Source organism: Phascolarctos cinereus, unplaced genomic scaffold, assembly GCF_003287225.1.
Source record: "Phascolarctos cinereus isolate Bilbo 61053 unplaced genomic scaffold, phaCin_HiC Scaffold_5;HRSCAF=322, whole genome shotgun sequence".
NCBI classification, from domain to species: Eukaryota; Metazoa; Chordata; class Mammalia; order Diprotodontia; family Phascolarctidae; genus Phascolarctos; species Phascolarctos cinereus.
The window spans coordinates 383,470,934-383,589,969 of NW_027555958.1; the positions used below are offsets into that span (position 1 = coordinate 383,470,934).

At 39.7% G+C, this 119,036-nt stretch overlaps 1 long non-coding RNA gene and 1 pseudogene across 1 annotated transcript; one reads left to right on the forward strand and one right to left on the reverse strand.

Moving 5' to 3' along the window:
• Positions 1 to 2,934: 2,934 nt before the first annotated feature.
• LOC144457816 (uncharacterized) lies at positions 2,935 to 61,510 on the forward strand. The gene is made up of 2 exons (XR_013487339.1): positions 2,935 to 3,101; positions 61,203 to 61,510. It is a non-coding gene; the product is annotated as an uncharacterized LOC144457816 (long non-coding RNA).
• Positions 13,431 to 13,855, reverse strand: LOC110219678 (large ribosomal subunit protein eL38 pseudogene; annotated as a pseudogene).
• Positions 61,511 to 119,036: the final 57,526 nt, after the last annotated feature.

Below are 119,036 nucleotides of genomic sequence, written 5' to 3' on the forward strand. Positions count from 1 at the left end.
GTGTAATCTTTGCTTTACTGAGGAGGGATGATGGGCATGACATCAGGCTTTCTGCTTTCACTTCTGGGAGGGTGGGTATGATGTCGGGCTTTCTATTTTCATTTCCAGAATGAGTATTTTTAGTCACGGGAGGCTTCACAAAGATGGTGGCCTTTGAGTTGTACCATCAAATCCAGTCTAATGGCATTTATCAAATACTTACCATACATAAGGTGCTGGCAAATAGTCCTTGTCCTTGTCCTCGGGGAGTCAACATACCAGGTGGCAGCCTTGAATTAGTAAAGTAGTAAAAGTAAATTAGTAAAAAGCAGACATGAAGCATCCAGAGATGACTGGTCACCGCCAGTGGTGGGTGAAAATACTTTGGGTGGGGGGACCTGCCTTTCTGTCTCTAATCCATTCTGGATCCCCTATTGCTAGGTCAATCATATTATAACATAAGGATGATAGATGTAAGATTGATAGCAGGGACTGCTTAAATTTTCATCTTTACAGTTCTAGCACTAGTAGGTACTCAATAAATGCTTGTTGATTAATGGATTGATCATGTAATTCTCCTTGCTTAAAACCCTCCACTATAAGATTTTTACATAGTTCTCCATTCACTGCCTATTCAGTAAAGTTCAGATTCCTTATTATGGCATTCAAAGTCCCCACTTAACTTTCTAAAACTTTTCTCATATTATTTTCCTATAGATGTTCTAGCAAACTCCCCTTCTCTCCTAGGCAGATTTCCTATATAAATGTTGAGGCCAGGGGGTCCTATCTATCCTTTTTCTAAAGGCTTTGAAATCTACTTTCTCAATATCTAGGGTGTACTTCTCTTTTGATAACATTTTCAAACTCCCCTGTTATTGCTGAGAGTGCCACCATCTCCCTAGTCTCCCAATGCCAGGCATTTTACAAATATTTTTGCAAGTAATCCTCATAATAATTATTATTTCCATTTTACAGTTGAGGAAACTGAGGCAAATAGGTTAAGTAACTTGCCTAAAGTTTTACAGCTAGTAAGCGCCTGAGGTCAAATTTGAACTCAGGTCTTCCAGACTCCAGGCCAAGCGAGCCACCTAGCTGCATCACTAGGCATTCAGAACAATAAAGGAGAGGGAAGTCAAGCAAAGTCTGAAGTTGGTCAGGCAATCAGGCAGTCAAAAAGTATTTATTAAGCACCTACAGTATGCTAGGTACTGAATTAAAGCCCAGTCCCTGCCATCAAGAAGCTCATAATCTAATGGAGGAGATAACATGCAAACAGCTATGTACGAAAAAGCATCTAGTCAAGATAAATGGGAAATAATAAAGTGAGAGAAGAACTAGAATTAAGGGAGGTTAGGATAAGCTTCCTGGGACTTAAAGGAAAGCAGGGAAACCAAGGGGCAGAAATGAGGAGGAGAGCATTCATTGCATGGAGGATAGCCAGAGAAAATACCTGGTAGCGTCTTGTTTGAGAAACAGGAAGACGGTCATTGTCACTGGATGAAAGAGTGAATGGTGGGGTACACAGTGTAAGGTGTAGTGAGGGGGAGAGCTAATGGAGGGCTTTGAATACTAGAAGATACAGAGGATTTTGTATTTAACTCTGGAGAGGATAGAGAACCATTGGGGTTTTTATCTAGTGGAGTTGCTTGTTGGGGGAGGAGGGAACATAGACCTGCACTTTAAGAAAATAATTTTGGTGGCTCGGGGGAAGATAGACTGGATTGGGGAGAGACCTGAAGCAGGCAGGCTCTTGCAGAAGTCCAGGTGTGAGAGGATGAGGACCTGCACCAGTATGGTGGCAGTGTCCAAGGAAAGAAGGGAGCTATTCTAGAGATGTTGCAAAGGTAAACTGGACAGGTCTTGTGAGCAGATTGGATATAGGGAGTCCAGGATGACAATTACGTTATGAGTCTGGGAGATGGGGAGGATGGTGGTGTCCTCAGCAGTAAGATGGGAGTTTGGACATGTTAGCAAAATAGGAATTACGCCCTAGATATTGAATGAGTAGATTTCAAAACATTCAGAAAAAAAAATAGGAAACCATCGTCCTGAAGTTTATATAGGAATTCTGCCTAGAAAGGATGGGGACTTTGCTAGGGCATACACACATACACACACACACACACACACACACACACACACACACACACATATCATATGAAAAAAAGGTTAGAAAGTTAAGTGGAGGTAAGATTGGGGAGGCTTTGAACGTCATAATAAGGAGCCTGATCTTTATTGAGTAGGCAATGAATAGAGAACCATTAAAGATTTTATATCATGGGGTTTTGAGTAAGGAGAATTACATGCTTAATTAATCAATAAGCATTTATTTAGGACCTACTGTGTGTCAGGTATTGTGCTAAGCACAATAATAATATTATTTCATTTGATTGATTGAGGGGCAGATGCTGTTACTGTCTCCGTTTTTACAGCTGAGGAAACCGATGAAAACAGGATCACCCAACTAGCAAAGATCTGAGAAGCGGATTTCAGCCTAGATCTTTCTGACTTCCAATCCTAGGGCTCCATTCACTGTGCCAGTAAGTTGCCTCTAGGCTGAAGGCAGTGTAACTTATATGACTCAGTTTCTGCCTCTATAAAATAGGGATGATAATATTTCTTACCTTACAGAGTTATAATGAGGATCAGTGGAGACAATCTATGTAAAGTCATTTGCAAACCCTGGGGCCAATGTAAATATTAGTTAATACTCTTCCATAATCTATGATTTTTGAATTAGCTGCACAGTGCATACTGGGGCAACAGGGTGCAGTCCCGCAGGGAACAAGGCTCTGCCTTTGGTATTCGCCCCATAGTCCCTTGGTTTCTGTCATTTTGGAAAGACGATCCCAGGATCGTGTCCACCCCGGTCTCTGTCGCAAGAGGCCGATCCAGTTAAACAGTTCAACTGAGTAAACATTTATTAAGCATTTACAGATATCTGCAAGGCACTGTGCTAGGCACACGGAAGGATACAAAGGTTGAAGCCGACAGCCCTTACCCTCGTGGAGCCTGTAGGGCGTTGCTCGGGGTTTGTTCTCCCCTGCAGAGCTCCAGGAGGCAAAATAGCTTTTCGCTGAGCTAGTTTGCCGGAAGGGTTCACAGAGGCGCACAGATACTGGGTAAGTGCTGTGCCCTCTCATACTGTCAGCCAGTTAATGTTTCCTTTGAATTGCTTAGTCTGTTCTTAGGCAATGACTGAAGCTTTAGGGAAAATACAGACTTTATTGCAGCTTGCCTCCGTGGAAGGTAAGATAGGGGCCTACTCTGCATACTCTTGTTTCTGCCGGCCCTCGGTTTTCTCACTGCTGTTCATTCTTTCCGGCATAATCAAGAGATGGGATCCAGGAGCTGGATGGAAGATAGCTGGCTGTTGGTGTTAGCTGTATTGTCTCATTTCTGAACCTGTTGGGAAAGTCCTTTGTCTCCTTATCTGGTTGACTTGCTGTAGGACAATGTTGTTGTTTAGTTGTTTTTTTTTTTTTCAGTTGTATCTGACTCTCTATGAGCCCGTTCGGGGCTTTCTTAGCAACGATTTGCCATTTCCTTCTCCGGCTCATTTTACAGATGAGGAAACTGAGGCGAACCAGGGTTAAGTGATTTGTCCGGGGTCATACAGCTAGTAAGTGTCTGAGGTGGGATTTGAACTTGGTGAGATGAGTTTTCCTCACTCCAGGCTCAATACTCTAGCCACTGCGCCACCTAGTTGCCGTAGATGAATGCATGGGTGAGAGGGGCTAAGAAATGTTGACAGTAGAGAAAGTGATTATTGCATGATAGGGGAGAAAGATCCAGGCAATCCTCGACATCCTTTGTGTATCTGCTGCTTGTATACCGTCTGCTGGTTTGTGCTGGGGAGGGCTTATACTACGTGACCTTCAGGCCACAGGAGGTGTTTACAGGGTCAGCCAATCAAATCAACATTTATTAAGTGCCTACTGTGTTCCACACACTGTGCCAAACATTGGATCATAGATCTGGAGCTTAAAGGTTTGAGAGATTATCTAGTCCGACCCACACCTTTTACTGGGGAGGAAAACGAGGCCCAGAAAGCTTAGGTGACTCAGCCAAAGTAGCAGGATTAGTGACAGCTGGGATTTGAACCGAGGTCTTCTAACTCCAAATACAGCAAGCTTTCCAAACCATGCAGGGAATAAAAAAACAAAAACAAAAACAAACCCAGCTGTGTGACTCTACGTTTAAGATAGGTTCCCACACCTGTGATTTCTTTGACATAAGGAATGTCTGGACAAAGAAACTCCCTGTAACAATGTAGGTTGACTCCTTCTCTGCAACTTATTCTTATAGAAAGTTTCACTCAGTTGACTAGGGTCTACTAAGGTCACACAGTCATTGTGTCAGGAAAGACTGGACTTGAACTCAGGTCTCCCTGTAGCAACAATGTTATAAGCAGTGATTAAGGCCCCACACTAGTCCACAAAAACATATTTAATCCATAGAGCAGCTGACCTAGGACTACTTGCAGTATGAATACTATCTCTTATGCCATACAGCTGTGCGAAGATGGGTTCTGGGGTCTCAAGCAATTGATGTGCAAGCAAACTTTTGGAACACAAGGGGTTTAGAAGATAAGGACTTGTTACTATTTAACATCTTGACTACCAGCTCCTTTCCCTCCTTTTCATTCTTGGATATCCAGCACAGCTCTGTCTCACTTAAATCCAATTCATGTACAAGTCAACAGATCATCTTGTGATGTGATTGGTCTTCTTTGAGAAATGAAGGATGAACAACAATTTAGGGAACGGCACTTGCTGTCTATATTACATCCTGCTTAACATCTCTAGTAACAGTCACTGACAGGTGTATGGTCCTTTAAGGTTTGCAAAGCTCATTCCATGTGTCATTTCGTCTGATGCTGAGAACAACTCCATGAAAGCTCTTAGTATCTTCATTTTACGACTGGGGAAAATAGAGAGTAGGTGAGTTTCCCTGGGTTACATGGCTAGTAATTTCTGAGGCAGGAGGATTCCAAGTCCGGGCTCTGTCTCCTAGCTGCCTCCAAGAACAGCAATGATAACCTAAAAATTAAACTTTGCATTTGAAGTGCCCTGAATTGTAGAGAGTGGCAGTCAGGTTATCCCTGCTTCTCCCAAATAAAACTAAAAATTCACTTTATAAAGGATTGATCCTTTCTTCTCCTGACAATTACTCAATACCTAGGTTTATTTTAAAATGTTTTCTTTTACTACAGAAAAGAAAAAACAAGCAATTACTGTAAAGAACACACTGTAAGTCTGTGGACTTTTTTCTGTTTGTTTGTTTGTTTAATAGTGTTATGGCTTCCCTTGGATGTGTCTGGGAGATAACACCTATAAAAAGGAAGCAAAGAACAATGGGATTGAACAAAACATTTGAATACTTTCCTAATAAGGAGATGTTCAGGTAGCAAAAATGAATGTGTTTTTAAAATAGGTTGAGCTACAAATAATCCAAATCACTTTTAAACAATTGAGTTATTCTGATAACTGTGTTTATCAGCTGCCAAGGGCTGACCCTGTGACATTCGTTTAATGACTCACAGATTCAGAAAAAGGCTAGCTTAACTGAGTCTCCCTCAGTCAGAACAGGAAAAGATGCCCTGACTTTCAGGGGGCAGCTTTTGGGACTGAAAGAAAGAGAGTTCTGGTCTGCTACAGAGGAGTCAGGCTGACAGTCAGTGGTTGGAGCGATGGTTATAGCTTCTTTCTCTTTCCTCTTTCCCTCCAGTCCCCTCCCTCACCCTCACCCTCCCTTTCAGGGGGCTCTAGAGCAGGATGTCCTCACCACTGTGCTCCAAAGCCACAGGTGGGAGGTACCCTAAAGGAGGGGGCAGTGTTTGGATATCCTCTTGTGTTCTCTCTTAGGAACCCACTCATGTGTTAATGCTATGAACAGAAAAGTGTGCCACTGGAAATAATAAGGCCCTGTTCAATCATATTTCTCCCCTGCCAACTGAAGCCTTCATGTTGTTGTCTGTTGCCATTAAGTTATCCCAATGGTTCTTTCCCTAATCTCTATCATCAACGTAACAAGTTCTTTTCTCTATGTGGGAAGGATGGAAGAGCTATGGAGTTAGAGGACCCTCAGTTCAAATCCCACTACCTTTGCAAGTCCCTTAATCTTTCCAGTCCTCAGTTTCCTAAATTATAAAATGAGGAGGATCGGGCTAGGTGGCCTCTGTGGTCCCTCCTAGCTCCACATCTCTGATCTCCTGTTTGTGTGCTTGTGAATCTGTAGTCTTTGAAAATGTCTACAGAAAATTTTAGCTAGCAAAAAGAAAAGAAAAATAGTTTGTTATTAGAAAGATGCCATTTTAGATTCTGAAAGCCACAGTAAAAATGCCTGCCTCTTATTAATATTGCATTTGTGGAGGATAGTTTTTCATCGTATAATTGAGGAGGAATTACTTAAGCAATTGCATTTTGTTTATCAGGCTGTGCCAACTTTTGATCATTAACCTCTTTAACTGGCTCCAGGCTTAATAGCTGTCCTGTCCTGGGACTGTAGAGCCTTGGCAAAGATGGCTTAGGAAAGGACAATCTTGAACCTCGTTAGTATGGGTGGAAAGAGAGTAGAACTCCATAAACTCCAGTTTATTGCCAAACTCTTTCTTCTGAATATTGCCACCATTGTCAAAAAAAAAATGTGGGGACAGGATGAAGCCTACATCGTCATCCCTGTCTCCCTGTCTGCTCTTGGAGTTTTCTTGAAGATATTTTTCAGTGAGTGTACAGAAGATGAGCTTGCATCCTCACCCTCATATTCAGTGACCCCAAAATAGTCTCTTTATTTACTTGGGCAATAATCCATTAAACATAAAAGTGTTATAACAGGATAGAAACCTATCTCAGGACCATTTCTGTTTGAACTGTAATGAGCTAATTTGAGAAAAATAAGATAATAACAATAATAATGATAACCATAATATAAACCAGCTCATGTTTCTATAGTTTTAAGGTTTACAAAGTGTGTTACTTTTATGGCTATAATGCACCTTTAAAACGTTGATTTATCATTTTCTGAGTAGGGACTGATGTATTTGTATGTGCTTTTCTTGTCCCCCCCCCCCCCCCCCCGTTGGAAGGTAAGCTTCCAGCCAGTAGGGATTGCTCTATTCTTTGTACTTGTATCGCCTGTACTTAGCACTTGCTGCCTAATAAATACTTGATAGATTGATAGGGTCACAGATTTAGCGCTGGAAGGGATGTTGGAAGTCATTTAGGCTAACCTCTCCCGTTCATTTTGCAGCTGAGGAAATTGAGGCCTAGAGAGTTAAATAACTTATTCAGGGTCACTGAGGTGTCAGAAGTAGGATTTGAACTTGGAGCATAAGCTCCTTGGATTATAAATTTGGATCTGGAAGGGACCTTAGACCTAGACCTCATCTAGAGGTGTCAAATATATTGCCAAGTACTTTTCCGAACAAGATTAAAATGTAACTGGTAAATATTTAACAAAAGAAATTAAAATATAATAGAATATAAGTAACATTCATATGCTTTTCTTTTTTTTTTAATTTAAAAGTTTTATTTTCAGTTCTGAATTCTTTCCCTCCCTCCAGTCTTCTACTACCCAATGAGAAGGCAAAAAATATAATACCCGTTATACATATGAATTCATGCAAAATTAACTATAAAGGACATAGGAAGAAAGATGCTATCTACATCCAGAGAAAGAACTGACAAATAGAGTTTGTGTCCAGTAGTTGCCATCTCTAGGGCAGGAGTGGGGGGTGGGGAAGGGAAGGAAAAAAAAATTTATGTGGTAATTTTGTTGTATATTTGAAAGGAATAGCAGGTTGTGTATGGTAGATTTGCAGTTTCATGTACAATCACCTTTTTTATTGTATTGTGTTATTTCATAAATTAAAAGTAAAATAAAAAACCCCCATAATATGTGGTTTCTAAGTCAATCTGTGACCCATAGCAATTCTTATGTATGTTTTAGTGGACCCCATTTCTATTTGGCCTTGGCACCACTGATCTAGTCTAAGTCAATCTGTGGCCCATAGCTATCCATATGTGCATTTTAGTGGACCCCATTTCTATTTGGCCCTGGCCCCACTGATCCAGGCCAACTCCAAATTTTATAGAGGAGATTGAGGCTCAGCAAGGTCAATGATTTTCTCAAAATCACACAGGTTTTCAATGACAGAAACAGAATCATTTAGCTCCAGATCCAGTATCCCTCTCCGCTAAATCACAGTTCTTCCCATTAAAAACAAAAAAACAAAAACCAAATTATTTATTGATGTTCTTTTAAAATCACATCATCTACTTCCCAATGTCTCTCCTTGCCTCCCCTTGCCCCTTTTCCAGACTTAGGGAACCCTCCCTTTTAGCAATGGAACAAAGCCAATCAACATATCAGGCCTCCAAGACAACTTAGGCCTCACTCTAAATCTATAGTCCAGGATCTCTCTCAGCCAAGAGCATGATTCACTGTTGGGCCTTTGGAATCATGAATGGTCATGACATTCGTTGGCCATCATTCTGAAATCTTCCAGTCAGGTTTTCCTTTGTATCATTGTGGTTATCGTGTAAATTGTCCTTTTGGTTCTGCTTACTTTGTTCCAATTCATGGAAGTCTTCCCAAATTTCTCAGAATTCTTCATATTTGTCATTTCTTATGGCGCAATAATATTCCATTTCAATCTGTTCAGCCATTCCCCCGTTGATGAGAGTCCACTTTGTTTTCAGTTAGTTTTTGTTTTCAGGAATATAACAATATTTCTGCCAAACATATATGTTTGGGATTTCCTTGGGGTATATGCCTAGTATTGATATCACTGGGCCAAAGGGTATGGACAGTTTAGTGACTTTTCTAGTTTCGTTCTTATTTTCCAGAATGGTTGGACCAATTTACAGCTACAACAACTGGGCATTTACACACCTGTCTTCCCTTACCCTCTTCCCTAACATTTACCATTTTCGTCTTACAAAATACTTTCCTCACAATGATCCTATGAGCAAGATACTATAAGGATTATTTTATGCATGTTATAGATACGGACATTTTTTTCAGTTGCCCGGGTAAGAGACTGATCACCTAAGCCTTGAGCACATTTACCAGTTTTGTTCCAGGAATTTTCCTTCGTTTTATGCTTCGAAATGCCTGAAAATCAGCATGAGTTCTTGCTTGTGCGTCCATAGATGATCCAAAAAAGATCTGGAGCAACATTGACAAACATTGAAACATCATCAGCCAGGCATCTGCCATGTTTACTTAAATGCCAGATGTAGAGGGCTCTTCCCTGTGTTAGAAGACATCACCTGTAATTTACTTTCCACACGGAGGAGAGAATGCAGTGTTTATATTTCAGTGAATCTGTAATCTTTTCAGTGTAACCGTTCTCTTCACTTGTAAAGATTCCAACCCTCTAACATGCCCAAGTCTCTTAAAAAAAAATCTTTCCTAGACCTTGACATCCATCTCCTTGAGCTATCATTTTATTTTTCTCCTCCCTTTAACAGCTAAAACCAACTCAAGTTAGCCAAGCATTTATTAAGCGCGTCCTATGTACTCAGCACTATTTTATTGTTGTTCAGTTGTTTTCAGTTGTGTCCAACTCTTCATGACCCCATTTTGTGTTTTTCTTGGCAGAGATACTGTAGTGGTTTGCTATTTCCTTCTCCCGCTCATTTGACAGATGAGGAAACTGAGGCAAAGAGGGTTAAGTGACTTGCCCAGGGTCACACAGCTAGTTAGTGTCTGAGACCAAATTAGAAGTCAGAATGAGAAATTTTCATGACTCCAGGCCTGGTGCTCTATCCACTGCGCCGTCTAGCTATCCCAGCATAGAGACATGATGATATAATCGGCATTAAATTGTATTGTCCATTTCAGTGTGAATAAGCTTCAAATTGAAATTGTCCATGACAAATATGGAGAGAAGACACTGGTTCTTAAGCTTTTTTTGGTGTCATAGATCCCCTTTGGTAGTCTAGTGACTGCCTGTTTATGGACCCCAGCTTAGAATAATGTTTTTCAATGTGCAAAGTAAGATACATTAAGTTACAAAGGAAATCAATTATATTGAAATGTAGCTGTGCAACTATTAAAAAAAATTCACAGACCCTAAGCTAAGAAACATTGCCCTAAAGCAAAGACTAAAATTGCTATAGTTTGGGCAGGGTTGAGTTGCATGAGATTATAGATTAGAGAAGTAGTGATATTTTAGCCTAAAAATATAAATTTAGGCCTTTAAGCCAGGGCTTTGGAATGAAAGCTTCACCTTGTGGATTAAATCGTGTTCCATGATGTCTAGCCAATTTGAAACACATGCATGCGTTTTTATTAAATACCTGTTAAATCTTAGGCATGTCTAATCACTAAGCATCCTTGAAAGAATATCGTGGCAAAGGTGAAAAACGGACTGGGAAGCTAACCCCATGATCCTTCTTGACAATATTTATGACAAAGTCTAGAGATAAAAATGAAGAGAAGGGAAGGTAACAAAAAGAAGAGCTCAAAGGTGACAGGAGGTGAGCACTGCTGAGCCCAGCTGACAGACAAGCTTCTGTCCTCCTCGACCTTTCTGCCTTTGGCACTGTTGACCACTCTTCCTCCTTGGTAGTCTTCTCTAGGTTTTTGGAACCCCACTCTCTCCTGATTCTCCCTCCTATCTGATCACTCCTCTGTCTCTTGGGACCTCTTCTCTTCTCCCCTATACTGCTTCGCTTGGTGATCCCTTCCACTCCCATTAGTATAATTACTACCTCCTTGCTGATGATTCTTGAGTCTACCTATCATACTCCACCCCTTCCCCTACTTTAGAGGGTAACATCCTCCTCCCAGTCCTTTAATATCACAACTTAGGAGCAAGCCTGGACTCCTTACTCTCACTCACCCTCCCACATCCAAGATCCACTGATATCATCTTTGCAGCAACTCGTGAATATGCCCCCTTCTCTCCTCTGACACAGCCACTACCTGGTGCTGGTCCTCATCACCTTATACCTGGATTATTGCAATAGCCTGCTGGTGGGTCTACCTGCCTCAAGTCTCTCCCTACTCCAATCCATCCTCCATTCTGCCATCAAGTAATTTTCCTAAAGTGAAGATTGGATCATGTCACCATCCTCCTACTCAGTAAACTCCAGTGGCTCCCAGTTGCCTCCAGGATCAAATATCCAATCATCTATTTGGTGTTCAAAGCCCTTCATAACCTAGCTGCCACCTACCTTTCCAGTCTTCTTATACTTTACTCCCCAGCAAGTACTCTTTGGTCCTATGACTCTGGACTCCTTGCTGTTCCACAAACAAGACATTCCATTATTCAGTTCCTGACATTTTCTCTGGCTGTCCCTATTTCAGAATGTTTTCCTTCCTCATTTTAGCCTACTGCCTTCCCTGGCTTCCTTTAAGTCCCAACTAAAATTCCGTTTTTTATAGGAAGCCTTTCCCAACCTCTCTTAATCCAATACCTTCCTTTAGTTAATTATTTCCTGTTTATCCTGTATATAGCTTGCTTTGTATATATTTGCATGTAATCTCACCCATTGGATTAAGCTCCTTAAGGGAAGAAACTTTTTTTGCTTCTTTTTTTTTTTGTATCCCCAGTACTTAATATAGTACCTGGCATATAGTAGATGCTTAATAAATGCTTATTGTCTGACTGAGCTGATTGGAGGAAAGCTTTGTTGCTGGGAGCTGATTGGGGGAAAGCTGAGAGCTAGCTGGGGGAAAGTTGCCTTGCTTTCTAGCGCCACCTGTAGTTTGAGAGGGGTGAAACCCTGGTGTTCTTGCTTATTTTTCATGGCTTGAGGACAAAAATTTCTCAGATCCTGGAGAGTACAGACCAGAATAGCTTTGCAGATCCCAAGCTTTACAGTGCTTTTCACTAAAAGTGTGCCACACGGCCTTAGAACATAACTAAGGAAACAGACCTAGGAAACTCTGTAGATTCCCATGTTTAAGGATACTGTTAGATAAAAGAATTTAAAACTTCTTCAGGAACCCTAGAGTAGCAGAGACGCTACTTTGTCTAGCAGGAGAGCAGAGAGGGTCAGAAGAGCAGTCCTTGTCTAGGTGACGTGTGGTTCAGATTGTTCTCTAAAGAGACCACAGACATTAAGGCTCTAAGTCCAGAGTCATGAATTGCCCTGGACACATGAGATTTCCTATTTATGTGCCTCTTTGCTACGTTTTAGCAAGTTACTGTGCATCTCCTTTCTCTACCACACATGAATACGGTATCTTGATGAGAGATAATGACCTAGGTCTTAGGATAAATTGTTATTTTTCAATTATTTCTACTGAATTTTGCTTTTGCCTTCTAATTTAATTTGCGTTTCATATTTTAAGAGTTAACCATATCATAGTGATAAATTTGTGTAAATGAGAAGCATACTACTCGGGGTTTAAGAGAATTTTTGGAAGTCTGATTCCCCAAAGTAGTAGAATTCTCTTACCTGGGATTTTGTCTTCTGTACTAAACCATACTTCTTCCCATAAGGAAATTATAAACCTTTCTTGTGTCCTTGTGAAAAATAACTCATACATGATTATAAAACCCTTTCATATTTTATGTTAATTTTAATTAATAAGCAACATGGATCAACCACAATAAACTAGGAACTCAGAAGAAACAGCACAAAAGAAAACCTGTACTCAAGTAGCTTATGCTCTAAATTATGCACTAAAAGTAAAAGATGCTTGGGATTATTAATATTCATCATTAGAAAATCTTGATAATATGCTATAGCCCAGCGGCTCTCCACCTTTCTTCTGGCTGCTGAAAGCAGATGCCAGCAGCAGGAATTCCCAAAGTTTGGGCTCACTAGGCATTCTGTCTATCCTCACACAGTGAAGATGACTAGCTCAGTCACACTGTTTTTAAAAAACATACATAAAAGGAGAGAAAGGCTTTAATCAATGCCAGCACAAGTAGTAGCTGATTGACTTTCTTTCACTTCGTTGCATAAGATAAACATTTTCATCTAACCAAGAGAGCTACTTGCATTCTAAATACATTAGCAACTGACTTTGCCAAGTTTATAAACAAAGATATGGATTTCTGAAGCTGCTTGTGAAATTGGCAGGAATATAACACAGTGGGAAGCTGTATGCTTTATATGGAAGAGGCCCCTAGATTTGTTCCCCACTATTTACATGGCTTTTGGGCTAGATCGCTTTACGATTGGGTAGATCCAGAACTGGTTAGATGGCAGGAGACAATTAATGGTCATTAATGAGTCAATGTCAATTAAACAGGAAGTTTCCAGGATAATGTCCCAGGGATCAGTGAGTAGGAAAAAGAAAGAGTAAGATTGGAGAGATGCTATGGTTGTAGAAATGGCAAGATTCGGCAACTGTTCAGAAATGTGGAATGAGGGAGAGTAAGAAATAGATAATAAAGCAAAAGTTGTGAACCTAAGGGACTAGGAGAATGGTGGTCACATCAATAGCAAAATGGAAAGTTTGCAAAGGGAAGGGCTTATTTTTTTTTCTTTTTTTTCCCCCTACATTTTAATACAGGTGGAACATTGAATGATTCCTTCCTTTCAGCTCCTTCAAAGCCAAACCAGGAGGAAGGGACTGTTTAAGTTTCTTTGCCTTCTCTTTGTCTGTGATGACCAGTGTGTACAGGTACCTGCTGCAGCAAACCCTAAACTTCACATTGTCCTTGTTTTTCTTGATCTTGACAGATTTGGCATCTTTTTGCCTGGCTGTCAGCAGGAAGTATTTCATTTCCTCAATTTTTGGGGGCATGGTGGTGGCAGCAGCTGGACGAGGGGCAGTGTGGCCTGAGAGGTCGTGCAACTGCCACGGGGCCAAGGACAATGGAAAAGGACAAACTTCCACTGGGTTTATTTTTTAAAAATTCATTTTCTTAAAATTTTATTTTAATTTTAGTTTCACAGTCTCTCTCTCCGCCCCTCCCCTACCCACTGAGAAGGTGAGAAACATGATACCCATTATATATATATATAGTCATGCAAAACTTATTTCTACATCAGCTGTGTTTTGGAAAAAGAAAAATAAAGAAAGGGGAAAAATGCTTCAATCTGCACTCCAAGTTCATCAGTTCTTTACCTGGAGGTGGATAGCATTTTATATCATGAATCCTTTGGAGTTGTGTCGAATCATTGTATGGGCCCCTAGGTGGTGCAGCGGATAGAGTACCAGCCCTGGTGACAGTCAGGAAGACCTGAGTTCAAATCCAGCCTCAGACCAAACACTTGACACTTACTAGCTGTGTGACCCTGGGCAAGTCACTTAACCCCAATTGCCTAAACAAACAAACAAAAATCAACCCCCCCCAAAACAACAACAACAACAACAATGATAAAATATTACTGTTTCTGTATTGATTATTTTCGTGATTGAGTTCACTTTATTTTGAATCAGTTCATATATGTGTTCCTGGGTTTTTCTAAAACCACTCCCTTCATTATTTCTTATAGTACACTAGTATTCCATCACCTTCACCTATCATAATTTGTTGACCAATTGATGGTCATCCCCTCAGCCTCTAATTTTTACCACCACAAAATAAAAGCTGCTATAAATATTTTTGTACAAAGGAGTCCTTTTCCTCTTGGGGTATAGACCTAGTAGAAGTATTGTTGGGCCAAAGGGTATGCAGACTTTTATAGCCCTTTGGGCATAGCTCCTTATTGTTCTCCAGAATGAGGGGTTTAGTTCACAGCTCCACTCACAATGCATTTGTGCACGTATTTTCCCACATCAAGGTGGTGAGATTTAGGGGGAAATACAGTGAGTTCAGTTTTTGACACATAGAGTTTGAGATGTCTCTGGGACATCCAGTTGGAAACTTCAAACAAGCAACTGGTGCTGTTGAGGGTATGTGTGTATATGTATATATATACATGTGTATATGTATATATATGTGTATATATATATATATACACATGTATATATATATACACATGTATATATATGTATATGTATGTATGTGTATATATATGTATGTATATATATGTATGTATGTGTATATATGTATGTATATGTGTATATATGTATGTATATGTAGATATAAGATATCATATCTATCTCTATACACACACACATATGTATTCACAAGTTTAATATGGAGGAGATGTTACTATATAACAATTTGTCTTAAGATCAGTAGACTACAAATACTATAATATGGAAAGGTAATGCAAACTTGGCAGCTGGATGGCTCAGTGGATAGAACACTGAGCCTGGAGTTAGGAAAACCTGAGTTCAAATGCGGCCTCAGATACTTACTAGCTGTGTGACCCTGAGCAAGTTACTTAATCTCTGCTTTAATCCACTGGAGAAGGAAATGGCAAACCATTCCAGTATCTTTGCCAAGAAAACCCTGTGGAGAGTATGGTCCATGGAGTCACAGAGAGTCAGATGCGACTGAACAACACTAACAACAATGTAACCTTAGACTGAATTGAGAGCCGTGTTCAGGACTAGGAGAGCGAATAGTTCTCCTGTACTAGCTGGAGAGTGTGCTAAGGAGAGCAGTCAGCATGGTGAGGGTACATAAATTGATGTCATGTCAGGATGGGTTGAAGAAGGGTAGACTTAGAGGAAACATGGTAGTCAGTTTAAGTATTTGAAGGACTGTTATGTGGATTAGAGATTGGACTTTCTCTGCTTGGCCCCAGAGGGAAGACCAAGGCAAAGAGGCAGGTGATGTTAACAACAACAACAACAACCACCACCGTAGCAATGATAGCTAACATCTATATAGAGCATCAGTTCTAAAAGTGTTGGGGTGCCGACAGCATTTTAGAGAATCTTTGAAATCAAAACTATTTTAATAATCAAACTAAGACGTTTTTTGCCTATTAAAATCTCCCTCCCTCTTCCAACTACATGTCTGTGTGAAGCTGGATTTTTTCCATATACGTCAATGAAAACAGCATATTGCTACAGATTAATACAAAAGTAGATGTGAGAATCCAGCTGCTTTCTATTAAGCTAGACATTCACTTTGCAAAAATATTTAAAACAATGACACTCTATCACTAATTTCTTGAAAACATAGTTATTTTTTCCACAGAAATAGGTTATTTATGTTAACATGTAATTGTTATTTTTAAAGTGAATTAATATTAAAATGTTTTAATTTCTAATATAAATATAGATAGAACCCACATTAAAAAAATAAACCTCTTTGGAGTCCTCAATAGTTTTTAAGACTATAAAGGGGTCTTGAGACCAAAAAGTTTGAGAACCGCTGATATTGATCTTTAAATTTGCAGAATCCTTTACAATTCATTGGATCTTCACCACAATCCTGTGAGGTAGGTGCCATTCTTATCACAATTTTACTGGTGAGTCTCAGTGAGGTCAGGTGACTAGCCTGGGGTGATGCAGCTAAGAGGATCTGGGGTAGGACTTGAATGCAGCCTTCTTGACTCTAGGTTCAACGTACCATCCACTATGCCACCTCAAGATTTCTTGTTAGGAAAAACTCAGTAATTGTTTTTGTTCAGTTGTTTCAGTTGTGTCCGACTCTTTGTGACCCCAGTTGGGGTTTTCTGGGCTAACATACTGGAGTGATTTGCTGGTTCCTTCTCCGGCTCACTTGACAGATGAGGCAGACTTATCCAAAAGCTCGATGGGCTTCCCCAGAATGCAGTGGGTCCTCCCTCACTGGAAGTCTTTCAAACAAAGGCTTGGTGTCTATTTATTGGGTCAGTTATAGAGGGGATTCTTGTTGAGGGTAGACTAGATGGCTGCTGAGGTCCCTTATGATTGTTAAATTTCAGTGATTCATTTGATGAGATGATAGGCAAATCAGATGCATTTTCTCCAAAAGGTGTTGGTGTTGGTGGGGTGATGCAAAATTGCTGTGACTTTTAAAAACCACTGCAATGAGGTAAACAGTCTTGCCTTTCACTGTTTCTCTTTATAAGATTCTAGGCTTCTTCATTCTAGTGACTGCAGAGATTCAACTGAAGGCTTGTATTAGTTGAATTCAGGCACTGTTGGTTGTAATTCCTGCAAAGTGAGCTAAAGGAGGCAGGTGCATTCAGCTGGAACTCTGTTCTCCAGGCTGACTGAGTTCCTTTGGTTCTGTTTCATCCATGGATCACTTTTCCCTAACATGACATTACGAAGAAACTGTGCAGGACCAATTCAAAAGTTCCATTTCCCAAACTTAAGTAACTATGTCAGAAAGCCTGTAATTTTCCCATATGAAATATGGGGCCATTTTCTTTTCATATTTTCAATTTTACAGTCATACTTGTCCAGTGGCCACATGATACTGTGGAGAGGACTTTGGAGTTGGAGTCAGAGATGTGGATTTGAATCTTAGCCCTGACTGGGGCAGTGTTTCTGTTGGATAGAAATCCTACCTCCAAGCCAGAAAGCCCTGGGTTCAGGTCTAGCCTCTGGTGAATACTGGCTGCATATCCCTGGGCAAATTACTTAATCACCTTGTGTTATAGGCTGGTGGAAGGTCTAATAGAAATGGATGTCTAGGGGCTATGTAATGACTAAGAAAACCACAGATTAACATTATCTGTGTTATATTGTATTATTTTTATTTTTATTTTGGTGAACATTTCCCAAATATTTTAATCTGGCTTAGAAGGCACTGGGTGGATTTAACTGATGTGAGTTTGACACCTCTCTGAATCTAGGCAACTCTGAGATAGGTTACAGAGGTACCAATCTATATTTTTAAAAAAAGAGAATTCCCTGTATTAGTGAAATCACAGGGATAGTCTTTATCCTGTTCTCTGTCAGATACTGTGTGTTTAACCTTGGGCAAGTCACTTAAATTCTCTGGGCCTCATTTTCCTCATCTGTAAAAGAGATTCAATGACCTCAAAGGTCCCTAAGTCTGTAGTCAAAGGTTTCTTATCATTTCCCAGCCATTTCCAGGCCATGCTTCCTTCACTCTGGCCATGACTTGCAAGTGAATTGGATTTAAGTGAGGGAGTATTGTGCAAAGTCACCAGCCTCACTCTCTTCTCCAAAGCCATCTGGGCCCAGTGGCAAGATCTAGATCAGGATAAATGGAGGTGTTCCCCTCTTGAACACTTGTGATTATAGTGTCTAGGATTGGAAAGAGAACTGAATATCATAGGTGTATAAGATCGTGCTTTTAGAGATAGAAGGGCTATTAGAGGTCACCTAGTACAATACTTTCCTTCTATGAGGTAGGTAACTGAAGGCCAGAGAGGTTAAATGACATTGAGGGTCAGACACCTAGTAAGAAGCAGAGATTCAAACTTTTAGGCTCTTTCCACCACGCCAAGCTGCTCTTGTTCCTGTACGTGGAGATTTGCATCTTAAATGTCAGTATTATCATGCAGCAAGGAAAATAATGAGAGAGACAGAGAGAGAGAAAGAGAAGGGAGGAGAAAAGAAGAGAAAAGGAGGGGAGATGAGGGGGAGATAAAGGGATTGAGAGGAGTGTGGGAGAGAAAGAGAGAGAAGAAAAGAAGAAAGGAGAGGAAATGAAAGGGAGAGAGCAAGAAAGTGCAAGAGAAGGAGTGAGAGGAGAGAGAAAAGAGAAGGAGGGAGGAAGGGGGGGAGAGAGAGAGACAGATAAAAGACCTTTAATCTCATATAGTCCAGTCCCTTGACTTAAAGAGAGCAAGAGCAATGTCAATAACATCACCCACACTCTTACTGCTGCTTGGCAGTCCCAGTTGACTCATTCCTAATTTCTTTCCCCTCTAAAGTCCTTCCTCAACATCTCATCAAGGCAGAGCTGACCCAGGTTTCTTATGGCTCAGGCCAACAGAGCTTGAGCTCTGGCAGGTCTTGCCAAGGTGACATGACTTTGGATGTGGGTCCCAAAACAAAGCCTAGATCTGCCACTCAGGTTGCTGCTTGGTTAAAGTCTCAGAGGCTCATCACCCAAAAGACTGACCTTCAGCTGATGAAGGCATAGAAGACTTGTGATCTGTACTAGTGAAGAGAGAACCTGTACTCATGAAAGGAATTTAAGTATTATTGCCTTTCCATAGTGGTTATTACAAACCTTTTCCTGTACGTATCCTCAAGCTTGTAACACTCTCACTGAACTCACTATTGACTTCTTCAATGAGCCTTACATGTTTTCTCCTTTGATTCGCACAATAACCCTGTGAAGTGGATGCTATTATTATTGTTCTCATTTTTATGGATGAGGAAACTGAGGTTATGTATCTTGCCCAGTGTAACACAGCTGTTAAGTGTCTGAAGCAGAATTTGAACTCTGGTCTTCCTGAATCTCAGGTCTGGCACCTTATCTATTCTACCACCTAGATGCCTCCATTCCTATGAAATTCTTTCTTTCATTTCTTCTCTCTCAGGAAGTGGTAGCCTGCTTTTCCTCATTGAAGGAACCTTCTCTCAATTCCGTCTTCTCCTGGGTCCTCTAAGTCCCTGCTTCAAGCAATTATTCCTTATTTCTCATGCATCTTCCCTCATTCCATCTCTACTTGCTCATTCCCATCTCATAGAAATAAGTTTAAGTTCTCCCCAACACCAAAAAAGCCTTCCCTTGACTAGTCTACTCTATCCAGTTACCATCCCATCTCTCTCTTCCCCTTCATGGCCAAATTCCTTGAAAAAAGTAGTTTATACCCAATGCCTCCACTTCCTTATCACTATTCTCTATTCAGCACTTTGCAATCTGGTGCTAGAGTCAAGTGAGATGGCCTACATTTAAATCAGATGGCCTATGTTTTAATTTTATTTCTCACAATACTAAAAAGTTAAGTGATCTTGGGCCAGAAATTTCACTCTCAAGGCCTTACCTTCCTCACCTGTGCATTGGAGATCTTACCTGCTTGGTTCAAAGGGCTGTTACAACAGTTAAAAAGATACTATATGTAAAGCGCTTATTCCCTGTAAAACACTGTTAAAATTGTTAGCTATTAATATTGTTATCACTGTCATCATCATGACCTCTATCACATCATCTTTTCAATGGGATTCTAAAGGGCCTTAGGACAAGTCACTAGCTTGCTATTATTTTTTTACATGTAATGGAGATTATTGCACAGGTGGGTGAAATAAAAGATTTCATAGTTGAATAAAAGCATGATAATGTACGTTCATCCTCTGTAGGCTCGCTGAAAGCAGTCTGAGTACAATTCCAGTGGCAGATAGGATGGCAGATGGGCACCTTGTCCAGCTCTTGTGTGATCTTGGCCCCTTCTTCTAGGTCTCTGTATTTCAAGAAGGTTTCGTTATGAGTATTTGGAATGGCCGCATCTATTAAAGACATTGTTCTTTGGTTTTTATGCATCAGTGTCTAGGAGATCAATCGATGATTATGGCCCACTTCCAGGACAGTTTATTTTGAGGTCTTTATTTGTAGTAGAGGTATTTGTCACTTGTGAGTCCTTGAGAGATATTGAATTTCTGATGTGTGATTCTAGGCACCAGGATTTGTTTTGCTAGATATTTGGGAGGTACGCAGTTTTTTCAACCTGTAATATATCGCATAGTTTCTCCTGTTACTTTGCATAATCTCCCTTGATTACTAAGTCTGGATCCCTTAGGAAAACCCTCCTGTACAATGACCTGGTCCAGAATTGCCATCATAAACCCTTCATTTACAATCCTCATGACTCAGCCATTTATTCCATGTGTCTCTGTTTGTTAACATATTGTTGCCTGAGTTCAGAGAGATATTGCCCATGGAAGGCTTTTGGATTCCATTCTTAGATCTTAGCCATTTCATAAACTTCATTTAGAGGTGGCGAGCCACTTTTGGTTATATTCAACAAATCCAATATATAGGTATATATATGTACACCCATTAATATATTACATATATACATATATACTAATACATATATATACATATACAAATGTATGTTAAATTCACATACACATATGATATTAATATGTATATATACATATAAGTATGTATTATATTAAATTCATATAAACATATAACATGAATGTGTTACATATATACACATATGTCTATATACACATATTAATGAATAGAGGATAGCATGGAATAGTGGATAAGAGTGGAAAAATCTCAGGGTCAGAACAACTTGGTTTGTGACTTGCTGTTGTAACACACTGGCTCTTTGACCCTGAGCACATGCTGAATTAGTGAGTGTGTGTGTGTGTTTGTGTGTGTGTGTGTGTGTGTACGTGTACGTGTGTAATCTTTTCGAAACATCTGTCCTCCTTCCTATTTTTGTTGAGGGCATCACCATTCCTTCAGTCAACAATATTCATAATTTTGGTGTCATCAGGCAGCTGACAAGCATTTATTAAGTGCCTACTATGTGCAAGGTAAGCAGCACCCTGGTCTATTGGGTAGACAGCTGACTTTAGTCAGGAAAACCTGAGTTTTACCCAGATGTGTGACTCTGGGCAAGTTACTTAATCTTTCAGTGCCCCAGGAAACTTTCTAAGACTCTGAGCTGTAGAACAGTTGTTATTGGATGTGTCCTTGCCCTCAGGGAGCTTACACTCATGGTCCTCCTCCCTCTTCCTCACCTTCTGCATCCAATCATTTGCCAATGCTTGTTGATTCTCCCACCATAACATCTTTCCATGCATCCCCCTTTTCTCCACTCCTGCACTGCCACCCAGGATCAGGTTCTCATCAGTTTCTCTCTTGATTATTGCTGTGACCTTCTAATTGATCTCCCTGCCTCAATTCTCTCCTCCCTCCAATCCTTCCTTCCCCTCTCCCCATCCCCAAAGGGATGCTCCTACGCACGGGGGTGACCTTGTCACTCTTAAATAAACTCATGTGGCTCTCTATTACCCCTCTGGTCAGATACAAACACCTTTCACCATCTGGTTCCAAGCCACTTTCCCAGCCTTATAATTCTAAGACCGCAGATCTAGAATTAGAATGGACATTACAGCCCATTAAGTCCAGCTTGCTCCTTTTAGAGGAGAGGCCTGGGCAAGTCAAGTGACCTGCCCAGTGCTGCCCAGGTATGAAGCATCAGAGACGGGGTGCTCTGATGTCAAGTCCAGGGCTTTTTCCCTTGTACCAATCCCCCCACTACACACACACACACACATGCACATTACTTCTCTCCCCTTCCTGTACTGCTTTCCCATCCAGCAGAACTGGCCTTCTGCTCCTCCTCACATACCAGATTTCACCTCATCTCCACACCTTTGCACAGCCTGCTCCTCGTTCCTGGAATGCACTCCACTCTCCCTTCTAGCCTCAGCGCAAATATCTCTTTTTAGCTGGTGCCTTTTCTGATCCCCTCAGCACTTAGGGACTCCCTTTGAAATACATAATTGTTTTTGTTGTTCAGTCATTTTCACTGGTGTCTGACTCTGTGACCCCATTTGAGGTTTTCTAGGTGCAGATAGTGGAGTGGTTTGCCATTTCCTTCTCCAGCTCATTTAACAGACGAGAAAATGGAGGCAAACAGGGTTAAGTGACTTGCACAGGGTCACATAGCTAGTAAGTGTCTGAGGCCAGATTTGAACTCAGGTCCTTCTGACTCCAGATAGGCACTCTATCCACTGTGCACCCCTAAAAATACACCTCTCTTCAAATAAATATATGTGTGTGTATATATAGAGATCTATAGATAAATATAGATCTAGATATCTATATAGGTAGATAATATTTTGTATATACATATATGTACATATTACTGTCCTCCTCCCTCTACCATGTAAGCGCTTATTTTTGTATCCCTAGCACCTAATGTACACCTAGTAGGTGCTTAATGCTTGTTGGTTGATTGATAGGCAAACAGGTACGTATACACACACACACACACACACACACAAACACACACATATATACACCTTCTTCCTCTGTCTATTCTTCATCTCAGTGTAATTTTTGTACATATATAAATTCTTATATTTATATACTAGAAGCTGGGAATTGCTACCTTAGCTAACAATCATCATCAACATTTACATATTGATTTAAGTTTTGCAAAGTGCCATATGTACGTACATATGTATATATATATATATATATATAAAGAGATAGATAGATATGACCTCACTTTATCCTTACAACAATGCTAGGAGGTAAGTAAATGCTCTTGTTATCTCTACTTTACAGGTAATAATAATAATAATAATAATATAATAATAATAATGATAATAGCTAGTATTTAGATAACACTTTAAGGTTCACAAAGCATTTTGCAGATATGATCTCATTTTATCCTCCTGAAAATCCTGAGAGGTAGATGCTGTCATTATCCTCATTTTACAGGTGAGGAAACTGAGGCAGACTGAAGTGACTTAAATTCCAACACTCAATCCACTATGTCACCTAGCTGCCTTAACAGTGGAATCTGGGGCAGGGTGGTGGTGATGGTGTCAAAAAGTAAGGACACCTTAGCTAAGGTGCATCTTTCGCGGATAGCATGGCAAGCATAGTAATTTAGGGAATGATAAATTAAATTTCCCAGAGAATAGGGAGGGATTCAGCAGTCACCGGCATTTATATAGAGAATGTTTCTTTTTAACAAAGCACAAATTAGTACATTTACTTTCAAACATAAATAAGCTACTTGACTCCAAATAGAAAAAGAACAAAAAGAAAGTTATGAGCAAAGGGTCTTCTGCGTCACTTCGTGGGCACTGCTGGGAGCCCGGCAGTCTTTTCCTTGTTTTGGTCCCTCTCGGCTCATGCTCAGTGGTGAGCAGTCTGAGTTTCTGTGTTTAAGTACTGCTCAGGACCTCAGTCTCTTTAATTCACCTGGTCTGAGTTCTATTTCTCAGAAATGCCGTTTGGAGCAGTCTTCCTTCCCTGGCTCTTCTGAAATAATCTCCAAATTCCCAGGCCTCCTAGGGACCTGTCATGGTTTCCCAGAATTTTTCAGTAATTCATTTAGGGTCACACAGCTGTTAGATGCTGAGTCCAGGTTCCTGACTTTGCCCTTTGATTGGTTCCTGGATTTGTCTTATACAGTTCTGACTTCTTGAAGCCTCACCCCAGCCCTGGATCCACACACTGGCACTCCCCCTTGGCTCTGCGTCCTCTTCTTCGGATGGGATGATTCCTCTGAAATCCTCCATTTAAGGAGGGTGCGCGGGCCAGTCACATCTCATCTCATTCCTCTCCAGGCTGCTCTTTGGACTTCCCTCTATCATGACTCTTTGTAAGATACTCCTTCCCCCTTTTATGTGTTGTCTCTCCTCATTAGATTATGTGCTTCTAGTGAACAAGGACTGTCTTTTTACTTGTGTTTGTATTTTCAGTGCTTAGCACAGTGTTTGGCACATAGTAAGCACTTAATAAATGCTTGTTGACTGACTGACTTGCTCAGGATCACACAACTATTAAATATCTGGGGCAGAATTTGAACTTAAGATGGTCCTGACTCCAGGTCAAGTTATTTATCCAGGGTCATAGAGTTAATGTCAATGGAAGAATTCCAATCCAGGTTGTCCTCATGCCCAGTGCAGTGCGTTCCTCACTACATCATGCATCCTTTTAAGCACATGTGTTAGCAGTAGGGGCATAGAGTGCAGCCATATGTAAAAGAAAGAACACTGAGCCAAGAATCAAGAGGCCAGAGTTCTGGCATCATCTCTTTTACTACCTTACTAGCTGAGCTCAGGCTAATCACTTAATTCAAATCAACAAGCATTTGTTTTCTGTCTACTCTGTGAAAGACTGCTCTAGGTTCAGTTTTCCCATCTGTAAAATGAAGGGGTTGGATTTGAAGAAATAGGAGGATGTGGTGCAAAGAGAGCTTGGAATCCGAAGATTCAAGTTCAAGTTCAGTCTCTGTCATACCCGGGCAGCTAGGCGACCTGGTCTGGAGTCAGGAAGAACCAAGTTCAAATCTGGCCTCAGACACTTGCTAGGCAAGTCATTTAAACCTTTTTGCCTCAGTTTCCTCATCTGTAAAATGAGCTGGAGAAGGAAATGGTAAACCACTCCAGTATCTTTGTCAAGAAAACCCCAAATGGGGTCATGAAGAGTCGGACACGACCGAAAACTACTGAACAGCAATGACCTTTATACCCTACATAATGGGAAGACAAGACTTATTTGCAGTACTGACCTCCCAGTATTGTTGGGAGGAAATTTTTGTTGTTGTTGTTGTTGGTAAACCATAAAGTGCTATATAAATGGGAGTGATTAATATTAATAGATGACTTCCAAGTTCCCTGCCATCTCTCAAAATTCTATGACTCTATAAAACATGTTTTATTTGCCAATTTATTTATTTGGATAATAAAACTGGAATATATTTGTTTTCCTCTGCTGGAGAAAGTAAACTTCAGTCCTTGTGCTTTGCCTTTAGGGGGAAAAAGTGTGCCTCTTTAGGGTTTAGGTGCTGGGGGCAGCATGAGGTGGTACTAAGGGCCAGTCTGAGCTCCAGTCCTGTTCTTCTTGCATTATCTAGTTGTGTGACCATGGGCAAGCTCATCTGTCTGCCTCAGTTTCCTTGCTTGTAAAATGAAGGCATTTCCTGAGCCCCTCCCCTCGTCCTCTCCAGAATCCCCCGATTCCTTGGTTATATAGGTAACTAGCCACATTTAATAATTCCTGGAGAAGCAGTGCGCTGTCATAGATAAGAGTGCTAACACGGAGCCAGTTTCTGCCCGAACACTCGTTAGGTGCCTGACCATGGGGCAAGTCAGTCACCTTACCCCCGACACGCCTCAGGCTGCTTCTAAGACTAAGCTGAGAGAGGTTGGGACGGGCCTCAGACCAGGGAGTGCCAAGAGGCCAGGAAGCACAGGTTCCTGGCCTCTCGATGCTGAGGTACTGACTCCTAGCTAGTGGCTTTCCTTTGAACTTTTCTCTTCTTTTCATAATTTTTTTTTCTTTTTTAAAAGAAATTCTGTCTTGAGGATTTGCTACCTTGTAGGTTTTTTCATTAGTGGCTAGAGACCCCGTGAAGTGGGGAGTAGTGAATACACACACATACACACATATACATGTTTTATTCATCAATTTATTTATTTATATTATAAAACTGGAATCTATTTGTTTTCCTCGGCTGTAGACAGTAAACTTCAGTCTTTGTGCTTTGCCTTTGAAAAAAAAAGTGCTGACTTAGGGTTTAGGTATACTGCTGATAAGGATAGAAGAGGGTCAGGCAGCATGATTGTACACACACACACACACACACACACACATGTTATGTGTGTATATGTATATATACACATGCACACATGTACACTCACATGCACAACACACATATACATGCATGTATATCCACAATACACAAATACACCCATGTGTATAAATTGAGGGAAAAAAAAGTCTAATCTCATGGGGCAGCCATTTAGTACCAATGCCATCGGCACCATTTCTAGTAAAAATAGGGCACCGAGTTCTCTCACAGCAACGCCCTCTCCTTGTTTTCCCCAGGGATAAAGGCAGGAGCAGCAAAGAGCCTGTGGAAGGAACCTGAGAGGCCATCCAGGCAAACTTGCTCATTTTATAGGTAAAGACACTGAGGCACAGAGTAGCTGACTCGCCCAGAGTCACACAGTGTCTGTTGGGATTTGAACTCAGGTCTTGCTGACTCCTAGTACAGCATTCTATCCACTATAGCATCTATTTGCCTCATATATGTGATAAATATACGGAAAAAGCATTCAGTTTGACATTCATGTTCATATTGATAAGATATGAAAGAAAGGGAAATGGGTTTCATGTGCTTCTTTTTGACGTTAAGGTAAACAGAAAAGCACCAAAAGCTCTTTACTAATGAAGGAATCTGTTTTGCTTGACTATATTTGTAAGTTTTGTTTTTCTGGTTTTCTCAATGGGTGGGGGGAGGAGGGTGGGAAAAATTAGCTTAAAATAAAATTGAATTAAAAAAAAAGCTTTCTAAGGGCAACAGATGCTAACTTTACTTTGAACCTGCCTAGGAAGCTTGCAGTTTGTAGAGGTGTTTTGTCAAAGCTGTTCTTTCAGCTTTCCGGTGCTCCTGCCAATTCAGTTACCAATGAGTTGCTCTTCATGGGTAGAGGGGCAGGATCAACACGAGTGTGTGAGGGAGTTGTAAGAACAAATGAGATAAAGTATGTGAAGTGCTTTGCAAAACCCCAAAGTGCTATATAAAACTCTCGACCAGCATTTATTAAGAGTTTACTGTATGCCAAATACCTATGCTATGCCTGTAAATACAAATAAAGGCAAAAAATATCCCTGCCCTCCAGGACCTTTTTTTTCCCCCTGGGTGGAGAGACATGTAAATAATTAGGTACATACAGAGTAGATGGAACATAACTTTAGAGGGGAAGGCTCTAGCAGCTGCCAGTCAATAAACACTTATTACTAAGTATTTACTGTGTGCCAGGCACTGTGCTAAGTGCTGGAGATACAAAGAAAGGCAAAAGACAATCCCTGCCCTCAGGGAGCTCACAGTCTAATGGGGGAGATAGCCTGCAAACAACTCTGCACCAAAAAAAGGTATGGGCAAGATAAATAAGAGAGAGTCAACCGAGGGAAGGCACTAGAATTAAGGGAGGTTGAGAAGGGGTTTCCTGTAGAAGGTAGGATTTAAAGTGGGACTTGAAGACAGCTGGGAAGTGGAGATGGGGAGGGAGAGTGTTCCATGCAGGGTGGACAGCCAGTGAAAATGCTTGGAGTCAGGAGAGAGGGTCTGTTGTGTGAGGACGGCACGGGAGACTGGTGTCACTGGATCCGGCATCATGGTGGGGTGTGAGGAGGTGTGAGAAGATAGAAAGGCAGGGGAAATGGGAAGGAGTGCTGAAGGAAGCTCAGAATTCTAAGAGATGGGGACGTGAAGAAGCAGAGTATTCCAGGCTTAGATGGCAGCGAGGACGAAGGCACAGGGATGTGAGAAGAGAGTGTGAGGAGCAGCCTGGAGGCCACTAGGGCTGCATCATGTTAAGAAGCCTGGAAAGGTAGGGAGGAACCAGGTGGTTGGTAAAGAGCTTTAAATGCCAAACAAAAGACTTTAATCCAAATGGAACAGGAGACATTGGAATTCATTGTGTGTGGGAGTGATCTGGACCTATAGAAAATCACTTTGGTAGCTGTATGAAGAAGGGTGGTTGGGAGGGGGGAGAGACTTGGAGATCCCTGTGCCAAATGGTTACTGCCATGGTCCTGGCATTATTTTATACATATAGTGTTAGAAAATTGCCAGGGTCAGTATGTGTCTGAGGCTGAATTTAAATCCATATCTTTTTGATCCCAAACCTGGCCTTTTAACCTCTCTTTCTCTCTCTCTTCTCTCTCTCTCTCTCTCTCTCTCTCTCTCTCTCTCTCTCTCTCTCTCTCTCTCTCTCTCTCTCTGTTGTAAATATAGTTGCTCATTCATTCATTCAACATCTATTTTAAAATAGGTCTGATTGCTTTGGAGGCAGCTAGATGGCTCAGTGGAGAAAGTTCTGGGCATGGAGTCAGGAAGACCTGAGTTCAAATGCAGCTTCAGATTATCACCAGGAGTGTGACCCCGGGCATGTCACTTAACCGCTATTTACTTTAATCCACCTTAGAAGGAACTGTCAAAACATACCAGTGTTTTTGCCAAGAAAACCCTGTACAAGGTCACGAGGACACAATTAAACAACTGAACAACAACATGGTTCAGAAACTATGTTAGGCACCGAGGATAGAAAGACAATAATTGAAACAATCCCTACTCATAAGGAATAATACTACTACTAACAATACTATTGATAATAACTAGCATTTATGTAGCACTTTAAGGTTTGCAAAGCTTTATAAATATGATCTCATTTTATCCTCACAACAATCCTGGGAGGTATGTGTTATTATTGTCTTATATTTTACAGTTAAGGAAACTGAGGCAGAGAACAATTAAGCGACTCACCCAGGGTGACACAGTTAGGAAGTATTTGAGGTCAGATTTGAACTCAGGTCTTCCTGAATCTAGGTCCAGCACTCTGCCACCTACCTGCTTCTAAAATGTGGGGAGCTACATGATTTCTAATGTCTTTTCCGGCTTGAAATCCGCGCTCCTCTGATATAATAAGATAATGGAGGTAGATGGTTCATACTGAACGTAGGCTGACATTTGGCTTCTGAGACTCCCCAGGAAAGAAGCAGAGATTCTGTATGTTGGAAACTGGTTTATTTTTTAGTTATCAGAAGACATGTTAAGATTGCTGGGCAACTCCTTTTCTACTCTTCTTTTCTTTTTCCAATGTTTCTGGGAGACTTCATGTTTCAAATTTATGTCTGAGTAAATCAGGGTTGAGTTAACGTATTTTGTATTTGTAAAAATATATATATATATATACACACACATATATATTTTATATATAATATATTATATATATATATATATATTATATATATAATGTATTTGTAAAATATTCAGCAGCCTACGGCATGGATGCAAGGGAAGCTTTGTTCTTTTCTTTTTCTATATCTCTGCTGTCGATGTATTTATTTCTGGAGTTCCTGGAATGTCTAGGCAATTTGGATACTGCTGGAGGTGGTAGCAGCTGCTTAAGCCTGGCTGCTGTGACCTTTGCTACCATCTTTGGCTTTTTCAGCTGTCTCTGCCCCCTAGCACTAAACTCCAAGTTTCTTTGGGAAAGAGCAGCTCAGGGATCAGAGGAACTCCTCCCTTTGGTTTCCTTCATTTCCCAAAACCCTCTCCTTATCTGGAGGCAGTTTGTGGCAAGAGCGAAGACCAGAGAGAGGAGAGGAGGAGAGCCGAGAAGCACCTCCCCCCATCTTCTCCCCATAGGCATAAACATGATCCTGGCATCTCCTGCGCTGCCTTGGGGCCCAGGGAGAAGACCGGGCCCTCTCCATTAGAGAGCTACTTAGTTGCATTTATCAAATATTTAGGAGACTTCTGAATTTTTTGCTCTGGGGATCTAAGACTTAGGAGTCTGCTTTGAATAAGATAATGTACAAACTTTGCAGCATAATATGTCATCAATAATAACTGTGATAGCAACAACAGTAATGAGGGGCTCCGCGGCTGATAGCCACATAAACTCAAACAGCAATATGTCAACGAAGTCTTGATCAATTAGCTGAGTCATGCAAATTTCCTCATAGAGACAGGAGTTTTTAATGGGGATTCAGGATCAGGTCATTGCCACCAGCAAGTAAAGAGAGGTTATCCTTAAGGAGCCTGGAATGATCGATTAATGCAGATTATACCTTGAAGTTGTGGAAACCTCAAGGTAACTTTAAGTTAGAAAAAATTTAGTGTCTTCCAGAGGCACAGAAAAACATGAAGTGGGCAGCTAGGAGGCACAATGGGTAGAGCTGAAATCAGGAAGATCTGAGTCAGAATCCTGCTTCAGCCATTTACTAACTATATGCCTCTGGGCCAATCACTTATCTCTTTTTGTCTCAGGATTTTCATCTGTGAGAAGAGAGGTTTGGACTTTGCCCTGTCTAAGCTCTAAATCTATGATTTAGATAACAGATAACAGCTCTTTGTACTATGAATATTAACCCCAAAATATCCATGAAAATTCAGCAAGTAAATTGCATTGAAATAGAACACTCATTGCAAACAGAACCATAGGTGGCACAATGGATAGCGTGCTGGGCCTGGAGTCAGAAGGACCTGAGTTCAAATCAGACACTTAGTAGCTGTGTGACCCTGGGCAAATCACTTGATTCTGTTTGTCTCAGTTTCCTCTCTGTAAAATGAGCTGGAGAAGGAAATGGCAAACCACTCCAGGATTGTTGCCAAGAAAACTCCAAATGGGGTCATGGAGAGTAGGACATGACTGAAATGACTGAACAACAACAGATAGACCTAGTACAGTTCTTTGTACCCAATAGATGTTGTTGATTGATATACACAGGATGACTCTTCGTGTCGAATCTCATGTGGCTGGCCATTCCAATTTACTGATGTAATATCATAGACTTACAAATGTGGATAATAGTTTACTTACGTGTGATGCTTACCAGTTATAAAGTGCTTTATGTGCAGCTTATTAGCACCTTACTACAATGTTGTAAAGTATGTAGGGCAAGTTCTATTGCTCCCGTTTTACAGAGAAGGAAAATAAGGGTCTCTACCTTTGATCATATTATTCTCCTCCATTTCTCTTGAACACTTCTATGCCTTTCATGTCTCAACCTTCATCTATTTAAGGGTCATAGAATCTTAGGAAGGAAGTTGCCCAGAAGCACATAGTAAAGGGATGGAACTAGCTCTAGAGCAGAAGGAAGGGGAGGAAGATGGAAGGAAGGAAAGGAAGGAAGGGAAAATGGAAGGAAGAAAGAAGGAAGGGAGGGAAGATGAAAGGAAGGAAAGAAGGAAGGGAGGGAAGATGGGAGGAAGGAAAGAAGGAAGGGAGGGAAGATGGAAGGAAGGAAAGGGAGGGAGAGAAGATGGGAGGGAGAGAAGATGGAAGGAAGGAAAGGAAGGGAGGGAAGATGGGAGGAAGGAAAGGAAGGGAGGGAAGATGGAAGGAAGGAAAGAAGGAAGGGAGGGGAGATGGAAGGAAGGAAAGGAAGGGTGGGAAGATGGAAGGAAAGAAGGAAGGGAGGGAAGATGGAAGGAAAGAAAAGAAGGGAGGGGAGATGGAAGGAAGGAAAGAAGGAAGGGAGGGGAGATGGAAGGAAGGAAAGGAAGGGTGGGAAGATGGAAGGAAAGAAAGGAAGGGAGGGGAGATGGAAGGAAGAAAGAAGGAAGGGAGGGAAGATGGGAGGAAGGAAAGGAAGGAGGGAAGATGGAAGGAAGGGAGGGAAGATGGAAGGAAGGAAAGGAAGGGAGGGGAGATGGAAGGAAGGAAAGAAAGGGAGGGGAGATGGAAGGAAGGAAAGGAAGGGAGGGGAGATGGAAGGGAGGAAAGAAGGAAGGGAGGGGAGATGGAAGGAAGGAAAGGAAGGGAGGGAAGATGGAGGAAGGAAAGGAAGGGAGGGAAGATGGAAGGAAGGGAGGGAAGATGGAAGGAAGGAAAGGAAGGGAGGGAAGATGGAAAGAAGGAAAGGAAGGGAGGGAAGATGAAAAGAAGGAAAGGAAGGGAGGGAGATGGAAGGAAGGAAAGGAAGGGAGGGAAGATGGAAGGAAAGAAAAGAAGGGAGGGGAGATGGGAGGAAGGAAGGAAGGAAGGGAGGGAAGATGGAAGGAAGGAAAGGAAGGGAGGGAAGATGGAAGAAAGGAAAGGAAGGGAGGGAAGATGGAAAGAAGGAAAGGAAGGGAGGGAAGATGAAAAGAAGGAAAGGAAGGGAGGGGAGATGGAAGGAAGGAAAGGAAGGAAGGGAAGATGGAAGGAAGAAAGAAGGAAGGGAGGGAAGATGGAAGGAAGGAAAGGAAGGGAGGGAAGATGGAAGGAAGGAAAGGAAGGGAGGGAAGATGGAAGAAAGGAAAGGAGGAAGGGAGGGAAGATGGAAGGAGGGATACAGAAATTGTTAAGCATTTGCTATGTGCTAAGCACTGTCCCTAGCACTGGGAATAGAAATACAAGCAAAAAGAAAACCAATCCCTGCCCTCAGGTGCTTATATTCTAATGGAGGAGTGGGAAGAGAGACACATGAAATGAAAAAGGGGCTGGGGGAGAATGAAGGCACCCAGAATGGGAGTACGGTTTTGAAGTATGGAAGTCAGAAACAGGCTGGGAAGAGAATGAAGATTGTCTTGGGCACCTCCACAAAATGGAGGCCCCAGAGGAAGTCCCGAGTGGGACAAGGGTACACGTCTCACAGAAAGATATTCTGAATTGAGAAGGCTGCAGGGATGGTTGGATGTCAGTCAATAAATATTTATTAAGCACCTGCAATATGTCAGGTACTGTATTAAGTGCTAGGGATACAAAGAAAGGTAAAAGACAGTCCCTGCTGTCAAGGAGCTCACCGTCAAGTGGGGAAGATAACATGCAAACAACTGTATTAATAAGCTACATACAGGATGAAATGGAAATAATCAATTTCCAATTGGTTGGAGGGAAGGTACTAGAATTAAAGGGATCAAGAAAGTTTTCTTCTAGAAGGTGGGCTTTTTAGCTGGGACTTGCAGGAAGCCAGGGGAGTCTGGAGATAGGAGGGAGAGCATTCCAGGCATGGGGGACTAGGTGAAAACGTTTCAGGGAATGGAGGCCCTGGCTACTGAAGGAGTTCCAGATGAGAAAGCAGAAGAAATGAGGTCTTGAAGTCTGGAAGTCCAGAACAGGGCCAGGAAGGGGATGAAGGCTGTCTTAGGCCACTCCCCAAAATGGATACCCTAGGAAGAACTCACCAGTGGGAATGGGCCTTGCAGAGGGATATTCCAGGTTGAAAAGGCTGCATGGATGATTGGAAGTTCAGATCAAGGAGGCCGCAGGCACTGAAAGAATTTCCAGGATGAGACAGCAGAAGAAACATGGTTTTGAAGTCCATTGGTTAGGAACGGGGACAGGAGCAGAATGCCTCCTCATCCCAAGTATGGTTAAGTCAAGCCAGCCAAATCAATAAGCATTTACTAAGTGCTTGCCGTGTGCCTAGCACAGTGCTAAGCACACCTTCTAATCACAGGTGTCCCTCAGGGTTTTGTCCTCAGCCCTCTTCTCTTCTCCCTCTATACTGTTTCCCTTGGTGATTTCATCTTCTCCCATAGATTTAATGATCATCTTCATGCTGATGATTCTCATATCCATGTTATTGTTGTTCAGTCATGTCTGACTCTTTGTGACCCTATTTGGGATTTTCTTGGCAAAGATAATGGAGTAGTTTGCCATTTCCTTCTCCAGCTCATTTTACAGATGAAGAACTGAGGTGACTTGCCCAGGGTCACACAGCTAGTCACTGTCTGCGGCCAGATTTTGGGCTCAGGAAGACTCATGTTCCTGACTTCAGGATTGACACACTATCCGCTGCACCACCTAGCTGTTCTTTTCGTATCCTGTCCTACCCCAAACTTTCTGCTGACCTCCAGTCTTGCTTTTCCAACATCTCAAACTGTATGTCCAGTAGGCAGCTAAAACTCAACTTTTCCAAAACAGAACTCATCTTCCCCCTCAACCACCTCCTCCCCACCTTCCCTGTTACTGCTGGGGGCAACACCATGCTCCCAATCCTTCAGGCTCATAAACTTGTTTTCTTGTTTTCTCTTCCACTAGGAACTGTCTTTTGATTCTTCTAGTATCCCCAGTGCTTAGTAGGCACTTGATAAATGTTTATTATCAACAGACTAACAAAAGAAAGATAGTTCCTGCCCTCAGGAAGCCTACTCACTAATGGGGGGAGACAAAGCTGAGATGGGAAATAGGGGACCTGGGCCATTCTTCAAAATAGAGCTTTCTGGAGGAATGCTCCAAAAGGTGAAGGAGGCTGCTGGGTTCAAGGAGTGGAGGGATTTCCAAGGTGAGAAGACCACAGCGGATGAGGAAACTTCCAGGATGAGAAGGTAGGTAAAACATGGCGCCAAAATCTAAAGAGTCAGAAGCAGAATTGGGAGAAGAATGAATGTAAAGCACAATTAATGTGAAACCACAGTGTCTTATCAACAGAAAATGCAGTGAACTATGAGATTCATTTTCTTGAAACAAAATTCTGTGATTCCTGAAAATATTCAGCATCTTCACGTTCCTTATGGCAATTTCAAGCTCTATAAGCAGGCCTCACCCTAATGATTTGCACTTATTTCCGATTTCTTACTGAACACATCTTTTCTTCTAGTCTAGGAATAGTCCATGTTCATTTCTGCCTCTTCTTTTGATTGTATCTTTATCTGCCTCATAAATCATCTTCATTTAAAAAAAATGTCCATTGACTCTTCCCCCTCCCATTTTTCAAAAAACCATAAAATCTGAGAGTTGGAAGGGGTTTCAGAGATCACCTGGTTCAACTTGTTTTTGTCACATAAATTGCCTTGATGATGTCCTATTGCACAGTCATCCAGCCTTTCCTCAAAGCCCTCCACAAGCTTTTTGATTGCTGTCATCATTACTGCGTTTTTTCTTGTATTGAGGAAAAATTTTACTCCTTGCAATGTCCATCCTCTGGCCCTAGTTCTGTCAGACAAGCAGAACAAATCTACACCTTCTTCTAAGTGACAACCCCTTTTTGTCCAGGCTAAATAGTCTTAATTCCTGTAATCAAATCCCTGTATGGTATGGTTGTGACTCTTTTTGTATCCCCAGTGCTTAGTACAATGCCTGGCACATAGTAAGCACTCAATGCCTGTTGAAGGACTGGCTGGTCAACTATTCTCCTGACATGTTCCAGCTTATCAATATCCTTCCTAAAAAGTGGCCATAACTAGAGCCAATATGTCATAGGCAACATGTCCTAACTACAGAATTGTTGGACTGCCACTTCCCCTACTCTAGGGATGACTATACTTCTCTTAAAAGAGCCTGAGATTGTTTTAATCTTCTTAACGTCTGTGTTCTGTTGTTGACTCACGTTGAGTCCAGTTAAAGTGTCCAGGTCATTTTCACATGAACTGTTTGTTGTACAACCACAGAGCTCAGAAACAACTGGCAAAATAAATTTCAGGAGCAAATTTACAGCCAGTTACATAGCTTCAAATATGTAAGTAGCATATGAAAACAATAGCAAAAATATGGAACATTTTATTTCATAAATGGGCCGATACAGATGGATGATAAACTACAGGATGAGGAGCTGATGATAGAGATAGAAAAAGAGCATGTAAGCTTGAGAAGAGAACCGTGGCTCCTCTTAAGTCTAGGGAGAAGAGAATATATGGTAGCAGGCATGGTAGGCCATGTCAGATGCTGCAAAGGAATGCTTTGAGAACTGCAGAAAGACCATGGAACTTGGTGCCTAGGAAGTGATCCGTTATCTTTGAGAGAACATTTTCTGTGGTGATAGAAGCAGAAGTCAGATAGCAAAGAGAAAGGGATAGTTTTTTCACAGATCAGTTTGGTTGCATAGGAGAAGAGGGATGGGATGGGAGCTAGATGGACTGGAAGAGATTAGGAAAAACTAGTTAAGAATTGGTGAAGCTTTGACTTTGTAGGAATATTTTTAGGAGCCAGTAGAGAGAGGGACATTGGAAACTCATGAGAGACAAAATGACTTTTGGAGGAAGGGCCTAAAGATGATAGGGTGGAATGGAAATTAAGAGTATAAGTAGAATGAGAATACAGTATTTAGTGAAGATGAAGGACACTTCTTCTAGGCAGCCAGGTGTCACAGTGGATAGAGGACTGGACCCAGAGTCGGGAAGACTTGACTCAAATTTGGTCTCAGCCATTTACTAGCTGTGTGACCCTGGGCAAGTCACTTAATGTCTATCTGCCTCAGTTTCTTCAACTGCCAAAGTGGAGATAGTGGTAGCACCTACCTCTCAAGGTTTTTCTGAGAATCAAATGAGATAATTTGTAAAGCCTGACACATAGTAGGCCCTTAATAAGTTCCTTCCTTCTTTCTTTCCTTCCTTCTTTCCTCCTTCCTTCTTCCTTCTTTCCTCCTCCTTCCTTCCCCTTCCTTCCTTTTTCTTCCTTCCTTCCTTCCTTTCTGCCTTCCTCCTTCCTGCCTTCCAAAAAAGAAGAGAGGACAAGTGCTGATGCTAAGAGGGTTTGAGTAGGGGAAGAAAGAACTGGTAGTAGCTTATATCAGGTGGTCTCAATCTTCTCAATGAATGGGAGCCTAAATCATCTTTTGTGAGTGTGGGAGCTGAGGGCTGGAGGAAAAAGGTTTGGAAGAATTGCTATGGGGAATGAAATTGGGAGTAAATAAAGACAGAGTGGAAATATTGTCAAGCAGCTAGCTACAAGGAATTTATCATGGGTAGAATCAGCTCAATTTTTGTTGTTGTTCAGTCATTTTTCAGTCCTATCTGACTCTTCATGACTCCATTTGGGGTTTTGTTGGCAATGATACTGGAGTGGTTTGCCATTTCCCTCTCCAGCTCATTTTACAGGTGAGAAAACTGAGGTAAACAGGGTGAAGTGACTTGTCCAGGGTCACACAGCTAGTAAGTGTCTGAAGCCAGATTTGAATTTAGATCTTCTTGATTCCAGGCCCATGCTGTACCCATTGCATCACATACCTTCCTTTAGCTCAATTTTGTGACTTTTCAACTGAAATTCAGCAATCTCGGATCAGGGAAAAGAGGGATCAGATGGTTAGCATGATCTAGAGATGAGGATTTGGTTAACAAGTTAGGAACAGTGGGTCATTAGGGTGGGTGGGGAGCAAAGAGTAGTAATGACTGGCAATAGAAAGAAATAGATTATATAGCAGTTGTAATATAATAACATTGCATGTCAAGCATCTCTCTCTCTTTCTCTTGTTCTCTGTTTCTCTCTCTCTCTCTCTCTCTCTTTCTCTCATTCTCTCTCTCTGTTTCTCTCTCTCTCTCTCTCATTCTCTCTCTCTCATTCTCTTTCTCTCATTCTCTCTCTCTGTTTCTCCCTCCCTCCCTCCCTCTCTCTCTGTCTCTTTCTCTCTCATTTTCTTTCTCTCTCTCTCTCTCTTGTTCTCTCTCTCTCTCACTCGTTCTCTCTCTGTTTCTCTCTCTCTCTCTGTTTCTCCCTCCCTGTTTCTCTCTCTCTCTCTCTTTCTCTCTGTCTCTCTGTCTCTCTCTCTCTCTCTCTGTTTCTCCCTCCCTCCCTCTCTCTCTGTCTCATTCTCTCTCATTTTTTTCTCTCTCTCTCTGTTTCTCTCTCTCTCTCATTCTCTCTCTCTCTCGCTCTGTCTCTCACTCGTTCTCTCTCTGTTTCTCTCTCGTTCTCTCTCCCTGTTTCTCTCTCTCTCTCTCTTTCTCTCTGTCTCTCTGTCTCTCTCTCTCTCTCTCTCTGTTTCCCTCCTCCTCTCTCTCTGTCTCATTCTCTCTCATTTCTTCTCTCTCTCTCTCTCTCTCTCTCTCTCTCTCTCTCTCTCTTCTCTCTCTCTCCCCCCCCCGTCTCTCTCTGTCACGCCACTTGTGCTGTGTGCCCCCCCCCCCCAATCTATACTTATATGGCAGTACCTAAGTCTGAGGACGTAAGCGTGGTGGGCAGAACATTTGGGTTACAGCTCGTTTCTCCTGTAAAACTGAAAGTTAGCATTGCCTTCCTTTGTTGTTGATTGCCATAGGTCCGTTTATTTAAAGCAGTGGCCCTAACCTTTCTTTGTACATACATTATCTCACTTTATCCTCACAACAACTCTGTTAGATAGGTGACATTATTATCCCCATTTTACAGATTAGGGAACTGAGGTACAGAGACGTTAGATGACTTGCCTAGGGTCACATAGCTATTTAGTGGCTGAGGCAGATTTTGAACTCAGGTCTTCCTGACTTAGGTTCTGAGTTCTATATACTATGGTGCCACCTAGCTGCCAGAGTACAGTAGAACTTCAGTTTTCCAGACAATTTGCTGACAGTTTCTGCCAAAAGTAAAATAGCTAATAACTTCTTCCCTTGCCTTAATGATAATTGCATTCTTCAAAAGATCAAGAAACTAACAGGGGGAAATTCTATTCAGGATCTGATTCTCACCAACGAAGAATAACTTACTGTTGAGGAGAAAATGGTGGGAATTTTGGAAAGAATTAGCCATTCTCTCCTTGGATTTGTGAGTTTTGTTATTCATTTGTTTCAGCATTTGTGCCCAACTCTTCGTTACCCCATTTGGGGTTTAATGGTTTGTCATTTCTTTCTCCAGCTCATTTTACAGATGAGGAAACTGAGGCTAACAGGGTTAGGTGACTTGCCCAGGGTCACACAGATAGGAAGTATCTGAGTCTGGATTTGCACTCAAGTCTTACTGACTCCAGGCTTGGTGCTCTATCCATAGCATCACTTAACTGTCCTCGATCTCAAATGGACCTCAGATTTTGGGAGAACAGATTTTAATAGGTCAGAAGGCAGTCTAGGTAGGATCCCATGGTCTAAAATTCTAGTGGGGGACATTAGCTCAGGAGGCATGGGTGATTCCCAAGGATGAGAATTTGAAAACACAAAGGAAAACAATTTTATAAAAAAAATGAGATTTGTCTGAAGAAACTGATGTAGTTGCAGAGGAACTCAACAGCCGAATTGGATTTTAAAATGATCTGTACAGAATATGAAAGCAAGAGAGGGTAGGGGAGGACAACCATGAGAATGTGGCTTGGCCTTCTAACATAAGAGTGTATTGAGGGGGCGGCTAATGTCCCGATTGAACCTGAGGCTTGAGGAACACTAAGAATAACCAACAGAGTTTTTTGTTTTTTTTTTAAAGCTGTGCTGATGGAACAAGTTCGAAGAAGACAAAGGACCCCGGCTTGGGGTGGATGGAGCAATGATGTGTGACAGCAGAGAGAAGAGGGCAGAGTTGCCCTATGATAATAGCCATAATAACATTTATACAGCACTTTAAGGTTTGCAAAGTGCTATATATGTTATCTCATTTGATCCTTACAGGAAGTGTCTGAGGTAGGTGCTATTATTATTATCATCCCCATTTTACAGATGAGGAAACTGAGTCTGAGAACAGTTAAGTGACTCGCCTCCACGTTCAAGTATATACAGTATCTAGATATGTTTTGAAGGAAATGGCAAACTGCTCCAGTATCTTCAACAAGAAAATCCCAAATTGGGTTCATGAAGAGTCAGACAAGACTGAAAAATGACTTAACAACAACAACGACAATGTATTTCTTGTTTCAGATGCTTACTAGCCATGTGACCCTGGACAAGTCACCTAACCCTGTTAGCCTTAGTATCCTCATCTATAAAATGAGCTGGAGAAGGAAATGGTAAACCACTCCAGGATCTCTCCCAAAAAACCCTCAAATGGGGCCACAAAGAGTCACACATGACTGAAATGACTCAATGACAATGACAACAACAAACTATTTGAGCAAGATATTTGACAAAATGTTTTACACTATTCTTTTGGAGACGGAGAGAGATGGATTAGATGTTAGTCCAACTTGATGTGTTTAGAGTTGGCTAAATGTCTTGGTCAAATACAATTGTTAATGGCACAATGCCAACTTGGCAAGGGGTCTCCAGTAAAGTATGCCAGGGATCTATCCTTGCCCCTGTACTATTGATTTTTATCAGTGACTTGGGTAAAGGCAGAAATGGCACATTTATCAGCTTTACAGATGACATTAAGCTGGAAGGGGTGGCCAACATGCTAGGCAATAGAGCTAGGATCTAAAAAGCTCTTGAGAGGTTAGTGTGATGAAATGGGTCTAATGAAATGAAATTCAGTAGGAATGAGTCTATGTTGCATCTTATATTTGGATTCAGTAAATCAGCTTCATGAGTACAAGATGCAGAAGACATAGTTAGATAGCAGTTTGAGTAAAAGAACTTAGGTTCTTGATTTATGTGAATTGTAGCGGTTTATAAGGTCAATGTGAGTCATCAATATGATGTGGGAGCCAATAAAAGCTATCGTGATCTTGTGCTGCATTAAGAGATATATTGTTTGCCAAAGTAAGTGGGTCCACCCTGTTCAGATCACGCATAGAGCATTGTGTTTAGCATAGGGCGCCAGAATTTAAAAAGTGCATTCATTGTTAAGTTGCAGAGAGTCTAGAGGCGAAAAGGTGGTGGAAGGCCAAGAGTCCATGTCATTGGAATCACTTCACAGAACTGGGAATATTTAACCTGGAGAGAAGAAGACCTATGGGAGATATCATAGTTGCATTGAAATATTTGAAGGGATGTCACGGGGAGGAAGATAAGACTTGTTTTGCAGGGTCCTAAAGGGCAGAACCATCGGCAGGATATGAGTATTGTAGACACAAATTTAGGCTTGATGTCAGGAAAATCTTCCTAACAAGCATTGCATTTCAGAAGTGGAGTGAGCTTCCTTTGGCAGTAGTAGGTTCTACTCATTGAAGGTCTTCAAGTAGACGTTGGATGATTTATTGTGTATATTATATGGGAGATTCTGTATGAATGTAGGTTTGGGAAGGAACCTTTCCAGCTCTAAAATAGTGGGATTCTCCAGTCTGTTTTTTTGAACAGTCTAAACCTCTTTATTGCCGTCTTTCCATCATGCAACACATCATACTTCATTTTAGAGATAATTATGAAGCCATGCAGACCTCCTTCTCTTAATATTTTTTGATTATCTTGGTTCACTTCCCATTTGCTGACCATTGGTATATAGATAATGAAAGTCATGACTATATTTTTGACCCCTTTCCCTGATATTCTGTGTTAGTTAATAAACATTTATTAAGCCTGCTTTGTGCCAGACATAGAAAAGGGGATACAAAAGACAGTCCCTGCCCTCAAGGAGTTCACAATCTAACGGGGAGATAAGCAACAAATATGGAGAAAGAAGCTATGTATATAGGACAAACAGGAAGAAAATCAGAGAAGGAAGTCACTAGAATTAGGAGGGGTTGGGAAAGGCTTTCTGTAGAAGATTTTAGTTGGGACTTGAAGCCATGGAAGCTAGTAGGTGGAGATGAGGAGGTAGGGTCTCCTGAGCTCAGGATTTCCAGGCAGGGAGGTGCTAGGTTGATCACAGAAAGAAAGGGCTTCACCACAGTGGTCACTGAGTCTCCCAAGGTATCCTAGTTGCTTGGTAGCAGACTCAGGGTTAGAAATCACATTTCCTGGTTCCCAGGAAGCTAGGTGGTATACCAGATAGAGCACTGGACCTGCAGAACAGGGCTCAGGAGGAGTTGACGGTTGGAAAATTTTGGTTTGAAGTTATATCAGTTACTCTCTGTGATAACAAACTTAGCAGTTGTAGTTGAGCAGTTTTTTTCCCTATCCCTTTGAATTTTCTGCTTAATGGTCTCAATCTTGCTTGCACATCTCCAGGCAAATATATTCCTCCTTGTCTTAGTGAGACATACTCTGTCCCTGGCCAAGAGCCCATCACTCTGGTCTCTAGATATGGCCTAGTGCTTTTCCAGGAGGTTCACCACTCACTGTCTGTTTTGTTACTTGGGAACTATTTTTCTTGCTCCCTTCAGAGAGGAAAAGACATGATATAATAGCTAGAGCACTGGATTTGCAGTTAGAAGATTTGAGTCCACCATTCATTTGCTATATGACCTCTAGGCCTCAGTTTCTTTATTTATAAAATGAAAGGGTTAAACTGGATGACATCTAGAGGCCTCCAACTGTGAAGTTCAATGCTCGATGAAATCTAAATCCTATTCCCTGACACCATCCTCTTAGTAGTTCACTTCCAGACTGATTTTTGTAGAGAGTCCATTCATGTTCCATCTACACTTCCCTTGTCATCTAAACTTCTTGAAAAAGTTGTCTGTACACCTCTACTTCCTCAGCCTCTGCTCTCTCCTCAGCCCCCAGTAACTTGGCTTCCACACTCCACAACTTTACTGAAACTCTGCCTTCAGAGATCATCAATGACCTAATTACCAAATCCAGTGGCTGCTTTTCGGGTCCTGTCCTCCTTGACCTCTTTGCAGCATTTGCCACTGACAACCATTGCTTTCTTTTGGATAGACTCTTCTCCTTCACACTCTCCTGGCTTTTCTGTAGAGAAAACTGGCCTGGAAAAAGTGCCTTGGAGCCATGAAAATCTGGGTTCAAGTCTTTTTTTCTGACACATACTTGGCAAACAACTCTGTAAAACTGTAAGTTGTGGAGAAAGTCCCAACCTGCATTGGGAGAGGGACTTTCCTTACCTGGGAGTTCCATGTTCTGACAAAACCACAGATCCAGCCCCTGTCCCCATCCCTATACTTAGCTATGCACCTATTGTCTCCCTCCATAGAACGTAAGCTTCTTGAAAGCAGGGATTGGTTTTGTCATTTGTATTTTTCTCCCCTGTTCCTAGGAGGGAGCAGAGTGCCTGGCACACAGTAAGTGCTTAATAAATACTTGTTGATTGATTAGTTGATTGTCATGGAATTCTGCTTAATGTTTGATGATTTTCTAGGGGTGAATTAATCTTAGTTGCCTTTTTCTTATATTCTCAACTTGCATAATTTTTAAAAAGCAGTTCTTATCTTTTGAGCTTTGAGCCCTGTCCCAGAGAATTAGAAATTTCATTTATGTAAATCTTTTGGCACAGACTTATGTTTTCATGAGTGCGGGGAACCTCTGATGATCAAAGAATCATTCCATCAGTTCTAAGACCTGAACCCAGGTCTTCTTGGCTCTAAGGTTGGCCCTCTATTCAATATGCCATGCTGTCTCTCCCACTTAGGTAAATGGTCCCCCAGAAATAAGTTTGAACCATGAACAATATATTTTTTAATAACAGACACCGACTGGTAATTAGATTCCTCACAGAGCTATGCAATGAGTGCTTTATCTGACTTTCCCTCTTTACCACCTATCTCTCAGATGTATTTATTGGTTTTTTTTCTAGGTACAGATCTGCTTTCTCTAAGTAAAATGTGCTTTAAACACGGGTTTAGGACCCAGGAATTGACATCTGCTGTTACAGAGTCATTTGCCCTAGTTGCTGGTGGCCATGTGTGCTGGTGTGGAGTTGACAAATTGTGAGTTGCATAGGCTATATGAAAACCCATGTTTGTGCAGTTGTCATTATACTGCTGGGACATGTGCTTTACAATGGCACTCATTATAGTTAATGGTCTGTTATCCTTTCTGTTATGAGCCTAATTTTTTTTTTTAGAGGCCTGTAACCTGGCAATAACAATTTGTTTCAGGCTGAAATTGAACCAATGAGGGTGCAATCCAGTAGTGCTTTTTGCTCCTGTCAATTTTGAAAGAAAAATTTTTTTGAGCTATTTGTAGATTTATATTGATACAGGTATGGGAAAATGGATAGATGCTAAAACAGAGGAGGAAGAGCAATCCAGGCATGGAGAAAATATACCCAGATGGAGTGGCTTGTTCGAGGAGTAGCCAGGAGGCCAGTATCACTAGATCAAAGAATATGTATGTATGTGTGCATGGTGAGAGAGAGGTGAGGTGTAAGAAGACTGGAAGGGTGGAGCAGCTAAGGTGTGAAAGTTTGAACACCAGAGAATCCTGGAATTTAAAGGAAGGAATTTAAATCCTTTTGATCCTGGGACTTAAAGGAAGCCAGTAGGTAGAGATGAGGAGAGAGAGCATTCCAGGCATGGGAGACAGCCAGATAAAATGCCCAGAGCTGAGAGATGGAGTGTCTTATTTGAGGAATGGCAAGCAGGCCATGTCACTAGATCAGAGATTACATTTTGGAGAGTAAGGTATAAGAAGACTTGAAAGGTAAAATGGGGCTAGGTTATGAAGGACTTTGAATGCCAAATAGAACATTTTTCGTTTGATCCTGGAGGTGATAGAGACCCACTGTAGTTTATTAAGTTAGGGGATGGAGAGACTATGGTCAGACCTGTACTTTAGGACAATCACTTTAGTGGCTGAATGGAGGATATATTTTCTCCTCAGTCTTTTTCATTTTTTCCCAATTCAGCTGTTTTTCTATGAGATACCTTACATTTTCTTTTATTTTTTATTCTTTTGACTTTGTTTTAATATTTCTTGCCATTTAATAAAAAATTATTTATTTATTACCTCAGTGCTAGGTACAGAGCTAATCACTGGGAATAGAAAGAAAGGCCAAAAACCAAATCCTGCTCTCAAAAAGCTTACAGTTTAATGGGAGAGACAACATGTAAGCAGCTATGTACAAACAAGATCTATACAGGAAAAATTTGAGGCAGTCCCATAGAGAAGGCACTAAGATTATAGAGTCATTTCCTTCTATTTGGTCCACTCTAATTTTCAGGCAGTTTGTTGCTTGGGCAAGGTTTTGTATCTCTTGTACTAAGCTGTTAATTCTCTTTCCAGTTATTTCTTCCATTGTTTAAATTTCTTTTTCATTTTTTTCTTCTAGTGCTGTCATATCATTTATAAAGTCATTTAAAACTCAAAAAAATTCTTCTAGTTGAGTTGTGTTTTTCTTTGAGGCTTTGCTTGGAGATGTTTGGAGTCATTCTCTTCATCTGGGTTTATATCTGATCTGATGCAGAGCAAAGTTTAATTTCTGCCCTCTTGATCTGAGCTCTACAAGCTCCTGCCCAGGGTTTTGGTTTGAGCAACATACCTGTGAGCTTGCCTTTATGGAGTTCCAGTAGACAGCTGCTAGATTGAGCTTCAATCAGCCAGTTGGAAATCTTTGCTAATTCAGAGGCACAGAACTGTAGGCTGCCCTTCCACCTGAGATTTCTGCTCTGGTTATTCCTCTGTGGGCCATAGCCTGAGCTGAAAGCTAGAACTGAGATCCTGCTCCATTCTCGCCATCCTAGCTGTGGAGCTGCTGCTTACCTCTAAGGCTCCTCTTTGCTTGGCACACAGCTTAGGGCCCATCACTGCTTCTCACCTGAGTAGTGAGCAGCAGACCCACCAGTTTGTACCTATTCTGTACCCTGCACAGGTTTAGGCTTTTCTGTGCTGGATCCAAGCCCATTTCTTGCTTGGATATACAGCCTCTCTCAGTGTTGAAATGCTTCATGCTCCCATTCCTTGCTAGCCTCAGTGTCTACAGACTGGGTTGGAAAAATGATTTACAGTGATTTCTTCTTGGAGCTCCCAGCCAGAACTAGCTCTCATGCATTTCCTAGATCTTTTTGGAGGAGTTGTTTTTGGGTGGAGCTTTCTGTGCTTTTTCCTTCCTCCTTCTCTGGTCTGTTACTTTTTTCTCAAGAAATGAGATGATGTGGTTGTGGATCATTGTTCTGAAAATTTTCAGTTGTTTTTTCTTGACACAATTGTAGTGCGTAATAGGAGCCAGACAGTGGGTTAGGTGCCGTTCATATTTTCAAAATAAATGGCAGCTGTGGCTGGAATGTCTTGTTTTCACAATGGCAGTGGGGAGCAGGAGAGGTAAATGTGTTGTGCACTTATCTCTCAATAGACTTCCAGATAAAATCATTCACTCATTGACAGTTCTGTCCCCAAGGTAATGCTTTGTCCATTTAATTTCTGTTTGAGTGCTTTGAGAAAAACATCATATGGATGTTTTTATTGATTTCTTTTAATATTGATATCTCTTTTCAATGATTCTTATCCTCATCCATTTCTTTCTCTTCCTCTTCTCCCCATAATAGAGTTAAGTAAAATAGGTGAATACATTTTTTGTCTTTGTATCCCTAGCACCTAAAACTATACCCAGAATATGATAAATGTTTCCTAACTGGTTACTGAATTGAATTGACTATATGACAATGTATGCCTCATTCCATACCTGTAGTCCACCACCTCTCTGCCATGAGTCAGAAGGCATGCTTCACTTTCATACCCTGTCTGATGTCATGATTGGTTACTGAGTTTTGATGTTCTCCAAAATAACATCTTTTGTTTAGGGGAAGCACAAATATGATATGTCACTCAGGTTCAATCAACTTCACTTTGATGCCATAATACCTTTAATTAAGACAACTGCCCTCAGTTAAAGGAACCATTCTGTTGAGAACAGAAATGTCAAGGGGTGAACATGTATTCATTTGTTGTTTATTTATGGACATTATCTGGTTGATGGCCCTTAGTCAAATCTTGTATTGATACGCATTGGATTTTCCTCTATAGGCTTATCTATATATCACAGTAAATAACTTATTTATGTAAAACCTTGTCTTCCAATACATTCCAATTTCTGAGGAAAAGTTGGAGTGGTGCCATGCTATATTTCATCAGACTAGGCAAGATATTAGACAAAGATATTAAGGCAAAGCTGAACTGGGTTAAGTAAAAAGAGAGCACATGAGAATACTCCAAGGCACTATTTTAAATCAAAAAGGTTTTGATGTACTGAAAATGTCATTGCTATTGATTGCCCTTCCTCAAAAACTTTCTGCTTTTTCTCATGATTTGGTTGAGGGGAGGGGCCGAAGAGAATCAATTTTATGCCTACTGTATTTAGGTGGAGATTAGGTGAATTTATATTTGCATATATAAATCAATATGAGTACAGATATATCCTTTTCCTCATTATAGAATTGATTACGCATTTCTCAGCAAGATTTTTGTGTGTGGTTTTGTTTTTGTTTTTTTTCAAACTGAGCATTTCATTTTGACAGAAACTCTTTACTGTATTTTTCTTTTGAATTAGCTAACAACATTAATGTAGTCATTCGGTCATTCAACAAATGCTTATTAAGCACCCACTTTGTGTCTAGTACTTTGTTAGGTATCAGGGAAAATATCAAAAGTAGCTCAGATACAGATGCTTGCCTTCTTTGAGATTGTAGTCTGCTAAGGTGAAAAGGTACAAACCCAGATAATTATAAAATATAACACTATGTATGAACTATATTAGAAAGGTAAGAAAAACAGGGAGGGAGACCAAAGAAAGCTTCCTGGGGAAGGCGAAAAAAGTGAAAATAGAAATTAACTAGAAGCAGAAATAGGAATAATGAACACTAACAGGGGGCCTTTGCTAAATGGATGCTGAGCTTTTATCACTTATATTTTATTGACATCGGTAATGACTAATTGTTGAAAGTTTGAGTCCATGAAATAACTTTCGTAGCCATTGTTCTTAGGGGTCAGCTGTTTTCTTAGCCATTTATCTTATGGACAGGGAATATGGCTTTTTTTTTCAACCCCCTCACTTTATTAAAAATCTTTTTGAATTCAATTTTATTTTCAGTTCCGAATTCTGTTCCTCCCTCCTCTTTCCTCCTCACCCATTGAAAAAGCAAATGTATAATTACAAAATTGTATAATTATGCAAAATGAACTCCTGCATTATTAACACATGGCTTTTATTACATATCCACGCTCCTCATACATTGGCATCTGTGTACTTTCCTCACCTGGGAGTGCTCTATTCCAGTGAAATCACAGATCCAGTCTTTTCCTCTAGCTCTATTAGACTAGCTAGGGAGTGGTCAATATAGCCTTTTGTGATCCTTTCTGGCTTTTGTCAGAAAGACCTTCCCTAAACTCATTGCAGTTAGGGAGGCATGCCGTGGGCTGCTCATTTAGCTTCCAGGAAGCATTTGGGTTGAGAGACCAGGCAAACCTAGGTTATACAGTGGAGAAAGGGGCTCCTGTGGCCAGCCTTCTTTTAGTCCTTCATATAGCATCTAGCTTCTTAGTCTGTTCCACATTGAATAGACTTCATGAGGAACAAGAGACAGCCAGCCATGATGTACTTGAAACAGTCAATAGGACAATTAAACAATTGCATCTCAGACTAAGCTGCCCGTCCAGCAAGGAGGCAGCAGTTTGATGGCCCGAATAGCTACCTCTGGTGGGATCTAGAGTCTTTGTGGCCTTAGCTCCTTCTCACCAGCTAATTACCACTCTCAGGCCTCACAGCAGAAGCAGATTTGCAATCAGTCCTCTGTGTTTGCTGGGGAGTCTGTGAGTTCAACACAATAGAAAGTCCTGAAAAGATTCAATTTGACCTCTCAAATGTAAAATATCATATGATTCTTTTTTTTTTTTGAAATTTCATAAGACATAGGCATTCAGATCTCATTTCACTTGATGGTCATTTTCATTTCATCATTCCATTTTAAAATGCTTTTCAGGTGCATTGCACTATAGAGCTGTTGCACAAGCAGGTGGTTATTTTAGTTGATTAGCAAAATTAATAGGTGGAAAAAACCCATGATAATGCTGAATTAGAGATGAAAGAAACTTTTGCCTTAACTTTCATTTCCAAAATCTGATCACTGTAACTATGATACAGTGAGGATAGTGGCGGATTTTGAGCCAGAGACCCTACATCCAAATCTTATCCTGCCTATTACTACCTGGCTGACCTTGGAGGAGGCAATTACCCTTTTTGGATCTCAGTTTTTTCATCTGTAAAATGAGGGGGTTAGATTAAATAGGGGGTTCTTAACCTTTTTTTGTGTCACGGACCTCTTTGGCAGTCTGGTGAAAATTATGGACTCTTTTTTGGAATAATGAATTTAAATAATTGAAGGAAATGCTAAATTTCAATTAGAGCTTAGTGAAAGTAAAGATGTAATTTTTTTCCCCCATCCAAGTACACAGATTCTCCCTGCCCCCTGAATCTATTCATGTTCCCTTTGGGATTCTTGGGATTGCAAGTTAAAAACTCTTGGTTAAATGGTCTTTGAGGTTCCTTGCAGCCTTAGATCTATGATCTGGAGATTCTAAGTGTATGATGCTGTAATTTGCCTAAGGTCACACAGACAGTCTAGGCTGCCTCCTTTATGTTTCCTTAGCAACGTTGTACCAACATTTTGAACAGAAACTTAATTTTGTGACTAATTTGTGAAATACATGAAAAGAAATGACATTTATTATCTAGTATTTTTCTTGCCATATTTCTTTCTTAGGAATCTTGCTCTTTGTGGGCAGCTTTTTTTCAGAGAAGAACCATGTACCAAAGGCCTAGGATAGAGCAGGAGTCTTAGCTCAATACCTTGATTAACAACCTCAGTATCTCAATTTTTCAAATGAGAAATCATGTTTACCCCATCCACTTCACAGAAATGTTGTTAAATCCCCTCGTTTTTTGAACTTCTCTATTTCCCCCACTGTCATGCAAGTTATCCAATTCTGCCTCCTCGAAGTCCTCCTCATTCCCTTACTTTACATGTCTCTGTGGCTGCCAGCTCTTGGTATTTCTTTGTCTTCATCCTCTCTTATATCTTTCCTCTTCTCTCTAGTCACATAGCCACTGAGCCACTGGTTTAGGTTGATTCCACCCTTCTCCTGGACTATTTCAACGGCCTCCTAATTGGTCTCCTTGCTTCTAGTCTCTCCCCTTCACATATCTGCTAAAGTGATATTCCTAGAGCACAAGTCGGACTATGTCTGTCCTCTGCTTAATACACTCCCATGATTCCAGTGATAGCTAATGCTATATAGCTACGACCTAATTCTATATAGCTAGACACTCCAGTGATTCCAATGATAGCTAATTCTATATAGCTATAACCCAATTCTATATAGCTATATACCCCAATTCTATATAGCTATACACTCCAATGATTTTATTGATAGCTAATTCTGTATAGATACTCCAATTCTATATAGCTCCATATACTCTAATGATTTCATTGATAGCTAATTCTGTATAGATACTCCAATTCTATATAGCTCCATATACTCTAATGATTTCATTGATAGCTAATTCTATATAGCTATAATCTAATTCTATATAGCTATACACTCCAATGATTTCATTGATAGCTAATTCTATATAGCTGTGACCTAATTCTATATAGCTATACACTCCAATGATTTCATTGATAGCTAATTCTATATAGCTGTGACCTATTTCTATATAGCTACACACTCCAATGATTTCATTGATAGCTAATTCTATATAGCTGTGACCTATTTCTATATAGCTACACACTCCAATGATTTCATTGATAGCTAATTCTATATAGCTGTGACCTAATTCTATATAGCTATACACTCCAGTGATTTCATTGATAGTTAATTCTAGATTTGCTCTAGGATCAAATGCAAAGTCATCTGTTTTGCATGTAAAGTTCTTCACAACTTGGTTCCAGACATTATATATTAATCTCCTTCACATATTCTATGATCTCGCCAAATTGACCTTCAGCCATTCCTCATATATGTGATATTCCCTCTCCCATCTCAGTGCTTTTGCATGAGCTGTCTATTGGAATAAATTCCTTCCTCACCTTTGCCTCTTGTAATGTATAGTTTCCTCAAAAACTTATTTCAAACACCACCTGCTACATGAAGCCTTTTAGGATCCTTCTAGCTGCTAGGGCCTCCCAATTACCTATTTTGTGTTTGCTTGCATTGTATATACCTATATGAGATCATTTTGTCTCCTCCTTTAAAATATATATTCCTCAAGGATGGTGATTTTTATTAGCTCCTAACCCAGTAGTTGGCACTTAATAAGTACTTACTGATTGACTGATTGATTAAAGAAACCTATAAACACACTTCTTGCTCCTTAGGGAAGAAGCTGAATAGGTCATATTTCTCTAATTGCTCAGTCACCATTTTTATATTACATTCCTATAGGGCAAAAAGATTGCCAAGTCCCCAGCTTGTTTATTTCAAGAAATTTTTGATACCACACAATACTAGAACCAAAAAAAAAAAAAAACACCTGAGATGATTCTTTGGGATTGATAGGGTTTGAACCTGTATCCATTGTTTTTCTATGTATAATGTTTTGTAGGTATAATAAAATCTTAAATGGATTTGGAGTCAGGAGATGTAGTTTGGAATTCTGGTTCTCACACTTTTAATGCTATGTGACCATGATGACTGGGGGTATGATATTAGTGGACTACCTACCTCACAGGATTGTGAGGAAAGAGATTTGTAGATCCCAGTGCATTTTATATGTATAATATGCAATATATACATTTATATAAAGCATAATACAAGGTGTTCTAAAAGTCAAAGCTGAAAACTGCACTAAGACTTTTGGGACATCCTGTATAAACAATGGGGGCTAGTACAATTATTGATTATATATAGGGTTGTTCAATTCAACAAACATGAAATTGAAGTCTCTATTATCATATTGTATAATTATTACGTTATAGGATTGTTTAATTTAACAAACATTAAACTGAAGTCTCCTCTATGTGCAGAATTAGCTCTAGGGTGGGGACGATTGTTTCCAAGACTAAGACACTTCCCCTTAACCCCTCCTCCCCAACCCCCTCATAGAACTAACAAGAGAATCAAATGAAATAATGCATGTAAAGTGCATAATAAATGTAAGCTATTTTTATCTGTAATGCTATAGGAGTAAAAGTGAGTAGTTTGTTTCAGGGGGTGCTAGAGCTCTTCCCAGTATTCAGAATATTTATATTCATATCAGAAAATAAGGTGATTAATGTCACCAGTGAGAGACAGTATGGGGTAATTCAGTGGATAGAGAGAAAGCTGGCCTTAGAGTCAGAAAGATCTGATTTCAAGTTTTGTCTTTGACGTCTACTGGCTCTATTTCCCTGGGCTGGTTGTTTAATCTCTCTGTGTCCCAGGAAAGTCTCAAACACCAGAAATTGGGTAAAAGGCCTTTGGTGGAGGGAGATTCCTCTCAGGGAGTTTTCTGTACTAATGACATGACAGGAATGGACCAGGGTGTGCTAGATCCAGCGAGGAGCCCATTGTTAATGTTCAGTGTAAGCCTTTACACTTGGAAATTGGCAAATACTACATATTAGGGCTTGACTTACTGTCTTATTGATTGTCTAGACTTCAGAAAGTGAGAGAGAAAATGTTAATAATACAGATTAAACTCATTAGCTACTTGTTAAATATTTACCAGCACACTGCTGGGTAAAAAAAAAAAAAGGTAACCAGTAGTGAATTGTAAAAGGCAACTAGGTGGCATAGTGGATAGAATGTTGACTTGGAGTCAGGAAGACCATATTCAAATCCTGCCTTAGATACTGGATGTACAAAACATGCTAAATCACAAGCTCTCTTGCCTCAGTTTCTTCACATTGAGTATATGGGTAATAATACTGCCTACCTCTCAGGGTTGCTGTGATGGTAAAATGAGATGATTTATGTAAAAAGCGCCTCACAAATCTTAAAGTGCTATGTAAACATTAGTTATTTTTATTGTTATTAGGCTAAGCAACCAGGTCGGTGTTGAGTTTTGTTACATGGATAAAAAATTGACGGAAGGGCAGAAATGCTTCTTGTCCCTCATAGGCAGAAGAGGCTGAAGAACTTCAGCTCAGTGAGGCAGCATCTACTGTCAGGCTTGTGGAATTCCTTAGGAACCTCCCAGTACAAACAGGCTTTGTCATTGCTATAAGCTATTGCCCAAGCACCACCTTCTCTTGGGTTCAAGGTGAAATTCTCTGGGACATAAATTAAGGGAACTTTGAGATCCCTAAGAAAAACTAATTTTGTAAAACCGTATTTTATGGTCCTAGAATTTAAAGTGATACCATTATTTTTCATTTGCTGTTTTGTCAGGGACTGTTCCCCCAGAATTACATTTCATAACAGTGACAGTAATAATAACTAACATTTATCTTGTGCTTACTATGTGTCAGGCACTGTGATAAGCACTTTACAATTATTATCTCATTTGGCCCTCACAGCAACCCTGGGAGATAGGTGCTATTGTTATCCCCATTTTGCAGATGAAGAAACTGAGGCAAACAGAGGTTAAATGACTTTCCCAGGGTTACAGAGCTAGTACATGTCTGAGGCCAGATTTTAACTCGGGTCTTCCTGACTTCTGGCCTGACATTTTATCCACTGAACTACCTAACTGCCCATAATAATTTATTTTTAAGTTATTTGTTCTCAGATTCATTCACGTAAAAGAATCATCTTGAATTTTTGTCTTCCCTCCAAATCACTCTTATCACTTCCCAGACATTATTTCATTAATTCTCACCACAATCAGTCTCATAGGGAGAGACTGCATAGATTGTGACCCAATGTTATTGTTTTCCAGATTATTGCCTTCAATCTTAGGAGCAGAGAAATTAGAAGACTTGATTAGAGTTCCCAGGAAGGTTTGTAGTTTATTCTTGCACAACCAAGGTCACCTGACTCTTGCTCGTCAGCATTCATTTTTTTAAAGGAAAAGAAATGATTAAGGAATTTTTCTAGTTCCTTGGATTTATGAATTTTGTCCTCAGAGAGTCTGACATCCATTCACCTTTCCTTTGTTTTGAGAGAATGCGACATGACTTTGGTCATTACTACTAGATTACTGAAAAAGCCCAGTCTTAATTCCAGCTCCCATTATATGACCTGTTTTTCAAAGAATTACAAAGGCTGAGGAGAAGTGGATTTAGATAATAGCCTTTGAGTTTTATGGCTGACTATTTTCTCCTTAGGTCTTCTCCCTAAAACATACTTAAGGAGAATTAAAAATAGTGTCTTAACCTTGTTTATATTAGAAAGGCACAATGTTCAAGGGAATCATTTGTTGCTCTTGTCCTTCACTTTCAAGGACAAGACCTCACTACCTGATTGTGAAGGAAAAGGATACACAGATACCCCTAAAAAGCAAAGTGAAAGGTACAGAGATGACATTATTCAAGCTCTCATAAACATGGAACTATTAAAATTTATTTTTCCATTCATGAGAAAAATCTGAGGGGAGAAGAAAGTCCTTATGTCCTATTGATGAAGAAGTAAAATCTAGACTAAGAAACTTTTGATATTACAATGCTGCTGCTGCTGCTAATGACAGTGGATGGAATAGCTTATATTTATATGGTACTTTATAGTTTATAAAGGCCTTTACACACAATAATACCCATAAGGAAGGCAGAGCAAGTGGTCCCAATTTACAGTTGGACAAACTGAGGCTCAGCAGATAAGTGGTTTATCTAAAAGTCATATACTTTGTAAATGATAGACTCACAGAATCACAGAAACTCAGAATTAGGAGGAACATTGGACATTATCTAGCTTCCATAGCAGTCCAAGAAGTAGTCATCGAGCTTTCTCTTGAAAGATGCCTGTGAGAAAGAAGGCCATTACATTTTTGTATAGTTCTAATTATTAGGAGGGTTTTTCTTACTTAGGATACTGACTCTCTCATATGTGTATGTGTTTCTTATGTGTTTGGTATGTGGACAGCTTTAGACTCAATTTTAGTTCTAAATCTATAATCCTATGATTTATGATTCTATGGTTCCTGAAAAGGGCAGAAAGGAGCATTTGTGTAGCAATTTGAAGAGAAACAATCTTTCAGATAAGATGGTTGAGAGACAGTGTTCTGAGGACAGAGAACTGCCCCTCAGATGAATGTACCAAGAGAGGAGCTGTTTGAAGGTAGAGCAATGACTGAGGTAGTGAGGGCTACAAGACATTGTGGTCCATCAAGTTATTTGTATGTTTTTAAAGTTTTAAAGATTATAACTGACCAAATTATAAATCAAATAACTGGGTATTAAGGGAAGATTATATAAGATTTGTTGGATTCATACTTGACAAAAACATGGATTTCTTGAGTTTTCAAAGGTAATGATATACATTGCTGACTACCAGGAGACTGACTTGAGGAACTGGAAGATATAGGAAGCCAGAGAAGATCCTGAGAAGAAGCTACAGGAAGGGATAGACAAAACAGGAGAGTAAGTTGAGCATAGAAGGTGCCTCTAGAAACTGGGACAGAAAACATAGGTTTCTAACTGTGACAGCTGCTTTGATGGGAACTTGCTGATTGGAAGAGAGATATTTCTTTGATGATTGCCTGGAGAAAGTCTATCAACTTGCTGGAATCTCATTAGAAGAAACCACAATTCTGTTGCTGAATGAAACAGTTAGGTCTTACTGCCCTCTAATGCCATCTAAAGGCTGAGAGAGGAGAAACCTCTGGGGGATATCTATTGCTATCTCCTGGCCCCTCTGGCTTGAGGGAGAAACAGAAACAGGCTTTGTCTCTGCTTTGCTGTGAGAAGAGTCTTGGAGCAGATTGGACATAGCAAAATCTCCTGTTCTTTGAAGGTATTGGGAGTTTGGTAGTTCTTTGGCTTAAAGAAATGGCACATTATTAAAAGAGTGAGATGCTTGTTTTTAGCAGAAGAGGAGTGTTCTTTGCCTAGTTGTCGGGATCAGAAGGTGAATAGCTAGCAAAGAAGTGACTTTGTGTGGTGCAGACTGTTCCTGAAGGAACCGATTGAGTTGTTCTAGGCACATGCATTTCCACATTCATGTATTTCCCTGCTAGGTTTCTCTGTGTGCTCACTCTTCCTCATGCTCACTTTGCATATTGGTGGAAGAGTGTGACCCAGCTTTATGGTGTAGAGTATATTGGATAAAAGATCAGATCAATGGCTGGGAAAAAACCAACAACTTTGCAACAGGGTGGCAGGTGGATTATAATGGAGATAGACCCAAGGCAGAGGCACTAATTGGTCTATTGAAATTGTCTAACTAAAAGCTATGAATATGAATAAGCATTTATCAAAAGAATAATTAACTACCACATGAGATATTATTCCAAATTACTAATAGTAAATGAAATAATAAAACAATCTGAGGTTTCAATTCACAAACTGGCAAAGATGGCAAGATGAAAATTCACTTTGAGGAGCTGGGGAAAGATAGGTGCATCAGCACACCATAGGTGGAGTTCTGAATTAGTCTATTCTGGAAAGCAATTTGGATTACTATTTTTAAAAGTAGGTAAAATATTCATACCCTTTAATCCAGAGATCCCACTGCTAGGTGGTGAAAGATAGAAAGTTCCTATGTTCAGCAAAATATTCATAGTAGCACTTGTTTTTCCCAAATAATAGAGACCAGAAATCAAAATAGATGATCTAAGTTGGAGAATGGCTAAACAAATTATGGTATGAGAATGAAATAGAATATTATTACACAGTAAGAAACAGTGAGTGTGGAGATTTCAGAAAACCCTGGGAACACTTGTATGACTTAAATCAGAATGAAGTAAACAGAACCAGAGAAGCACTGTTCAGCAGTGTAAATGGAAAGAACAACAGCAGTAGCAAAACCTCTGAAAGTTGACTAATTATAATTATTAACCTTTATTCTGGAGAAATATTAAGAAAATATGTCTTCTCCCTTTCATTGCAAAGGTGGGGGGGGCTTTTAATGTGGAATATTTTAAATACTGTCAAACTGGGCCAGTGTGTTGGTTAGTTCTGCTGAACTAGTTAGTTTTGAATTCCCCCCCTTCTTTTTCTTAATTTTTTTTTTAAAGGGACAGCTCACTGAGTAAGGGAAAAGGAAGGATACATTTCAAAATGAATGTGTTGTAAAAATAAAAGGCATGAAAAATGAGATAAAGTTAAAATAAACAAAAAGTTGGTCTGTTTTAGAATATTGTTTGTAGAAACTCAACTATTCCCTTCTCATTCCTTTACCAAGGGTATAGTTTATTCTCATTAAAATTGAAAAGTTCCCCATTTCTGCAAAGAAGAGAGGGAGATTAATTTTTTTCTTTCTTCAAGGCCAACCTTGGCATTATAATTGCAACTACAGATTTTATTCATTCCATTCAAATTGTTGTAGTTTTTACATATGTTGTTTTCTAGCTCTGCTTATTTTCCTTTTTATCAGTTCATATTAAATCTTTCTACTACATAAGATGATAAATGAGTTTATACTCCAGATCCATGAGGCTTGTTTACATATTTATATTCAAGTCAATGATAAAAATTTTGAAAAGGGTCAAGAAAAGATGAGATTTTACAGACCTCTCTTAATGTTAACATTAATTCTCTTTGGTCCTGGTTACTCAATTAGTTCTTAATTTACCCAGCTCTATTTTCATCTGATATACACCTCTCCATCTTTTCCAAAAGAATAGCATGAGAGACTTTATCAAATTCCTCACTGAAATTTAGGTATATTCTATCTATAACTTTCTTCTGATCAGCTGACTCAAAAAAAATTAGGTTAGCCTGGCATGATATAGTCTTGATAAACCTATGTTAGCTCTTGGTGATCTCTAATTTCCTTTTGAAATGCTCACATACCATTTCTTTAATATTTTTTTCTAGGATTTTCCCAGGAATTGAGGTCAAGCTCAGTACCTTGGAGTTTAAAGATTATTCCCCTCTCTTCTTCTTGTTTTGAAAATCTCTGGATTACAGAATCATAGAATTGAAGAGTTGAAGGGGGCCTTAGCAACCATCTAGTCCAACTTAGACACCAAACTCAATCAATCAGCAAGCATTTATTAAGTACCTACTATGTACTAGGCACTATGCTAAATGCTGGAATCCTCACTATAACCTACCTGACAAGTAAATCAATTAGGAACATAATCATAAAACACAATTCTTATTCTTATTAATCCTAAACTCTGGAAGGGATGGTCATTGTATTGATCATTGTTCTTACAGCTTTCCAAGTTGTTTGTCCTTACGGTGTTATTGTATAAATGGTTTTCTTGGTTTTGTTCATTTGTTCATTTCATTCTTCATATTCTTCATCATTTTACAAAAGTCTTCAAAATTGTTCACTTTTATTAATATTGATATTATGGAATAAATATTCTGTTCTGCTTACTTCATTTTGCATCAGTTCATACCTCTTTGAAATTTAATTCAATTCGATAAACATTTATTAAGCACTTACTATGTTCCAGGCACTGTCCTAAGTACTGGGTTGATCTGTTTCCTCATTTCTTATAGCACAATTTTTTCCTTCACATTCATATACTTTAGTTTATTTGGTTATTCCTCAGCTGATGGACATTTCCTTAGTTTCTGGTTTTTTGAAATGACAAAAAAAGCTGCTATAAATACTTGTATACATACATACATACATATATATATATACACACATATATATATGTATATGTATATATAAAGAATTTCTTTAATGTTCATTTCTCTATTAGTGACTTGAAACACTTTTTCTTATGGCTATACATAGCCATACATACATATACAACCCCATATACATAGGGATTCTTCTTTTAAGAATTGTCCATAACCTTAAACCATTTTTTCTATTGGGAAATGGTCCTTATTCTTATAAATTTGAATCAGTTACACACACACACACACACACATCCCTACACACATATACACACATATGCATGCATATATATATATGTGTAGATAAGTGTATGTGTATATATGAAATGAGACCTTTATCAGAGAAACTTGTTGCAAAGGCTTTTCCCAGTTGTTTCCCTTCCAATTTTAGCTTCATTAGATTCGTTTTTGTAGAAACTTTTATATTTGATTTAACCAAAATTATCCATTTTGTTTTCTGTGATCCTCTCTATCCTTTGTCTGATTATGAGCTTTTCTTCTACCTATAGATCTGATAGATAATTTTTCTAATATTTCTCTAATCTGTTTATGATGTGACTTTTTATATCTAGGTCATGTATGCATTTAGAGTTTATTTTGACATAAGGTGTGAGATGGTGGTATAAATTTAATTTCTGCTGTCCAATTTTCCCAGCAGTTTTTATCAAGTAGTGATTCCTTATCCTAGTAGCTGGGGGTCTCTGTGTTTATCAGACACTAAACAACTAATTTCATTTGCTTCTCTATGTTGTATATCTAATCTGTTCCACTGATTGATCTCTAATTTTTTTCTAACCAATACTAAATTGTGTTGAGAATCTGTAGTATATTTTGAAATCTGTTATTGCTAGGCCACCTTTGTGTCTACTTTTAAAATTATTTCCTTTAAATTCTTGATATTTTTAATCTACTTATGAATTTCATTGTTATTCTTTCTCTCATTATTCTTTTCTCTAGTTCCATAAAGTAATTCTTTGGTGGTTTGATTGGTGTAACAATAAATAGGTAAATTAATTTAAGTATTATTATTACTGTATTGACTTGTCTTGCTCATGAGCAATTACTATTTTCCCAATAATTTGGGACTGTCTTTATTTCTATAAACAGTGGCTTTTAGTTGCATTTATGTAGTTTTTGCATATGTGTTTCCTGTTTTTTTAAACCTCATATTTGACTTCCTCTTTCTAGTTTTTTTTTCTTTTAAGTATTTCTAGAGACCAGGTAGCCTATTTTGTTACTGTGTATAATTTTTGTTACTTAGTAGTTGCATTTATTTGCCATTCTTGAGTTTCTACTGTTTGAGATATTTGCAAATCAAATAATCTGCTCAATCTGTTTTTTATAGGAGTGCTTCAGATATCTCTCTCTTATTGAACAACTGTCTTTCTTCATTGATGGTTAGGTTTGGGTTGGCAGGGCACAACATTTTGGGTTTTCCCTAGGGTTCCTTTGCTTTTTGAAATATATTATTATTTTCTCTTTTCTGGCTTCTAGTGGGTCCAGAATAGTCTTGTATTATTTTAATTTCCTTTCCTTTATAGTATTTGAAGGTCTTTCTCCTAGTTGCTTTCAGAAGTTATTGTTTGTCATTGGAATTGTCAAATTTAACCACTGAGCAGGAGTGGGAGGGCTTCTAGAGTGGAAAAGGGAGGAAGGGAGACAGCTTAGGGACCTGACAGGAATTTGATTCTTGAATCTGAAGGGCTGTCAGATCAGATGAAGCAGCCCTGTGGAAAGAGCCCAGAAGAGGATTGTAGAGTCCCTCCTCTTCTTCCTATGCCAGAACCTCAGAAAGTGGGAGAGGTAAATTAAAGGAAGAAAGCAGAAGTAGCAGAGTACCTACAGCAAAAGGGTCATTAGAGACTTTGAGAGTTGCCTTTATCTCCTGAGGGATTCTGGCTTCTGCCCAGCCCTGACCCTGCTCAGTCAGCACCTTAGAGTGGACTTGAACACACCTAACATACCATGTAGACATGCTTATGGTCAGAGAGAAGACTTGAACAGAGGTATTCTTGACTCTGAAGTTGTCTCTTTATCCACTATTCCATGTTGCTTCTCATCTTTATTTTCTTCTACAAACAAATGTTTCATAGCTATCATAAGACATGATCTTATGAATCACAGAGTCCCAGCACTTTATGGTCTTCAGAGGGGAAACCTGTATATGAAATTGAAATCATTTCTACGACACCTCTGATAAGTGGTAATTCAGCCTACACTCAGAAAACATCAATGACGGGCCACTTACTACCTCCTAAAAGAGCTCGTCCCACTTTTGGACAGCTGTAGTTGTAATTTTTTCATTATGTAATGGGAAAATTACCTCCTTGCTACTTCTATACATTGGTCTCGTGTCTGCCCATCAGGGCCAACCCAAGAAATTCTAATCTTCCCCCCTTCCACACAATAGCTCTTCCAAAACTTGGATAACCAGTGTCCCTCTTAAACCTTCTCCAAGCTAAACCTTCCCAATTTCATCAACTAATCTTTGTCTGAGTTTGTCCATCTTCATGGAGCATGCTCAGAGGGAAGAGACATACTTAGTACTTAGAACACTGATAGGGGTTTCAAAGCCTAGTTACTAAAAGCTTTTCAGAAGGGAAACAGGAAAAAAAAAGAGTCCTCCGCAAATGATGAGGACCTAGAGCTCTGAACACAAGATTCAAGAAAATTTCCTATTCAGGAAGTTTTTAGGTAGACAATTCCCCTTCTAGCTAATCTATGTTATTTGCTAGGTACTTGTGTCTTTAATCCCCAATCCATTAAACATTAGACTACAACTTATAGGGGCTGTTTACTTCTGATCCTTTCTGACTCCTCAAAACATTGATTCTGTAAAAAAACGATATGGTCAGATTTCTGCAGAGATGGTAAGAAACTAATTTGTGTTTAAGAGAAAGTGAGTCATAACCTCATTTCAATTCAGTAAGCCTTAATTTAATTCTGAGTTAAATTCCCTAGTGCTTTGAGGGAGAGAACTCTAAACCTGACAAATCAAGGAGTCTTTTTGCTTCTCATTCAGAAACTTATAAAGTAATGGGGAAGAGGGATCACATGGATAAATGAAATCCAGAGACAATTCCAAATTCTCATTGTTGTCTATGTTAGTTTCATTCTCTCCATATTGAATTTATACTCTCAGGCTGGCTTCCCACAGACACTTAGCATGCTTCCAAACCACTTCTCCCAGTGGGCTGGGTGTACATAAAAAGCAAACCCATTTTAACACAAACCAAAAAAAAAGGCATAGTTGTAAAGGCCAAACTGCTGCCCTCACCTGAGTTTGTTAAACTCACACAGAACCTTCTAAGCCTAATGACTGTTGTATTAATTTCTGTGTTGGATTGTCCTTATTGTTATTTTTCTCTTTTAGTCAACAATTGACTGTACCACAAAATGGGCTGATCCGGTCCATTCCATCTGTTCTTTCTGGTGGAGGGATTCATAAGCAGGAGAATGACCAAGAGCCTAGAGGAAGAAGAAATAAACTCCACATCACATAATGAGTACCCAAGGAACCAAGAATCGACATCAATGAAGTAACCACCATGGTGAACTGTCACAGTCAATTAGGGCTCTGAGCCAATAGTAATAAAGTATTTAAGTGAATGTATTAGACCTAAAGATGTAATCTTACATGTGTCTCATAAATGAAACTGAATAAATTATTAATATAAATTCCTATGTTGCCAAATTTTCTATGGGATTTCAATATGACTTCCAATATTTTTGGTGGCTACTAGTTTAAATGGGTGGTACTCCAAGTGGAGTTCTTTCTTCTAAGAAGAAGTCAGTTGCTCACTTGTTATATATTATAACATTGTCTCTGGGAGGCAAATGGGATAATGGAAAGACTTGGAGACAGAATACTTGGGTCCCAGTCTTGAGTCTACAACTTTCCAGTTAGTGTTCTTGAGGGTATATATGCATGACCTTGGGCAAGTCATTTTGTCTCAGTTTCCTCATTGGTAAAATGAGGAATTAATGCTGCTACTTATCTGTGACTAAGAAATGTCAGCTTCAGAGGAAATAACATACACACTCAATTGGGTATGGAAATCTATCTTACCCTACGGGAAAATGAGGGTGCGGGGAAGAGGACAAGAGAGCAGGAGGATAATAGAGAGGAGGGCAGACTGGGAGAGGAAGTAATCAGAAGCAAACACTTCTAAGGAGGGACAGGGTCAAAAGAGAGAATAGAATACATGGGGAGCAGGAGAGGATTAAGGGAAATATACTTAGTTTTTTACAACATGACTACTATGGAAGTGTTTTGCATGACTGCACATGTATAACTTGTATCAAGTTGATTGCTTTCTCGATGAGGGTGAGTGGGGAGGGAGGAAGGGAGAAAATTTGGAACCCAAAATTTTAAAAACAAATGTTAAAAAAATTGTTTTCACATGCAAATGGGAAATAAGACATATAGGAAATGAGGTATAGAAATCTATCCTGCCCTACAGGAAAACTGAAGGAGAAGGGGATAAGAGAAGGGGAGGGAAAGATAGAAGGGAAGGCAGATTAGGGGAAGGGGTATTCAGAATGCATGCCATCTTGGGGTGGGGGGAGGGATGAGATGGGGAGAAAAGTTGGAACTCATCTTGTGGAAGTGAATGTTGAAAACTAAAAAATAAATTAATAAAAAAAGTCAACTTCAGCACATATCACACTTAATATTTGCTATTACTCGAAGCACTGTGCTAGGGTCTAGGGGAGATGCAACAATCAAGGACATGGACCTTGTGGGGCAGCCGTAAGAAACAGTACTTTGTTTAGGCTCGTTGACTTTTTATTTCATATGAACTTGTTGATATGATGATCATTCTTCTGATAGCACAGCTGAATCATCGTTCACTATCGTTTTCCTAAAGCTTTGCTTAGTGATGGTAGTTGGATATCAGTGCTTTCACTGTATCAGCTCTTGCTTTCCCACGACTGTCTAAATGTGGTTTCACAGTAATGTTAAGCAAACTATGCATATTTCACCTCCCTATGGATGCAGCTAATGGCAGACATAACCCAAAATTGGTTTGATTGTGCCTTTCCCCCCATACTGTAAAAGTCAAGTTGGCAAAAATACATGAAAAAGGTTAAATTATGAGCTGCATAATAAATGAATAAGGCTTGATCAGGTCCATGTTTAAAAAAAAACCCCTCATATTCTTCTGGTCATGCTGTATGGTCGTGGGTCATAAAATAGCCTTTAAAGAACTTAAGTTGAAGGTCACTTAGAGGGTAATGAAATGAGGCATAGTGGGTATGAGTAGGCTACTAGACATCACCAATCTTGAATTGTGCAGAAGGATTGTAAAACATGCCATCAGAGAGATGCATGCTTAGAAAACCAGGTGGGCTTACCATGTTTCCAGAGTGGGGGGTTTCTTTTAGACAGCCTTCATGTCCCATTGCTGTCTAGGGTCAGGAGATATAGATAAAGAACCTTAGAAAATTGAGTGAACTGCCTTGTATTGGATTTATGGAAGCATGTGGATGAGATTCATGAGATGGAAAAAAAGGCACAGACAAGTTGTGATCTGCCTTGTTGGAAGGAATCCCCATGTTGATGAGATTGTGGAGCCACTGAAGTAGGTTCAGACTCAACATTTGTCCCTAAAGCCCCTTGTGTTTGCCTTTCCTATTTGTTCCATTGTTTTGTGACTCCCTTCTCCATTCATTCATGTTTGTCTACTGGACCACTATGGCCGAAATATTTATTTTCTAGAGGTGGGCTTGCAGGCAGTGAGCCTTTCAGTACTTAGATGGGCTCTTTCTTAGACAGTAGACCATCGATTGCCAGGACTGTACTTGTAGCCTTTCCAGTCTGATAGACCCTGTCTATTAGTCAGTTGACAAGCATTTATTAAGTGCTTTCTGCATACCAGGCACAGTGGCAGGGCTTAGCCAGGGTTACCTCCATGTCCTGATGAGGTATCAGGGTGGTGTTTTGGAAGTGGTTTAAATTCATGTTCCACTGAAGTGCTAATACATTTTTAACAGCCTCTGTGTTAGAGTTCTTCGTATAAATACACCACACAGATACATTCATGTCATAATCAAGTCATAATCTTAGTACTCTTAAACTGGTTCTCTTTAATACTTGTAAGTTTCTCAATCCATTTGTTTGTGGCAACACCAGCAATGATGTTAGTGAACTAATTCTGAATATCTTTTGACAGGTAATGAGTCTTCAGGTAGTGACCAAAGTGAAGGCAGAAGAGGAAGGAAGAAGGAAGAATTGCCTTGATAGGGGCAGTCTTCCTGACTGAGAAAGAATTTGGGATAAATGTCAATACTGGTCGTGACCTCCAGGGACTGCCTCTATGCATAGGAGCTATAGGAAGGAAATCTCTGTAAATTGGTAGATTAACTCCTGCTCCTGCCATGACGGTGGGGATCCATTTTCCACTCTATTCTGGAAGAGAGAAAAAGGAATCTAGGGAGAATGTGTGGGGATTTAAACCCTTTCTGTCCTGTTTCCCATTTTATCAGGGGTTCCCTAAGCTCTTCCCGTTCCCTTTCCCTGGAATGAACCTGTGTTGATTCTGCATGAAATGGCTGTTCTACAGGAGTACTATCCATGGTTTTGGGTAGCTCCACCTGTTTCCTTTTGCTGGGTGGGAGGTAAGAAGAGGTCCTCATGTTTCAGACTTTGCTGTGCAAGACAAAGATAAAGAGACATAGGCTTCGATAATGTATCAATTACCTATGATAATAAAAGTACACTTTTAGTCTTGAATTCCCTTTTTTTGTGGGATCTAATGCATAGCATAACATGTATATTCCATCAGACTGGCTCCAAATAGTAATATGAAAGTTCTGTTTTGAAACTAGAAAAGACTATCTAGATCATCTAATCCAACACCTTTATTTCACAAGTAAGGAAAGTGACACTCAGAGAGATGATTGAACATACCAAGGTCATATGACTAGTTAGTGTTAGGGCAGTTTTCCTGCCTTCTGGTAGAGGGCTTTATCCACTCCAACACCTACTAGCTCTAAATATGTGATCTTATGTTGCCTTGTTATCAGTTTCATTTTAAAAAGTACTCAAGGAACAGGAACAGTTTCTGACCTGTGGATGTAACATTTGTTCCTTCTTCCTCTTAAGCTGTTATTAAAACTCTGAGGAAGCAAACTTCCAAAATCAACATATTCAGAAACATGTGTAAATCTGTTATGACTTCATCGCCAATTTTGACAGATATTTCATATTATATGGGTGCACATTCTCCATTGAAAACAAGAAATCTGAACAGAGCAGCAAAGGAAGACCCTTATGGCATTGGAGGCCATGTGTGAATCACTAAGTATTCTACGATTTGGACTTGTACCCAGAGGTCATGGTGGGGAAGTTAAATAAGATCCTGAAGAATACAGGTGAATAATAATTCCATAGTTAGGGCATTGAAAGTTCCAACTGTTTTTGAAATATTACCATTTTAGATTTCCATAAAGAAATCAATGGATTATATGGAGAATATTTAATGAGCTTGATGGAGGTCTTCAGTGCTACGGCTTGCCCTTGGTGATTTAGAATGTATTTCATGTTGATTTTCCAAGGCTTAAGAGGGTATTAGATTCTACTCATGGAACCAAGAGTCTGTTCACTTGTTCTCTGGTTTTTGAATGCTGTTTTTATCCAAGGTAGCATGTTACACCTAGAATGAATGTTAATTTCAAAGACTTTACCATTTCTGCACCCTTACCAAAAAAAAAAAAACACAACCCCCCCAAAAAAACCCCCTGCTCTGAAACACACACACACAAAGAGATGAAACAAAAGTCACAAAACTACTTGCATTGGTTCTAAACAGCTATGGGATTTTCAAAGACAAAAGCCTCTTTGGAATGATTCTATTAAAAAAAACCCAATTTTTTGTTTTAGTGTAATTTTCTGATTGGTCAAGTGTTTTCATTCCTTTTTATAAAATGTTCAAATTAGAAAATTTTGGTATATTTAATAAAATTAACACTTTATGATTTGTGACATGCTTTACAAATATTATTTCATTTTATCCTTATGATAACCTTGGAAGGGAGGTACCATTATTATCCCCATTTTACAGATGAAGAACTGAGGCAAGCAACTTGCCCAGGGGTTACACAGTTATTAAGTATCTGAGGCCAGATATGAAGTCAGCTCTTTCTGATTGTAGGTCCAGTGCCACCTAGCTCCTAAAAGTACAATGCCACCTAGTCGCCAAGTCTTGTATATTTACAAGATACCACATTTATTCATGGAATTGTAAATATCCAGTTTCTGAGATGAAAGTAGGAGTGTTACTAATGGGTAAGACATTTTAAATTGAAAACCTCATTTAAATAAAAAGCCTGTTTTGTTAGATGAATGAATATCTGGGCCAATATAATGGGCCTCTAATAAATATTTTAAGGATCCATGATTTCATCTGTGCTAATACTTATGAAAATGAGCAGAATAGATTGAGAACTGCCCTCAAAGCAAAGTATGCTTGGGTTTGCCACTTCTAACACACACTAGCTATGTGAACACGGGCAAGTCATTTTACCATACGAAGTGTCTCTCTAAGTTACAGAAAAAGGGTTACCCTTGACTGATAGAGGGGGGTTTCCTCTGCCAAGGATTCCCTATACCAATGAAACCATCGTCCAGTCCCTCGTCCTTATATTTACTACCATGATGCATATCATGACCTCTCCAGGCCTTTATATGCTGTTCGATGAGTTTTGGTCCTTTCTTCCCTGACCTGTTCCATTCATCGCCTGTTGGCCATCATGCTGGTGATAAGCATCTCTGAACTTACTAGAGTGACCCTCAGATAATACTTGGAGACCATTCCATTCCAAAAGCAGAACAGTGTCCTTACATTTCTCTTAATGAAGAAAAGGAGTTTAAAATCCCTTTCCTTTAAAAAAAAAGCTTCTGATGTGAATGACAAATATTATTTATGAAATAATTTACATCTTTCCCTCCCCTTTAATTTTCCTCTGTTAAAAGCAAGTGAATGGGACTGGAAATTTGGCTTCAGTACAGGAGTGTATGTGGGGGGATTGCTACTTCCAAAATAAGCAGAAAATATCCCTGCTCACCTCAAACTCAGAAGAGGCCTGGAATAATGGAATAAGCTCAAATATCAGAGCAAAAACAGAGAAGTGGCTCAAGAACTTATCTTTTGAGATGAGAGAGGGCAAAATGTTCAACCTTTTGACTGAAGCCTTTTGTCAGATGAACAATCAACATAGTTAATTTTTTTCCTCCATGAGGATGGTGTGATGTGATGGATGATATAAGATGGTGTAGGAAAATAAAGGCTTTTGTCTTTAAGTCAAGCAGAAGCATATAGTTTCTTTTAATAACTAGTGGGATGATTTCATATCATTAGGTTTGCCTGACTGGAGTTTCTATCCCTCTTTGGCTCTTATGATATTCCATTCTGTATCATAGTTACTGCAATAATAATGATTAATAATAATAATAATAATAATGATGCAGGGAGGCAGTATGCTATAGTTGATAGAGGGCCGACTTTGGATGATTTGGGTTCAGGTCCTACATCTGACTTGTATGACCACAGTCAAAACACTTAACCCCTCACATAATTTTCTAAGGGAGTTCTCTAAGACTAATATTACATGAAAAGTGACTTACAGATGAGTTTCTACTTTGTATTGGCAGAGGCAATTTCCACACTGGGAGTGCCAACATGTATAAAAATCAGAGTTTGAATCAGTATTTTTCCCTCTAATGATAGCTCACATTTGTTTGGCCCTTATTTTAAAAGACTTTTTTCACCCCAGCTCGAGGCAGGTAGTCTGTGTTATTGTCATCCCAATACGACTTGTGTGCAGCCACATAGCCACTAAGTGTCAGAACGATAACTCAGGCTGGGGTAGCTTGATTTCAGTTCTAGGACTCTTTGTACATGCTCTTGCTTGTTATAAGTGAGAGAGAAGACAGCAAAGATTTAAGGATCCCTGGAAACCTGGGGATCTGTGAACTTGTTCTGAAACATGCTTTGGTAACTTATATTTCAGTATAATTGACTACCATCGTGATCCTAATGCATTTTATTTTGTGCATTTAAGAACATTATTCTGAGAAAGGATCCATCAGCCTGCCAAAGGTATCCATGACACAAAATATGAAGAAGCCTGCATCAGAGACAGCCAAAGTGCTATATTCCTGGAGATCCTGAAAGAATCAGAGAAGAGCTGTCTGCCCCATTGGGTAGAGTTTTTTTTTTAAAGTTATTTATGGAACCCTTGAATGAATAATTTGCAGGATGAGATATAGAGAGGGGTGTGTGTGTGTGTGTGTGTGTGTGTATAATATATATATTTACACACACATATGTATATATATATGAGGTATCTATTCAATCTGTGAGGAGTATCCACGTATATAAGATCTTGGGCTCACTGAATTGTTTAAGAAAGTATGGTTTCTTATATAGCCATCCATTCATTCACCCAGCAATCATTTATTAAGCATCTACTGTATGTATTCTGTACTGCTAGGGAGCAGCTAGGTGGTACAGTGGTTAGAGCGCTAGGCCTGGAGTCAGGAAGACTTGAGTTTAAATCTGGCTTTAGACACCTACTAGATGTGTGTCCTTGGCCTAGTTATGTAACCTGTTTGCTTTAATCCGCTGGAAAAGGAAATGACAAACCACTCTAATATATTTGCCGAGAAAATCCCATGGGCAATGTGGTCCATGGGGTTGCAAAGAGTTGGACACAACTGAATCGACTGAATGATGAACAACAGCAGGTGAAGTAGAAGGTTTAGATGAGCCACTGTCCCTGCTGTGTTGGAGGTTACAGTCTAGAAGGGAGATAAGATCACTAGAGGAAACAAGCTAAGCATACTATAACACACAACTGTATGTAATTTACTAGACTACCCAATATTACATGAAAAGTGACTTACAGAGTTACAAAATTAAGTGCTATGTGAGCTCCAAAAAGAAAGGCCGTGTTATCTCTCCATTAAAGGCTAGTATTATCATTCCATTTGTCAGATTATAAACTCCATCAGCATAAGGGGCCATGAATTCTTAATCTTTGAATGAAAGTCTACAAGCATGTACTGTTAACCATTAAATGTATTTGTAGTCTTACTGATGTGAGTTCTCTGCTAGTGAAGATAGCAACCTGTCTACACCTTCTCCTCCCACACATTCTTGTCCCCATCCTCTCATAGGTCCTACAGAGGGGGCCTGCCCATTTTGCCAGAGGCCATTCTGTCCCCGGATCTCTGGACATTTCACAAATACTGGTGGAGGAAGCATACAGATGCCCATTTGTTATTGCTTACTCTCTCCACGTGACTGGCCTACCTTCTTTTCCTATATTTTATATACTTTTCTGATAGGCTCTCTTATATGCTTCTCTGGAGCAGTCTTTTATTTGTAATATCCTGTAGCTTACTCACACTCACCATGTGCCTCTCCAGTGCCTATTAGATGAACTCCAAGTCTGTCAGACTGATATGCCATGATTCACAGCTATCAGGAGAATGCCGATGCTAAAAAGATGAGTCTTTTTTTCAGGGAGAAGCATGGAGTCATTACAAGGATGGTGTGGTATTTAAATGACATCTGGCTCATTTTCCTCCTATTCAGTTTTGGACCCAGATGGCTATCCGTTTGCATTTTCTGATAAAGTTATACATGCTGATGGACCAGCTCTGTGCTTTTTAGTCAGGATAATCTGTTCTACCTTATTGTAGTTAGAATAATCAACATTTATCATCCACTTGCTTTTTCCTGTGTAGATGGTTGGACCAAACTCTTTGAGTGGTTATGGATCTCATAGGCTCTGCAGTACCATGTAGCTTAGTGCATTGATCTCAATATCATCTGTAAACAGAAGCATCTGTAGGACTTCACTGTCTATAGGGACTTTTGCTATAATTTCAACTCTGTGCTAGTCATCTTCTATGACAGTGGTAAATACCTTTTGCAAGTGTATATATATGCACATACATATGAACATATCTATATCTACACAGATATCTACACATTGCTATATCTACATAGATATACATATCTATATATACATATATGCATATACCTATACTACCATTCTTCTAATCACCCAGCCTTGTAGCTTTGGAGACATCTTTGACTCTTCTCTCTCCTACCGCTATAGCCAATTAGCCATCAAGTGTTGGCGATCCCACCTCCAAAACATCTCTTGGATCTATCCCCTTTTGTTCATACACACTTCCATCACTCTAGTTCAGGCCCTTGTCACCTCTCACAAGGGCCAATAAGAGGCAACAGCTTCCTCATTGATATCCTTGTCTCCAACCTCTTCCCTCTTTAGTCCAACCTTCACACAGCTGCCAAATTGATAGTTCTAAAATAGACCTTATCATTTCACCTCCTCTACTCAAAAAAAAAACTTCAATTTAGGATAAAAGTACAAATTCTGAGGCCTGCCATTTAAAGCCCTCCATAATCTCTACCACCTTCTTTTCCAGTCCTTTGTATCCTACTACCATTTCTCTAGGGCAGCTAAGTGGTGCAGTGGATAGAGCACTGGGCTTGGAGTCAGTCAGGAAGACTTGTTTTCCTGAGTTAAAACTTGGCCATAGACACTTATTAGCTGTGTGACCCTGGACAAGTCACTTAACCCTGTGTGCCTCGGTTTCCCCACCTACAAAATGAACTGGAGAAGGAAATGGCAAACCACTCCAATATCTCTGCTAAGAAAATCCTGAACGGGGTCATGAAGGGTTAGACAACGGTGAACAGTAACAACAGAAAACCAAACCCTTTCTCCACTTTGTGTGCTAGTCAAACTGACCGGCTGGCTGTCTCTATATATGACATTTCATCTCTCCCCACAGAATCAAGTTGGCCTTTGCATAAGTGAACTTTCATGTCTGGAGTGTACTATACCTGCCCCCCAGAATTGCTAGCTTGCTTCAAGGGCAATTCAGGTATAATCTCCTGATTCCCCTAGTGGTTACTAGCACTCTCTTCCTCTTGAAATTACATTGTATTAGTCTGTATATACTTGTAATGTTGGTGCTTGTTTTTGTACTTGCTCCATTTTCCATGAGTTGTTTTGCTTGGCTTTGACTCCAGGGAACTACATGCCTCCCCCGTCCCAGGGTAAGCTAATCACCTGGAATCTCCTAGCCAAGAATGACTCAGGGTGTTGATACTCTACACTTCCTTGAGTGGAGGGCTGAAGAGAGGAGCACTAAACTCTTCCCAAAGCCTTCCTTTAGAGAGGGCTCATACCCTTCTGGTAACTCCAGTTTCCATCAGCTGTTCTGCTTGGCTACTCCTCTACTGGAATGCCATGGCTCTCTTGTTCCTCCCCATTACCTCCTCATCCTTGAATTTTTCAGCTTCCTTTTGTGTATTGTCTTCTCCCATTAGATTATAAGCTCCTTCAGGGCAAGGACAGTTTCTTTATTTTATTTGTATCCCAGGCGATTAGTATAGTGCCTGGCACATAGTAGGTGCTTAATCAATATTTATTGAACTGGAGTGAATGGAGATGATGTGTTTCCCTGGTAGAATGTAAGTTCCTTGAGGACAGGGATACTTTTATTTTTGCTTTTGTATTCCTAGTACCTAACACAGTTGCTTTTACATAGTAGACACTTAGTAAATGTTTATGGGATGGAAATGGAATGAAGAGTTTAGTTTCAAGGTGGGGGTACATCTCTGAATGGCCATTTTTCAAAAGAGCTCTTTGTTCAACATGCTTGAAAATACACTTTTTGGCTTGTATCTATATTATAGGTGATAAGCACTTTAAAGGAAAAGAGTGTTTTTTTATACACTGTCCTTTAGGATATATATCTATTAAAACCATTTATACCCCTCTACCCACCTAGTGTCTCAGAGTCACTAGAGGTTAGACTTTGGGAAATAGATTATTGACTCATAATAAAATGTTACTACCAGAAGTACTAGGGCTGGGTCAATATTAGAGAAAGTGACCTGGAACAGAGTTTTGACTGTTATGACTATCCAAAGCAGTATTTGAGTTCTACTAGGCCCAGGAAATATTTGTGTATTTGTGCCCAGTTGTTAATAACTCAGTGTGGTTGTAGAATTGTTTCTTAAACCCTCTTTGACTTCATATAGGGACATAATTCTGTGTTTTCTCTTCCCTCTTATTCTTAAGCCAGGCCATGCACAGGTATTGTGAAATACGTGGATGAGAATGTGTATGTGTGTACATACTTGTGGGAATGAACAATTACCCATTGATTTTGGGCAGTGTGGGCTATTCCAGAAGATAATTGGGATGTTTGTCTAATAAGTCCATATTATTTTGCTCTTTTCTGGCAGAGAAGAGAGTAGCAGGAGACTGTTACCCCAAACACAAGACCTAATGGTATGCTCTCATGGGATTGAGATGTGCCAGATTTGTCCAACCTTTGCCTAAAAACCTATTTCATATAATTAAGTCTTTATAAGGCAAATGGGCATTTGCACCCGGGTGCAATGGGCAAAACAAAGAACCTTCCCTTCTCTAGGGGCTTCCACTCTGTTGAGGGGTGGGAGATATAACATATAAATAACTAGATGCACATGTGATTATTTTAGGCAAAAGATCACTAATAACTAGGGTGATAATAGCTTCGATCAACACCAATTTTAACTTTGTTGAGGCATGGGATATACAAATGCTCTATGTGAAGTGACCACTGGTGGGTCAGTACAAGTAAAATCTAGTTCACATTCCGGCTCTGATACATCACTTAAACCGTGAGGACCTTGTTTTTCTCATTTGCAAAATGAGAGCAATAATATACATTGGTAACTCTCCACAGGCTTGTTGTGAGGGTCAAATGATATCATTCATGCAAAGCTTCGCAAATCTTCAAATACTATATGCACATCAACTATGATTGTTTCATTTGTTTTCATTACCATTGATCAGCCCATTTTTAACTTAAAACATGAAGGGAAAGAATTAAGGAAGATACAAACTAAACCAAAAATCAAATGGGTAGATGAGATGGCAGTAGTGCCTACCTTAACAGTTGTTGAGGTGTTTCTGACTCTCTGTGACCACATTTGGGGTTTTCTTGGCAAAGATACTAGAGTGGTTTTCCATTTCATTCTCCAGCTCATTTTATAAATGAGGAAATTGAGGCAAATGGTGTTAAGTGACTTGCCCAGGGTCACACAGCTAGTAAGTGTCTGAAGCCAGATTTGAATTCAGGAAGGTGAGTCTTCCTGACTCTAGGTGGGGTGCTTTATCTACTGTACCACCTTGCTACCCCATATAAATGCTAACTATTTTTATCATTTTATCATTTACTCCTCTCATCGCCCCAGGCAACTCTTCCAGACTGTATGTTGCAGGATAGCTGCTGATAGATTAAAAAAACTCAAATCTAAACAAGCTAAAAACAAAACTCATTTGAACCACATATCAACCCTGTGATTCACCCTGAATTCCTAGGTTCACTTACAGATAGGACAAACTGAGGCTCAGGAAAGTTATGTAACTTGTTCCTGGTCATTCAGCTAGTAAGTGACAGGTGGGATTTAAACCCAAATCTTCCTAAATTTAATTACCTCACTCTATCCACTCTCCTAAGCAAGCACTGGCTCCTGGGAGGAAAGAGAAACCTGAGTCTGTGAAATAGTGGCTTCCAATAGAAACTTTCAGAGTGCCAGAGAAATTATTAACAGGTTATAATAATTAAAGTTGAAAATAACATTTCCCGACTAGGGGAGGGGCCAGAGCCCTTTAGACTAGCACTGGAATCAGTTGCTTATGTTAAAATGTTTATCCCTTGCTTTCCTGTCCACAGTATTTTGTGGGTTGGTTCAAGAACTTTGACTGTATTTGTACCCTGCCGGGAAAACAAGCCTAGTACAATTCTGAAGGACTTTTCCTTGGAAACTTTTGCAATTACCTAAATGCCAAAGATGGAGAGCCTGGAAGGCTTTGAATGCCTCTCTCCCAAGGAAACTTGGCACCCCTGCATGGTAGACATTTCATTCTGTTATTTACTCCAAAGGAAAAGGCTGCTGGGGGAGGGTGATGGTGGTTGATTCTAGACTTTTTCTTTGAGCCTGACTCCTGTGACACTGTGTGTGTCACTCTGACTCCAGTAAGTAATGCCAGGAGCACAGGTAGATGGATCTGACAGGGCTGAGAACTAACCGCATGTCAGACGCTTTTCTCCAATGAAGGCTATAGATCAGAGCCGGGAATCTACTGGAGCTGGAGAGGGTGACAAGGGAATAACATCCCTTTCTCTTCCCTCGACAGGGGTAATAACTCCTCGCTCCCTAGGGACAGATTGTAAAAGCCAATAGTCAGGAGCTGTGAAGCAGGGAGGGGAGAAGAATTGAAAATTAAAGAGGGAGTGGAAATTTTGCGTAAGGCTTTAGTGAGATGTTGGAATAAACCATCAAATGTCAGCCTTTTAATTGCCTCCTTGTTGATATAGAGGGTTCTGGAGATTTTAGTTTTTATTGCTTAATTATTTTAACTAGTCTGTCCAAAGTCATGTCTGTTGTGTATATTTGGGCATGTGCTTATATTTTCTGACTGTTTATGTTTGAATGCTCTTGGCTATAATGGGCTTATTTTTAACATCTGGCTATTTTTCAAGGCTTTGACAAAAAAAAATTTTGTGCATATATATTCATGGTTATATATTGCTTGATTTTGCATGTATATATATATATATATATATATATATATATATATACATATATGTTCATGGTTATGTATTGCATGATTATGTGACATAGTGAAAAGGCCCTGCTGGCTACTTATTACCTGTATGACCTTAGAGAAATCACCTAACTTCTTTGGTCCTCAGTTTCCCCATGAGTAAAATGAAATGGTTGGGTTAGATGACCTCCAAGGTTCCCCCCCCCAAGATCTATAATCCTATAAATCTTTTGGTGTGCTCAGATAATGTAGACCTCATATTGCTTATTTATACAATATCTTCATGTAAAATTTCATCATTTTTGTCACTGATAAAGCTATAACTTGTGTTTCCAAAGCACTTGGGTAGCCAGTGGACACTAACCTCCTAGTGCTAATATACACTAAATCCAACAGATAGTACTCTTGAAGGCATGTAGGCTACTGTGAAATTTAGGTTCGATGGCTCAAGAAATCAGTCCTGGGTTCTGTGCCACCCTCACTCCTCCCTTGAAATAGAAAAGTAGTGGCAATGCCAGATTGAACTTTGTAAAGGAGCGTTCTACAAAAAAACCCAGATGCTCTGCAGTGCTATCTCCTCTATAGGAAATGTACTTATTTAGCTTTTAAACTGTGGCTGGTGTTTAGTTAAATCTTTTACAGACTCAGTTCACTGAAGGTGACAGAAGCACTCACTTGAGCTCAATGAAAAGTCGACATGACAGTAAATTTTTCAGTCCCCGACAGGAGATCTTGTTATAGGAGTCAGTATGGGGGTCAGGGCAGAGCCTGTTGATGATTGAGGAAAAGAGAAGTAAATTCATTCGGCTTCAGGCACTTTGTCAAGTGCCAGTAGCTTACCATTGAGAACTAGTCACCCGTTGGAGTCTTACGGCCCTAGAGGTCACTCATTGGATATAAATCATAGCCCCGCACGGGCTCAGCAACCTATCGCCATTCTGGAGGAAATAAAAAAGAGGAATGCTTCGTCCGGAATTGAAATGACTCCGAATATCCCACCACATGTTGCTGCTGAATGCAATATGTGGTTAGATATTGATCTCCAGAATCGAGTCATTAAAATGTGCAGTTTTTGTTTATTGGAACGAAGCAATTAAATGGTCCAGTTATGCCAGACCTTACCTTTTCTGATGAAAACTATTGATTTCTTGCCACAGCTTTATAAGCGACAATGTTTTTGATTACTCTTGACAAACCTCCTTGGAGTGTTAATTAAAATTGTACCAGATGAGCAGGTGTGGGAGATCATTAGATCGCCCAGATCACACATCTACACTTCATATTCTGCAGTCTTGCATAATGAATAGGGCACAAGAGGGGAAACACAATATCTTCATCAGCAGAATTAGCATCTTCACTTTTTTATTTATTAAAAAAAAACCCAACTAAGTGACATTACATTTTATAGTCCAGACGCTTCTGAGTTATTGGATCACTTCTAACACTACATTTGATTTCTGTTATGTTCATTTTTTAATGAGTTGCTCGTTTTTTTGTTTCTAAGATGGTAAATATTTTAAAATATTCTATTTCAATTGAAAATTAAGGAATCAAGTAAATGGGGTTGTTCGCAGATACAGTCATGAATATTGATATTTTTCCATCTGACAACTTTTTTCATTCTCCTCGATTTCTGTCCTAAATTTGAATTTTTAATATTTCTAAGCTTTTTCTCTTTGCGTCTCTGTCTCTACTGTCTCTCTGACTCTCCTCCCTCTCCCTGCTCCAGTATGAATTGTTCCTCTTCTATCTTTCTCAGTCTCCTTCTCTCTCTCACTCTGTCTCTGTTCCTCCCTGTCTCTCACTTTTTCTATCTCTTCATTTCTCTCTGTGTGTCTTTGCCTCTGCCTATCCCTGTTGTCACTGCATCAAACTATGCTTATTCTGGATTAGACTCTGGAAGGCTAAGCTCTGAAAGTGTAACTATTTGTGATGGCATTTTCTTTGGGAGTCTATAATCATTTAATCAAATTTCCTTTCAATCAGTTAAAATACCTTATGTGAGTTCTTCAGTGTATTTAAAGAAAGGGGGTTAGGCTCATAAACTTAGAATGGGAAAGCTCTTTAGTACTCAGTATATTGAGAAATGAAAGAGTTCTCCCAGAATGCTGTTGATGATGAAGTTTATATTATTATTCTCTAAGGATGTAGGTAGCCAGTGAATTGTACGCTTTGAGAATACGCAGAATTAAAATAGTTAATGTTAAAATTTGGTTTTGGCACCTTGTGGCCAACCGTGTAAAACATCTGGTTGCTAAATTCCTCACTTGTAAGTGGAGAGCATAATTTTCCATTAATGTGACCTGCGAGCACTGCTACTTTGAAACACGTATGTGCACTCACCACCATTTCAATGGCTACTAAAATCCTTTGGATCTGGTTGCAGTGGAGTCTATATATAGTGAGGCAGTACACGTTTCTTGGAATTCTAGGACCTGAAAGGGACATGAAGAGGTCATCCAATCCATTCCCCTGTTGCCAAACTGAGCTATTCAAGATGCATACTTTTTCATTTGTGTGGAAGGCAAAATGGGTCAATGAATTTGGAAATGAAATTGATATAATGTTGCCATTTGTGGATAGACCAGGACTCAGAATAATGATGTTTTTCTCTCAATTTTATCAGCCCCCCCCCAAAAAAAACCTGCCTCAGTTATCTGGATAATTCAATGATATTTAGATCTTGAATTATTTTGTTTTCAAATTCAATTCAATTGAACAAGCATTTTTAAAGTGTCCATCAGGTACAAGGTGCAGTGTGAAGTGCTAGGTTTACCAAGCCAAAAATGAAAGCCCTTGCCCTCATGGAACTTTCATTTTATTGTTTTTTAAAATCAATAATAGCTAGCATTGAGAGAGTACTTTAAGGTCTGTAAAGTGAAGTAAGTGCTATTATCATCCCCTTTTTCTGAAGGAGGATATAGAGAGGCTAAGTGTCTTGCCCAAGATCATAGAGATAATAAGTGTCTGAGGCAGAATTTGAATTCAGGTCTTTCTAATTCCTGTTCTTTCTACCCACTGTACCACCTAGCTGCCTCTTTTTCTTATGATCTCCTATTAGGGCACCCTTCCTGTGCCCCTAGAATAATCACATCATTTCACAAAGCTACAAAAAAAAAGCCACCAAAGTGTTTAGGATTGAGGAGAGTTGGAGACAATTTCATCTTTATTTTATGAAGGAAAATTTATATTTTTTTCCTTTGTTCATTTTTAATTTATTTATCTCCTTATTTGTTCACTAATTTATTTTTTTTTCATCTGTTTATGTATGGTATAGTGGAAAGAGCATTGGATTAAATATCAGAAGATTGGGTTCCAACCTAGCCTCTGCCATTTAGTAGCTATGCTACTTCAGACACTCTCTGGTCCTCAGTTTACACATCTCTAAAATGTGAACCTATAAAATAATACCTGCCCTCTCTCTACCTTACAGGGTTGTTACGGATAGGGCCCAATGGAGCAGTACATGGAAAGTGTTTTGTAAATATCATTATAATTTACAGAGTGGGAATTATGATGCATAGAAAGGTACCTGGGTGTCAGTTGGCAAGGGTTAGAGTTTAATCTGATATTTCAGAATTCTTCTATCACTCCTATGCAAATGCTTCTGTCATGTGGAAGAAGGATTAGCAGAGGGTGGAATCAGGAAAAACAGATTCAGATTTAATGCAATGAAAAACTTTGTGACTTTGGAGCCAAGTGGAGTGGGCTACTTCCAAATGGAGTGGGCTGCTTCCAAATGGAGTGGGTTCCCATGGCTATACAGGAGCTTCAGGTGGAGGCTAGTTGATCATTATTGGGAATGTTGTAGAGGGGGATTCCTTTCAGATATATGTTGGACTAGATCACCGCAAAAGGTCCCCTCCAAACCTGAGATTCTGTAATTATATCTAAGGTTGAAAGTGTATGAAAATCATAAATGTCTCAGAACTGAAAGATAGAATCATAGTTTTTAGAGCTTGAAGGAGATAAGAGATTTTTCTAGTTATCTCCCTAATGTAACAATTGAGGAAACTGAGGTTCAGAGAGAACCTATTGTGTAGAATCTTTACCTCCCACATATATTTTTATATATATGTGTAAAATATGTGTACATATATACATATATAATATATGCATATAATGTGTGTATTTAAGCATATAAGTGTATGTATGTGTGTGTATATATATGTGTGTGTATGTACGTGTGTATATATATACATATATATGTATATATATGTATATAATATATATATGTATATATATACATATATATATATATATATATACATATATATATATATATATATATATATATATATATATATTCAGTCCTGTGTCTATAAGAAACATTGAATTGAAGGGCTAATTCAGATTGTAGTTATGAAAGAAGCACCTGAAACTAGTAATTCAACTGCAGTTACAGTATTCTTTGATAATTCTTTAAAAATACTTTACTTGATTTTGTATTTTTATTTTATTATCTGTAGAAGATAGTTGTTCTGCTACATATGAAACCCTGATCCAGGGGCAGGCTGTCTCTTTATGATTTAGCACCAAGTTGTCAGACGTCACTGTTACAGTGGCTTTTGTTTAACAGATTTTCTTTGCTACCAGGCAAGGTTCAATTGAGGGTAGGGGAACATCCAGAAATGTAAAGTAAAAGCAAAAGAGCATCAATAAAATTATTAGAAAAAGAAAATAAAGTGTGGTATGGTGGATAGAGGACTGGCCTTGGAGTCAGAAACAATTGGGATCAAATCTTGTCTCTGATGCACACTAGTGTGATTCTGGGTAATTCACTTAATCTCTCAGTAAGTACCTCAGGTAACTCTAAAACTGTAAGTGAGAGTCACTTACCAGCCAATCTGCATCAGAAGAGGGAGTATTCCATACTGGGAGTTCTCAGAACCAGTGAAATTCCAGATCCAGACCAACAACAAAGACCAACAAAGTCAAAGGTGTAGAATTTGACCTGAAAACCATATGATTGTTTTATTGTTTATTTCATCTCAACATTTGGATGTATACCTATTTCAGCATCAACTTTTGCAGTGTGAAATATTGATGGAAAGGAACCACATTGTCTGTAATGTTTCCATTTATTTATTATTTGGGCAGTTTCCTCTTCCTTCCCTCCCACTCCTCCTGCAGGAATAAATCTTGGCATCATTTGTTGTGACCTCCTAAAGTGGAGATGAATGTCCCTGAAGCATTTCCTTTTCACTACTTCGGATGGTTCTTTAAAAAATCATTTTCAGATATGTAGCATTAATAAGTCTTATTGTCAGCATTCTTATTTTTGAAAAGGAAAATAATAGTGGAGAAAACAAGACGATGTTACTTCTTCCTATCTAAGATAAGCTTCTCTATGCTGGTCTCTCTTTCACTTTTGAATGGCAAATTGTTGCTTAATCAGTTATCCTGAAAGGAGTCAGGAAACGGAGACCATTTCAGAAACTTCTGGAAAGTGTATCTTACTCTTAAGAGCATGATTTATCCACTACAATTTAAGATGGTATTTTTGACCAAGCAGTCAGTGTTCATTTCAGGAATATCTTGTCATTTTTTATCCTGGTAAAGAATTTTTAGAATGGTGCATTGAAGGCTTCCCTCCCCCCTCAATTCTTTAAGTGTTTATTCATGTATTATATGTCTGAAGAATTTATTATGGATCTTTCTTTGCCAGTCTGATACATTTACAATTCTTCAGTTGTATATGACACTTTTTGTCCCCCCTTACTGCTGACATTGAGAGTTGGCAGTATTCCAAAGCCAATAAAATCCACATCTTAGTGCACTGCCTGGCACACGGTAGTCTTGTAATAAGTGCTTGTTGATTTGAGAATGGAATTAAATTCAAAAAAGCAGTTATTGAATTATTTACTCTGTACAAAGCACTGTGGAAGTAGGGGTATAGCCATTAATAAAACTTGATTCTTGCCCTCAATATACTTGTAATCTAGTTAGAAAAGTAAAACATGTGCATCACTCACTCAATTGATATTTATTAAGTGCCTACTATGTTCCAGGAACTACGCTAAGTACTAAGGATAGAAAAAGAAGCAAAAGACAGTCCCTGTCCTCAAGGAGCTTACAATCTACTGAGGCAGATAACATGTAAACAAACATACACAAAACAAGTTATGTACAGGAGAAATAGGAAATAATGAACAAAGGGAAAGTGCTAGAATTAAAAGGCTTTGTTTGAGGAAGACTTCCAGCAAATAATGGAATTTTAGTTGGGATTTAAAGGCAGTTAGAGAGTGGAGGAGGGAGCAGCCAGAGAAAATGGCTATAATGTAGTGGGAAATGAGCTATGCGGCCTGAGGGAGGTAGAAAATGCTGTGGGAGTACAGGGCAAGGAGTGGTGATATCTGGTTGGCAGGATTAAAGAAAGCATCACGGAAGACTTGGCTTCTGAGAGGGCTGGGAGGGATTATAAGATGCCACCAGTCATCAAATGGGATGGGGATGGAAGAGAGCTCTGGCTATTGGGTGCCATGGGATTTCTCCTTTAAGATGCGAGGGTAGAAATGGATGGTACAATCTGGCTTTCTTTTGAAAGGAAGCTACCAGTTAGAGATCACTGTCATACAGAAGAATGTGTCTGACTTTTTCTGACCGTTTTCTACTTGCTATTTTCTGGCTCTCTCCATCTTGGTTCTGTGAGTAACTGTCCCACCTGCCTTAGTTTTGGCTGCTTTTCTCAATATCTCACCGTTTGTCTTGGTCTCCATTTTCAGTTTCTTCTCCTGTGTGCTCCTGTGGCCATTCTAGACTTAATGGAAGCTGCCCATGCGGTTTTGTTCATCTCCAAGCTCTCTTCTCCCTCTCCTTGAAGTCACTGATACCTGATCTCAGGCTGTGCGGTTGTTGGTGGCTGGGGGTGGGGTGGGGGGAGGGAATAGGTGAGGAGGGAAGCAATTGTATATACAGAGGGATCACCTAGTAAAGTTATGCGTATACAATTAGACAGCTAGGTGACATAGAGGGTAGAGTGCTTGTTTCAGAGTCAGGAAGACCCAAGTTCTTGCCTTAGACACTTGTGAGCTGAGTCACCTTAGGCAAGTCATATAACTTTTTCTCAGCTTCGTCTGTGAAATGGAGATGATAATAGCCCTTGCTTCACAGGGTTGTTGTGAGGGTCAAACAAGATAGTGAGTGCAGGGTACTTTGCAAGCCTTAATATGCTATATAAATATTAATTGTTATTATTAAAGTGAAATTCTATTTATCAATCTCTATTTTTCTGAAACTTTAAAAACGTTAAAAGATCGATGAGTTCATCAAGGCAGGTATTTTCTCTGCCAGCACAGGCTACAACCCCATCAGCACCTTAGTAGATAATTTCATAACTTGCTATGACTGAAAAAAAAAAGTCATTATTTAGTGGCAACCTTCTGGCAATGAGCCTTTCTGAACTTAGTTGGGCTGTCCTTAGGTGGCACATATCCAGTCTATTGCTGGGCCCATATTAAAATCCTTTCCAGCTTGATAAAATCTGCCAGAGCCTGAGCTCTGCTGGCGTAACCTTTGAGAACCCAGGATGACCTCCATGTCGCAATGATGCTTCAGAAGAGGATTTTAATAAAAGCTCTTTCAACGACATCGAAAAACCCCAAACACAACTGTGGATGTCTTTTCCATCCTGGAAGTCCCCTGTATTTACATAACAGTGTGGGAAATGGTTTAATGGGATTAAGGAATATATATTTCCCCTCCCCCAAATTCCTTGATAGTGGTTTAAAGCAGGCCCTGATTCAGTTAAGTTTAATAAACACTTATAAAGTGCCTACTATGTGTCTGGTACTGTGCTGGATGCTGGAGTATTTTTTTTTTTCATTTTTACAGACGTAAAAAATGAACCAGACTGTAACATTAAGGAGGCTGCATTCTTTTGGGGAAGACAATACATATCTATGTATAAGCATATACAAAGTAAACCCAAGGAAATTTTTGTGTAGAAGTGCAATAGCAGCTGATTGGGGTGGGATAGATTAGGGATCAGGAAAGGCTTCATGTAGAAGGTACGGTGGAGCAGAATTCTGAAGGAAATGAAGGATGATATGAGTTGGTCATGCCCTTGAAACACAAAAGATGGCTTGTGCAAAGGTGAGGAGATTGGAGATGAAGTGTCATGTGTGAGGAACAGCAAAGCCAGTCTGACTGGACCAAAGAATGTGGGAAAGAGAGTAATATATAATAAGGTGGCAGGTGAGTTGGGGCCAGATTGTGAAGGACTTTAAAAGGAAAGAGATCATATTGGATCCTAGAGACAATAGGGAACTAGTAGAATTCACGAGGAGAGGAACGAAACAAATTCTCCTTCATTTTAGGAAAATCACTTTGGCAGCAGTATAAAGGATGGATTAGAATAGGGGGAGACAAGGCAGGAAGACTGTTTAGAAGGCTCATCTACTGAAGGAAGGGTAGTGCCATAGAGAATGGAACTTAGAGACCATATGTTGCATGCCTGAATAGCAATCTTCTCTCAAAAATCCTGGACAAGTAGTTCTTTAGACTTCGCTGGAGTTCTAACTCTAGAGATATGAATTCAAAGTAACGTGTTCAAAAGTGTTCTCTGATTTATAAATTCATGGGCCTGTAGGGATGCAGATACAAAAGTGAACAGTTCGTCTTGTCTTGGGCTGTCATCCCTGTCTCCTCCTTATAGGAACATTGGCCTCACCCTCCACCACCCTAAGCTCTCAATGATAGGTAAGTGTTCATCTCATTTTACCTAAACCTTGTACATATCATGATTCCCTCCCCTCCTTCTAGCTCCTTTCTTTGTATTATATTCTCTCATTAAAATGTAAGCTCCCTGAGGGTAGGGAATGTTTGGCTTCTATTTCTATCATCAATGCTTAAAACAATGCCTGGCACATAGTAAGTGCTTAATAAATCATCTATCTATCTATCTATCTATCTATCTATCTATCTATCTGTCTGTCTGTCTGTCTGTCTGTCTGTCTGTCTGTCTGTCTGTCTGTCTATCTACATATCTAATTTATTTATCAACTATTTTACTTTCTACCAGACATATTATCTTTTGGTTATGGCATTGCTGATAAAGGTGAAAGACTAAGAATGTATCTGACTGGTTGGTCTAGCTGTACTATTTTCAGTTCTGACTCAGCTATGCATAGAAGACAGAATTCAGACTTGTTTATGTCCATGATCAAGTTTACATGTTTTGATAATATATAGGGCATTGGATCTGGAATTAGGAAGAACTGAGTCCAAATCCTGACTCTGAACCTCACTTCCAGTGTGACTCTAGTCTAGTCACTTAACCTCACTAAGTCTCAGTTCTCTTATCCATAAAATGAGAGTGTTGGACTCAATGACCTCTGAAGTCTTCTGCCACTCTAAACCTCTGATCCTGTGAGTTCTAGCGCTCTCTCCCTCAGGCTTCCTTTAGCAACCTAAAATGAAAAAATGCCTTTCTTTGTATCCTAGAGCTCTGCAAAGTGTTTGGCACATAGTAAGCATTTAATAAATGCTGGTTGCCTGACTTTGCAGGCCAAAGTAAAAAATAGGAGTTTTCAACAGCCCAGGGCTTTCAGCAGGTAGAAGAGTGTGTCCTTTTAAATGACAGCCTCCTCTCCTTAGAACAATAACCACGGCGTGTTTATTGGTAAGGTTTCCTTTCGGGGTGTTTTAATGTCTTGTTTGTGCACTGAGCTGCATGTAAAACAAGCCAAGCCAGGGATCCCCCAGGATTAGTAGATCTTTTTATTCTTTGCTCCATATTGAAAATCATTCCTGTCAGCCAATGCTCTCCAAGCTGCCTGGAAGAACTTTGGCATAATTTTCCTAACCTTTCAAACAGTAAAAGCAAAACTCTCCTTTGATAAAAAAGCCGGGAGGACTTTGGCGCTGTGCCATCAAGGATGCAGGCAACTCAGCTGTGATCTGACAGAATATTCCACAAAACACTGAAAAGTTCTCCTGATGGTCCCCAGAGTGGGCTGAGGCACTTTGCTTGTACTTAACATATATCAACTGTCACCCGACGGCAGTTAGTGTGGAACTGAACACAATGGAACATCCAGATGGTCTCAAACAAAGCGAACAAATGTTCGCTGCTATTAAAAGCTGTTTACATCAACTTCCAGTATTTCATGCAGTGGATAGAGTTTATCTTGTGCAATTGCTGAGGTGTAGAGCTCTGACCAATGGCTTGGGGTGTGCTCAGCCTATTATAAACTGCTCCTGCTCATGGGCCTGGTGGTGTTGGTGACACATGGGGAAGAGCTCTTGGTTATGTGCCTCTGGCTGGTATAGGAAGCCCGAAAAACGTCCACTAGTCATGAGATGGCAGATATTTGAAGTACTTACCCCTACTTCTGTTTAGTTGATCTCCTCACCCCTTACCCAGCACTGATGACTCAGGGCTGTCTTTCTCTCTGCCTCCTCTTCCCAACTCCCCCCTTTTCCCCCTTTGGCCTGTATAATGTATGGATGGGTGGTTGAGTTGCCTATCTCTCTCTGCAGACAGTGCCAAAGATTCTTATTGGCTCTCCGGTGGGAATGTTTATGCTGAGAATGTTTTGTGTTTTTCCTCTGTGGACCCATGGTATCAGGTCCTGTCTTGTTGGTGATTACGCTATAGGAATGATAAATGTACATTCTCAGGTTTCTTCCTTTGTCCTGTTTACAGTGTCCACTTGATATGTTTTAGACCTATTGCCTACCCCTAGGGAATGCCTATCATTTCTTTTGATGATGATAGCAATTTCAGGATCATTTAACTGGTTTCTTGACATTGAGGAGTCTAGGAAAAAAAGACTAGAAAAATGACCTTTGTTTATTTTTCAAATCATTATTGCCAATTTGTCTCGATGGACTATTCAGGAAAGAATGAAGATGATGGCACTGAAAACAGACTGTTATCTCGCCATTTAATTAAAAGAAAGTAATAAGGGAAGAAAAGACATTTATCACATTTGACTCCATTTCAATCCAACCCAACCCAACAAACATTTGGAATGGAAAAAGCATTTAATAACTGCCTACTATGTGCCAGGTGCTGTGCCAAGCACTTTTTATCTCATGTGATAAATATTTATTAAATTATTAAATGTATTATATACAAGGAACTGAGATGAGTATTAAGTAGTAAAAGAAAAAAAATTTGAAACAGTACCTCCCTTCAAGGGGCTTACAGTCTACTTGAAACATTTAAAAATATTCATTAAGAATTTCTGCAAATTTTGAAGTTTTTATAGGTTTATATTTTGCTCTTATATTTGAATTTTGCGAACATTCATTCATTTTATGAAACAGTGCCTATAACATAAGTGCTTAACAAACGCTTGTTGACTTGATATTATGCTTCAGAATAACTTGTTGGAAAAAGTATCTTATTGGTTTTTTTTTAATTTTCACTGTCACTTTCCAGTATTTTCCTCCTCCCACAAAAACCCTTCCTTGTAACAAAGTAGTTAACAAAAACAAGTTGAGGCATTGAACTTTTTTGACAAGATACGCATCATTCTGTGCTCCATTATCAGGTGAAAGAGATAGGTTTCATCAGTCCTTCAAGGTAAGTTCGAAACATACCAGGTTCCATATCCCTTTTCTCTTTTCTTTTCTTTTCTTTTCTTTTCTTTTCTTTTCTTTTCTTTTCTTTTTCTTTTCTTTTCTTTTCTTTTCTTTTCTTTTCTTTTCTTTTCTTTTCTTTTCTTTTCTTTTTTTTTCTTTTCTTTCTTCTCTTTTCTTTTTTTTTTTTTTTGCTAGGCAATGGGGTTAAGTGACTTGCCTACGGTCACTTAGCTAGTAAGTGTCAAGTGTCTGAGGCCACATTTGTACTCAGGTCCTCCTGACTCCAGGGCCGGGGCTGCATGCACTACTCCACCTAGCTGTCCCCTCATATCCTTTTAAGAAGATTAATAATCTTTTAGAGGCAATATGGTAAATCAAGGAACACCTAGGTTCAAGTCTTGACACAGACTCATCATGACTATGTTACTCTGTGATTCTGGGGACTCTGAGATAGTTACAGAGGAGAGAGAGTTTTCACGTTAGAGTTACTCACGTGATGAAATCACATTAGGATCCATCCTTTCTTCATGGGGGAGGGGCGGAGAGCTTTTTAAAGAACAGTTTGCCCTTTTAAAAACAGATTGGTAAATTCCTGATTTTATATTGAATCCTCTTTTTATGTTGTGCTGTGTACATGGAAATGTTCTTTTTTTTGTTTTTAAGTTCAACATGAATAAAAAATTAAAAAATAAAGTCTCTTCTAAAAATATAGATTTATAATTGATTTGCATGGAGGGGAGAATGAATAAGGAGAACTATGATTTGTTAATACAGGGAACAACCAGTGTGGAAACCTCTACCAAAGGAGGTTGTCATCTGCTCTGCAATTTATAATCTTCGAGTGTTGCCTGGGGTCGCTGAGAAATTCGTTGACTGGTCCAGGGTCACACAGCCAGGAGGCGCCAGAAGCAGTACTTGAATTTTTAAAATTTGAGACCAGATCTCTATAGACTAGACACCTCAAATAACTATTGCCTTTTGTGATTAGAGCAACAATTTTTACCTCATAACCGTGAGCCCTGAGAAATATACGTTACCCATAAAAAGTCAATTTGGGCTGAAACATGAATGGCTTCCTTATAAGGCTTGTAAGTCTGTGTGAACCATTGCATCCTAATGATTTTATTAAGTGACATCATAGGAAAGGAAACTTGAAAAAAGAACAATTTAAGCATCAAGCGTGCCTGTATTTTGGATCAGGAAAATGGTTTTGAATTGGTTCTCAGCAAATGCAGTATTTTTCTTAGTCCTCTGCGTGAGGATTGTGTTTAGAAAATAAATATGGCAATACAGATGTGAAATGATGTACAAATGTAGTAAAACTCTGGCTGCAGTGCAGGACGAGAGTCAAGCATCATGCCCCCTTCAGATGAGCCGTTCTAAGGCCGATTGTCATCCCCTGCACAGGCTGCCCCATTTCCTGTTTATGCCTGTGAAGGGCTCAGTATCCTGACTCACTTGCCTTCAGCTGCAGGGTTTTCCGCCCTCCCCAGGAGACGTTTTCCTTAAAATGGTTCATTATTTATCATTTGAATAAGCCATTGGAATTTTGTTAATTCCTGTTTGACTTAACACATGCAAAATGCTATCATTAGGTGGAAGGAGATAATGGGAAGGTAGTAACTGTTACAGATAGGACTAATTAAGTGACCTTGCAAAACAAAATCTGGGGAGCCCAGGCAATGGAGAGGAGAGGAGTGGAGGGAAGGGGAAGGGAGAGGAGAGGCAACAGAAGGAGAGGGGAGAGGGGAGGAGAAAGGAGAGGAAGGGATGGAAAGGAGAGGAGGACTGCCAAGTTTACTGCTGCCTAAGAGATCTTGCCTGTTGTATATTTGACCTGAGGTTATCAGTAATTAAAACCTGTTCTGGATACTCTAATATAGGCAGTGGGGTTAAGTGACTTGCCCAGGGTCACATAGCCAGAGTGTCAAGTGTCTGAGGCCAAATTTGAACTCAGGTCCTCCTGACTCCAGGGCTGGTGCTCTATCCACTGCACCACCTAGCTGGGGTAAGGGAGTGAATTTTGTTTCCTTTGTCTTGGTGCCTCATCTACGGGCATCATCATCCTCCCCTTCATGACTGGCATAACTCTCTTAATATTTGCTGAATTAAAAAATAGGTGTTCTTAAGTTTTTGCACCATGTTTTTTTTACCAGTTTTCTCAAAATTCTGACATGTTCATATCATGTGGGGAAGACATGACTGAATGACTGGGGGAGCAGAACCATGATGCAGGTGAAGTTTGTCATAAAGCCCACCGCCCCTCATACCTCACGTACTGCTCCCCTTCTCCCTAGCCAACATCCTAATGCTCCCTCTTCTCTATCAAATCTCTCTGGCAAGGACTTAACAAACTCCATACACAATAAGCAATTGACCAGTAAGACTAAATATGTTTAACTAAGACAAAGTCTTGAATCAGGGGTACTTAACATGGGATGGTCTGTGGATCAATTTCAGTGGGTTGGTAAACTTAGATGAAGAAATTACGTTTTTTATTTTCATTAACCTCTAACTGAAATTTAGCATTTTTTTCAATTATGAATATAGGCAAAAATGTACAGGGGTCCACTGGATTCTTCAGACTGCCAAGGGAGTTCATAATACAAAATTAGGTCTAATAGCTAAAGGAATGAATTTTTAATGGTGCATTTTAAAAATTATCAATCTAGTGTAAGCCATTTTTTTAAAGGTCAAAGTACTTTCCAGTGATTCTGGAATCTCATAGATAGCTTTTACCAGGCCCATTATATTACCCTCAGTTGTTTTGGGTGATATGGTATCCGTGGTAATTTTAAAATTAGAGTTTGGAGATAGTGTATATTGAGAATATGCATACTAGATTTCTCTTCTGAATCTCTCTTCTAGTCGACAGGAACTAGATTCATTTTTTCATTTCCCTTCCTCTTCTCTAATTCCTTCCCTTCCTTCTTTTTCTCTTCACTTCTTCACTTCCTTTTTTCTTCTCTTCAATTTTCTCTTCATTTCCTTCCACCTTCTCCTTCTTTAGTGCTCCAGTAGAAGACCCTTCTAAACTTTTTAAACTATTAGATGATTTGGTTTCTGGGGACTGATCTTTAAATGAGATCTTCTATAGAATGTGTTGAGAAAGGTTCATAGGCTGTATGCTTGAGATTTCTTATTTACCGTTTTTAGCAACAGCTCTTCTGAGTCAGTTGTCCCCCCTTGGCTTGGCAGGAACAGATATATTGTTACATCTTTTCATTTTTCTCCCCTTCCTTCTCCTCTTCTTCCTCTGCCTCTTCCATTTTTTTTTTTAATCTCTTCTTCTGGTAGAGTGGAAAACTTGTTGAATTTGGAATCATACAACTCAGGTTCAAATTCCACCTTGTCTATTTACTGTTTCCTGTGTGACCTTGGTGAAGTCCTATAATTTCTCTGGGCCTTAGTTTCTTCATTTGTAAAATGACAGAGTCAGACTATGTGACCTGCAAAGGATCTCATTTCTTAAAATGTAATCCTTTTCTTCTCCTTCCCCCTCTCTTTTTTCTTCTCATCTTCTTGGTGTTCTTTTGCCCCTTTCCCTCTTCATTTTCCTTCTCTTCCTCTATCTCTTTCTTTCTTCCTTCTAAAAAAATCCTCCCTTTGTAGCTCCATCTTCATGTTACCAAGGAAATTGAGATTCTAGCAATGGATGCCTGCTGGTTTTGAGTAGAAGTCTCCTGCTCCTTCTTCCCCTTCCTCCAGTTTGCCCTAATCTGAGGATTGGTGAGGGAAACTGATGAGATTTATGGACCTGTCTTCCTCTCCAAAGGCATGGTGGGCAACAGAAGACATAAGGAATGGTGAGTGAAGGGAAGTAAGAAAAGGGAGGCAGTAACTAAGAAAAGCTATGAGAGAAGAGAAAAATCAGTAGCCACCGAAGCAGCATTCTGAAGATTCTGAGGATGAGGTTACCAGCTCAGACTCTGGAGCCATGTGAAGATGCCTGAGAGGATCCTGCTTGCCTGAAATTTGTTTAAAGGGAGAGACTGAAGGCCATGATTCTCTATTTCTCTTCTCACCTTTCCCTTCTCCCTATTTTCCAGGAGAGCATGTACCTGTTTCTCCACAGGGACACTTATCTCTTTCTTAAAAAGTTTATTTACCTTTCTATTTACTTTGTTTTTAAACCAATAATTGTGCTAAATTGGGTTAACTATCACATTGCTAATCTATGTTTGTCATTGCTCAAATGAAGCAGAGAAGTGCAATTAGGGAATGCTTTGGAAGAGACTGAAATAGATTTAAAGCTGCAGGGCTGTTTTTCCCCCCAACAATACATTAACTGGGGGCTCAAAGCTCAAAACAAGAATTATCAATTAATTTTTTTTTTACAACTTTTCATGGCAGAGACAGAAAGCTTATACCAGGATCTTCCAACGAAAAGGGTGAGAAACAGCGACTGGGAGTGGCCAGATAAATACCAAATATCAACGTCCAGTATTTGATGGCCGGGCCTTTTTTCCTTTTCCTTTTTCTCTACCTCCTTTAAAAAGGGAAATCCCTCCCAGAGGAGAGGAGCCAAGGAAATGAATTGAGAGAGCTACACCCAAGAGGAGGAGCAGCTCCACCATTGTAAGAGTGGAGGCCAGTAAGAGGAGTTGATAACCCTGCTTACCTTCACAATCTAGAACCATACCACCCCATTGCCATATTTGCTTTATTCGATTTGAGTGAAAGCTTCATAGAGAGGTTGTATATTTTACTTTGCCTTAGCTTAAGCTCTTTTATAGTCCTCTAGTCAGTCAGTCAATAAACATTTATTAAGTGCCTACAATGTACCAGTCATTGTGCTAAGCAATGGAGATACAAAGAGAGTCAAAGACAGTTCTTGCTCTCAAGGAGCTCAGTCTAATGGGAGAGATAAATTATGTATATGTATATATAGATAGATAAAGATATACTTCATCTATCTATCTATCCATCCATCCATCCATCCATCCATCTATCCATCTATCCAATCTATCTACATATCTATTAACCCCTAGATGGCACAATGGATACAGTGCCAAAGCCTGCAGTAAAGAAGAGTCATCTTCCTGAGTTCAAATCCAGCCTCAAACACTTACTAGCTGTGTGACCCTGGGCAAGTCACTTAACTCTCTTTGTCTCTCATCTGTGAAATGATCTGGAGAAGGAAATGACAAACCACTCCAGTACCTTTGCCAAGAAAACCTCAGCTGGGGTCAAGAAGAGTTGGACACAACTGAAAAGACTGAACAACAATAACTATATATACATATATATACATGCACACACACATATGAAATATATACATATATAACACACACATATACTATATACATTATGCATGCATATATATGCATGTGTTTATGTAAATATAAAACACATATATTATATATATACATGCATACACATATGATAAATGTCAGATAATCTGCAGAGGCAAGGCGTTCCTAGCAGTACATTTCCCTTCCTGAGTATCCTAGGGGTAGAAAGTAGGGATTAGGGGTAGTAATTTTTTCCCAATGGCACCAGCCAGTTGAAGTAGGGGCTTAGTTTGTAAATGTCCCAAAGGGCTGATTCACAGGTTGGAAGGGTAGTTGGGGGCTCAAATAGTTTTGGGAGGGGTTAGAATAGAAAAGTAATGGTAAAGGGAAATAATGGACATGATGGAGGTAAAACCCCATGATTGCCTAGCAGATAGAGTGATATCTGACATGTGTGATTGGCTAATCACACTCCCTTTGGGATTAAGCTATGCCATACTCCCATGACCGAAGTGGTGATAGTAGTGGGGGAAGGCAACATGGGGGGAGGCAGACCATCCTTTTTATACCATTACTCAATAGCACTCTATAAACAAGGGGCTTAAGCTGAAATATCCAAGTTAATTCTCTAAACGTTCACATGTAAGCTCACCATAGTTGTCCAGAGAATCACTTGGGTCACATCTCTCAAGGACTTTGGAATACTAAAGCAAAGGATAAACAGAATGAACGTTTCTAGATGAGCTTTATGAGGTGGGTGAGAAAAATGAAGATACTAAATGAAGAGGTTACTGTTGAAAAAACAGCTTGAATGTTTATTTTTGTAGGATCATTGGCATCATTTCACTACACTAAGTAGAACCACAGTTTTCCTTTACCACAATGGAGGTGGAAGTCTTCCAGGGCAGAGCTAGTTGTTCTGATTTATAATAATCACAACAATAAGCATTTATATAGTGCTTTAAGGTCTGCAAAGTCCTTTACAAAAATGAACTGATTTTATTCTCAGGACATCCCTGGAAAGGTAGGTGCTATTACTGTCCCCATTTATGGATGAAAAAAACTGAGGTAGACAAGTTAAATGACTTAGCTGATAGGTATCCGAGGCTAGATTTGAACTTAAGTCTTCCAGACTGCAGATTCAGCACTCCATCCACTGTGACACCTAGCTGCCTTTTTTATTTTATAAAAGAACATCAGATGAAAGTTGGGAAGAGTCTGTTGGTCTGACAGCGGGTTCCTCAATCACATGGCTAATAGCAGGATCTTAATTAAAATGGATTAAAGAGTCCAAGGTGCATAAGTCAATATTATTGGGAAGATGGGGAGAAACACCCAGTACTTAGTGGCTTTTCAAAAACTTTTAAAAAATTAATAATCCAACAGTTATCTTGTGTATAACGATAGGACTTAGCATCCAGTCACAGAAACAAAATTCTTTGGCTCTTCCCAAGGGGCTTCTTCTATCTTCCCCACCCTCTTTGCTTTAGGAATGCATTTACTATCTGATTATTTTCTGAAATCCTGCCCCCCCACACTATTTACATGTGCAAATGGGCCTCTTCATCCACTTTTACTATCTTGAGTGCTTTGTCAAACAGCTTGGAGCTATTTCTATTTGGAATACAACTTAGTATAATTTACCTACTACCCTTTTTGAAAAAAAAAAAACAAACAACCCCGCGCGCGCGCGCACATGCACACGCAACAAAAACAAAACCACATACACACAAACTCTTCGTGCATTGTTTTGCTCCTGCACAATATTGCTATTTGATTAAAAGGTACTAACCTTCCCAGTATTTTAAACAGTTTCCCTCAATCATCCTTTTTTATAAACACAGCTTCATTCAAACATAGGGCATGATACCGAGTTAGCCACAGAACGGCTAAACAGTCAAATCCTTAGAGACCTGTGCTCATGCTATGTGACGCATCAGCACACATGTTTTATCTATCAGACCAAGAGAGCATCCCATCTGAGGCTTTTCCCTGTAGTAATCAAGGAGAAAGTCAAAGAAAAATGGTATTCTCTTCAGAGGCTCTATCAAGATGAACTGAACACTTCCAGAAGACTAGCCTACTGTACCACGTCCTCTTGAAGATAATATTTTAACTTGATTGGACTTCTGTAACTTACCACCAAAATGGTTCCTGAATATTTACCTGAGAAAATCCATGCTCCTGATATCTTTGATACGGTGTTAGGAAGAGAAATGAATGTAAGGTTTCTTTTCTTTTCTTTCTTTTTTTTTTTGCATACTTTCTCTTCTCAACTGGCCTTGTTCATTATTCTAAGTAGCTCTTGCAAAACTCATTTGGTTCTACATTTATCATCTCACTGGTTTTAAAAATTTAATTTTAATGTTTTAATTTTAAAAATTTCTTATTCTTGATATCTTATTTTTATATTACTTTCATTTTTCAAATATATTCCTCCTCCCTTCCTCTAGTCATCAAGTCTTCCCTTGCAAAAGAGAGAGAGAGACATTCAACAAAGCCAACTGACATATCAGCTTGGTCTGTATATTTGATATTCCGCATCCTTAGACTTCCAATTCTCTAAAACAAGGAGGGAGTTACATTTTATTATAACAACAACAACAATAATGCTAATATGTATGTAGAGCTTTAAGGCTTGCTAAGCACTTTACATAATCATTTTTTTGTTCACAACAACCCTGGGAAGTAGGTGCCATTATTATATATAAATGTGGAAACTAAGGCTGAGATAAATGATTTGCTTAAGGTCATGCAACTGGTTCATGTTAATGGTTACAAATGCTTTGTGCATTTGAAGTTCAGGACTTTTAAAGGGTTAGCCCTTCTTACCTTGGGAGCATTCTGTCAGAATATACCTTTGGGCTTCAGAAAGACCTCAAGGTAGAAGAATGGTAGAAAAATCAACAGGTTTTTTTTTGATACCCATGGAGTACTATATGGTAACAACAATGACAATGATGAGAATAATTCACACACCTATATGTCCAGGAACCATATTTTGGTGCTATGTGTATGTTCATATATGCATTATATGTTAATAAAATATAATAACTATATTATTTAACACAGTTCTATATTACATTAATATTTAGTTATATTATACAATAATATATATGTACATGTACTTTATTATACGTTGATATGTATGTATATATGTATTAATTGATCTTGCTTTCTTCTTGACAAAGCCTGTGAGATAATTGGTGGAGGTAATAGTGACCCTATTATCACCTCATCCTACACATGAGTAAACAGAGGTAGGCGACATTGTAGCACCTTTAGGAGTAGTTGCCAGGCTGCATCTCCACAGGGGTGGCTTCCCAGAATGATGGAGGAGGGCAACGGATTGAAAGCATTACTAGTCTCAGTTCTCTTGGGTTCAGGGTCCTGGACTGCGTTCACAGGAGTCTGAATGGAGATAGTAGTCCAGGTGGTGGTATTGGTCTGACTTGCCTGGTACGTGCTGCCTCCTGTCTCTACTTCAGGGTGTCTTATTCCTTTGGCTAGGATGGCTTGCCCATCCTGTGGGTGGAGGTTGGTAGGGATGGCCCACCCCTTCTCTGTAGGAGGTGCTTCCCCAGATGATAGCTGTGAGGGGCGGGTTTAGTAGAAGTAAACTTCAAATCTTTTTTCTTTGTTATTTGCATTTAGGTCAAATTTAGAAAATAGAATTAGAGTTAGAAGGGACCTCAGAAACTGCTTAATACAATCTCCTCCTTTATGAATGAGAAAATTGAGGCCCAGCAAAGTTAAGTGACTTGCTCAGTGTTACACAGTAGAAGAACAAAGACTCAACCCCAGGATCCTGGGCTCCAAATCCAGGGTCCTATCACTCTCTTGCATGGTTCATGAACCTTACCCTCCTACGCAGAAGAGCAGGAATTTGAAATTCCTGGACATCCTTAGCTTTGGGAGTTACTTTCTGGGTGACCTCAGTTTTGAGAGTTCAGGCATCAGACCTTCTAGATCAGGGGTTCTTAATTTTGCACGCACGCGCGCGCGCGTGTGTGTGTGTGTGTGTGTGTGTGTGTGTGTGTGTGTGTGTGTATGTATGTATGATGGATGCCTTTGGCAGTTTGGTGAAACCTGTGGACATCTCAGGATAGTTTATAAGTGCATAAAATACATAACATTACAAAAGAAATAAATTATATTAAAATACTAAGATCAGAATATTTATTAAAAAAAAAGGACCCAGACCCCAAGTTAAGGACCCTTGCTCTAGAGAAAGAAGAAAATCATCCACTCAGTTTTTGAATGGTGTCCCATCTTGGAGAAAGAAGTTCCCTTCATACGACCCCTTCAGCTCAAGGCCCAAAGCTGCCACATGTGGGGCAAAACATTTGAACTTGACCATCTCCTGTTGTTATGGTGAGCTATTTGGACAGAGCAGGTATGGTGAGGAGGTGGTGGTGGTACTGTGTAGGACTCTACAAGAAAGGAATTCTCCAGAATGTCAACAAATTTTGTCAATAGCAATCCCATGTTGAATTCCCCTCTGACATCAGGGTAGGGAAAGGGAACAAACATGGCAGGCCCGGTGCTAAGCACTTGACAAATATCCCATTTGAAATGAACTTATAATCTATTTGTGTACTTTCTGTGCTAATGTAGCTGTTTGTGGGGTTCTGTGAATTCTTTGTGTCTTCCTTATTTTGTCAGAGTAGGGGAGAGACAAAGGCTGTCCCTCCCATAAGCATCAATAACCTGACAGCTTGTATAGAATCTCTAATCATATTTGGGAAACCTAGGCACTAGTGATACCCAAATTACTCTTGGCAGGTTTTCCTGAACAAAATGAATAAAAGAAAGATGACTTCTTTTAAGGTTAAGTCCTTAGAATGAAACCCATTCTGTATGGGGTGACCCAGGACCGTGAGTTATGCTACATTCATATTTAGATGTATAAAAAGATGAACGTCTTGTATTTGGCATACATGACATTTTTCCTTCTGCCTCCATGCCTCATCCCAGGAATGCTTTCTTTCTTTACCTATGCCTCTGTTCAAGGCTCTACTTAAGTGTTACCTCTGCAAGCAGCCTTTTCTGATTTTCTTTGTTGCCAAGATCATTTGAATTTAATTTGTATCTCTTTTCTATTTCCTTATCTGTTAATATATTAGATCCCCTTCCCCCCAGTTTTTTGAGGTTAAAGAGAGTATCTCACTTTTGCGTATGTATCTCCAGTCCCTGGCATGGAGACTGGTGTAAGTGGCTACTTAATAAATAATCATTGATTGATTAATTGGTAGCCTACACTACACAGATTAAATTTTTTTGTGTGTGTGCATTTGTGCTTGTCAATAAGCTTCATTTGGGCAATGCATTTTATATTCTGGGCTTGGTTTTATGGTTAAATTGAGCATGGTTGTTCTCTCTTGGCTGCAGAGTAGGATATGGGAGTAAATAGAGAAAACTGGTCATGGAGAAAACATTGATTAATGAGTACAGAATGATTTTTTTTTGTTAGAGAGCCCTTTTTATTTTAGATATTTTTAAAAATATGTCAGAATTTGGGCTTTTCTTCTTAGAAAGCTGCTGTTATTCGACATGTTACCTTGATTTGATTTGCTGTCTTTGCTTTTGGCCAACTCAGTGATTCATAGGTTGATGATTATCCATTCTGAATATTATTCAAGTATTCTCCTTTTGACTGTAGTTGACTGCCTATTGCATATATCACAGAAGAAATAATTCCCTTCCTAGTGATATTCCCAAGTCATTGGCATTCCTACTTATTAGCAGTTGCAGAACACACACACACACACACACACCACACACACACACACACACACACACACACACACACCCAAAAGCTTATTGCAGTGGAAGGAGGTAAAAATCATTGGTTGAAGAGAGATTTGGAGATGATCTGTGAGTTTCAGTAATTATATTCTATCTCTCATTTGCTATTCCTGATCAGTTAAAGTTCATAGCATTTGTAGTACCATCATTTTTATTATCCACTATAATGTTTCTAACCTATCATTCTAGCCTCATTTTGTACCATTCACTTCCTTTCACAATCTTTTTCAGCTAAACTGGACCTAGTTATTTTCTGGTGTTACCCTGCACCCCTTTTCTGCTTCTGTGCCTTCAAGAAAACTGCTCCTCATTCCAAGAATACAAACCCTCTACCTGCTGAAATCTTTTTCTTGCTTAAAGGCCTGGTAGCTGAGATGCTACCTCCTCAGTATAGTTGTGTCTGGTTTCTCCAGTTGAAAGTGATTTCTTCCTTATCAAAATTTCCTTAGTATGGGTATCTCTTTCCTTGTCATCTCAGTCTGTCTCTCCCAACGTCCCAAGGGTCTCTGATATTGTCCCTTTTGGGGAGAAGGAAGAGAAATGGACCAATTTTAACTTTATCTAAGAGAATGACTGAATGGAAACCTGGCATGTGAAAAAAAATGAAGCTATGAATGTCCCAAACATAGGAAGTTACTGAGTCCAGGAGGTAAAGGAATGTGTATCTGAGCTCTATATACTTACCAAACTTGGCAATTCTCTGCCTTGGAGCTATTTCTTTTCCTTCTTGGCTTGACTCCCCAGGCCAATCTGTTTTTCTAGTACAGGTCAGCTGGCTTTGGCATGGTTCACCTTCTGGGTCCTAGATCACTAGCGTGTATTTATATTTGGAGAAGAGCCAAAGACAGCATCTGAAAAGGAAGATGATTAAAAGTTTACTCCTCCCCCCACCCCTACCATCCTTACTTTTTTTTTTTCACAGTTGTATTTATTTTAATGCAGCATTTAGGAAAAGAAAAGACTTTTTCTCTGCTACATTGCCATGCTAGTGTTAACAGAATGGAACTTTCCCTAGTTTCTCCTGCAGACTTTGGAATAAATAGATGTTTCCACTTACCACTGACATCTGTGTGAGGAACAGCCCCACCACATGATTGAACTCCATTGATTTTTCATAAAAGTTTAATAAGATGATACAGGTCAAAAGCTTTGCAAATTTTGCGATAAATTTCTGTGAGGAACTGAGCAAGACGTAATTGGTTAAGATGACGTAAATTAAAATTGTATGCATCTAGCAGAGCAAGAGGGAGAAGAATGAGGATGAGCAACCTTTTGGGGGGCATATTTTTTTGGCATCTTCTATAGCACCCTGCAGGCAATCAAACACTCTGGAGTTGCACATCCTCCTTTCAAATTGTGTCATGGAAGATTTAACAAGCAATGTTCACAGTCAGGTTCTTGGGATTTTTTTTGAAGTTCAGCATATTACCTTAATTAGATAACACAAGTCATACATAGCATAATAATTTGTGTTTGCATTTGACTCCATTTTCAAATTGTTCTCATTGAGTTACTGTTTAAAATACAGAGGAATTTAAATTATTTTTCAATATCTGTTTAATTTCCATAGCTCTGTGATCTTTACGAGATTAGTTTCCTTAAAAATTCCCTATTGGATTTGAATTGGTTTTACTTCTATGTGATAAAACACACATACTCTGTCTCTCTCTCTTTCCATTTCTCCTCTTATTTCTTCACTGTCATAATATTTACTTTAAATGAAGATTTCCAAAAATGGGGTCTAATTCAGTGTTAAGAACTGCAGCTGTGCCAGAAGCATCGTAAGTGATATCAATACTCATGTGCCTCATTTGCCTCATTTTTTACTTTATTAAAAAAGCCTGATGGTCTTTTGGAGACCTTTGGACATTGTCTGTCATTGCTCTAAGTTCCTTGCTCGACACTACACCCTCTGCTTAACTTGCCCATTTATGGTCCACCTAAGATCAGGTTACACCAAGTAAAAACTAATGGTGTTACCAAATCACTGGATTTCTTTTAAACCCAATTATGCTGAGGAGATACACCTGTTAATGAATTAATCCTGCACAAACCTAAGTGGCAGCATGACATAGTGGTTACAGTGCTGATCTTGGAGTTAGGAAGACTTGGGTTCAAATCCCACCTCTGAAAATTATTGTATATGCATGCATACAAACATATGTATGTATGTGTATATGTGTGTGTGTGTATGTGTGTATGTATATGAAACATGGACAAATCTGAGGCTCAGTTTCCACATCTATGGTCATAAATAATATGTGTAATATCTACTTTCCATGGCTGCTATAAGGTTCAAATGAGACCATATATTATATACAACTGTATATAAATGTTAGACATTATCATAAGCCAGTTTCTCCATCATTACTTCAATGAAGTAAACTATACCACTTCTTCTGCACCAGTAGATAACCTTTGAGAAAGAAGGATGAACAATAAACAAGTGACAAAAACAAAAATATTTGAGATTATACTTTTTTTTCCTCAATCAGACTGAGGCTCTTTGAATATGGCTTTTGATGGGTACAAAGCAATCTGTTCTCATTTTTGTTTCGGAGACATCCTACCAGGGACGGAGAAAGAGAAGTGATGCAGGCAGGGCATTTTCAAAAAGCCCAAGATTATAATTTACTCCTGCCAGTAACTTATAAGGAAGTTGTGCAATGGCTGTTTTAATGGATGTTGACTTATTATGGCCCAAGAGTAGTAGTGAGTCCCATCCTGTGGATATTATTGAAGAAGGAATAACATATTATTAGTAACATATCTTATTAGCTTGTGGATCCAGTCTTTGAAAATGGATTTCTTTTAAAAGTGGCATGGCCAAGAAATGGGATCTAACAATGTGGGAATGGATTTCAATCTATTGAAGGTTCCTACCATCCTTGCACATAGTTCCTGTTTGTTCAGTTATTTTCAGTCATGTCTGACCCTTCATGATTCCATTTTTGGGAGTTTTCCTGCACAGATACTGGAGGGGTTTGCCATTTCCTTCTCCAGCTCATTTTACAGATGAGGAAACTGAGGCAAAGAGGGTTAAGTGACTTGCCCAGGGTCACACAGCTGTAAGCGTTTGAGGCTGGATTTGAATTCAGGTCTTCCTGATTCCAGGCCTGGTGCTGTCTCCACTGCACCACCTAGCTGCCCTGTACACAGATCCAAATGCCTGGGCCCCAGAAGTTTTCATCAGTGTGCATACTAGGCATTAGTTGTCTTTAATGTCATTTCCTGTCTGACTTCACCATCTTTGTCTCTTTCAGTTGCTCCTTTTACACACATTTTTCAACATGCCTAATACGGGAGTTTGTTTTTCATATTTGTTACAGGGATTTTTCTTCCCCTGTTGAGGGGGAGGTTGAGAGGAGAGAAAATAAATGCTTGTTAATTGAAAAACAAATAAATGCACACACACATGTATATGCATACACACATACACAATGTAATCAATTGTTTCTCTTCCAGACAGAGAGAATAGATACACTTACCTAGAGCAAAGGTACTGTAATCCCTTCTCTACCTCTTACCCTGGGTCCTAGGGCTAGTATCCACATGGAAATTAAACTAAAAGTGAGTAAAAGAAGAATAAGAAAGGAGGAAACATTGTTTTGACTTGCTGACTGCGCGTTCTCATTTAAATCTGGGGCTTATTTTCCTTCCAATTTGGTCATTTGCACTGCAGAGCCAATGACCAGCCTCTCACTGACACATGAGCCAGGGTATTGAGAAGCAGGGCTTCATCTTTCTCTAAACAGGTTGAAACTAGGGCAGTTAAATGTAGCTTTGTGTCATGCTGCTCATGTTAACTTGACCAGAAGGGCTGGTGAAACCTTCCCCAGATCTAGCACTTTGAAGGTAACTCCTGCTGCAGGGGATTACAGATTGAGAGCTGGAGAGACATAAAGGCCATTGGCCTTATTTTATGGAAGAAAAGGTTCAAGCTCATAGAAACAGCACCTTTCCTAATATGCCACAGGTTTTAATCCGTGTCCTCTTACCCCAAATATAGCATCCTTTCCATTGCCTCTTTCCTTTCCTTTCCTTTCCTTTCCTTTCCTTTCCTTTCCTTTCCTTTCCTTTCCTTTCCTTTCCTTTCCTTTCCTTTCCTTTCCTTTCCTTTCCTTTCCTTTCCTTTCCTTTCCTTTCTTTCCTTTCCTTTCCTTTCCTTTCCTTTCCTTTCCTTTCCTTTCCTTTCCTTTCCTTTCCTTTCCTTTCTGCAATTAGGGTTAAGTGACTTGTCCAAAGTCACACAGCTAGTGAGTATTATGTGTCTGATTGCGGATTTGAACTCCAGGGCCAGTGCTCTATTCACTACATCACCTAGCTGCCCCCAATAATATCCTTCTTTCTTTTTTTTTCTCCTGTTGGTGAGGCAGTTGGGGTTAAGTGACTTGCCTAGGGTCACATAGCTAGTAAGTGTCAAGTATTAGAGGCAAGATTTGAACTCAAGTCCTCCTGACTCCAAGGCCAGAACTCTATCCACTGCACCACCTAACTGCCTCATTGCCTCCTTTTCAACAAGTTCATTTCAGTTCAATATCCACAGGCACATACATGCAGAGCACTGAGCTCGGCCCTGGAGATGAGAGGAGGTTTATCCCTGTCATTGTGAAAGTGTTATAGTTAGACACAAAAACAGAAACATGATTCAGAGATGTTCAAAACAAAGTGAAGTTTGTGCAGGAAAAGATTACAGACTGGGGTAGGGAAATCAGCAAAGGCTTTATGGAAGATATGTATGATTTGAACTGAGCTTTAAAGAATGGGTGAGAATGCAACAGGAGAAGAGAGGGAAAGGGACAGGGGCCACTCCAGGAACAAGGAAAAATGGCACAGAGGGGAAAGTGTAGAGTGGGTGATCTTAGGATCATACATTTAGAACTTGAAAGACCTTTCTAGATCATCTAGCATGGAGGTGTCAAACTCCCTGCTGGGGGGCTATAAGGGGCTACAAAACTCCTAAGTGTTGCCTGAACTATATTAAAATATAATTGGAAGATATTTAACAAAATAAATAAAAATACAGTACAACATAGATAATGTTATTCTGTGGTTTTCTAAGTCAACAAGCTGCCTGTAGGGATTGGTTTCTATATGAGTTTGACCCCACTGATCTAGAACTTCCCTTCATCTTACAGATGAAGAAACTGAGGCCATCCAAATGAAATGACTTGCCCAAGGTTACATAATCTGTGTCTGAGGGCAAGATTTAAACTCAGGGAATGTTGATTCCAAGTCTAGCACTCTTATCTATTATCCCATCCTGCGTAGAGAATAAAGAATAGTCTCTAGTTTGAAGCACAGAGTACACAGAGGAGAGTTATGAAATAAGGAAGCATAGCTCGAATGGCTCTAGACGCAGGGGTGGGGAACCTATGGCCTCGAGGCCACACGTGGTCCTCTAAGCCGCAGGTTCCCCACCCCTGTGTCTAGATGACGGAGGGCCCAGAATGCCAAGCAAAACACTTCAAATTTCATTCAGTGGGCAAATAGGAAGCTACTTGTTTTTTGGAGCTAAGGAGTAGTATGAACAGATTTGTTCATAAAGAATAACAATCTAGGGGCAGCTAGGTGGCGCAGTGGAAAGAACACAGACCCTGAAGTCAGGAAGAACTGAGTTCAAATCCAGCCTCAGACCAAACATTTGACACTTACTAGCTGTGTGACTCTGGGCAAGTCACTTAACCCCAATTGCCTAAAAATAAATAAATTTTTAAAAAAGAATAACAATTTGACCTTTATATGAACAGTGGGTTAGACAGGGGAGAGAATGGAAGAAAGAAAACCTATCGCGTGCTACTTCAGTAATATACATTTTTTTTTCATTGTTGCAGCCCAATTCAGTGTCCCATCTAACTACAGTACAGTGTCTGAGAGATTCAGAGAAGGTAAGGACCAATGCGTGAAGCAACAAAGATATCAATAGGCATGCAAGAACACACTTTGGACACTGAAAGGAGGAGCATCACCGAGCTGGGATGTGGGCTGGATTGCTTTTGGAAAATGGCGCAATTCTTTAAATGGCCCCAAACTTTTCAGTAAAAAAGCCCATCTTGCTATTCTAAAAATTCTTTCTGGATTTTTTTGCTTTTTATTGTCTCCATTTCCAAATATTTCCATCCTAGAGACCTAGCCCTTGTAATAAAGCCAAAGGAAGAGGTGAGGGAAAACCACTATTAAGCAAAACACAAACACACATCCAGCAAGTCTGACATTATATACGATATTCAACACCCGCTTCTGAAAAGAAAGGAAGGAGGTAAGACCCATCACCAATTTTTTTCTGGCAATGTTGAATGATTTCTGTGGTTACTGAAGAAATGAAATTGAAGGCATTTGAAAGGGAGTGGAGAGGCACACAGCGGGTATGAGCAAGTTATACCTTAATACAAACAAGCAATCATGCTGGAAAAGTAGTGAAAAGGACATCATCACAGACATGTTGTTCGTCCTTTGTTTTTGAGGACCAATGACATTATGGGTGATGACTTGTGCATCAACTGGATTTAAGTGAGGCAGGGCTGTGCAAAGTCTTCAGCCTCACTCTCTCTTCCTGAGTCATCAGAGTCCAGTGGCAAGGCTTCTGGTGATGGCCGAGGATGCAGCACCTGCTTCAGCCATCTTCATGGCTTTTAGAACAAATAGTTCTCATCTGCCTGTTCCACTGCAGGAAATTTTCACATGCTTGGGGTAGACATACCCTTAACTCACTGACAGGTTTGAGGCCTGTCACTTATCCTCAACCTGGTTTAGCCTGTCTGCTGAGATGGTTTACCTGGGTGTGGATGCTGGGTATCCTTCCTGGAGCCACTCTCACCAGAGAAATGTACAACTGGAGAAAAAACAAGAGTGTATTACATAAGGGGAGCAAGAGATAACTGATACATGTTAACCCTGCAACTAAACTGAGGATTGCTTCCCTATGGCTGAGAAAGGATATTCAACTGGGACACAGCAGCACTTAGCTTGCAGAGATCTGCCCCACACGCTTGCTTCCAAATGGAAAAACTTCCAGTCAGTAGGGTGTGGTAACTCCACATCCTTGGGACTTTAAAGCACTGTAAGTTTTGGTTTTTTCCCCTTCAACTGATTCCTTCTCCAGAATTTAGCTAGAATGCTTTCTATTCCCTCTTCTCTATTCCCTGTTTTCTTCACTCTGGACTCTCTTTCTGTTTATCGTTCATTGGACTCTCTCATCTGAAAATGGCTTGATAGTTTAGAGATGACCTGCAGAGAGTGACTAAGTGTCCTCAGCCAGTGTGAATACTCTTTGCATAAATGTCCACTTCATCCAATGACTTTTTATGTTTAATCTCAAGTCTTCTATTTATTGATTGAATAGAGAGAGGCATTTAGGCCTTGTTCCTACCTCTGATTTCACTGGTTCAATAAAAATTTATTCTTTCCTGACAAACGCATTTGGGCTAAAGGGGTCAGGGTGATATAAACATCACCTTTACATTATGATTGACACAACAACTGTGCTGGGTTAAAGAGACTCTAGATGATGCTTTTGTAATGGGGTCAGGTGCATGTGAAGAGTGCTTCAGATGGCATCTGTTCAGGTGGAGGTTGCTTCCAAGAGAATTTTGATGACTCAGAATGACAGTCACTTGGAAACTCAGTGGAGCATGTGTGGACATTCTGTAGCCCCATGGAAGAGGAAGCTTGTTGATTGGCTGTGAAGACATTCAAAAAGTCCTGTTACCTTCAGCCCTTCTTCTTGTGAGATGCAATTCTGGAAGGGGACAGGCCCTGTGGCCCTGTGAAATGACCCCAGCATTTAGCCTCCATTCTTTTCCTTTCTAGGTGAAAGGAGTGGAGCCTCTGCCATCTTGGGGTGGGACACCTCAGCATGCTGGCATTACGGAGTATAGAGTTCTTTAGTGTCCTGGAATTCTAGGCAAGGTTTTGTAGCTAATCCAGCATTTATGTTTTGGGGTGGAAGGACTGACCTTCTGGACTCTTCCCATCAGAAGCTGAGACAAGAACTCATCCTTAAAGATGCTGCCTTTGGACTCAAACATGGTGAGACCAATGCTTAGTAGGAACTAAACTAAATGTGGAACTTTTGCCTTTCCCTCTCCCCACTTTAGCTGTTGGGGGAAAGTTTGTATTTGTTCTTGCTAAATCTTCACAGTAAATGTCCTTTTGTCACTTAACTTTTCAGTGCCCCAAGCATCTTTTTAAGATAAAAGAGCTAGATTTATGAGTGTGCATATCTGTATATGTATGTACATATATATTTGTTGTTGTTCAATTGTTTCTGGCTCTTCATGACCTCATTTGGGGTTTTCTTGGCAAGGACACTGGAGTGGTTCATCATTCCTTCTCCCAGCTTTAATATTTGCAAAGCATCATTCATATATTATCTCATTTGATCCTCACAACAGTCCTGGAGGGTGTTATTATTATCTCCATTTTACAAATGAAGAAACTGAGGCAGGCAGAGGTGAAGTGACTTGCTTAGGCTCACACAGTAGCTGAAGCAGAATTTAGACTGGGGTCTTTCTGACTCTAAATTGTAGGATAGTCGCTAATCTGCATTGGTGAAAAGAGTTTCGTTGCCTGGAATTTTCTACACTCAATAAGATCACAGGTCTGGATCCAAATAGAGCTATATATTTGCCCTAATATATGTGTGTGTGTGTGTGTGTGTGTATGTGTGTATGAATACATATGTATATATACAAATGTGTTTACATGTCCATATATGTATATTTAAAGTTCCATGTGTCTACATTTAAAGTGTCCATGTGTTTATGTGTATACATTTAAAGTTCTTTCTACTGTACATATATTTGTATACATGTGTTACATTTATTAGGGTAGGGCTACATGCATATATATATATATATACACATATATACACATATACACACACATGTACATGTAACACATATATTGGAAGTAATTATGGTAGAATACCTTGGATAAATCGCTACCTCACCCCTCATCTGTTTCCATATCTGTAAAATGAGGGGGTTGGACTTAAAATCAGAGATTTACTAAGAACAACTTTGAACAACTAAGTCATTTTGAGTATTATAAATACTCAAACTACAAAAAACCTATGGAAGAGAAAGAACTAATAAACAGAAGTATGTATATTATGTTTATATATTTATATGTATTTACATATAGTCATGTTTGTGTCTAATAGTAGCCTTTTCTGGAGCAGGATGAGAAGAGAGGGAGAAAAAATTAAAAAGTACATAGCAGAGAACAAAAGAAAACTTAGGAGGAAGCATAGAAAACCAGGGTAGCTTTGAAAACTATGTGTAGTATTTAGTACATAGTTTTTTTAAAAAAGTGAACAGTGTGAAATGGAAATTCATGGCTTGATACTGAATATTTATATTGAATCCTACTTTTATGTTGTGCTGTGTACATGGAAATGGGTTTTTTTGGCCTTTTTTGTATTTAAGTTCAAAATGAACAAAATTTTTAAAAAAATCATAGATTTAGAGTTAGAGGGGGCCACATTTAGGGATCAACTAGTCCGACCCTTCATTTGAACAGAGAAAGCAACTAAGGTTCAGTGACTTCACGTAGCTAGTAAATGTCTGAGGCAGGATTTGAATCTGGGTCTTCCTGACTCCAAATTCAGGTTTCTATCTGCCATACCACACTTCCTCTAAGCAATCCTGCAATCAAAAGGGCAGGAGTTTTGAGAAAGAAACTAGGCCACCTCGCCTTTCTGATCTTTACCCACAGCCCAAATCCCTGTTCACTCTGTCCTGTTCTACTTCCTCCACACTTGTTAACAAATCCGGGTACATCCTGGATTTTGGCCTCTGATTCATTTCCCGGCATTCCCCTCCTTGCCTCCTCCCCAGGCTTTCTCTTTCTCAATCTGCTGATTGAGACTAAACCGATCCTTTGGCACATGGCTGGAAATTGCAGGCTGCTGAGTCAGCATTTCTCTGCTAATCTATTCTCATACAGCTGGCTTCCTCCTCCTAGCCCTTCAGTTTAGATGAAGAGAGAAAGAGGCAACGAGAATTCAATTCTAAAGTCCGGGCACTAGAAATGAGGAAAGGCTTTCATTGAGCTGAAGGGCGTTGGCAGGCTGTGTTTGAACTGAGCCTCCGAGGAAGATAGAGAGGAAGGAATCCATGTGGAAACCTGGCTTCAGCAAGTCTCAGGGATGGGGATTTTGTGCTGATTACCCGCGTGGGGGAACTTAACATTTTCATCACTCAAAGAATTTGAAACTATATTGAGGAATTTCAGAAATGAGCTCTCTCTCACCCTTGACTCCAGCTGAGTCTTCCCTCTTCACATAACATTGATGCTGAATTTAATTCAGGTGATTCAAGTTTCCTTGGTGATCAATCAAAGGGAGATTTAGTTTCTTTTTATTAAGCTTGTTTATTTTGGAGAAGCAACCTGGAAGAGCAGATAGAAAGACCTGTGTTCAAAGTCCACCTTGGACTCTACTTGCTGTGCAATAAAACCTGATAAAATCACAGATCCAGGACTTATTTTCTCCCACACCTACCTACCTCAGCCAAGAAAAAGAAAAGAAATGAAAAAAAGACTGTGGGATCGTCTATTCTTCTTCCCCACTGACAGTGACATTTGGAGCCAATGTCATATTCCCTTCTTAATGTGCGGCCTTCCATGTTCTTCTCAGCTAAAGATGTTCTCTCTCTCAAATTTATCTAGAATACTTGGGATGTCTCCCTTCACCCATAACATTCTATCTTGTATGGTGTTTTTCTACGGACATATCTTTTGTCAGATGAGTTATAATCTTCTTTAGGGCAAAGATTATACTGGATTTTTTCTTTATCTTGCACAGCCTATTACATACAGTAGGCATTTCACATATTTGATTTGATTGAGTAATAATAATAGTAATAATAATGATGATGATGATGATGATGATAATAATATGATAATAATAATAATAATAATAATAGACATTTTTATATGACTTTACATTTGTAAAACTTGAATCTCTCCTGGTTCTGCTGCTACCCTTTTGGCCCCTTCTTAGGCTGTTTTGCTGGATAATAGTCTGTGTACCATCCCCAAACTGTGGGTCCAGTCCAAGATTGTGTCTTGGGCCCTCTTCTCTCTCTATAGCTTTTCCAATACCTTATCAACTTCAATAAATTCAATTAACACCCCGATGAAGTTGATACCTAATCTACATTTCCAGTCATAATTTATCTCCTATATTCTAGTCCTGCATCACCAACTATCTGTTAGACGTTTCAAATTCGGGGTTCAAAACAGATCTTATTATCTCTCCCTCCAACACCTCCCCCCAATACTTCTTCTAACTTTCCTTTTTTCTGTGGAGAGTATCACCATCTTTTTAGTCACCCAGATTTGGAGTGATTCTTAATTCTTCACTCTTCCTCACCTACCCTCTCCCGTATCTAGTCAATTTCCAATTCTTCTTGATTCTGGTTCCCTAACATCTCTCACATTTGTCCTCTTCCCTCTACTAATATGGCCAGCACCCTAGGTAAGGCCCTCATCACCCCTAGCCTTGGCTATTGTTGTATTTTCCTGGTTGGTTTCCCCTTCTCTAATTTTACTCCTGTCCAATCCATCTTTCGCAAAGCTGCCAAAGTGATATTTCTATAGCAGGAATCGGACTTCAACTCTCCCCTGCTAACAAAGTTGCAGTGGCTCCCTGTAGTCTCTAGGATGAACTGCAAACTTCTCTGTTTAGCATAGAAAGCCCTTCACAATCTAGCTTATATCTTCCTTTCTAGCCTTATTACAGACTGCTTTCTTTCATGATTTCTCTATTTCAGCCAGATTGGTCTCCTTGTTGCTCCTCAAGCATGACATCTCTGTGCCTTTGCATAAACTATCTTCCATGCTTGGAATGTACTCTTTCCTTAGTCAGTCAGTTAATAGACATTTATTATTATTATTATTTGCCAGGCACTGTGCTAAGTTCATAAAAAAAATAGTCAAAAGACAGTCCCTGCTATTAAGGAGCACACAATCTAATGAGGAAGATGATAAAGCAAACAAATATACAAATTTAAAATTTGTAAAAATACAAAGCAAACAAATATACAAACAAGCAATATACAGGACAAATAAGAAATAATTAACAGAGGGAAGGCACTAGAATTAAGAGGGGCTGGAAAAGTCTTCTGTAGAAGATGGGATTTTAATGGAGACTTGAAGGAAGCCAGAAAAGCCGGTTGGCAGAGATGAAGCAGGAGAACATTCCATGTTTGGAGAATAGCCAGAGAAAATGACCAGATTCTAGAGATAGAGTAGCTTGTTCATGGAATAATAAGAAGGCCAGGGTCAGCAGAGGGCAGCTAGATGGTACAGTGGATAGAGTGCTGGGTTTGGAGTCAGGAAAACCTGAGTTCAAATATGGCCTCAGACATTTACTAGCTGTGTGACTCTGGGCAAGTCACTTAACCCTGTTTGCCTCAGTTTCTTCATCTGTAAAATGATCTGGAGAAGGAAATGGCAAACCATTCCAGTATCTTTGCCAAGAAAATTTCAAATGGGGTCGCAAAGAGGTGGAAATGACTGAACAGGTCACCAGATCAAAGAGTACATGTATCTAAGAGGAAGGTGTAAGAAGACTGGACAAGGGGCAGTGGTGTGGGGGGACTAGGTCATGAAGGTCTTTGAACAGCAAACAGAGGATTTTGTATTTGATCTTGGAGAGCAGAGAGTCATTGGAATTTATTGAGTAGGGGGTGACATGGACAAACCTGCACTACAGGAAAATCATTTTGGTGGCTGAATTGAGGATGGACCAGAGTGAGGAGAGAATTGAGTCAGGCAAACTTTTGTAATAGTTCAGTGTGAGATGATGAGGGCCTGTCCCAGTGTGGTTACAATGTCAGAGGAAAGAAGGGGGCATATTTGAGAGATGTTGCCAAGGTAAAATCAACAGGCCTACCCTGCTTGAGCTTCACAACAACCCTGAGTGATAGATGCTACTGTTATCTCCATTTTACAGTTGAGAAACTGAGAGAAACAGAGATTAAGTGACTTGTCCAGAGTCATATAGCTAGTAACTTGTCTGAGGCTGGATTTGAACTCAGGCTCAATGCTCTATCCACTGTGCTTATGTGCTGCCTCTAGGCATACATACAGAATAAATCTAAAGACCTTGACTACCAACTGGTTAAATATGAAGTGGTTTGGGAGAGAGGACACTGACAGTTGAGCAGGGAGATGGTTGTGCTTAAACTGTATGTTGGAAATAAGGAAGGACTGAATTCCAGGAATAGGAGACAGCCGATGCAAAGGCATAGGGTCTGGTGTGTATAGGGAATGCATGGTATGTAAGGAACAAAGAGAAGTCCAGTGTGGTTTGATTATAGAATGAAGGAGAATGAATAACATTCAACAAACCTGGAAAGACAGGTTGGGGCCAGGTTGTGAGGGACTTAAAAAGCTAATTTTGGGAATTTCTATTTTATCCTAGAGACAATAGGAGCCAATGAGGTTTATTGAGTGGGAGAATGATGTGACAGGTGCACATTTGACCTTTACAACACGTCTTTACTCTTTTCTTCTTACACGCAACCACCTTGGTTCAGGCCCTCATTGAACTCACTCTGGATTATTCCAACAACCTGGTGGTGGGTCTGCCTGCCACAAGGCTCTCCCCACTGCAGTCCATTCTTCACTCAGCTGCCAAATTGTTCTTGCTACAGTGCAGGTCTAATCATGTTGTACTTTCCCTCCATCTCCCATTCCCAATTCAGTAAACTCCCGTGTCCCCTTATAACATCCAGGATCCAATATAAAGTCCCCTAGTTTTCAAAGCCCTCCATAACCTGCTACGCAGATACTTTTCTAGGCTTCTTACACCTCTCTCATCCTCACCTACTCTATGACCCAGCGACACTGGCCTCTTTGCTGTTCCTCCAACAAGACACTGTTTGCCGATTCCATGCATTTTCATTGGCTGTCCCCCATGCCTATAATGCTCTTCCTCAGCCTCACCTACTGGCTTCCCTGGCTTCCTTCAAATCTCAGTTAACATCTCACCTTTTGTAAGAAGCTTTTCCCCCTTACTGCTGGTGCCTTCCCTCTGAGATTAACTCCAATCTACCCTTTATAGATCTTGTTTGTTCATAAATTGCTTGAATTTTATCTCCCCCATTCACTCCACCATTAGACTGTTAGCTCCTTGAGGGCAGGGACTGTCTTTTACCTCTTTTTGTATCCCCAGTGCTTAGCATAGTGCCTGGCACTAGTAGGCACTTAATAAATGCTTGTTGACTTAATTTGACAGCAGTTAATCAAAAAACATTTTTTAAGCTAATATACCAAAAGAGGCAAAAGACAATCCCTGCTCTCCAGTCTAATGGAGGAGACAACATGCAAACAAATATATATGTGATACAAGTTATATACATGATATACAAACAGACAAGCTACATATATGATAAATAGAAAATAATTAATGGAGGAAAGGTACCAGAATTAAGAGGAGATGGGGAAGGCTTCCAATAAAAAAAGGGATTTTAGCTGATACTTAAAAGAAGCTGGAGCATTCTGGGCATGGTGAAAGGCCACAGAAAATGTCTGGAGCCCAGAGACAGAGTGTTTTGTTCAGAGGGACAGCCAAGGTCCAGGTCATTAGATTGAAGAGTATACATCAGGGAGTGAAGTATAAGAAGACTGGAAAGGTAGGAAGGGGTTAGATTATGAAAAGCTTTGAATTCCAAGGGCTTTGAGTGACATGCTTTGGAAACAGGGTGTAGGATAGACAGGAGTGAACAAAAATAGTTAGGGAGTTGTTGCAATAACCTAAGCAAGAAATGATGAGAGTCCAAATCTTCCTTCAGTGATTCTGTGTCATGAGGCTCTGAAAGGATGCATTTTCCTGTCCCTCTCCCTTTTTTTTATGACATATTAAGAGCTTCTCATTTCCTGATCAGGCCCTAACTGACCCCTTCTTCTGATATTTGAAATGGTTAAAGGGTTGGATGCAAGACATTTTGTGGAGGTAGAAGTGGCTATGTGACTGGGGTAAACTGACATTACAAACCTTAGAGCTTGAAAGAATGGCGGTATCTTTGATAGAAATAGGGAAACTTTGAAGAAAAATAGGTTTGGGGGTGAGGAACAGAATGAGTTCTGTTTTGGATATGCTGGGCTTGAGATGGTTCTTGGATAATTTAATTTGAAATGTCCAACAGGCAATTAGTATTGCAGGCTTGAAGCACAGGGGAGAGAAGGAGGGTGGAAATATAGATCTAGGAATCATTTGCCTAGAGACGATAATGAAGCTCATTACAGTTGAGGAGTTCACTGAGAGAGAATATAGAAAAAGAACAGAAGAGACCTAGGACCAAGCCTTGGGGAGCCCCCACATTTAAGAGATGTGACATGGATGATGAATCAACAAAGCAGACTTAGAAGGAGTAGTCAGACAGGTTGGCAGGAGAACCAGGAGAGAGCAGTATCACAAAAACTCAGAGAGGAGAGAGTGTCCAGGAGGATAAGGTGGTCGCCAGCATCACATTTTAGTCTTGTTTCTTCAGCACCCAGCATAGTACCTGGCACATAGTAGGTACTTACTTGTTGGCCCTTGTTTATTGCTTGAAAACACTTGACAACCGTTGAATTACTTAATCCCTACACTAACCCTGTGAGGTAGATATTATAGATATTATCCCTTTTTCATAGATGAAGAAACTGAGTCTCGGAGAGCTGAAGTGACTTACCATGGTCACATTGGGGGAATGTATCAGAGGCAAGGTTTGAACCCAGGTCTTTAAAAATCCAAGCCTAGCATTCCATTCACTATTCCTCCTTATACTGCATGAAATACATTTTCTGTAGTATACTCAAGACCCTTATGAAGTCATGATATATAATGAAGATCTGCAAGGAAGAATTTTCTTGTTCTTTGTTTGAGTGTTAATTACACCATTTTCCAGGCCATAACTATTCCTTTCTCCTGCTAACAGTATTGGCTAGTAGAAAACTTGGGGTTTTGGATTGAGTTCTAAATCCCTATGATGTGCAAAAAAGAAATGTATATTATATTTTGGGGGGGGGCAGAGGTTGATTAGGATTATTTAATCACAATTTAAGCCTAAATTGGAGGATAGTTCCCTATAGGTGAACCTTAGGAGCAAAAAAAAAGTTCCTTAGGGAGTGAGAAGATAATGTGTGAATTAGTATCAACAACCTGGCTGCTTATACAAGTGTATGGGTCTACCATCAGAATAGACAGCCTTGGAAAATCCACAGAAGCCCACGTTTACTCACAGCATTGTCATTCCAGAGGTTCTGGGTATGTATTTAAAACATATTTAGGAGTAATGAGGAGAGTAAAGTGTTACCAGAGGAAGGCAGTTAAGAAACATCTCCAAGATTATTAGGGGAGCTTGCATCTTCTTATTCCCAGTGAAGATATATTTTATTGTGGAAACTTTAAAAAAACCCCTTATTTGCTGTGAATAAGTTTTTAAAAAATACAAAACCGATCTTGATCTTTCTAGCTGTTGCTAGGGTTTTGAGTCATACATCCTTAAGGCAGTGGCACTGCAATGATGTATTAAAGCAATATATCATAACAATGCCATGGCTTTGATGATATATTAATGAAATACATCGTTAAGGCGCCATTGGCCCCATGATGTATTATCCAAAACACTACCAATTGGTAGGATCGACACACAGGGACCTGAGTATCAGGGACAGGAGAATGGCAAATGATGCTGAGCCAAAACAATTGAACTTTTCAAATATGTCTCTCCAACAAAAGCAGTCCAGTAATATTGGCTGGAGTTGAAAGGGTTGCTCTAGAATAGTGTGGTTGAATTGGAAGTGAAGGACGACAAAGAAGATCAAACTTGGCTTCTGTTGGAACTTGTGTTTGGTATCAACTTTCCATAAAGGCTCATGGGAGTAGTTTGTTTCCCATCATTGTACCTTCACTGAAGGGAAAAGTATTTTCTTCTATATTTAATAGGGAACAAGAAAAATTGGGGATCAGCTCAAGAATATTATTACTGAATACATTCTTTTATTTGAAGGAGCAGATATTGGCTCCCTTCTTTTGACGGGAAAAAGATGGAATATTGAAGGCGGTGGATTTGGTTTCTTTTGGGAAAAAATCAGACTATTAGTAAAGGAGGCAGAGAGGCTTATACAGTACTCAAGAGAAACTGCAGAAAGCTCAATATAATGTTAGGCACCTGATGATTCGAAGGAAGATAGAACATAGAAAACCAAAGAAGAACTGAGGAATTATAAGGTCCTGCAGGGAAATAATGATGTTTATTCTTTTCTTTTTTAAGGCAATCAGGGTTAAATGACTTGTCCAGGGTCATTCAGCTAGTAAGTGTCTGTGGCTGGATTTGAATTCAGGTGTTCCTGACTCCACCTAGCTGCCCCTTTGATTTTTAATATTGAACACTAAGAGCCAACTATAGTACTGTATGGACCCTAAGTAATCAAGGTCAAGGACAATCTAATACACTGATCAATAAAGGCCTATACTTGGCATTTTTGTTGACATTTTAAGTTTAGCAAAGCCTTATCTCTTTGATCTTCACAAGTTGGTGATTAGTAGGATTGCATGTATTTTTGTGCCTATTTTATAGATGAAGAAACAACCTTAGAGAGAGGTTAGGTGACTTGCCTATCTATGTTTGCATTATCAGGGGTGAGGAGCTTGTGGCCTCAAGGCCACATGTGGCCCTCTAGGTCCTCAAGTGTGGTCCAAAGGATTTCATCAAAGGGCTACACTTGAGGACCTAGAGGGCCACATGTGGCCTTGAGGCCACAGGTCCCCCCCCCCACCCCCGGAGCTAGCAAGTAGTGGAGACAATTCAAAATCAGCTCTCTCCTGACTGATATCAGTCTTCATTGTACCCACCACACTCCTGTTCAGATGTGCTCTGTCCGGCATAGTCTGTTCTTGAAGAACCTCTGCTGATGCTTTGTGATTCCTGCTTCCCTTTCTAAATACTCACAAGCCATCCTTTTAATAATACTGTTTGTAATTTTGTAAGACAGGGGTTGTGAAACTGAAGTCTGTGAGCTTGTTTTAAAAAATATTTTGATAACACTTTTATTATAATTGGTTTCATTAGTAATTGTGTATTTTATGCATTTAAAAACTTTATTCTGAGAAAGGTATGCATTGGTTTCACCAGGCTGCTAAATAAGGTCCATCCCAAAACAAACAAACATGCCCCTCCCCCTCTCCCTTTCCCTGTCTCCCAAGTTAAGAACCCTTTTTGTAAGAAATAAAGGCCAAATTCTTTTTTTCCCTATCCCCATTAAAAACTTATCTATCTGTATCTTATTCCTTTAGGGCCTTGTAACATGACATACATTGAAAGCTTAGAGGAACATTGGAGGCCATTTTCAGATTAAAAAAACTTCGGCTTACATACATTAAATGACTTGCTCCAAGTCACACAGATAATAAGCAGCTGAATCAGGATTCGAATCCAGGTCTTATTACTCTGAATCCATGTTCCTTCTACTGTACCACGCCTTGCCTATTAAATCAATGCAGATTCAAATGCTCTGTCTGAACATCATCATTTGCGAAATGATCTTAATTGGTATTTGGTTTATGTTTTTCATCTCTACAAAGTCCAGATAGCTCCAGATAGCTTCTCAGTTATTTTAAGCAATTTTCTGACAGTGACCTAGTTTGTCTTAGGGAATAGCTTCTCAACCTTTGGATTCTTTGACTCGATCCACATGTAGGCTGAAGACGAAAGGTGAGATCAGGGCCTGAACTAGGGTGCTGGCAGTGGTAATGCAAAGAAAGGAAAGGGATGAATGTGATAGGTATTTGTAAAGAAGAACTGACCAAGAGCTAGCCAGTTTGCTGATTTGACTTGTAAATAGCATCATTGATGAATTTGACTTTTTTTTTTCCTACTGTTTGCCTTCTCCAGTGTTCATGAGTATTCATATTCAAGATAGGAGCAGCTAGGTGGCACAGTGGATAGAGTGCTGAGTCTGAAATCATTTTCCTGAGTTCAAATCTGACCTCAGACACTTACTAGCTGTGTGTGACCCTGGACAAGTCACCTCACCCTGTTTGCCTCAGTTTTGTCATCTGTAAAATGAGCTGGTGAGGGAAGTGGCAAACCACTCCATTATCTCTGCCAAGAAACCCCAGCTGGGGTCTGGAAGTGTTGGACATGACTGAAGTGACTGAACAATGAAATCTTCAAGTTCCTCAGGCTAAGCTCTAAGCTCCACTGTGACTTATTATAGTTACAGGACCACAGAGCCCCTCTGTTTGTTTATCACCCAGAATAGGCACTTCCAGAACTTCAACACAAAAGATCTTTGGGAAAAGCTCATTGAAATAACCCCTGCTTTCTTGGTTTTCCCTAGATTATGACTTCTGCTTTTTCCCCAGTTGATTGCAACTCATAAATCTTTAAAAAAAAAGAAAGAAAAAGGAAAAAAAAAGAAACATTGAGCCTCTTTCTGTTGTCATTGTTCCTCGAGCCTTAGGGGCTTGACACCATTCACTACAGGTGGCACAGGTAGCCTGTCACTCTGGCAAGCGTGGTGACAAAAGGAAATGCTCAGAGCAGAGGCTGATTGGCTGTGTTCACTGGCTTGCAGGGTGCTCTGCTTTTCTTTTTTCTTTCCTTTTTTTTTTTTGCCATGTCTTGTTTCAGGGCTCTTGAGATTAAATGACTGCTGACAGCAGTGTATCTATGGCCTGTCTGACAAGAGGGAAATGGAATATTTACTCAGGGCACGAACAAGAAGCAGAATGGATACAGAGATGGCCTCGGAACTAGAAAGACCTGGATGCAAGTGCCCTCTGTGTAATCCTGGGCAAGTCCTAACCTCTGAGTAAGTCAACAAGCATTTATTAAGCCCTTGCTATATGCTAGGCACTGTGCTAAGCTCTGGGAATACAAACACAAGCAGAAAGAGAGACAAGCTCCACCCTCAAAGAGCTTATGTTCTATTAGAGGAAGATAACACATAAAAGGGAAATGAAAAGTGGAGGTGTAGGGGAAATGAAGGTACCTAGTGCTTCAGTCATGGTAAACAAAGTCCTTTGGAGAGTCAGGAACGAAACTATAGCCTTGCAGGGTGAAGAGGTTTCTATGGCATGGCACCTTCCAGTATTCTGGGCAGCTAGTTAAGATATTAGGTCATAGAGATGGTGCTGATCTGCATTGGGAGAGGAAGATTCCTTGTTTGGAAGATTCCTATAGCGAGGAAATCATAGATCTAGTCCTCATCTCTATGTGAGACACCAAGTATCTCATACTCCTTTTCATGGAAGCTTTGAGATTAGCACAGGGTCAGGTTGCTGACAATGAGCTGGAACACAGATTTGGTTTGGCTGAGGTTGCCCAGGGTAGATGTGACAGTCCACCATGACGACAACCATGTAAGTATAGCCCATGTAAGCTCTGAAGTGTCCTTAGCCCGTGTTCACTGGCACTAAGTTTGATCCCCAGTGCTTGGCTAGCTACATCTCCCCTCTCCAGCTTCTACAGGTACCTGTGAGAGGTCAGGAGTGATTCTCCAATACCATTGGCTCGAGCCCTCACCAGTGTCTTCTCTTCAAGATCATAAATTGAGAATAATTTTTTCAGCCAGGCTTATGTAGCTTTTAGAAAGGGGTATTTATGGAGGTGGTGCATTAAGTATAGTCTATAAAACATCCTTGCGAAGATCTGTGACACACTCTCTGGGGCAGCTAGGTTGCACAGTGGGTAGATCACCTGGACTGAAGTCAAGAAGACTCACCTTCCCAAATTCATATCTGCCCTCAGATCCTTCCTAGCTTCGTAACCCTGAGCAAGTCACTTCACCCTGTTTGCCTCAGTTTCCTCATCAGTAAAATGAGCTGGAGAAGGAAATGGCAAACCACTCTCATATCTCTGCCAAGAAAACCCCAAATGGGGTTGTGAAAAGTCAGATATGACTGAAACAGCTGACATATTCTCTAGCAGGTACATAGAGTCCAGAGAAAGTAAGCTCAAATTTAGGTATCACGTGGCCACGGAGTAACTCAAAGTTCCTGATTGCTGAAGTGGGTAGCCTTGTTTTGTTCTTTCCTCTTGTTTATTTTTAAAAATTCTTTTGTTGATTTGTTAATCTTTTTAATCAGGTTTACTAAAGGTAAATGAATTTTTGTTTGTCTCTGTTTTGCACCTTTATACCTTCAGCTGTGGTGGAAGGTGCTCCTTTCAAATGTATTGAATAAAATAATGCTTTAGTATACTATTTTTCCTATTATCATTTTGAGGAAAGCAATACCTGCTAATATTTTGAATTATACTGAGAGTCTAATTGCATAAACTCATGGTTGCCCAAAGATGTAATTTTTGTGGTGATTTTTATTCTCTTTAGGTTTCTAAGGACTTGGAATCAGATTGGAAGAAAAAAATTGTAATTTGATAGAGCATATCTGTATTGATTCTAATAATCTTTTAACCAAGATGGAGTTTGTTTCAAAGCTTTAACAGTATGGATGCTATAAATGGGATATAGTTCTCTACTGAAATTGAAGATAATTTATTATTAGTCTTCCAATAGCTACTGGCCAAATTATTTGGATGGAAGTTGAAAAGAGGCCAATTGAAGGGAAGAAATTCCTAACAATTAGAGCTAATAGAGCTAAAAGTGGAAAAGGCTGCCTGACAAGTCAATAGGTTCCCCCACGTTGGAGATTTTTAAGAAGAGCCTAGGTGACCACTTGTCAGGAGCTTTGTAGTGGGGATTTCTTGTGTGTGTGTGTGTGTGTGTGTGTGTGTGTGTGTGTGTGTGTGTGTGTGTGTAATAAATTAGCTTAGATGACTCCTGGAGGCCCTAACAAGTCTGAAATTTCTGTGATTCTAACAGTCACTGTATGTCTCAATTACCTAACAAGATTCAGAGCCTAACTTTAGTGGTTATGCCCAGGCATAACAATATAAGACTTTATGTTTGTGAAAAACAGGATCTTTGATATCTGTTCTGGACCAATTTGGTCTCTAGTTATGAGGCTAAAAGATGGAGCC